At 41.3% G+C, this 144,179-nt stretch overlaps 1 protein-coding gene across 2 annotated transcripts; it reads right to left on the reverse strand.

The window, feature by feature from the left end:
- Positions 1-3,461: 3,461 nt before the first annotated feature.
- CPVL (carboxypeptidase vitellogenic like) lies at positions 3,462-110,470 on the reverse strand. Of its 2 annotated transcripts, none has more exons than XM_021689718.1 (12): positions 110,287-110,470; positions 101,459-101,577; positions 87,789-87,903; positions 86,754-86,812; positions 84,866-84,945; positions 79,449-79,515; positions 65,392-65,514; positions 64,737-64,868; positions 59,852-59,950; positions 57,877-58,050; positions 34,329-34,511; positions 3,462-3,599 (listed from the first exon to the last, which is right to left on the reverse strand). In XM_021689718.1, the coding sequence occupies exons 1-12, from the start codon at positions 110,462-110,464 to the stop codon at positions 3,495-3,497; spliced, it is 1,434 nt and encodes a 477-aa protein (XP_021545393.1). In that variant the 5' UTR covers positions 110,465-110,470; the 3' UTR covers positions 3,462-3,494. The 2 variants fall into 2 exon arrangements, with proteins under 2 accessions (XP_021545393.1, XP_044776034.1); XM_044920099.1 differs by having other exon boundaries at positions 65,392-65,556.
- Positions 110,471-144,179: the final 33,709 nt, after the last annotated feature.

Genomic DNA, 144,179 nt, shown 5'->3' on the forward strand with positions numbered 1-144,179 from the left:
AAAATCTTGGGTCACCCTTTTGTGATACAGCAATTCAAGTTCTGGTTATATGTTCACTTCACTTTGATGCTTGGCTTCAAAGTCCATCAGAGCTGAAGCAGACACTTTACAGATGGAGATACATAGATCCAAATGGAAGAAAGGCCTCATTCGATGAGCTTTATTAACTCCCCACACTCATTTTTCAATCCTATCTTTTGCGCAAAGACATTTGTTGAAATTTTCCTTGATTTAAGGTTTTTGTTCTTCATCATGTGCAACAAAGTAAATGGAAACATTTCTAAACACCTGTTTTCAAAATGTTCTTGCCATAGGTTGAGTTTCTTTTGAAGAAAAATGACTTTTTCACTAACTGTTAGAGTGCTACTTCAACCTTGAAAGGACAGATTGTGGGTTTACTCTTTGTGTATGTATGTATGTATTTTTGTGTGTATTTACTTTTAAAAACAGTATGTGCTAGATGCCATACTAAAAATATCCACTTGCCATGACGGAAAATGACAGCTCCTCTGCAAACACTTGTCCTTTTGTCAAAGAAAGAATGCACGACTCGTTCCCAGGTTCTACAGCTCCTTTAAATACACTGCCATGAGATGACCAGCGAGGTACCCGAGGCTGACCTGCCATTCCCCTTTGCAAGGCAAAGCGCTATAAAGATCCTACAATTTGAAGGCTTTGTTTTTATGAAATTAATCCCATCTGATGGTATCCTATAAGCATGGAAGTTGCAATTGGCAATAGGCAAGACCCAGAACCAGGAGAAGGTCCCTCCCCTCTCCTCTCTGCATCTCCCTCTCTGTGTGTACATTGCTCATGGTAATGGCAGCCATGTGAGACATCAGACTGTCTCATGTTCGGATCAAGAGGTGGCATCTTAACGGATTGTCTTGAGTGTCCCATGGAAGGTGTGTACCCCACATGAAGATTCTCTACACAAGGACTCTTCTCCAAGTGAATTCAAAAACTTGTTTTCCTTTAGTCTCTGAAATACTCTTCCCTCCCTTTTAAAGTAAAATACCAGCCAGATTTAGTCTCCACAGGACTATGCCCTCAGGGGAGTTGGCTAGGGTTGCTCTGGGAAGACTTGGCAGGTTGTCCCTGGGACTGTCCTATGCCTGGGGCAGCAAGATGATGAACATGACAGCATCTACAACTTCTGTTTATTGGGCTATTATTTTGTGTGGGTCCCTACTCTAAGTGTTTCATAAATACAGTCGGTTCTCTTTGTTCATTCTAGTTCTCTTCTATAACATGTCCCCAAATACTGAATTGGTGAATTCTGAACCATTGCTCCTAGGGGAAATATAGGATGTGGTTCCTACTAGCCTCTGGTCACAACATTTTTGTCAACCGGTTAGTACATAACTTTGTTTTATGTGTGTTTCTGTTTAAGGAGTTTATTTATTTTAAAGAGAGAGGGAGCATGAGTGGGGGAGGGGGAGGGGCAGAGGGAGAGGGAGAGAGGGAATCCCAAGCAGACTCCTTGCCGAGTGCAGAGCCCAACGCAGGGCTTGATCCACAACCCTGAGATCATGACCTGAGCGAAAACCAAGCCACCCAAGCGCCCCATGTGTGTTTCTGTTTAAAGAAACCTTATAAAATATATGTTGTTGCTTTATTAATATTGAATTCATGGCCAACAGCACTATAACTTGTGCTTGAATGAAGACTATCTAACAGATGTACTTTCTCCATAAGGCACACCACAGCCCTCTTGCACTGAGGAACTCCAGACAGTAGTTCAGCACTGTTTAGGAGCCCTTTTAAATAAAAAAAGTACCAATAAAAAGCACAAAAATGCAGAAAAATGTGGCACTAAATAGACTACAAAAAGAACACCTGTTTGACCGTGGCTGAGAATGTGCACATTGGGCAACTCACATTTTTTCATCACTCTGCCCATGTTCGCAAAGGACCACACAAGTGAGCAAGTATTGATTTTGGGGTTACAAATAAATTTTAGTGAATAGGTGATACAAATATGGAATCTAATGAAGATCGACTATAATATCTCATGGTACCCTTGTGAAATAGATACTAGTACAATGATACGTGAACTGAAAGGAACCTCAGGAGTCTCTGTCTTCTTTGAGACTTTGGGAAGCTAGGACAGTGAAGTGACTTACCCCAAAATGTCCAGGGCACACACATGGCACTAAACTCCTGCTCTCCCAGCCACAGGTGGTGCCCTTTCCACTGCATATTTTTGGGACCAAATGCAACAGTTTAAATGGCAGGTGGGGCTATATGCAAAACTCTTTGCACATTCCCCCTAGCTTATTCTCTGTGATAGTTAAAATCTGTTTTTGATCAGAATGTTTGATTTTATGTCTGGTAGTATAGGGGCACAGTGAGAGATATCTATTAAAAAAAAAAAAAAACCACAAAGGGAGATCACAAACCTGAATGAAATCAGGCACAAAATGAGAAATTAAAAGAACCCAAAATATTTGCAGCAAGAACAGGCTTTGACTTTTCAAATTTAGTTCTCCAGTGAGCCAATTCATAAATGGGTAAAATGAGGGAGAAATGATGTTGAAAAAGCCAAACATGCTGGGGGAATTTCAGAGGTGAGAGCACATGTTGCATAAACAGGAGAGATGTGCCAAAACGGGGGTATTTTAGTTGGAAAATTACTAATGTATGCATATTTATAAATATATGTATTTTGATGCCAGATTGTCTCAAATTTTCAACAATTATACAAAATCAGTTTCTTCCTTATTTGGCTTAAAGAAGTACAGGATTTAAAATGGCTCATAACTAATGCAGCCTGCAGGCTGTTTGATAAACGTGTACACTTGAAATGAGCCAACACACTGAAAAACCAAAAAGCAAAAAACAAAGAAAGAAAAGACAAAGATTCAGTGTGTTCTTTGAGTAAGAACCTCTGTGTATCACCAATTGGTACATTATTACTTTTATATATAAGATTTCTATTTCAAAGTATTCCAAGCTACCTTTCTTGCTAAGATTCTCCACATTCCAAAGTCTTGCCCACCACTATTATGACTGCACCCATTCCTCTGTAGTGATAATTAGATGCTCTTACCCAATGTACTTACCAAACACTTTCATATGCATACTATGAGACAGACTCTTCTGTTATTTACAGAACAGGATGCTCTTACAACTTTATCCACTTACTGCACTTACTCTTAGAAGGAATTAAAAACTCCCACTCAGGGCCTCAACCTTCCATATATCCTCTTGTATCTGAAACAGCGTCTCAGAATCCATTCTTCCCATCCGTTAAGTTAGAAGAGGTCACTCTTACTCATGAGTAGCATTTTCTTAAAGTTAATTTTGTAATGAACCCTCTCCCCCAAAACAGAACCTTCCTTGTTTCAAGGATAAATTTTTATTGATGGGAAACATTTTAAAGATATAAAAAGATAATTTTCTTATTTATAGGACAGTTTCCATTTTGGAAATTTTCTTCTCAAAGATTAAAACCCCTCGATGTTCCTTCTTTTAGGAAAGCAGCTTATCCGTCAATAAGGATCCCATCCTCTCTCAAAAATGAATCGATTAATCATGTCAAAAGATCTCAGAGGCTGGTCATAGGGTAAAATGTGTCCTCCACCTCGAACAATTACCTTAGAGAAGAAAAAGAAAAGTTTAGAGAAATGGATGTTCTACATGAATGGAAAGTTTTAGTTCAGATTGAAGTATTCTTAAAGCTTCCATGAAATACAGAACATATTCTACATCAATCCATGCCTTTGGATATGCTGATTGTCTAAGTTTTGATAGCTTTAATTATAGGTACTTTAAGGTAGGAAAGGTTTACACTTGTGTGGTTGTTTAATTTAACAAAAAGATGTGTTTATCTTTCACATTTATGGAAACTTGAAAATTGTCTTTTTCCTTTTGGGAGTGAGCTGTCTGCTAGTCCGTGCTGTGTTATTCGTCCCTGGTGAAGCCCCTAAGGTGTGAAGACCTATCCTGGGGCCCTCTCTGCCACCCCAACTGGGTGAAGGAATCCACCCACCTCCCCCTTCAGTCTGCTGAGCCACGTGGCCTTCATACTGAGCTCTACCTGCCATATTAGTCTTGGCCATTAATACAGGGGATATTTTGATTCTCCAAAAAATTAAAACGACAAACATGAGAAATCCTTGACACCTGAAATTTTTAAAAGGCCATTTTTTTGAGTAGCACAGAATTAGAACATTCTTTTTTCCTAACATTTTATTCTGAAAAAAATTCAAACATAGAGCAAATCTGAAAGAATTTCATAGACTTACCACTTAGATTCTCTCATTAACACCCACTTTACTCATTTTCTCACACTATCCAACTATTAATCCATCCTATCTTTTTGATACATTTCGAAGTCAAATATGGTTATCAGTCGACTTCCCCCAGATTTTATGTCAAATTAACACACAATGAAATGTAGTTCTGTTAAGTGCAGACTCGCTGAGGTTTGTATAGCAGCGGATACCTGGGTCACCTAACAAGATACATAGAGCATTCTGAAACACCTAGAGTTAAGGTGAGTTCAGACCCTTGTGCTTGGTGCCATACTGATAAAAAAGAAAAAAAATAAAAGCAAGGGCAGGGTCGGGGGGACTCATCTCTGTATTCGGAAAGCCTCTGGTTTCAGCAAACGTCCCAAGTAGAGGGCAAGGGGAGGCCTTCGTGATTCAACACCGAAAGGGAAAGAACCGACACAGTGTTGGCAGGCCCCCTGCAGGAGAGAGCGGTGTGGTCTGCCACGTCCTATGGCATATGTGGAAAATGGGCAGGAGTTAGTAGTGGATGAAGGGAGCGAACACAGGCAGGAAAGGGATCACATTCAGTAAGTTCTAGCTGCTAAATCACAATCAGCAAGTAAAGGCCCCTTTGACAAGGCCCTTCATAGCTTGTTTTACCTGCCTCAATCAGAAAGGAATTGAGACAGAAGAAAACTACACATATATTTACATAGTGCATTTAATATATTAATAATCTACCCCCAACACCCAGCGTCTTATGACCTTGCTATGCAGTAAGTGGGATCATGATGATTAGATGAATTTTGCTTTGCAGCTCACAGCTACACAAGTTGTGCACTGCACAACTAACTGCAGAGAGCACTACAACCTCGGTGACTGAGTGATATGGAGTTATTAGGAGGCTTGTCCAAGTCACCCAATTATAACCGAGAGAATGAGCTGGCACCTGGCTTTTGATGCACACACCAGTGTTTTTATTCAAATCCTAGTATTTGTATAGTAATTCTTTACATTTGAACCAAACTTTATAGCTTAGTCATAGAACATTTCACCTGGCTCTCAGCAGCCCTCTGAGGCAAGTAAGGGAAGTAGACCACCATTACAGATGTGAAATTGGACTTAACCCTCCCACGCAATTGGAAACACCTGCTGGATGGCACACCCATCAATGGCCATTTGTGCCTTGCTGCCATGACAGAGGAGCCCGTCTGCTATTTGCGTACAAGCTTGTGTCTGGAAACCCAATGTGTCTCACTTTGTCACGGACTGGAAGTCAACCTATGTGTGACATGAGCCCCTGCATGTGACTCTATAAGAACTTTTGTTGCCCCCACAGTCCCAGGCTAGAATTCTCTTCCTGTAGGTTCTCATCCAAATCTCCGGCTCTGGCAGGAATCTGATGAGTGATTCTATGCAACTTCAGCTCAGCTAAGGACACTTAAGGAAGTCATGTTCGTGACAAAACCCAGCTGCTGCCTCCACTGGAAATGAACCTGGCAGCAATGGTCCGGAACAGCAGTAAGCTGAATCCAAGAGCTAATGGTCATCCTGTCTCCTGGACCAGAGCTGCAGCTAAAGGGGGGTAACATAGTGCTTTATGGCCTAGGCCTGGACTCAGGAGGGCAGGAGCACGACTCGAGGCACAGCAAGCTGTATGACCCTGGGCAAATAACTTACCTGCTCTGAGCCTCAGTTTCCTTCACTGTACAATAGAGAAAAAAGTATTACCTCTTGGGATAGTTGGGAATTACGGGAGCAATCAATTAGTGGAATGATGTACACGGGACACTTAGCATAGCACCTGGATGGTACTCAATAAATATTAACCATTGTCATTATTCTTTCAACAGTTATCTCTACTCAAAACCCAGGATCAAAATGCTTGTATCAAACTACCCTAAAACACTGTGTTCCTACATTAGCATTAAGAAATCTTGGGGGGCACCTGGGTGGCTCAGTTGGTCTGCCTTGGCTCAGGTCATGATCCCAGCACCCTGGGATCAAGCCCCGGTCGGGGTCCCTGCTCAGTGGGAACCTGCTTCTCCTTCTCCCTCTGCCTGCTCCTCTGCCTCGTTGTGCTCACTCTCTGTTAAATAAATAAATGAAATCTTAAAAAAAAAAAAAGAAATCTTGGTTTCAGGGAGTTGTTTAAAACAGAGGTTCTCAGACTAGAATGTGCATCAAAACACCTGAGCTCCTTAGAACAGACTGCTGGGCTGCACCCCTAGACTTTCCAGCACTGAAGGTCCAGGGCAGGACCTGATAATTTGCATTTCTAACAATTCTAAGGTGATGCTGATGCTGTTGGTCCAAAGACTACTCTTTGAAAACCGCTGTTTATAAGAACCTTTTCCATTCTGTGACAAACCAGGCAATTCTCTATTTGTATCAAGGGAGAATACAAACAGAAATTTGTTTAACACCTACTCATGGCCTCACCTTAGTGTATTTCTCCTGATCATCTACTTTCCTGGTATTTACACACACACACACACACACATACACATTCTATGACCGTGATAAGTGGTGAACAAGAGGTGATAAGGTTGGGTATTACAATTCTTCTCAGTAACCTGCCTGACCCCCAGTCCAGTTCTGAGCTGCCATATGTAATGACCAAATGTCATCATGAACGGTGTCATTAAGATTGGAAAGAAAAGCTCATTTGGGAACAAAGTCTTTTTCACACACCACAAAATTCTAAAGTATGTTCCCTAGCATACTGACAGCATTTTACCGATGTTAACCTCAAATAAATTTATGAGTGCCGGAAAAAAAACAAAAAACCAATCTGTTGTTTATCGCCAAGCTGCTCACCACTCACAAATCAAGGTCACAAACCACTTCATGGTTTTTAGAGGTGTGTAACAAAATGTGACAGGGTCGTGATTTCGTATTTAAATGTGACAAGAATCATCCAAGGCTCCCTGGATAGAAATGGTCTCATCATCAGAAACTGTATATGTTGGGTGTTTCCACATGAGAGCTCAAACCTCTAAACTCATGTATTCCAGATGTTCTGGGGGGTCAACAGATGTGTCATGAATTTTAAAAGGGTTATGCAAACACTTTAAAGCTTCATTCCACTTTATTTTTTTAGAAAAAGATACAATCCTCCCTGGAACTGGAAACATGGACCTGGCAGCAAAGGTCTCCCAGTTGTGCTGTTAGAAGTGATAAGATAGACAGGGAAATTCACACTGGGAGTGTGGGTACAGCTCTGTCTGGGGGAGACTTGGTGGGGGTCTTGCAGGAGCAGATGTCTGGACTTTCTCTGTCACTTAGCATAATCTCCTCCAGTTCTATCCATGTTGATGCAAATGTTGGGTATTGATCCTTTCTGATGGCTGAGTAATATTCCACTGTATATATGGACCACATCTTCTTTATCCATTCGTTTGTTGAAGGGCATCTTGGCTCCTTCCACAGTTTGGCTATTGTGGACATTGCTGCTATGAACACTGGGGTGCATGTGGCCCTTCTTTTCACTACATTTGTATCTTTGGGGTAAATACCCAGTAGTGCAGTTGCTGGGTCATAGGCTACCTCTATTTTTAACTTTTTGAGGAACAGTAATCAGACAACAAAAAGAAATAAAAGATATTCAAATTGACAAAGAAGAAGTCAAACTCTCTCTCTTTGCAGATGACATGATACTTTATGTGGAAACCCAAAAGACTCCACCCCCAAATTACTAGAACTCATACAGCAATTCAGTAATGTGGCAGGATACAAAATCAGTGCACAGAAATCAGTTGCTTTCCTGTACACTAACAATGTAACTGTAGAAAGATAAATTAGGGAATTGATTCCATTTACAATAGCACCAAAAACCGTAAGATACCTCGGAATAAACCTAACCAAAGAGGTTAAGGATCTATACTCCAGAAACTACAGAACACTTATGAAAGAAATTGAAGAAGACACAAAAAGATGGAAAAACATTCCATGCTCATGGATCGGAAGAATAAACATTGTTAAAATGTCTATGCTACCAGAGCAATCTATACTTTCAATGCCATCCCGATCAAAATACCAACGGCATTTTTCAAAGTGCTGCAACAAACAATCCTAAAATTTGTATGGAACCAGAAAAGACCCTGAATCACCAAGGAAATGTTGAAAAAGAAAAACAAAGCTGAGGGCATCACGTTGCCTGATTTCAAGCTATATTACAAAGCTGTGATCGCCAAGACAGCATGGTACTGGCACAAAAACAGACACATAGATCAATGGAACAGAATAGAGAGCCCAGATATGGACCTTCAACAATATGGTCAACTAATCTTCAACAAAGCAGGAAAAAACATGCAATGGAAAAAAGACAGCCTCTTCAATAAATGGTGCTGGGAAAATTGGACACCTATATACAGAAGAATGAAACTCAACCATTCTCTTACACCATACACAAAGATAAACTCAAAATGGATGAAAGACCTCAATGTGAGACAGGAATCCATCAAAATCCTAGAGGAGAACATAGGCAGTAACCTCTTTGACATCGGCCACAGCAACTTCTTTCAAGACACATCTCCAAAGGCAAGAGAAACAAAAGCAAAAATGAACTTTTGGGACTCCATTTCAGGCTTCTGACACAGGCAGTTTTGCAAGAGGTGGTGCTATTAACTGAGAAAGAAGAAAAGAGGCAGGTTTGGGAGGTGGGCAATATGGGATAGGTTTATAGTTCTTGTTATTCACTACAGGATGATGCAGACACAGGGAAAGAATCTTGCTTATTATGGTTTCTGATTTACACTAAAGTTATTTTATTATTTTTTATCTTATTTCATATTTACAAAATCTTTTTGCTTTCAGACACTAACCACGAGTAGAAATGGAATTAATATGCACTCAAATAAAGAATATACGAAAAAAACAAAAGGCAGTTGGGAATGAGAATAAAAAAATAAGCCAAAGCTTGTTAGCAGCCACCTCCTAAAAAAGAATGGGGCAACCCACTTAAAAAAATTCAACAACACCTCCATCTCCCCCGCCAAAAACCAAACTAGAGAACAAGGTTGAGAGCTTCTCCCAAAACACTCAGGGAAAACTTGAGAGTTACCAGTGTACACTTCTAGTGTAGCAAAGCATTATTGAACAGGAGGGGGAAAGGTGCTCTAGCTGACCAAAATGTAGCCATCATAGTGGGACACATCCCTAGAGTTACCAATACATAGCTTTGGTGCTGACAGTTCCCTAAGGGCTTTCTAGATACACCATCTTAATCAGTTGCAATAATATCATAATTTAGGATTTCCACCTTTGACTTTGAAGCAAGAGCATGTGTCAAACCAACCCCACCCCACAAGAACACTAAAAGCTGAATTTAAAAAAGAATGCTGTTTGAAAGTATCAGAAAGCAACCAGGACTTGAGAGGCCAACAGTATGGAGAAAAGAGAATCACAGAGAAGTGAACCAAACATTTTGTGCTGCTTTTCTCTTTGAGAAATTCACCAAAGCTTCTCTTGGCAAGAAGCCAAGCAAAAATCGACAGATTAAAGGATGAACAGCTAAGCGGAGCTTAGGGTGCTTGGGAGACCAAAAAATAAAAACAAAAGAAAACCCAAAAGAAACCAAAGATAAAATTTGGAATCGCAGGCTTGTCAAGGAGGCATGGCTCTGGTAAATACCACAGGCTTTCTCTTAGACCCACAAGAGACAAGGTCTTAGAAGTAGTGAAAACCAGAAGCAGGTTGGCCCTCCCCAAACCTGAAATCCAGAACCAAATCACCATGTCAGCCCCTGACTGAAGCCAGTTGATCTGCCCCTATGTTAACTGCCTTTCAGAAAAAAATCAAAGCCTTTTTGGAGGAAGATAACATCATTTTTCATACATTTTTGTCCAGCATTCAATAAGATGTAGTAGGCATGCCAAAAGATAAGATCAAATGACTACAAACCAAGGGAAAAAGCAGAGGGCAGAAAGAGACCACAGGGATCCAGATATTGGAGTTATCAGGTATAGATTTTAAAATAACTATGAACTAATTATTCAAGAAGTTATGGAAAACACAGAAAAGAGAAAAAAAGCCATGGGATGACAAGCTACTTAACTATGTTTAACTGGAGTCCTAGAATAAGAAGAGAAGGCAGGCACAGTGCAAAAGACATAGTAAAATACAGAGATTGTGAGTAAGAAACTCCCCCAAATCAATAGAAGTCATCAAGCTACAGCTTTGAGACACTCTATGGACCTAAATTGGAAAAACCCAGAGAAAACTAACCACATCTGGGCACATAATGGTATACTGCTAACACCAAAGACAGAAAGAAGATCTTAAAAGTTGTCAGAAAAAGAAACTGCACTTTCAATAATTTCAAAGCAGCAAGAAAGCTGACTAGTTAACAGAAACAATGGAAGCTAGAAGACAGTGGAATTGTATCTTTTGCATTTTTTTTTTTTTAAGATTTTACTTATTCATTTATTAGTGAGAGAGAGAGCGTGCGCAGAGGGAGGGGTAGAGGGAGAGAATCTCAAGCAGACTCCATGCTGAATGTGGAGCCCAACGTGGGGCTTGATCTCATAGCCCAGAGATCATGACCTGAGCTGAAACCAAGAGTTGGATGCTCAAATGACTAAGTCACCCAGGTGCCTCTGCATCCTTCGAATTCTAAAAGAAAGTAGCTGTCGTCTAGGATTCCCACATAAATGACTCCATAAAGATATTTTCAAGGGAACAAAAAACTGGAAAAAGGTATTGCCGGTAGATCTGTAAAGAAATGTTTGAAGACTGTTCTTTAGACAAAAGGATAATCATACCTATGGATACATGAAAATATAGAGGAGAATGAAGAGCAACCGAGAATTTACATGTGTAGATAAAAACAAATGAATGTCAGTAATAATAATAATGTCTTGTGGAGTATAAACCACGTAGAAGTTTTAAAAAAAGACCACAGTTGCACAAAAGGTGGCATAAATTGAGTTAAGTTATTGTCAGGTACTTGCACATCTGGGAAATGCTAAATGCACTAATTCAAAGTCAACTTTCTTAAGTCAGTATGTGTGTTGTAATTTCTAAAAGGATAGATAATACGCGGATGTTTATAGCAGCATTATTTACAACAGCCAAACTATGGAAGCAGTTCGTGTCCATCAACAGATGAATGAATAAAGGAGATGTGGTATATATATACACAATGGAATATTACTCAGTCATCAAAAAAGAATGGAATCTTGCCATTTGCAACAGCCTGGATGGATCTAGAGAGTATAATAATGTTAAGTGAAATAGGCCAGTCAGAGAAAAACAAATACCATATGATTTCACTCATTATGTGGAATTTAGGAAACAAAACAAATGAATAAAGGGGAAAAAAAGAGAAAGAGAGAGACAAACCAAGAAGCAGACTCTTAACTATAGAGAACAAACTGGTGATTACCTGAGGGGAGGTGGGGGGGGGGATGGGTGACATAGGTGATGAGGATTAAAGAGCACACTTATCATGATGAGCACTGAGTAGTGTACAGAATTGTTGAATCACTATATTGTACACCTGAAACTAATATAACACTGTATGTTAACTATACTAGAATTAAAATTAATAAAGAATAAAATTAAACAATAGATAATAAAACAATGTATCATCAACAAGCTCATAGTGGCTTTTAGAAAAGACATTATGTCTCCAAAAGAAACGATGGAATAGAAGGATGAGAATAAATGGCACAGACATTTCTGTGCAACGTAAAAAACAGACTTCTGACAATCAGGGAACTTTTAAGTTAGAAGAAATCTGGTGTTCAATATACCCTGTCTTTTTAGAGAGGTACAAAATGAATGCCTGAGAGGTGAAGACCCTTCAATCAAATCTCAGCCTCATCTCACCAAATCAGCTAGAGGTTTCAATGTGCTATGAATGTCTCTGATTAAAAAAAAGAAAAAAGTCATGGAAATTTTCTCTAAATTAACTCCAAGAATCTCTATGTTAATTTCAGCAAGGTTGGTATGAATGACTGTCTCTTCCCTTGATCATTATCACCAGTGGAAACCTAAAAGCACAGTAGTAGGAAGTGATTCGGCATGGTGGTCAAAAGCATGAACTCAGGATTCAGCAGGTCTGATTTTGAGTCCAGCTCTGTGACTTTGGCACAGGGACTTAACTGCTTCTATTTTCTCATCAAGGTAAGAATTAGGGTGACCAGTTGTCCCAGTTTGCCTTGGGCTGAGGGATTCCTGGGAACATAGGATTTTCAGTGCTAATGCTAAAAAAGTGCCAGGCGATCTAGAATGGTTTGTCACTCTAAGAATATTTAACTTTCTGTATGGATTCAAAGAGATAAGGCATATTAACCATTACATGGCACTCAATTCACAAATACCTAATAAGCTTGCACCACGTGCTGTTATAGACATATACTAAGCACTCAAGCAATAGTCATCATTCTATTCTCTCATTTTTTATTGTCAAAGGAATATTTTTTCCCTTTAAGAGTGGAGAAAGATCAGAAGCTACAATACCAATAAATATGAGATAGTACTACACTTTTTCAGAGGGAAGAATATATATTGTTAGGGAGGGAGACTATTTCTCTTCCAGGCTTTTTTTATTTCCATGCTATGAATTCTTCCTTCTCATGGGAAAGGTCCCAATTAAAGTAAGAAAGCAGATTGAATATGAGTTCAAACTTCTGTCAATCTGCTTGACTTAACTGTCTAATTTTATCCCTTAAACCTGCCAACACCATGATCCATCCCACTCTTTCCCTCCATCCCCTTTACCACTCGCAATGCCAAACACCCTTGTCTCTCCACACAGAAATGTCAGGCAAGCAAGACCTTACTTGTCTTAGCAGAATGGCAAAAAGCTGTTCTGTCTTTTTCACCCGTTTAAGAACCCACTTTGCAACCCAGGATTTGAAGCAGTTGAAAAGTAATCAAAACTTTACTTCCTCCCAGCTTTATATTTGAAATCCACAAGAGGATAAAAAGCAAAATCCAGTTCATTAATTACTCTTACTCAGTATCTGGCTTTATGATCTATGTCTGTAGTTTTCACTGGGAGGAGAGGGCAGGGGTTACAGCAGCAAATGCTCTCTGCTGGGAGTGTTGCGAGGACCTAGAGCCCGACCCATTGTCCTCTGGGGAACAGAGAAACAAGAGCCAGACAACCTGCTCAAGTTTTACCTCCTGCAAACAGCAGTGGGGGATGGCTCCAGCCAGGACAGCCGATTGTGTACATTGCTGCCCAACTTCACACTCGGTGGTGTCATGTTGGTAGCTTGAAATCAGCCACGGCAGGAATATTTACACCATGGAACTTGGCAAACACTACAGATCAGCCCATTTACCTTCCCACCCCTGGTTCTCTGACATTTTGGCTCTCCTGGGGAAAGATGAAACATTAGAGCATTCTTTCTCTCTCCCAAAATAAATCAAAGAAACATCTATTCAGATCAGTAAATTGTAAGGTCCAAAACTTCTCTGAAATCTTGGCTCAGGAAATCAGATGGGCCAGGTTTCAAATATCTGCAGAAAGATGAGAAGGTCCTGCTGCCTGCTTCCATTCCTGCATACCCCCACAGAATTCTAGTATAATTGGCAGTAATAGTTTCAAGACCACACCACTGCATTCATGGATGTTTCTGTTTGTATCAGAGCCCCTGTGACATTCCAAAGCTGGTCTGTGTGGGACACCTATTAATCAGAGAGGGTATCTAGATTGAACTGTGTTCCAGACCCACAGCGTAAGGGGACCCCAGACTTGAAAATGTCCCCAGGTTCCTGGAATTGAGGACACAGGACATGCCAACGGGCACAACATTTTTATGATGCCATTGGTTGAAATAAAACAAGGCACACAGTTTTCACTACCAAGCCAAAGACTGTCCGAGGCAAAAATAGTACCCGTGGTCTAGTTGACAATGGGGCAGTATCTTAAGACAACTTTATTTTGTTTCTTCACACTGCCCCTTTCTCTGCTTCACTCTACCCTCCACCTTGTTTATTTTGGTGCTCTGTTTAACATTTCCACAAGCAATTTTGTGAATCTAGTTACACTGCAAATTAAAACGACAAAATGCTACTGTTTAAAAAGCAACCCCCAATTCCCTCTTTGTTCCTCAAATATCATTAATTTTTAAAACCTATTCTCCATGTGTGGATAATACTTTAAATGTTAGTCTTCTTAGTATTTATTCACTTCCCATAATGAAATGGTTCTCTGTTAAATTTCAATAGATTATTAAAAACCACTCAACAGCTAAGAGAAAATTATGCATCATTGCCTAGCTGTTATACCTCAGTAAATAGATTTGCTATCCAATTTATATTTTAAATAATACAATAAATTAGCTCCCTGAGTATTAACTAAGTGCATATTTGGGTAGCTTAATTTAGAAGCATTCTTTTTATGCTAATCAGCCGTCTCTAATGAAATAGAACCATATGAACTAAGAGGACTCTTGGCAAATAATCAGAGTAAAATTGGGAGTTGCCATTGTTTATTATTTCCTTTGTTTTCAGGAAGCAAGCTGTGTGGTTTTTTTTTAAAGAAAAAAAAAAAAAACCCAAATGCCAAAAATTCGATTTTTTTAAAGAAGGGGACATTCTGGTCAGCCCCTGAGATAATGAAACTTCTACAACTCCTCCCATAAATTTATTTCCCAGAATATTTCTCCTTTCTTCTCCTGTGTAACACAGAAAGGAAATCATCTTCAGCTGACATGAACAATGCATCCTTTCGTTTGAAGGGAATTCTTTGAACAATTCATTATTTTAGCAGGCCTAGTCTGTTTCCTAGAAGACACTTTGGTATGTATGATTGGTGAGCAACCACAGCACTCCTTGAGAACTGCAGTCTGTTTTGTTAAATAAATAAATAAAATTTATTTATTTATTTATGTATTTATTTATTTATTTCAGAGAGGCGGGGGAGGAGCAGAAGGAAAGGGACAAGCAGACTCCCTGCTGAGCAGGAAGCCTGAGGTGGGGCTTGATCCCTAAGATCATGACCTGAGCTGAAACCAAGAGTCGGCCACTTAACCCACTGAGCCACCCAGGTGCTGGTTTTAAAACACACACACACACACACACACACACACACACACACACACACACGATGGGTGTGGGTATGAGGTAGGGGCCAATTTGATTTTCACTCACCAGATATTCACTGGGTGCTGGGAACTGTGCTAAGGGGTTTGCTACAGAGATAAATGATATGTTATTCCTGTCTTCAAGGAGCTCAGTGTCAAGCAGGGGAAGAAAGCAATTAAAGAGTTAAACGAAAGAGAAACCCCAGTGTGGTACATGCACTAAGAGATGCACATAGAGATGCAGAGAAGGAGGTATTCTGGGAGAAGAAGGGCTTCCTAGAGGTTTGTTTGTTTGTTTGTTTATTTATTTATAAGTAAACTCTACACCCAACATGGGGCTTGAACTCAGGACCTCTAGATCAACAATGGCATACTCTACTGACTCAGCCAGCCAGGTACCCCCTTAGAGGTCATTTTAATCCCTGAAAGGTAAATAGGGGTTTTCTGGACAGCTAGAGCACAAAGGACCTTATAAGGAAAGGAGGAATCCCATGGGCCATTATTGGCTGACAAAACAGCAAGGCCGGTTTGGGGAATTATAAGGTGTTTTGTTTTGATTTTTAGGATTCTAATGGAGAAGGAGCTAGGGTGAGAATTCAGATTGGGTAGGAAAGCAGAAGCCAGACCTAACCTCTTTACTACTCTATGGAGAGAGTTCAGACTTTATTCTGCAGGTGGCAGGGAGTCAGTGAGAGTGTTTGAACAAGGGAACACATGATCAGACTTGTGTTCTGGCAAAAGCACGGAGAGAAGAGTAGATTGGAGAGTAAGGGGACTTGTTAAGACCAGCTATTGTCAAAGGAAAAAGTTTAAACCACAACAACTTAAAACACAGAGTGTTCTTGAATAGCATCCTCTAATATCTGTGCCTTTTCTTAAAACATCATGAAAGCAAAAACAGTTCCATTTTAGAATGTATAAAGTAGGGGAGCCTCTTTTTAAAAATGTCCTCAAAATGCTGTATGTTTTTTCTTATTGCTTTATATAAAATTAGTGCTTTTCTCTTTAAGTAGTTCTTTGTGGTTTCTGTGTCAAGCACTAGGAAATGAATAAAATCAGGCCACTGAGAAGGATTTATAAAGCAGATGTGAGAAACGCTAGCTAAGGAACTGGGTGAGTAATATTTACCAATTACTATTCTTCTTAATTTTTTGGTAAGACACACAGCAAAGCAACTGGCTAAATAACTTCACTTCCTTGCTGTTTTGGTGGGAAAGTGATGGAAGTTGAGCGTACTTGTGTTGTGTTGGGGAAAGATTCAGATTCTCCTCCTGATGGTCTAGGGCTTGCCTACAATCCAAGGCATAAATTGAAATCTATTTTAGTAGTTACTTCTTTATACTGAGCCGCTGTTGGTGAGTTGAAGTGAAAAGGTGCTGAAGGACTGAATTTCTTATTTTTTTAAGTTGGGTATATTTTTTTAAAGATTTTAAAAATTGATTTATTTTGAGAGAGAAAGAGAGACAGAGAGAGCACGAGCAGGGGGAAGGGACAGAGGGAGAGGGAGAAGCAGACTCCCCACTGAGCAGGGATCCCAACGTGGGGCTTGATCCCAGGAGCCTGGGATCATGACCTGAGCCAAAGGCAGACACTTAACCAACTGAGCCACCCAGGTGCCCCGAAGCTGGATATCTTGGTAGCCAACCTCAGCACAGGACATCCGGAAAGACAAATGCATCTACTTAACCAAAGCAGTGCTAAGACTTGGACATGACATGTCCACTCCAACTTTTTCACTGTGTGTGGAGGCTACAGTCTTTCCATTTGATGCTAGCCAGAGAAGATAGGAAGGATGGCAAGAGAGAAAGAAGACAAATCGTGAATGGCAGACATGGGAAAGGACATTAAGCCCCCCTTCAATTTCACAAGCCCACGGGAAAGATGACTAGGGACAAGTCCTAGAGTTGGTGAGGGAGTGAAATAATCAGTTCTCTTCTACATTACTGGCAAGATTCTAATCACTTTGGAAAACAGTTTGGCATTATCTGATGAAGTTGAAGATGCTCAAACCCTGTGAATGCATCAGTCCCACTTCTAGGCATTATTCTTGGACAAACTCTTGCACACAGGCACAAGGAGGGCAAGAATGTTCACAAAAGCAATTATTTGTGGTAGCAAAACACTGCCAACAACCCACATGTCCAGCAGCAGTGGAATGGATGAGTGATATAATCATGCAGTGAGATACTATGTGGCAGTGAAAAAGGAAACAAAGCACAATTGAACCTATCAGCATGGCTGAAATCTCAACACTGCTGAATAGCAAAAGCATGTAATTACAAAATACATACAGAATAATTCCTTTTATATAAAATTAAACATGAAAAGTAAAATATTATTTATGGGGATGTATATCTGTAAAACTATTAATTTAAAAAAAAAAAAAAAAGGACTTTAAAGGATGATAGAAACAAAATCCAGTTCAGTGGTTCACCTCCAGGGGCAATGAGAGAAAGGGGTGGGATCTGGGAGGGCAAGTTCTTAGTAATACTGCATTTCTTAAACTGGCTGATAAGTACAAAGGTGCTCATTTATCATTATTTGTTTTATCTCACACAAGTATTATACATACCTTTTGACTATTATTCATTTTTTAATTTAAAAAAAGAAAAGAAAAGCCACCCACTGATGCTGCCAAACTCACAAAAATGAATCTTTGAAAAAATTTAACATGTTCTCTGTCATGCTCTTTTCCTCTGTCTAAGGTAGAGCTGATGAGATGGGCCATGTGTCTAAAACAGTAAGTTGGGAGGATATAGAGAAGCAATTAAACGGAAACAAAAGCAAAAATGGGAAGTCCCCCTCTGGCAAGGAGCTCTAAGAAGACAGGGCTAGTGCCAGAATCTAAACCTTGGGACTCTGGTTGCTGCATAAGAAAATAAATATTAGGAACAAAAATAAACACCCACATCTCCATGCTGGACACCAGAAGAGCAGAAAGTTCACCAACTAACTGGGCTTTTTGTTTTGCTAGATAGTTTTTTACCCTCTAAATCTAAAATCCTATATTCCTCTTCTTCCCTGTTTCCATATGTTAGAGGCTCAGTACAAATGGAAAACAAAACAAAAACAAAAAGTTTGGACGCTTCATTTATTGTCAACAGGGATGTTTCAGATTACTGTTCAACTACAATGGACTGGATGCTTTAGAAGCATCTCATTACTCAATGTAGCCACTTTTATTTACTATTATTAGACTGTTGCGTAGGAAAATGTGGAACATGGTCCCCCGCCCCTCTGTTTCTTCTACCTCTCACCAAGACAGTTTCTTTGTTATGATGTTATAACTGGATACAACTGCTATACTTCCAGGTCTTTCTGATAAATACTATTCAGTTGAGCCCTTAAAACATAGTATCTATTAAGGACCCTATTAGACAGGAGGAGAGCTTCTTGCCCTATGCAAACAGATGAAAAGCTAGGACAGGCAGCAGGAATAAATATTTATTCCATGCTTACTAGGAGCCAGGTAGAGTGTCAAGTGATATATGTCTACCCATAATCTCGATGAATCCTAGTAGCTAATCCCTTCATGAGAGAGATAGGTATTAATGTTATCCCTACTTCACTGATGAAGAACCTCTTGGAGAGGTTAAGTAACTTCCCCAAGGTCACACAGCTAGTAAGTGGTAGAGGAGGGTCTGGCACAATATCCAGTCTTTTAACCTCCACACTATGTGGCTTGGGTATGGCGATAGTAGGAGTAAGAATTGCCAAGGTAATAGACTAGAGATAAAATTCAAGTCTACTTGAGAGCTAAACTCATAACTTTTCAATCTGGGGTCCCCAAAGGTGGTCTGTGGTTTGGGTTGGGGAGGATCTAGAAATTAGTTTCAACAATTCAAATAGTCTAATGCATGGGTTCTTGGTCTTTTTTGTGCCATGGACCCCTATGGCGTCAACTGTGGCCTGTGGATACGTCTCAGAAAAATGTTTTAATTACATTTTATATATATTTACATATATATTATAGATTATAAATGAAACCATTATATTGAAATTAACAAAGTAGTAAAAAATAAATTGGTGATATAACAATATATGTACTTCTCTATGAACACATTCAATAAGAGCAACCAGTGGGTATGATAACTACTAGAATTTTATTTTTTTAAAGATTTTATTTATTTGACAGAGAGAGAGAGAGAGACAGTGAGAGAGGGAACACAAGCAGGGGGAGTGGAGGAGGGAGAAGCAGGCCTCCTGCGGAGCAGGGAGCCCGATGCGGGACTCGATCCCAGGACCCCGGGATCATGACCTGAGCCGAAGGCAGATGCTTAACGACTGAGCCACCCAGGCGCCCCACTACTAGAATTTTAAAGTAGCAGTGATGGTGATGTTGTTTCAAGGTATTTGCAACAGCATTTGTATTTTATATGAAAGTATTTCTGCTTTCTCTTGGTGATAGAGTCAAAGGTACTGCTAAGGCCACTGTGGTTTGTTGTCTACATTCGTAATGGGAAGAAATGCTAAATTTCATAATTCATAATGGAAGGAAAAGCTATTTAAGTTTGAGGTTAGTGAAAATAAAATGCATTTTTTCCCGTTCTAAGTTCACTGACCCCTTGAATACTAGCCACAGACCCTTGCCCTAGGTTAAGAGCCCTTATTAAAGAACCTAACAATCACCTAATGAAAATACTAAGGTTACTCCTGATAAAGCTTCAGTCGAAATCATTGCATATTTATTTTTGCCTTGACATTACATTAGTTGTATCAATCCACCCTACTATTTTATCAATTAATTGATATCCAGAAACAAATTCAAGATGCCTTGTGGACACCATCTTCGCTGAGAATGGATCTGGAAGATGTTTACAGCAAACCCTCCTTGATCTAGTTGTATCATTTCTGAAAAGTAGCATAAGACACACTACTATCTAAAGACTTTGCGCAGGAGGACCACATTATTTCAGGACAGCACAGAAGTCGGCTGGGAAAAGGAAGCTAATCTTTTGAAAAAATAACAAGAGTTTTTCTATGAGTCTAAATTACCAGTGGTCTATCAGTGTTTCGAGAGAACAAAGACCACTTGTAAATCTACAATGCACAGCAGGAACTGAGGTCTAAACTTTAGCTTAAGGTTTTGGCTGAGGATTTCAGAGAATTCAGAGCCCTACTAGTAGATACTATTGACTAGAGGGCAGTTTTCTAAAAGTGATGTTTCAAATCAATGGCTGGTTTGTTAAGAGTGAAACTACGTTCTCAAGTGTCTGGTTAAAATAGGTCAGGATTTAGAGCAGTCTTTAGGGATCAGAATGGAAGTTTATCCAAACATAAGCCACATGGGGCTCCTACAAGACAAAGCTATTTTGGCATCAATAGAGGGACAAAAGACATCACAATTTAGGGCTCCCCCAAACAGGATGCATATTAGAATTCCCTAACAAGCTTATATACTAATGCTCAGGTCCTACCCCAGATAAATAGTCAGAATATTTGGAGATAGGGCCTGGGAATCTATATCTGTAGGGGTTGACACACTGTTTTAGGAAAATGTAGCAGATTAACAATGGTCCCAAATTCTTTGTCATTCTTCTTATTAAGAGGAAACTGACCTTCTTCTGTGATTGGCTTTGACCAAGAGAATGCAATGGAAATAATATTCTGGGACTTTTGAACCCGGGACTTAAAAGGACTGACATCTTTTGCTTCTCAATTTGGGATACTATCTGCCACGCTGTGAAGCCCAGGCCAAGACACTTCATGGTTAGCGGCCATATGGAGCGAGCACTGGAGAAGGAAGGCCACCTTGGATGTCCCAGCTTTTGCCATATTTCCCGCTGAATGTAGCTGCACGGATGGCCTTAGTGTAGCTCCTGTGAGTCAGAAGAACCACCGAGCTGAGCCCATTCCACCCACATAATGATGAGAAATAATAAATTGTGTCAAGCCACTGAGTTTTGGAGTGATCTATTATTCTGTTACTAAATAACTGAAAAGGGGAAATATTTACTGACAATTCTTTATTCTTTTTCCTGAAAACTCTGGCTGTTCCTATCTTGGAATCTTGATACGAATTGGAAAGCAAGGCTGGATCCATCTTTCTAACGCAGACAGAAGACATAATTATACTGAGAGCTTAGGGGAAAGCTTACATTATGCCAGCAAAGAAAGAGCAATATCTCATGTGGTGTTAGGCAAACCACCAGCCCCTGATGTCATCCCCCCACCACACCAACCCTGAGAGCTCACAACTACATTATCTGGGTGGCCTTTATGGTAGAAAGAGATGTACCTTCAGATTCCCCTTCAAGGATGGACGTGCCGTCCAGCCTCCAGCTGTCAGCAGCTCCAGGGGCTGCCTCAGCTGCAGAGAGCAATCTTTCCCAAGATGATGCCCCTCCTGGGGCAGCCTGCGTTTGATGACTGAGTGAGGTGGGCGTTTAAAGCCCTGGCCATTTTGGCCCAATGTGGGACGCTGATGGAAAAAGACTTTCTCCAGAGCTCTCTGCCAGGTTGGCCAAGCTTTCTCAGGCTTGCATCACAGTTTGATTCCCTCTTCTGTCAATTCTGCTTCCTCCTCCCTCCTTTAACGGGTGTTGATCCCTAATAAACATCTTGCCCCCAAACTTGGCTTGAATGCATGCTTCTGGAGAACTCAGTCTGTGACTAGCATGGAGTTCTCTGATGATATAGCAAGTTATCATGATGATGATGATGATTTGACCACTATGTTCTGGTTTTCTGCTCACAGTCTGATTCCCAAGCATCTTCCCCAGATCTAGGTGATGGAGACAAAGAACCTATGAATCAGGACATCACTCTTTATAGAAAGCAACAGAGCTGGGAGAGAGGTGAAGACTCTGTGTAACAATCTCTGTAACAAAGCCAAAACATTTTTCCAGGGAATTAGTTGCATTTGGTAATCATCTCAAATCTGCTTAAGTTACTTTCCTGCATTAAATATTGTTTTAACTTCATCTCATCCCTTCTCAACTAGCTGAATGCAAAAATCCCATTTGTTGCTCTTTGCTTACTCTGATTTTGCCAATGCAACCAAGGACTTGATGAAGACCTTTCTGGAACTGTTAGTTCCTTCAGAAATAGTTCAGAATGCTCCCTAAGCTGTTTAAAATTCTAAAAAAAAAAATGTCAGCACGAAATCCAAGAGAGGCAGGTGGCCAGCTCTTGGTCATTCCCTCTGTGGATTATCCGTGGAAACGTTCAAATCTCAGCCTGACCTTCCTTTGTACTCCAAGGACTGTAGTTATTCCTTTCTCCATTTTATAGTTGTGTGCAGTCAGAGAAACAAAACAAAGGGAATGTTAGTTTCAGGAAAGCACAGTTAGGAAGCTGGGGTTGTTACTGCTTTCTGTCTGCACACCACGCTTTCCCTGTCCTCCTCCCTCTTGTAAGCACTCTGCTTTCCTCTAGGAAACAGACTTCTCTGTGTGGACTGGATGTGCTGCCAAATATACTGGCCACCCCCACCGCTCCACCCCCACCTCTGTCACCACCACCACATGCGCCCCACAGGCAGACATGCAGCTCAGTCTGGCCAACTAGAGCGCTCCATCCCTTTCCACCCCACTGTCCTCACATGTACTGAGAGGCACAGTGGCGCAGGGGAAAGATCCAGATTTGGGTTGTCAGAGCTCAGATACGACTACTATTTGAAACCTGAAGCAAGTAGCTCCGGTGAAACTTCTCTTTCCCCATTTATAAATTAGTAAGTATAGGGGCGCCTGGGTGGCTCAGTCGGTTAAGCGGCTGCCTTCGGCTCAGGTCGTGATCCCGGAGTGCCGGGATCGAGCCCCGCGTCGGGCTCCCTGCTCAGCGGGGAGCCTGCTTCTCCCTCTCCCTCTGCCTGCCTCTCTGCCTACTTGTTCTCTCTCTCTGTCAAATAAATAAATAAAATCTTAAAAAATAAATAAATAAATTAGTAAGTATAATCACATAATTGACAGGGGAGCTATTAGTATTCCATAACATTGTGGATAAAAAGTGCGTGGCAGGCCTGAGGGCTGACACATGCTGAAGAACTGGTACAGCCATCGTTAGCATAGGCCGTCCCGACACCCTCCTCGCTCAGGGTCTAAAGAACCAGGAGCAGCCCACAGCCAGCCAGTGAGTGGCAAAACTGAAATTCACACCAGGTGTGTCTAGCTCCGGAGTCTACACTCCTTTCCTGACACCAGACTGCCTTCCACTGGTCAGGACTCTGCAAAACAGTCAAGTTTTGAGGGTGGTGGGCTCCTTGCCTTTGGTTTCTCCGTACATAACCCCTAGCGGAAGGTCTGATTCCTGTTGGAAACTCAGGGAGAAGCCTTTGAGGAGAGTGTGGCAGACCACCAGCCTGATGTCAGGGGCAAGCTGTAATCATGGCTCAGGGCTTGTGCTTTAGGAGGCTGGAGGTGCTTCCTGCGGCTGCTCAAGGAGAGTACTGTATGACACCTGCATGCCAGGCTCTCCCTGTGGATACTCAGCTTTCAAGTTCGTGTGGCTTCACAGTAAACACCATTTCTCAAACAGCAATTGGTCCTCACAGCTTGGGCATTCCAAAGCTTATTCTCCCAACCTCTGTTCCAGGAGCTCAGAGTCAAGCATCATGAAGGTGGACTCAGACAGTAGGTAGAGAACCTTCTTCCAATAAAGCTCCTACCAGGACTCCCTACTTCCCAGGATTCCCTTCCCTGACCTCTGTCCATCGTGAATTCATCTTATTGCTGCCATTTTAAACTTCCAAAGACCAGCTTTGAAAATGTGCATAAACACCCTCCATGGTGACAAACACTGTATGCTGCATTTATACAAGATACTCAGAGCAGTCAAGTTCATAGAGATAGAAAGTAGAATGAGTAGAACAGTGGTTACTAAGGACTGGGGTGGGGGAACACGGCTAGTGTTCAATGGCCATAGGTTCAGTTTAGGAGATGAAAAGAGCTATGGAGATGGATGGCAGTGATGGTGCCCCGGTATTATGAATGTATTTAATGCCACTGAATGACACACTTCAGAATGGTTAAGATTGGGGTGCCTGGCTGGCTCAGTTGGTAGAACATTCTACTCTTGATCTCAGGGTTGTGAGTTCAAGCCCCACGTTGGACATGGAGCCTACTTTATTATTTTTTTTAAAGACTTATTTATTTATGTATTTGACAGAGAGAGAGAGAGGCAGCGAGAGAGGGAACACAAGCAGGGGGAGTGGGAGAAGCAGGCTTCCGGTGGAGCAGGGAGCCCGATGTGGGACTCGATCCCAGGACCCTGGGATCACGACCTGAGCCGAAGGCAGACGCTTAACGACTGAGCCACCCAGGCGCCCCTGGAGCCTACTTTAAAAAATTAATTAATTAAATTTAGAAAATGGTTAAGATGATAACTTTTATGTTATATGTATTTCACAGAAAAACATTGGGGAAAAAAACCGTTCAATGGTCTGCCTCCCACTGCTTAAACAATGGAGCACTCACCCTTTGCCTACCATCGAGGGCCCATGACCCTTCCCAGTCTCTCTCCTGGCTTTTATTCTCTGGGCTCCAGACTGGAAACCAGCAGGCTGTGCGCTCTGCTGGTGCTCTGCTCTTCAGGCTCCCGCTGTGAGGCTCTGCTCACCACATTTCCTCTGTCCATTTTAGCTAATTTCAGCATCTGTTCTTTTATTAATATCAGAAGTTCCCAGATAAAGCCATAACTTCTTAACTTTGGATGAACCTGGCCTCACCACCTACTAAGCTCTAGTACCTTTTAAAAACCCCGATACTCTGTCTGTCTATAGGGAGTGGGTGTACCCCTGTGACTTCACAGCTAACATTAGATGTGAAATACATGATCTCTCAGGCCTGCCTGAATGGTGGCAGAGATGTATGCAGACTCCAGTTATCACTGTACTAGCATGTGCATCATTCCAGAGGTGTGTACCCTTGTGAAACAGAAAACCACTGGGCCAGAAGCCAGGAATCTGGAACCTACTCGCAGCTCAGTCCTGAAATGGGTAAGAGACTTTAGGACAGTCACTTAACCTCTGGGCTTCACTTTTCCCACCTGGAAAATGAGATCTAAAATTTGTTCCAGCTGTAAAATACTATCTAGCTGAGATAATCCATCCTGTAATTATTAAATAACCTGAATTGATATTGATAATGAACACATAAAATAAAAATAACAATGACTCAAACTGCAATCAGGAAAAATTGGAAATTCTGCAAAAATTCTGTGTTAGCAGAAACTACGCCCAATAAGATTTGATAAGAATGAAAAACAGACTAATGACTCAAACTTTTCTTTCAATCTGTACGTGGAAAATAATTACTCTCAATAAAATACTTTCAGTGAAATAAAGATGGAAAAGTTTGAAATGGCTTCAATGCTTTCTTCAGAAAATTTAGCTTCACGAAGTCTATTTTAGAAAGATGTCCTTAAAGAAATTCATCAGTGTGATTCCGATTAAAATTTTATATTTCTAACTGTGGAGTCAAGACCTCCTTGGAGTCAAAATAACAGTTCAGTGGTGTAAAAAGAAAATATCCTGTATTTCCAAAGCAGTGGCAGCATCAAAACAGATCGTGAACAGTAACTGCAACTTCAGGAGAAGGGCAGAGAAAGACCCCAAAAGGAACAGCAGGGTGACCCTGACAGTGTTGGCCCTGCTTATCACCAGCCAGAGAGGTGGAGCATGAGACCTTTGATCTGCACCATAATGTATTAAGCCAATACACCCACCCACACACATACCCCCCAACACACAGGTCACTCTTCTATTCTATATTGCTTGCTAACTGAGCCCTTCTGGGCATTAATGAAAAAGAGATATTTCAGATCTTTCTTAGATATCTTACAGATAACTCAGTCCCAACCCTGCATTTTACAGATGAGCAAACTGAGTAAAGGCCACTGCCCCAGATGACGTAATAAGGCAGTGTCTAATTCTTAGAATGGTATAGATACCAAAGGCACGTGGCCTTCTAGGCCAGAACCAGCCAGAGGCAACAACACGCAGCCCTCCTTCTCCGCCCGATCTCCACAGGCTGGCTGGAGCTGGCTTTGGTTTTCCCAAGGCATCGCCTGACAGGGAACATATAGACAGAATGGCTCCCTCTCTACCCTGTTGCTCCCCAGGGAGGAGCAGGGAGGGGGCAGGCCTGTTGTCCTTCTTTTAAATGGACACTTGAGGTAACCATCCAGAGACGGGTCTACTTTGGTTTTGATTTTTAAATTAAGAGCTGTGGAGTTTGGCAGAGAGTGAGCTTTCTTTTTTGGCAGACACATTCACATGCTTCTGTTCTGTGTGTCTAATGCTGAAAAGCAAGTCCATGGCTAAGGCCCGCTTTTTTCATTATCAGACGCTTGACATTTGCACAGGATCCTCAATCCGAGGCTCACAGAGAATGCCTTTGTTAGCACCGGGGCTCTTTTCCCTCCTTAATTCCCACCCCCCCATCTCCACACGCCACCCTCAACCCTACGCTGAGGCATAAGCGGGCAGGAGCTCTGCCAACATTTTAAAATCACCTACATAAAATGCAGATCCCTTGCCGTGTGGTAAAACACTCCCTATCACAAACACATGTGGGCCTTGCTTCTTTTGTTACCGTTTTTTGGCAGTGGGCCATTTCATCTCTCAATGTGTTTTGCATTCACAAGAAGAGTCGGCGGGCTTAGTGTGGTATTTGTCGCAAGTTTCGGAGTGGCGGCCCATCCCTTTCCCCACCTCCGTAGCAAGTGCTGTCCTACCACCACAAGCTGGCTTTCCGAGCTAGAGGTGCTATGCACCGAGCCCAGCAGGACACAGGTGCGGGGCCAGGCACTGGAGCGGTTCACAAGGCTGGTCTGGAGGACATAAAGTAACAGGTGGCAGAAACAGCCATCAAGGATCTGCGCCTGATGGGACTGTCAGCATAAAGCCGTGCATCAGACGGGGGACAAGTGACCTGTCCATCGCTCCCTGGCAGCTCAACATTCATGTTAATAGCCTTCTATTAACCTTATATTAGCCTTAATAGCCTAAATATTACTATTTAAACATCCCTTAAGGGTGGATTTTCAATCATTTTCCCTGATTTTGACTATTTATAATTTTCCTTTTATTATATAATTTTTATATGTGAATCAGGGGAATAATAACAAACATTTACTATGATAAGGTACTGCTTTCTGCTAATTAACTTGTTGAATTCCCTCAATAATCCTATAAGGATATCACAGACTGCTGTTCTTTAATTTTTTTTTAAAGATTTCATTATTTGAGGGGGGCTGGACAGAGATAGCGAAAGAGAGCACAAGAAGGGAGGAGAGGGAGAAGCAGGCTCTCCACTGAGCAGGGAGCCCGACACGGGGCTCGATCCCAGGCCGCTGGGATCATGACCTGAGCCGAAGACAGAGGCTTGACTGACTGAGCCACCCAGGCACCCCTAGACTGTTGTTCTTAAACAACGGACATTTATTTCTTACAGTTCTGGAGCTGAGACAAAGTGCTGGCCAATTTGGTTTCTGGTAGGAGCTCTATTCTGGCTTGTTGATGCCTGTTTTTTTGCTGTGTTTTCCCATAGCAGAGAGAGGGAGAGCAGGTCAGCTCTCTGGTGTCTCTTCTAAGGACACTAACCCCTGCCCTTATGACCTCATTTAATTTCAACTACTTCCTTATAGGTCCTATCTCCAAATATAGTCACATCGTAGGTGAGGTCTTCAACATATGAATTAGGAGAGACACAGTTTAGTCCATAGCAGGTAGGTATTGTTATGATCCCTATGTTTTAGAGCACTGTGCTCTAATATATTGCTGGAGGTAACTTTAGAACCTCATGAATATTACTAAGTATCTCCTTTATATTGCACCTAAGGAAAGCTTAGCAAGTATCTTTCAAACACATGAAAAAATTACCTAAAGGAGTTTTTTCCTGCATGTTTCCCTTCTATTTAGCTAACATTCCCTATCTTACTGGCAATTAAGTATCAGAAATAATATGACAGACATTGGCAAACGCATTATAGGAACAAAATGCATAAATTTTGAATCCCCATCCTATCACTGGATGATACAGGATTGTTCACCTTTTCAGAGTCTGTTTCCTCGTATGTAAAATGGCAGTGATACTGTTATGATTTGCACAGATGTTCTGATGATATCCATGAGGTACTGATCACAACGTCCAGCACATTTGCTCAAGAAGCAAAGCTATTTTTTCATTACTGAACGTAAATATTGGTAGGTGAGCCCGCCCTTATAACTCCTGTCTTTTATTGGCATACCTTCTGTTCGTTCCTCTCTTTTGTTATTTTGCACACAAAAAAATTATAGTGTCTTTTAACAGATCTATTTAAAAAGTTGATATAGATCAGAACTATTGAAACACGTATTTGTTAGAAATTAATAACTAGCTATAGTGAGCACCGTGAATTGTGTAAGACTGTTGAATCACAGACCTGTACCTCTGAAACAAATAATACATTATATGTTAAAAAAAAAAAAAAAAAGAAGATAGCAGGAAGGGAAAAATGAATGGGGGGACATCAGAGGGGGAGATGAACCATGAGAGACTATGGACTCTGAGAAACAAACTGAGGGTTCTAGAGTGGAGGGGGATGGGGGGATGGGTTAGCCTGGTGATGGGTATTAAATAGGGCACGTACTGAATGGAGGACTGGGTGTTATACGCAAACAATGAATCATGGAACATTACATCAAAAACTAATGATGTAATGTATGGTGATTAACATAACATAATAAAAAAAGTGGGTAAGTAAAAAAAAGATTAAAAAAAAGAAATTAATAACTAGCAATAGCAACAACAACAAAAGAAAACAACCTGAAATGGTCAACAGGAGGAGAATTGTTAAAAAAATTAATTACGTCCAATCAATGGAATATTACTTAAAGATAAATGAAGAATCTATATTGTAACTTTGAAAATATCATGTGAAAAGAACAGAGCAACAAGTACCACTTCCTGTCTTGGCAAAGAAACTTGTTGCTCTCAATCCTCCTGCTAAAAAACAAACAAACAACAAAACTAGAAAAGCTGGACAAAATACAGAACACACCCATTTGAAAGTCATGGTGACCTATCAAGGCAGCCAGGACGTGAGGAGTGTATTAGTTTCCTATTGTTGCTGTAACAAATTACCACTTATTCAATGCCTTTATAACAACATATGTTTCTTATCTTATAATTCTGGAGGTTAGAAGTCTGAAATGGTCTTACTGGACTAAAATCAAGGTGTTGGCTGAGTTTCTTCTGGAGGTTCTAGAGGATAATCTGTTGCCTTGCCTTTTTTAGTTTCTAGAGGCTGCCTGCACTCCTTGGCTCATGGTCGCTTTTGCTATTTTCAAGGTCAGCAGTGTAGCATCCTCAAATCTCTGATTCTGACTCATCAGTCTCCCATATCCACTTATTATTATTATTATTTTTTAAGTAAGCTCTACCCCCAACGTGGGGCTCAAACTCATGACACCAAGATCGAGAGTTGCACGCTCTACTGACTAAGCCAGCCAGGCGCCCCCTCCCTCATTCACTTATAAAGACCTTTGTAATGATACTGAATAATCCAGAATAATTTCCCCATCTCTGTGTCAGAGGATTGGCAACCTTATTTCCATATGTAGCCTTAATTCCTTCTTCCATATGACATAACATACTCACAGATTCCAGAGATTAGGAGAGGGGCCTCTTTGGGGAACCATTATTCTGCTTACCACAAGGAGCTATGTTTACAAAGTAAAGGAGGGGGCAACAAGCTGAGTCTGACTTTCTGTGGTCCTTTCCCCATCAAAGCAATAGTTGATTCAGGGGCCAGCTGGCTACAAAACCTTTATTAAAATGATAGTTAAGAGCCCAGAAACCTGAACAGAGCTGTGGGGGGACAAAAATTGGTGTTCATGGCCTGCCTAAGAGTACTGATCCTGGTTAACACTACAGATGTCAGTGTAGGACCATGGAAATAGACAGGCTAAAATACAGATTTAAATACAATCATTTCCAGACGTGACAGAAGTGCTTGACCCCTATTCTAACTGCTTGACAGAAGCAAAGTAAAATCTCTTTGAACGAAAGCATCATCAGCAAATAACTCAAACTATCTCTGTAAGTTTACCTTCATAATGTCTGACATTCCATTGAAAACTTGTAGGCATATCAAAGGATCAAGTTACCATAAAAAAACACAACAGAATCAGGCTGATGGGTGATGCAAATCTAAGAGTTATCAGTGATGTCAAATAAATCAGGCATCAAAATAAATGTGATGAATGTGTTTGAGAAAACAGGCGACAAGATGAGGAATAGATAATAATCTGAGAGTTGAGATTTATAAAAAAAGAATGAAACTGAAATTCCAGAACTATAAAAAAATAATTACTGCAATTAAAAAATAAATGGGCTAAACAACATATACGGAATAGTAGTAGGGAAGAATAGAAAATTAGAAGAGAAAATAGAAAATATCAAAACTGAAGAATGGAAAGAAGAAAGAACGGAAATAAAACTATACAGGATGAAATGAAAAAGTCTAACATTTGCATAATTAGGTCCTAGACCGAGAGGAAAGAGAGAACAGAGCATAAGCAGTATTTGAAAGGATAATGACTGAGAATCTTCCAAAAATGACAAAAGACATCAAGTCTTAGTTTCAAAAAGCTTAAGGAACCCAAGCATAATATGCATATGTACTTAAAATCACAGCTACGTACACATAGTCAAATCTTTTGAAAACCCAAAACTGAGAAAATCTTAAAAGTAGTCAGGTGGAGGGGGGCGCCTGGGTGGCTCAATCATTCAGCGTCTGCCTTGGGCTCAGGTCATGATCCCAGGGTCCTGGGGTTGGGCTCCCTGCTCCGCGGGAAGCCTCCTTCTCCCTCTCCCACTCCCCCTGCTTGTGTTCCCTCTCTCACTGTGTCTCTCTCTGTCAAATAAATAAATAAAATCTTAAAAAAAAAAAAAGTAGTCAGGTGGGGGAAGAAATCACCTCCAAAGCAACAGCAGTAAAACGGACAGCTGGCCTCTGATCAGAAGTGATGCAAGTCAGGGGACAACAGAATAGTATCTTTTATGTGCTGAAAGACAGTAACTGCCTAGCTAAACTTCAGTTCCATGAAAAATGTACTTCTCAACTAAAGGCAACACAAAGACATTTTCAGACAAACAAAAACAAACTGTTGCCAACACAACTTTACTAAAATAAATAATGGATTTTTTTTAAGCAAAAAAATAATAATAATTCCAGTCGGAAGCATGGAAATGGGAAAGCGGCTGAAGGGGTACGAATGGGTCAATTTGTGGGTAAGTCACAGTGACATGGGTAAGTCATGGCTGTGTAACATGATGCAGGTAACGTTTTGTGGTGTTCGAACTGTGTGCAGAATTTTTTGTTTTGTTTTTAATGATAACACAAAACCAGGAGAGTTGGTAAGGAAGATCTAAGGTTCTTGCATTTATTTGGAAAGTGGTAAAATTCTAATTTATATTAGGATTAAGTAAGTCCAGAATTTATATTTTACCCTTAAGTATAATCATTAAACAAGATTAAATGATGTATAGTATAACAAGCTTCTAGAGGGGAAAAAACCCAAAAATGATATAAAACATTTGAGTAATATAAAAGGATGCAATAAAGAAAAGAGAAATACAAATAAGTAAGATGAGTAGGAAACAAACAGTAAAGCAGTAGATTTAAACATAATATATCAGTAATTACACTAAATGTAAATGGACTATTCCATTTAAAAAAATATTGTCAGGCTCTATTAAAGAAATATAAAACCCAATTATATGCTACTTAAAAGAGATACATCTTAAATATAAGGATACAGAAAGATTGAAAACAAAGAGCTGAAAAAGATGTCTCATGTAAACATTAATCAAAAGGAAGTTGGCATTGTTATACTACTATCAACAAAACAGACTTTAGGGCAAGAAGCATTACTAGACTTAAAAAGGGACACTTTATAAGAATAATGTTGATTTAATTTACCAGGAAAGTATAACAATTCTATGGCTGTATGCACTTAATGACAAAATAAATAAAGTAAAAATGTATGTAAAAGGAGAATAGGAAAATCATATTAATTATATATATAATATTCATATTATATTATATTGTAGCACATATTACATATAGTATCATATACATATTAGAATACTGTACAGTGATGAAAATGAAGTAACAACTGCTACATTCAAGAGAGTAAATAAATCTCATGAACATAAAGTCAAGCAAAAATGTCCCGAAGAGTACATACAAAATGTGTCCATTTATAAAAATTCAAAACTAGCAAAGGTAACCTTGGATATTAGAACTCAGGAAGTGGTTACCTTGGGAAGAAGGGGGAATAGTGACTACGGTGGGGACATTAGTTCTATTCTATTTCTTTATTTAGGTGATGGTTACATGGGTATCTTTGCTCTGTGAAAATTCACTTACTTGTACATTTGTGATTTGTGAATTTTTCTATATTATGTTATAACTCAACAAATAAGTTTATTTTTAGAAAGGAACGAAGCAGAATCAATCTTAATAACTGTTAAAATTATGTAAAATTTATGTAACATTGTGCACATAGGAATTAATTAAAATTAATTAATCCGACAATTTCAGATGTCGAAATGTTGACTTTTTCTTTTCTCTTAAAAAAAAAAACATATTTAAATTGCTATATATATAACTTGTGTTATTTAAAAACAGAAAATAAGTACCAAAAATGAAGTCTAGAATATCTTCTGCAAATGGAGAGCCTCCACTTGTCCAGGGATTCCAATCTTTTGGAATCAATCTCAGAGTTAACCAATTATTGTGATTTCTCAAGTCAATACCCAACCCAAGACTGCCCATGCTCCAGTTTACAGAAGACCCAGGGCGGACACTGCGCTCACCGTCTCCTCTCCAGATCTCTCTGCAGGTCAACAGACACCCCTCTCTCTGTCCTTCCCCAGCCTCATTTTCAGACCTCACATGCGTCCTGCCAGAACTGTTTCTGCTCTGACTCATTTACTTTGCTGTGGCACTGGTTTTTAATTCTTTTGTATAATTTATCTCAATTTAGAAACTATAATGTTTAAAGTTTTCCAACATAGAGTTTCCTTTTCCTTGAGCCCAGAACTATGTCTCTCAACTGTTTCCTTTGTTCAAGGTTATTAATGTTGCACAATATTTAAATTTCGTATATGTTATTAAATGGTTAGAATGATGGGTGGGGGTGGGGGGGGGCGGAAGGGTACCTTCATACATTAGACTACCCATAATTTCTGCTTGATCTATCATTTCTTCTAACATAAGTGAGTAATGCAGATCACAACTCAGTGACCCTTATGAAATTTGTTGTGAACTCTCATTTACTTTTCCAAAGCAAAGTACTTTCAAGGTAGTATGCCTCTGAGATTAATTTTTATTTGGAGCATGGATTTGCCTAATGAAAAGCTTGAGCACTGGAAAGCTGTAATTCCAAATACTCAAAACTACAGAACTAAGGCCCCAATGTTGCCTCCAATAAAAAAATTGCAGGAAAAAAAAAATTCAGGTCCAGAAGACTTAAATTTCTCCTCTTGACTAACTAAGCAAAAGCATTCTCAATTTCTCCAAGAACTTTCTGGAGGTAAACAGTGCAATCATCACGTAATCACCAACAAAGCCCTGCCGACCCTTGAGGAGCTGAGACCTGCAGATTGGAGGCACAGTGGACAGGCTTGGCCAGGAGCAACGTCGGACACCTGAAGTGGAGGTCACACTAGAGGCATCAGATGGACAGATTTTGTCCTGGGGCTTCATGTGTGAGCCCCAAATGTGAGCACAGATTTGCCGGGAGAGATTACACTGAATCTAACTCATGTCATTTGTTCAAGCTCCCCTTTGTCCCCAAATAGACTAACCTTCTCATTAATGATTTGCCTTTTTGGGCTGAGTATTACCTTTTTGAGTGTCACCTTGTCTCCTGAACAATATCTAAACTTTCGACTTGTTTCACATGAAGCACTATGTACTTTAATGAACTCAGACACTCTGCTCTGTGGAAAGTAAGGCCGCAGAAGACACACTTTGACCCGGCGTAGGCCAGTCATGACTTACTGGTGTTCAGCCTTTCGTTTCGATCCCACCATCCCCTTCCCCACAACCTACAGGTCCCGAAGTGTCTCCATACCTGATAGAAGTCATCCACCTGCCGCACATAACCAGCCACTTCGTTATCGGATTTAAAGACCTTCCAAACTTTTCTTTCTGCCTGCTTGTATTTCTGGGACCCCTTCCACTTCATGGCCATCAGAGAGCGCTCGGTCAGGGAAGCTGCCACAATGATGTCCAGTTGGCCATTGTAGATCAGAACCTGAAACAAAACTGAGCTGTGGGCAAATGCGGGATTCAGCAGGTAAAGTCGGGTAATCTATCTAGGTATAGATAGTGTGTGCACGAGAGAAAAGGTAATGGGAAGTTTTCTGATACTGTGCTCAAGGGAGGCCAGCCCAGCAGGTAAGTGGGGTCATTTTCTTCTAGTTGGCCACACACACCAACAACCTGAAATCAACACAAGCCTTGGCTCAGCCATTGCAATTCTTCCAGAAGTTCGAACCTTCATAGGAATCTGCATAAAGGCTTCTCTCAGTTACAAAAGCATTTGTGTTGTATTATCCAGTGATAACTCTTCGATGTACAGCTATGTTCAAGAAGAGGACTGTGGTTACATTTTACTGGAATGAGGAACACTACACCATTGGATTTGTGTGAAGACTGCATTTCATTAACTCAGCTTTCAGGCTGGTGAGCTGAGCATTCTCTCAGGAGCTGCTAATCCATACTGCTCTCCCCTCCAATGCTGATTTTTACAGTGGCATCTATAATTTTATGAGGCAGATGGATAGAAGCAGGTGCCTCAGATTTGTTTCTTGTTGGAGGCAACTCTGTTTGCCATGCCACTTACAAGGACTCCTTTTTTTAGATGTGATAGCCACTTGTCAACAATGAGGAATGTCTCTTCTTCCTAGAGTACAGTTTTTATTTTTTTTGCTAAGATGGTGGATATTAGAGGAGAAACAACTCCGAAGCAACTCCTGTCTTTTCTCCAACAACAATAAAACAATATTCAACTGGCTTGGGAAATTATTCAGATAATACCCAGTGCTGATGAAGTGTAAAACGGTGCTACTCTTCAGGAAAGCAATGATCCGTTTTTAACAAAAAGATTTGAAAATGCTGAGACTCTCTGTCCCAATAACCCCAGTTTGTGGAATGAATTCTATGAAAATAAGCCCCCCAAATATATATATATATATATAAATATATATATATATATAATCATATTCATTGGGTGTTATAATGAAAAACTGAAACACAGTCTAAAAGTTCCATAATTAGTGAAGGGGTTAAATAAACTGTGGTACAGAAATTCTATGGGATAGTGCAAAACCATTTAAAATGTTCCACTGAACCACGTAGCAATGTGGAAAATACTTTTCACATACTGTTAAGTATGAAAGCTGAAAGTCAAATATATATCACAATCATGAATGTAGAAAGTAGGCATACATGTTTACATATATGGAATACAACTTTAAAAAACATGAAAACAGTTGGTTAACTTAGGTGGTACAAATCTGAATAATATTCTCCTTTGTTTTCCACTCTTTTTAGGTTATTTTTATGCAACTAACACGATATTAATTCTCATAAGGCATCGTCACTCAACCCCCAACAAAGAGGTTTTCCTCAACTCCATGCTACCTTTGATCTACTTGAAAGTTCTGGTTTCGCTCAAGTGAAGACCTTTGGTTGAATCCTCAAATTGGATATAAAAGTTTCACTACATATGTTTCCATCTCTGCTTTCCTGGTGTAGGCTTCTTAAAAGGCTTGCACATAATTAAACAGCCCAGGACTTTTACACACTCCAAATCCTCAAGCAGCAGTGGGCCAGGATTCAGCCTAAGATGAAAGAGCCCTGGGCCTCTGAGGCCGGAGCCTGGGATCTTTTATGTTACCCCATCACCATCACCACCTCCGCTCTCCTAAGCAGAAACCCAAAGGGAAAACTCCTGATCGATTTAAAGCCTCTTTAAAAAACTCAATTCAACTCTAGCAATAAAAATTTGCATTGTTTATACAAAGAAATTGCCTCAAAGACCTTGGGTACTTATGGCCCATGCAAAACTCCTACAGCTGTTTTGCCAACAGTATGGAAACAATTACCCATGATCTGTACCAGTGAACAAGGTTTAAATCGTCCACCAATTGAGGAAGGCCTGATTAACAAAGATAATCATCTATAAAGTAATTCCTCTTATAGAATTCCATGAAAAGATGCTGATTAACTAGCAAATACGCAAGTACATCTGGTTGTTTTCCACTCTGTGGCCACTAAATGAAGCTCACATCTTTCTGAGTGTCTCTTGGAGCTACCTTACTATCATCAGTATATTTTGAAATTGATTTGAATTTTTTATCTTTCAGGGATGCAAATCCACAGGGTACGGCAAAAACAGGCTTATTTGTACAGTAGTAGAGTACATGTTCGTTGGACTGAATTGAAATGAAGTCCATCCCTGAGCTGTGCCCCTTGTTATTCAAGACTCATCACAAACAAGAGCACTAACTCTCTGGAACGAGGCAGTGAAGGGCTGAACTGCATAATTTTGTGCATGTGATGTGTAGAAGGCCTACTTCTGGCTGCAAATGGAAATCTTCTTAAAGCAAGGAACACATTTTTAACTTCTAAAGGGCACGTAAGTCAGATGCAAAAAAAAAAAAGAAAGAAAGAAAAGAAATCAGATTAATGATCAAGCGAGGTGATTTCAAAGCTGGCATTTAAGGCTGCCAGCATTAAATATAAGAATTCCAGAGCTTTTATTTTTATCTAAATGTCACATTTACTCTCATCAGCCCTGACAGGAATATCTCAGTTGCCTTTAGGGCTGGGTGAGTGGGAAGAGAGATCCCAGGATCCAGTGACAGTGAGCTGAGGAGTCAGGAGGGTGGAGCTTAGGGGTGGGTGGTCCCGAATCCACGTCCTGGTAGTCAGAGAGGTTCCAGGACAGAGCCTAAGCCCTGATGAGCTGGCCAGTTACGAAGGATCTGCATATATTTCCTCCACTTCTTCCTGGTGGGGTGACCAGCTGCCCCAGTCAGCCTGGCCTGAGGAGTTTCCCAGGAGGCAGGGCTTTCAGGCTAACCCTGGGACAGTCTGGGGCAAACCTCTCCCTGAGGCTTGCTGGTATTTTAGGCAACAAGATCTAAAGACAGAGAGGAGGAGACAGAAATGAATGCAGCTTTCAGCTACCCTTGTCTTCTCAGTAAGGATTTAACAAAACAAGGCAGAAGGGAAAGACTGGTTGGATGGAGGCGGTTTGCAGTGACAACACCAGGCAGCCCCCCGAAACCCCCAGTTTCCTCACTTTCCTTCCTGGACAGCTGTGAAGCCTCAATTAAACAGCAAAGGCACTCCCTTTAGAGATTTTTTTTTTCTTTTACTATTGGAGGTCTGACCGGTTAGCTTGGTGAAATTGATGGTTTTGTGAAGACATGGAAAAATAACATTAAAAAATCAATGAAGACCATGATTCCACTGTTTGTACTCTATAACATTTTCAAAAAGATGCTTCAAACTTGGGAAAAGAATACATCAAAATACTAACAGTTAAGGTAGCTAAAATATGGATGATTTGTTTTGACTTGACTGTTTTCTAGGGTTTTTTTGGGGGGAGGTAAATGTAATTAGGATATTTTTATAATGAGAAAATAGTAAAATAATAACACTAAGAGGCTGGGAACCTTGGTTGGCAAAAGGTGGGTCTTTACTGAGGAATAATTTGTATTAACTCAAATATTACCAGCTGTCGATTTTCATGACAACTAGGTAAAAAGAGCCTAACTAGTTTGTTTATAGATGATCTTAAAAGCCCATTCCAGAATTCAAGCATTTATTAGAAATGGTAGGAGGTGACTGCATTACAAGCATTGTTTGTTTGTTTGGTCAAAAGGCAGAGGTGAGAAAAGCATTTTTGTTATTTACCTTCCCAAGTGCTTTCTTGTACGTATGGCTTTATTCTCGGACTGCTTCACGAGGTCAGGACGAGAGGAATTACAACGTCTGCCTCTACTTAACTGTTAAGGAAATTGGGACTCAGCGAGGTGCCAGAATGTTTCCGAGATCCCAGACTTCCAAACTCCTACCTAGAACTCCTTAAGAAAAAGAGCTAAATTCCTTCAAACCAACAGACATTTCCTGACGCCCCACAGCTAAATGTTTAGTGCTACCAAAAGCCTCTGGGAACGGAGGGTTGGTTGAGTAGGAGACACAGTTCACATCTCTGGTTCAGAAACAACCTCGGTCTGTTCGTCCAACTCTGGTGACATCTCTCAGTCATTTCTCACTGTGGCTCTCTGGACAAGGATGTGTACAAGACCGTTATTCAGCTGGTGACAGATGCCTCACTTCTGTGGTAGGGAGTGCCCCTGATGAAGCAGCTGTAGTACATACAGCATTGGCTCCCCGAGGACCGGGCTCTCCTAGCGCTTGTTCTGCCTGCAGCCTTGCGCAGGGCCTGGCCTCCCGTGAATGGTATTGACACTTACTGGGTAGAATCAGTTGCACTTTCTAAAAGTGTGCTTCTATAATGCTATATGTTGATCGTCGATTGCTTTGGCCTGCCTAGGTCCACTCTCCCTTCCCCTGATAACAGGACTCCCACACCCTCAATGGATCCAGCCTTAGTGGAGGCTGTCAATTGCAATATCCTGCCTCCTCCGTGCACGGGATGAGCATCTGTCCTAAGCTAGGGCACTCAAATGCTCTTTTCATAAAATCTGAACTGTGGGCAGAGGGACATAGGGTTCCCTGATGAGTCTGCCCATTAGCTTTCCTACCTGGATCCCCAGAATTTTCCTTGGTCCCAATCTTTCCTCACTCCGGGTCTTCAATTTTTCCGTGAATTCTGTGACCTATCACGTCTTCTGATCAATTCCTTTTATGCTTTGAGTAAGCCCAGTTGTTTCTGTTGCCGAAAGCATGAAATCCAAACTCCTATACCAGTGAATGGACCCGTTGTCACCCAGGACCCAGCATGCAGTAACTGGGAACCCCTGGACATGTGGCTTAGCCTCCACGGGCTGCATTCCCTTTTCTGGACATGAAGATGGGAAGACCTACATCTCATTGTAGTGAGAGTAAATGAGATACTGTGCACAGAGTTGCTAGCATGGTGCCTGACGCAAATTAGGGGTCTGGTGTGTGTTAGGTTCTCCTCCTTCTCAAGTAGGTTGATGACTGGAAAATGACTTGGAAGACTCAATAAAGCCCTTCTTCTAAAATAAGCCTTCAGAATATGCAGATGGTACTTTCGTGTCAAATACTCAGTTGCCAATCTCACTCTTCCAGAAAAGGCCTATAGTAGGGGGAAATCCAGCCAGGATAAACCTGAACTCCATCTATTCAAACACCTGAAATAACATGCCTTTCACTACTAATTTTACACACGTTGGGCACGGTATCTCAGCAATCTTTTCTTGGTAGTCAGAGCCATAAGTTTATAAATTACTCCTGTAATGGAACTTTTAGTTTTGAAGCCTGGGATTCAAGATTGCAAGGAATTTCCCCATACTTAACTGACAGAAAAGTAGGGTAAAGAGTATCGCTTTTAAAAGGACATTTTCTGAATCACAGCAGAATGCTCTCATTCTTCCTCTGCTGGAAGAACTGTACTAAGCATTGTACATCCATGATTTCACAACACCCCCAAAAGGCTGGTGTTATTTATCCCATTTTAGGGGCAAGGAGACAAAGGTAGAGGGAAATGAGGCAACTGGTGGTAGAGAGTCAAGCTCCGATCTGCTTGAGTCCAAAGTGTGTGCTTCTAACCCCTCTTCTGCACGGCCTCACTGTCTAAATCACTGCCCCCCAAAGGAACACGTCGAACAGGTACTTTATTCCATACTTGCAATTCCACAGGCAAGAAGCATGGAATGAAGGATGGATGTTTATAGCGGACAGCACAGTCTGTGGCCACGTTTGAATCCTAACTCTGCCACTTACTAGCAAGATAATCTTAAGTTACTCAATCTGTCTAGAGCTCCATTTCCTCATCTGTAAAATGGGTGGAAGAGAAGCGTCTATGACAGAGGGTCCCGGGGGGGATGACATAACATAATCACGTAAAGCTCTCTGCATTCTGGGCACATAGTAAATGCTCAGTGAATGCTACTAGCTATTATTATTATCAACACATCTGAAGAGCTCAACATAGCTATTCAAATAGCTCCACAATTTCCAAGCAAGATGTTACCTGTGAATTACAATTGTGATTTAGGTCATAGTAAGAGTTATAATTCCAGTACAACTGCACTAGCTCATTGGTTTGACAAAACAAACAGCAGAGGCTCATAAGAATAGTCTGATGCGTGCAGATGGAAGGCCTGAGCTCCAGCCCCCCAGCCCCAGCTCAGCGTCCCGAGGCCGGGGCTTACTGAGTGACCTTGGGTATGTCATTGACTCGCTCTGAGCCTTACTTAATCTCCTCCGTGAAGTGGACTATTTATATTCTGGGATTGTAGGGAGGGCCGGATGGGAGGTGAGATGCAAAAGTATCCTGTAACCTGAAGAGCAGGATTTTATCAATATCGTGGTTACTTTTGATCAAGAAAAATCTGAAAAGTCCATTTCTGTAGTGGAATGCAGAGGTTTTAAATTGGCTGCTCAAGGCCTGAGTTCAGCTTGCAGAATGATGCTCACGTGGTCTACATGGTGTTGCTGCTGCTTTTCCAATTAGATGCTGGCACTGAACTACTGGGAGATCTGACCAAGCCTTGCCTGGATTTCCACTCACCCACAGTGAGCTAACCCCAGGCAGTGGCTGTCCCCCTCAGGCCAGCCCCACCCCTTCCTCGGTGTCCCCCCTGACAGAGATGCAAGGGCACCTGTCATCGACTCAGTGCTTATGCTATTGTTTGTCTTAGAAGAGGAAAATATTTCTCTGTATCTGTCTTTGTCATCGGTAAAAAAGAAAGATCAACAGTTCTCAATCCAACTCTATTCATTTATTTCCTTTCCTTCCTGGATCCACAGGCAGCTGAATTTCACTTCCATTCAAAAATGGAAGGGAAGTGGCCTTTTGTCTGAGTTGGAGGAAAGAGTACATGCTCACTTATATATGGAGTGTGTTTTGTTTGTTGGCTTGTTTAATCTGCTCCTGGGAAATCTCTACTTATTCAATAGTAAATATTCATGGAGAGCCTAAGGACTAGACACCCAGGGAACAGATATGAAAAGGTGTGACCCCTATCCTCCTAACACTCCAGACTTTTTTTTAACTTTCCAAAATTCTAATAATTAGAAGAGGAGAGGAACATTTACTCTTTCATCTCTAAGTTCTAAAAGAGGGGTCAACGAAAAAGTCAGTTCCACTTAAATCTTTCTAAAATCTAGTCATTTTAACATTTTAAACCAGAAACTTTTCAGGTTCTAGATATATATACGTCAGTTTTTCTTCATGGATTTAACTCTCTCAGCAAGAAAACCTCTCCCTAGTAAAGACCTGATGAATAGAATCAGCTGATAATTAACCTTATTTTACACAATGCACACCTCTGAAGGGTAAATATTTTCCAGGCAGATATAAAGCAACCAACCATTACCCAAGACAGCCACAGACCAGTTTACCTGCAGACTCACCTGAAAATACCCCGCCCCTCCCCAAAGTCAGATTCTGACTTCAAGTAATTTAGGGGGTCGCACATGATACTCAAAGGGGAAAAAAGACATCTGTGCTTTTCATGGTGGCTGTACAACTGAATACTTGAAAGAAAGGATTTAGGGCAGAAAGGTGTATGAGTCTGATTTCAATATATTTTCACTGTCACCAGTAGAAAAGCATAAGACTGAAAATAAATCATGTGAGGGCCACTTACTGATCTAAACCTTAGCTTTTTTTTTTTTTTTTAAAAGCCCAAACTGAAACACACGTGTTACCAACAGAACACAAAGCTTTTCTCTCTGCTTCCCCCACTACTCCTCTACTTATTAGGAAAATTACTGAAATGCCGCCAAAGGGGGCTCTGGTCTCTCAGTACGACAGGAAAGCAAACTGTGCTTTTGCGAGGAGTCTGGATTTTTGCTGTTGCATTTTTTAGATGAGAGATTTATGCTTATATTTGGCCCATTTACAATCCATCATAATACTCTGCAGACAAAGTTATGCTCTTTTCCCAATGATCTAGTGACCTTAATCTCTAACATTTTGTGGTTTCCTGTTTGGGGAAATGATTGAACAGCAGCCTACACTATTCCAGGCTGCACAGTGGTCCCAGTTGGCCGCTATCTGTCTTAGTTTTGAATGTTCTCCTGTGCACTAATCAAAAGAAAATTTTTTTCTTTTAAAAAAGAAGCTTTCCCTACAGATGCTAAATCAATGAAACTCCCACAAAGCAGCCCTCCACACTTCCTCTTCTGGCTGCCTTACTTATCATTCTTCTATTACAAACCCCAATGTAGCCGGGAGTTCCTTCTGCCTGAGGCAATTAGCATGACCCACCGGTGCCTTTCTCCTGAACAGAAGAGAATTAACTTCACTAATATCCACTTCAACCTAGGGCAATTCCCGAGGGTTTCCCAAAAGCTCGACTGCAAAAGAGAAACTGAATTTCAGCTGTGGAGGATAATGTTCCAGAAGGTTGGCGACTGCAGGCAGAGCTATTATCCTTTCACGGACAATGCCTCAGTCCCAGTTGCCCATTGCTTGCACTTTTGGCCCTACTTCTTCCTGGTGATTCTGCAGGGAGACAGGGCTGTAATGCAGGCAGCCGGAGTCGTCAGGGCCTGCCTAGAGAAGGCTGGTGGGAAAATAACACAACCACTGAATGAAACAGTAGTCACTTCTGCAACCAAGCTGTTTTTCAAAAGGGACATATTCTGCTTTCAAGTTTAAGGAGAGGGGAAGACAAAGAAAGAGGGAAAATGAACTTAGAACTAACACCCCCATGTGCCTGCCATTCCCCCACCAGCTGGTTATGCCAAGATGAGTAAAGAAAAACGAAAGTGGAGAAACAAGTTGGAGTGAGCATCCAGCAATTATACAAATAATGTCTTTTGGCCAAAGAAAATTATTCCTGCTTACTTGCAACTTAACTCTAAATAATTCAGTTGCTTTTAGAGGGGAACAAGAAGCAAAGCCAACTTGAAAAGGATCCAGTAAGCCATCACTGCAACCCAAGGCTCTTTGAAAGAAAATTTAACTACTAGAAATTTAACTAGAATAGCACACTTAAAATTACTTCTAATAATGACCCAGAATAATATATTTCCTGCAGTTGGAATAGAAAAGTCATAGGGGCCCACTCGAGGGGAGTTTTTGCTTGGCTTCTTGTTTCAGGGCCTGCCCTCAGAGCCCTTTTCTGATTCCCTAACCTCTTAAGAGCCTCCTCTGACCCTCCTCACAATAACTGGATTTAAGGAACTGAAATTGCCCCAGGAGCAGGCCTGCCATTTCCCAGACGAGTCTCTCCAGAGAGGAACTGTCCTCCCTGGTTCTCAGAATGCCAGCTTTAAGGTCACACCAAGGGTCATCTCCAAAGACTGTCTCATGCTTGCCAATGTTGTTACTCTACTGAAAGGGAGGCCAAGGAGCCAATTCTTTCCTTTCCCACATTATTAAATGAACTTCATTAGTGAGTATACATTTGCACTCAACCCATCCAACAAGAAACAGCCCCATGGAAGAAATAAAAAATACTGTAATTTATAATCATTAAGTCTACAGGTATTGACCTGCACTAATCAATATAGTAGCCACCAGCCACATGGGCCTAGTGAGCACTTGGAACATGGCTAGTCCAAACTGAGATGTGCTATCAGTCTAAGATTCACACTGGATTTTGATGACTTCCTACAAAGAAAAGAATGTAAAATATCTCAATAATTTCTTAATACTGATGGCATGTAGATATAATATTTTGGGTATACTGGGTTAACGAAAATGTTATTAAAATTAATTTCACCTGTTTCTTTATATATTTTTAATGTTCCTTCTGGAAAATTTTAAACCACATATGTGGCTTGTATTATATTTCTCTTGGACATCAGCCACGTATACCTTGGGTTTGGTAGATCCTGCAAAGAAAATCTGTCCCTTTGTCAACAGTTGCCAAATGATAGACACAACTTCCAAGGACAGCCACTCCGAAAGGAGCAATCTGCAGTTCACTGAGCCGGACTCAGGAAACTGGAAAACAGTCCATGTGCAGGAGTGGGAGTTGTCCCTACAGTCTCAGTTATTCTGGCAATAGAGAGGAGCTGCAGAAAACCCTTTGCCATCAAGTATCCTTCCAGCTGCCCGCTCCTCGACATCCCTGTCACTCAAGTTCAAAAATAAAGAGCTTTGCTATAGATCTGAGTGGGTCCACCAAGGATTCTGAGAGGGGAAAAAAAGGGAAGTGGAGGCCCTGACACTGTGCAGTGTTACTGGGGCTTGCCCTCCCTTCTGCGCGGGAAGGGCAAGGAAATGACCTCCCTGCTGAAGCTATCTCAAGGATCAACAGAGAGCGGGTGGTCTGCCATAGGAGAAATGCCCAACAACCTCAACAGGCATCAATTTAGAAGTGCTCAGAAGGGGCGCCTGGGTGGCTCAGTGGCTCAGGTCATGATCCCGGGGTCCTGGGATCGAGTTCCGTATCGGGCTCCCTGCTCAGCGGGAAGCCTGCTTCTCCCTCTCCCACTCCCCCTGCTTGTGTTCCCTCTCTCACTGTGTCTCTCTCTGTCAAATAAATAAATAAAATCTTAAAAAAAAAAAAAAGAAAGTGCTCAGAAGGTCCCAAAGGAACACAAACAGTGGAAAGGGAGGCCCTCCACTACTCTGTGAGTAGAGCACTCAGCAAGGTACAGTCCACTCTGGATTCTGGCTGGCCTTTGACACAGGTCAACCCGTCAGCTTTCTCTTCTCCCTTGACAAACTTCCCTTCCAGCCTGAGAAAGTTCTAGTTCTCTGCAAATGAGGATTACTTTGCCTTTTATATTAGAAGACTAAGAGTAATTAGGGACTCATCCAAGGAACCAGAAAAGCCACTTCTAAAAGTCTAATTCATCTGTTTTCTTCAGTCCCCAGGTGAGCAGCAAAGTTAGTGAAAAGTTTCCAACCAGGATGATGTCCTCATGAGAGAAGACATGTACCTGGTCATACAGCTCCCTTGTCCTTACCAAATTAAAAAAATAAATAAATAAAGTCTCACTGATGCTCTGTGCTCTTTATGTTTTCACCTACACAGAGAAACCTGGTATCAGTTACATGCAAGATTCTCTTCCCCATACTCTCAATAGTGATATTCCATCAAAGCCACTCCAGGAGCTTGCAATTAGTTTGGGGTTTTTTTTGGTTTGTTTTTTTTCTCCCAAAAACATAACTCCCTCTTGTTTGGTAAGTAAAGCACTTTTTGCCTATTTTTTCCAGAGAATAAGCTCAAAAGGATTGTGCAAATCACTGTAATAAATATGAGGACTCTGAAGAGGATGAAGAAACAGACATGAATATTCAGAGTGAACGGAGCCCAGGGAGACAAAGGAGAGTCAAGACACAAGAGGTCAGGGGTGCCTGCCCTGCTCTTCTTTCAAAAAGCCTGGTTGAAGTTTCCAGTTTTCATCCAGTCACATGTCACTCAGCACAGAAACCCTGTAGACTGGTACCCAGTGACAAGACGTGGGAGTTGCTCATAATAATCAAGTTGACGGCACAGATTGACCCATGGCAGGGGTGTGACTGGGCAACTTCCACAGAGCAGGGCAGGCCAATCCAGTGACGCCACGGCTCTGGAAGAGCCCCAGGGGCTGTAACTGTGGTTTCCTCAGGCAGCGGCAAGCGTGCAAACATTGCCTCCCCTTTTGGACTGATAGACCAGGTCAACTGCCACTGAATTAAGTCATACTCAGATGGAAGAAGAGGAAACTCTAGTGGAAAAAGCACTAAACCTGGAGTCAGATTCTGTGGCCAATGGGCTCAAATGATGATGGCGAAGGTTAGAAAAACCAAAACACTGGCTTTGGGCATTCTGGCTCCATCCTAGCTAAATATGTGACTCTATATTTGATCTCTATACACAGAGATCAAATAGGCGCCCAGTGCCAATCCATCTATTAAAATTTGTAGACCTTTTTTTTTAAATTAAAAAAATTTAAGACTTTACTATTTTCCTCCCACTCCCCAGAGGATGGTGGTGGGCACACCCTGGTTTCCCACAGTCCAGTGTTTCATAACATTTGTGTCAGTGTTTGGCACCTTCTGCTATCATACTATGGCGTGAGGATGAAAGATGGAGAAACTACTGCAGTGCGGTGATGGTTATTGCACAAGAGACACTCCTTACTGGATCTGGAAAGGACTACTCTCTCCACTCTTTCCCTATTTATCTTTTCAACGTAAACTCAACTGATATAATTGCCTGTATTCATAGCAGTTGGCGTTCATAGCAACTGGATTTAAATATGCATTTCCCAGCATATTGATTTTGAGATCCATGGAGTCTACCTGGCAAATGGTATGGCCATTTATTATCTTTCTCCACATACCACCCTCACCCTGCCGTATTTGGGTGACTCTGGATTAAATTCTACATTTCCTGTTGCCATAAATCACAAACGTACCTTCTAATGTTTTGAGCACCACACGACAACAAAATAAAGCCCTTGCAAAACGATGACGGTACTCCCCAGGCAAAGCAACTGAAAACAAACCAATTCACACAGAATATATTTTCAAACAGCTTAAAGAAATAAGTAAGAGAAAATAAAAATACGTGTTGGTTCTCATTCGAACCTTTCATCCCAACGCAAATTTAAAGGACAAACAAGAAAAGGTGTCAGAAGCATGGCAGGTTTGGGTGAAATCAAAGTCTGTTTCATAATTTATGGGTATTCTCTTTCCCCTTTCTTCATCGAAATGCTTAAAAATTAAAGAAGCCCAGTTGAAGTCAGTTCATAAAAAAAATGAATGCCACTCTTGTTTGTGCTTGGATTATAACTGAAACAGGTAAAATGAATTCATAAGGAAGTCTGCAATAGAAATTCATTTTCAGATCTATGCTACTTTTATTTACCTATAAAGTGGCAGTTGCTTTTCTATAGGCTATGATTGCATAAAACAAATGTCCCAGGATTAGCTTCCCTCTCTTTAGTTAGGCTTCACTGGGAGCTACTTTCTCCTCCCACAAGTTTTTCATAGAATGGCCCTGACATCCCTTCATTGTCTTCAAAGGGCTTGTAAGGGAGGGAGTATCCAGTGATCACGTCAGCTTAGAGTCAACAAAGCCAGACTCTTCCCATCGTGCTTTGATGGAAGCTTAGAGTCCACCTAAAAAGTTGAAGAATCAGACCTATTTAAGCATTCCGAGTTTTCTTGTATGCTAGAAATTGTCATTTGTCAAATCTCGTTTCCTGGCCATGATTGCCATTTTACCATCAGAAGATGTCATTAAGGAAAATGCCACAAGCAATTAGAATGACCACTAAAATGAGTTAGATTTACTAGAAATATTTACCTTTCAAACTTCTAAGTCACATTCATTAATCAGGAACTGCCCATTTCTAAAGGAAGATCTTCTGATAGCCTGGGATAAGTAAAGAGAACTCTTAACGACCTGGGTGTTAAGATTTTGCTCTGGTGGTAAAGCTGAGAAACATTAAGATCCTGAATTTTGAAGATGCAATTAGCTGAAATTTAATGAGCTGCAGAATGAGAAATGACAGGGAAAGGTATCTTTATATTTACAATTTCCTGACAAGATGAACTTTTAAACACCACAAACTAAGCCCTACCCTAGGACAATCAACCTTTAAAAGTATAAGCACGTGGAGGTAGGATCTGGCATTTGGAGATGGTACCTCCTGAATTTGCAGTGGCCTTCCAAACAACTTAGCAACAGAAGCAACTTCAAATCCAAGGACAAGGCTTTGCTTTTGATCCAAATGGCCTTTAAGTATATATAGAACTGTAGCTCCTGTTGGTTGAAATAATGGTTTCACACAGGAAATACACACACACACACACACACACTCACATTCTCTCTCTCTCTCTCATGTACACTTATATAGCTCATATATTTTTGGGAAGGCAAAAACTATAACGATAGAGAAAGGGAGGTTAAAAACATATTCAAAAAAATTTTTTAACAAGAATCATCACAAGAACAGTGTAACTTCTTTATCAGAAAGGACTAAAGGACCAGGGCATGGAGCATTACAAAGAACAGGCTATTCAAAGCCAATAGCTCTTATGGAGCAAGGGGTGCATTTCCTAGATTTTAGAGAGACCCTTTCCACTCCCTACATTTTATTATTTTAAAAGTCAAGATACATCTTATAATCAATGTATGAGAGTGTATTTGTTTTTGTTTTTAAAAAATGCTGCTTAAAGAGAAAGGAACATAATACACGTAATCAATGGTAATCAGACTGGTGAATTACCTGCAGTTACTAAAATCAAATCTGAGTTTATTGTAAAGACAGCTGTGGTATAAATGAACAAACCTCCTGTCTTTTTTCTGTCATTCTGTCCTTTTTCTACCTCCTTTCCTTCCACATTTATTCACACTACTATGTGGTAGGCGCTATACCAGGCAACTAAATCAGAACCTTTGGTGGAGTGGGCGATGATTAGGTTTGGGTTTTTTTGTTTTGTTTTTTTTTTTGAGGCTCCCAAGGTGCTTCTAAAGCCAAAGGAGCAATGTATACTATAGCCAGAGTGGAAGTGCAGTTTCAGAATGGTAGGAGAAGGGCAAATTAAAGGAAGTAAAATGTATTAGGCAACATCTATTCTCTATCAAGCCTTTTGACATTATTTTATTTTTCCCATGACAATTACTTCTTTTTTTAAATAAGATTTTATTTATTTATTTATTTGATACAGAGAGAGAGAGAGAGTGCACATCAGCGGGGGGAGAGGCAGAGGGAGAGGGAGAAGCAGGCTCCCCACTCAGCAGGGAGCCAGATATGGGGCTTGATCCCAGGACCCTGGGATCACGACCTGAGCCGAAGGCAGATGCTTAACCAACTGAGCCACCCTCGCACCCCCACCCCCACCGTGACAATTCTTTCATCATTAAAGTTTGAGTGCCTACTACGTGTCAGACACTGTGCTAGGTGCCCTGCATAGAGTGGTGAATAAGAAGGTAACATGGCTGCCATTATTATGCTTATTATCTATGAGACAAATAGGATTTTACAGATTAGGGAGTGAGAGGGAAAATTTAAATCCTAGGCAGCTTGACATCTGACACTGAACACACCTTAACACGAAATATCAGGGAGCTGGAATAGAATATGATTTGTAAGGTAAATTTATTGCCCACTAATGGGCATATAAGGTGAGGTAGAAAAAGATTATTTTAATTACCTACTATTTTGGATTATGTAATCAATGTCTCCCCGTGAGGAAAATTGATGGAATTCTCTGTGAGAGTAGATAAGTGTCTTTGTCTCCCTTATAATCCCTTGCAAATCTCTGTCATATGCTGAGGGAGTTTAAAGGCATGGCCATACTAAGCAGTCCACATGCTCAAAACATGGTCAGTTAAATCTCTGCAAAGCACAGTGTGCCTCCTTCAAAATTATGGATACTATATATACATGTATACTATATATATATTATATATACTATATATATGTCAAAGAATATATTATACTGTATCTGTAGGTTAGGAAGCATAATATAAGCAGACATTCACAAATGCACCAGCCACCCTAAGAACCAGTGTGTTACCAGTATCAGTAAATCTACCCAGAGTACTTCCCTGTCCCATCCCTCTGTCTACCCCACAGAGAGAACCACTATCCTGAGGTTTAGGTTTAGAATTTCCCTACTTTTGAAAAAAAGTTTTACTTCTTATGCATGTATCTCAAAATAATATATTATTTATTTTTGCTTGTTTTCACATTTTATTCTCTATGTGTTCTTCTGCTCACAGCAGCGTTATTCGTAATAGTCAGAAAGTGGGAATAACTGATGAATGGATGAATAAAATGGGGCATATCAATACAATGAAATATTATTTGAAAATAAAAAGGAATGAGTACTGATATGTAGCTACATGGATGAACCTGAAAACACTGTGCTCAGTGAAAGAAGCCAGTTACAAGAGGCCACATATTGTAGGCTTCCATTTATATACAATGTCCCAAATAGGTAAATCCATAGAAACAGTAGAGTAGTTACCTGTCAGGGGCTGGAGAAGGGGAGAATGTGGGAGTTACTGCTAAAGGATAAGGGATTTTTTGGGAGGACAAAATGTTCTGAAATTAAATAGTGGTAATGGTTGCAGACACTTGTGAATATCCTAAAAACCACAGACTTGAACATTATAAATGGGTAAATTCTTCGGTATGTGAACTGTATCCTCAATAAAGCTGTTAAGGAAATAGTATGAAGAATTCCTACCCTTTATGTAGACTTCAAATTATTAACATCTAACATAACCAGAAATCATTAAAACCAGAAAAATAACATTGATATGAACCATTTTCTATTCTATAGATTTTATTCAAAATTTTCCATTTGTCACCTAATAATCTTTTTCTGGTTCTAGGTCACATATTGTATATATTCAAGTTTCAAGTCTCCTTAGTCCCTCAGATTTGTATTTTGTTTTTTCTTTTCTTCTTTTTTCTCTTCTTTTTTCCTCCTCCTCTCCCCTCCTCCTCCTTTCTTTCTCTCCCTTTCTTTGTTTCCCCTTCCTTCCTTCTTTCCTTCCTTCCCTCCCTCCCTCCCTCCTACCTTCCTTCCTCCTTCTTCTTCTTCCTTGGTCTTTCATGACCTTTTGACAAGTACTAGCAATTATTTTGTGAAATGTTCCCCAATTTGAGTTTGTCTGATGTTTCCTCATATCAAATTCCTGTTAGATGTTTTTCTAAAGATTATCACATTAATGTTACTGCGTCTTCTTAGTATAATACATCAGAGGCATATAATGTTGATTTGTCCCATTAATGGTAATGTTAACTTAGATCACATATGCCAGGTTAACTTAGGTTCCTATATGCCAGGTTTCTCTATTGTAAAGTTACTAATTTTCTTTTCATCATAAATATCATAAATATTGAAGGGGAATACTTTGGGACTATGTTGATACCGTTTCTCATCATAGTTGCACTCACTAAATTTAGCATCCATTGGTGATTCTTGCCTGAAACAACTATTACCGTACTATTTGTCAAATCATGATTCCATTATTCTTTATACATTTAGTAACTGGAATTTCCCCCATTCATTTTTTTAATTTATTTGTTGATATCATAATGCACTCTGATTTTAAAGCAATGTGTATTCTGTTTTATGAAACAGAATAATGCTTATTGTAGGCTTTTGGTAGATTTTTATCAAGTCAAGAAAGTCTCATACTGTGTGTTAGGCTGAATAATACCCCCTCCCCAAAGATATCCAGTCCTAATCCCTGGAACCTGTGAATGTCACCTTGTATAGCAAATAAAAAATGACGGAAGGAAGGAACAAATGAACAAAGGTACAAAGGGAGGAGGAAGACAGACTTTGCAAATGTGATTAAGTTAAGCATCTTGAGATAGGGAGATTATCCTGGATTATCTAGGAGGTCTCTAAATGTAATCTCATGTAACCTTATAAGAGGGAGGCAGAAGAATATTTGACCATAAACCAAAAGAAGTCCATGTGACCACAGAGGCAGAGATTGGAATGATGTAGCCACAAGCCAAGGAATGCCAACAGCCCAGTGAAAGTGACATTAGATTTCTATCCTCCAGAATTGTAAAAAAATAAATTTCTGTATTTCATGCCATCAAGTCTGTGGTAATGGTATTATAGCAGCTGTAAGAAACTAATACAGACACTATTCCTAGTTTGCTAAAAATTTTATCATAAATACGTTATAATTTTATTAAAAATCCACTTTTTTTGCATCTATTTAGATGAAAAAATTTTTTTTTATCTTTTAACATTCACTATATATGTAGTTTTCATCCTTTTTTGAACATAACTTTTTTGATACACAAGTTATATGGATTTACATTTTTATTTATATTTTTTGGGTATTTGTACGTATATTGTTATTACTGATTTCTAAATTCATGGTATATGGTCAGAGAGTATCGACTGTATGACGCAAATTCTTTAAAATACTTGAGACATGCTAATTATTATGTTTAGGGGTTTATATATATTCACTAAATCAAGCTGGCTAATTATATTGTCCAAATCTTCTTTGTCTTACTATGTCTCCTTTTGGTTAATTTCTCCTAATCTGTGAATTTTATTGGCAGCAATGTCTAATCTGTTCTTTATCCCAAGCACTAGGTTTTAAATACAACAACTGTATTTTTCATTTTTAACAGTTCTTACTGCTTCTCCTTCAGGTTGGCCTAGCCATATTCGATGGTTCTTTGTTTACTGCTTATTTTTAAACTCCTTTTCTATGTGTTTAAATATTTCATACCTAGTTATTTATATTCTATCCCTTATATCTCCGATACCTGCTGTGCCTTGGATATCCACATCTTTTGTAGTTGTTTCTGCTTATCCTCAGCAATGGGAGCCTATTTACCTGCAGAGTGGGTGATTGTTGATAATGAGCTTACTTTTGTGTTGAACTTAGCTAATAAAAATCTGGAAACCCCAAATACCTCCAGGTGTTGTGTATTTGCTTCTGTTGGTTGTCAGAGTTCACTACCAACACGGGACCATTTAGCCCCTCCATGTGTCCCAGGCTTGGAACCAGGCTCTCAGCTCAGCAACTTTACCTTACTTGGGCCCATGGTCCAGTCACTAATTGCAGAGCTGAGGACATTGATCTCTAGGGCCACCCTGTGTTACTGCTCCTGTTCCACAGGATTCAGTTCCCTATCTTTGTTTTCCTTTGTTTCTGCCTTCTTTTTTTCACTTTGAGATCTTCTTTTGCTAAAAGCATGGCAACTATATTTGTTGCAATTTCATCTGAATTTAGCTGTGTTTCAATGAAGGGGTTTCAGTGTCTACTCTATCATTGTGCTGGAAGTAGAAATTGAGTCTACCTTTTATCAACTATACTGGTATCTATCTCTTTCACTAGGCAGACAATCAAGTCTTTTTTGTTTTTTAATTCATGAACTTTACTTTTTAGAGCAGCTTAGGCACACAGCAAAGTTGAGCAGAAACTGAGACCGTTCCATTCTCTCTCCTATCCCCACATATGCACAAATTCCCCCACCATCACCTTCCCCCACCATAGTGGTACGTTTGTTACAATACAGGAACCTACACTAATACATTGTTATCACTCAATGTCCCTAGTTTACATCAGGGTTCACTCGTGGTGGGTATATAGTCAATGGATTTTGACAAATGCACAATGACATGGATCTACCATTATAATATCATACAGAATAGTTTCACCGCCCTAAAGATCTTCTATGCCCTACCTATTCACCTCACCCTCCTCCCTAACCCCTGGCAACAAGTGAACCTTTGACTGTCTCCGTAGCTTTCCCTTTTCCAGAATCTCATATGGTGGGAAACCTACAGTGTGTAGCTTTTTCATATGGACTTCATTTAAGTTTCCTCCATGTCTTTTCATTGCTTGACAGCTCATTCTTTTTAGTGCTGAATAATATTGTCTATTGTCTATACTACCCAGTTTATCCACTCACCTACTAAAGGACATCTTCTTGCTTCCAAGTTTTGGCAATTATGAATAAAGATGCTGTAAACACCTGCATGAAGTATCTTGTGTAGACACGGTTTTTCAATCCATTTGGGTAAATACCAAGGAGTATGATTACTGGATTATATGGTAAAAGTTGTTTAGTTTTATAAAAAAAAAACAAACAAAACCACAAGCAAACAACAGACTCCCAAACTGTCTTCCAAAGTGGCTATAGTATTGTGCATTCCCACCAGCAATGAATGAGAGTTCCTGTTGCTCTGCATCCTCCCTAGCACTTGGTGTTGTCAGTGTTCTGGATTTTGGCCATTCTCATAGGTGCGTAGTGGCATCTCATTGTTTACATTTGCAACTCTCTAATGACACGTCACGTTGAACATCTCTGCATAGGCTTACATGCCATCTGTGTATCTTCTTGAGTGAGGTTAAGGTCTTAAGACTTGGGTGTGTTAAGGTCTTTGACCATTTTTTAATGGGTTGTTCATTTTCCTATTGTAAAAACTTACAGTTCAGGTTTTTCTACCTTGGCATTGGTTACTATGGAGGTTTCTACTCAGATAAATTGTGGTTCTCTGTATTCGCCTCTTTCCAACTTGTGGAGAAGTAGTTTGCCCTCTGACCTCACTTCTCTCACAGATCTAAGAAGAGTTGTTGACTTTTCAGTTTGGTTAACTTTTTACTTATTCTTCAGATCGAGTGGTAAATTCTAAGCTCCTTACATGCTGAACTGGAAACCAAAAGTCTGTTAAGTCTTTCTTATTTTTGTGTTTTTCAGGTTTTCTTATATAACTTTTTTATGTATCATGTGCTTAAGGACCATTGCTAAAATTTGTTGAACATCATTGATAATAGCCTATATTTTCAAGCACTTTCTAACCACTAGTCATTATTCTAAGTGTTTTTACATATGTAATCCATTTAAATCTCACAAGAACTCACCTATAAGTACTATTATTATTCCCATTTTACAGATAAGAAAGCTGAAGAACAGAGAGGTTATAAGTATCTTCCCCCAAAGGAACAAAGCCAGTGAACGGTGAACCAGAATTCAAACTCAAAATATTTAAGAACCCATGCTCATAACCATCATGCTTTATGACCCAGCTAACTCTAAAAATCCTGGTAGTATTGTAATCTGACTTAATCATGAGAATTCCAATAGTCCAATGGATTATTTCTTCTCCTACTTATTTTGGAAACTGCTAATATATTTCATTTTACAGCCCAAACATCTGAAGTTAATGGAAGAGAATGACTTTGAGTACGCATTCCCTGTAAGTCATTACAAGAAAAGGATTATGTTTCTACACAGCTCACACAGAAACTGATGTGCCACAGGCATTCTCTTAGTTCCCAGAAACTGATGAAGATCTTCCTCAGCCCATCAGAGATACTCCACATTGCCTAAAATGAATCTAGTACTGGAAAAAGATGTCCATGTTCCTATGAATAGAAACATGTATGCTATTTTCTATGACAAATTAGCACTGAGACTTGCATAAATATAATTTTGAGGGTACTAATGTTTTAAGACAACCTAGGTTGTTCTGATTCTACTGCATATACTTTGAGGTTCACCATCATTAACAGACAACAAGCCAAAGATAATCATTGCCCTGTAGGCAACACCAGCTGTAGCAATGAATATGTAGTCTGTTTCAGCAGCAGTCACTTTTGGTCTGCGCTCAGACTGACTGCATACTTTGTTCTCTTTCTTTATGGAAACATGGTTTATCTGTACCACCAATCTATCCTCTTTTTTCTGACAACTGATTAAGAGTTTAAAGTTTAAAGAATATTCTGATTTCACTGGAATTCATTTTGGTAGGTTTAAGATACATAGGGAACAGGGACAGAGATGTTTACGTATCGAAATACTGGATCATTTTTAATCAATATAGTCTTCATCAATCAAGGGGATACTCTATGGCAATTAGTCAGCATCAGGAGAGTTTTTATCATCAGGTGAGCTGTGTGTTCCTCCCTATCCTCCCTTGGCTGAGAAAAGAATCATATTCTAGTGAAATTTAGACAGTGGGAAAATGTATCTCCCAAGGGCACAAAAAATGTACGTAGAACTTCCTTATCTGCTCTCCACTCAAAAAAAAAAACCACTTTGTATTCTTTAATGTTATATTATAGCCCACTGTTTATGTCTTGAAAACACAAGTGCTCGGCTCTTTCTGGCCTAATGAATTTGTAGATAATATCTAATGAATCATGGACAAATTTATTAGCTATATCTTTGATGTAGCACTAATTTATAGAATGGATTTTTCATTCATTCATTCATTTGTAATTGACATCTGCTCCAGGCTGGTGTTGGAATGGACAGCCTGCAATGACATTCCAGGATGCTAAATGTGGCCACAGCGGTAGAGACAACATGGTCTGAGAGCTCAGAGACGAGGACAACCAACTAAGTGCTTTAAAAAGGTGTGCAGAGGGGCACCTGGGTGGCTCAGCTGGTTAGGCGTCTACCTTTGACTCAGGTCATGATCTCAGGGTCCTGGAATCGAGTCCCGTGTTGGGCTCCCTGCTCAGCAGGGAGTCTGCTTCTCCCTATACCCTTCCCCCATGCTCATGAACTCTCTCTCTCTCTGAAATAAATAAAATCTCTAAAAAAAAAAAAAAAAAAAAGGTGTGCAGAGAAGGCTCCAAGTAGGCAAGCACTCAGGACCCCGACAGAACCAAACACAAAGACGGTTGAAATTCTGACCTCATCTAGCTAGACTCTTTCTTTCTTAGAAAGTATTTCATCAAATTCTGCAAATTTATAATGGGTTTGTAGACTGCATGCCACTGACCGTAGATGTTTTTTCAATAAGGGTTGTATGTCGAGGGACTCAAACTGTGTACTAGAGACAGCACCAAAACATGGGCCTTCAAGGTCTGGCATAGTTCAGAACACAATCTAGTAAGGGTACCTTGGGCGACAGACTCCCCGCATAGTACTGAGGGCTGTACACAGAACAATCCCCAAGGGAAAGTATTCCTAACATAGACCTTGTAGACATGTGTATTCCTCATGGCAGAAAATGGTAGTAAAGAGGTTGGTTCGAATTAAAGTAATATATTAGGAGAATTTTTTGACCAATGGAACTAAAGAATCCTGAGGGGAGGCTGTTTTTTTTTCTAATTCATACAAAGGTGTGTTGACTATTGGCTGCCCTGGTTTTTGTTCAACTCTAACATTACTCTTGCGTCTGCCAGGAACTAGAGAAGAGGTGGCTCATCTCAGGTGGTGGTCCCCTCTGTCATGAACACACTTAGCCTGTGGAGGTGCCCCACAGACCAGGCCTAGGACAGAGGATAACAGCTCAGGAAGATCAGCGGAGGAGGTGAGAATAGTAGTAGCAGGAAATAAATTCATAGGATGACTTTTCCCCACATCACTTGCTCTTGGTATCCTTCCCTCATGGTGAGAATTCTAGGGTCCATGCCCTGTCTGCCTGCATTTTCAGGGCTTCATGCTTTCACTTTCTTTGGGTACCTCCAGCCGCAAATCAGGCAGAACATCTCAGATAAACAAAGCGCTTGAATTTATACTCCTCAAAACATGGACCTTTTCTGATTCATTGTTTCAAGCTGACAGCCTAGCACTGTTTTAGGCTTAAAGCAGAAACTGAAAAAATTGTGATAGAGCAATGGAAATGAATACAATTAGGAGGTAAAATGTACTTTTTGGAATAATCAGTTGATTTCATTTATCCCTGACTTCATTGGGATTAATATTATAAAGCAAACAATAGGCAAAATTGGCTTCCACAAGGCCAGTCATGTTGGCTCTGCTGTACTTCCTTTCTCAAGAAATAATGAGACGTGGCATATGCCAAAGAGAATTTCATTTTAAGAAACTACCAAGGGATAGTTATTTAATTAGGAGGCAAAAATAAAACTTAATTCAAAGAAATCAAACAGTCTGAGGGTTGTTATTTGTATTTGTAAAATATCTTAAAAGTAAAGACAAAACGGCAGAAGTTGAATTACAAACAAGAGAAAGTCACTTCCACTCTGGGTAATCTAAAAAGTTCCTGAAATAGACAGTAACTGAAGTAACTCTCTTACCTTGTAATTGTTCATGAGTTCAGCTAACCAGAGCTTAACGGACTTTACTGTATCTTCTCGCATGTACTTTTCAACTTCGGATCCATCACTAAAGGTCCGGTTTCCCACATGGATGGCTTGCCTCACTTCTGGGAGGGACAAAAATTTCTCATAGTAATTTTGGTCCTCAGGTTCCTGGCAGAAAGGAACATCAGAAAAATATTAGGGAACATGACTGGGTGGCAGGAACAGCATGCTGGGAAAGCTGCAAATTTCTCCTGACATAAACCATAATGAACAAGATGAGACATGACTATTAACTGGTCTCCACACTGAAATTTTTAATTTGGGGGTTCTGAGGGAGTTTAAATTTTACTAACAACAAAACTGGATGATCTGATATTTTCAGAGCCAGTGCCCCATTTGCATTTAAATGCTCAATTTTCCTTTCTTGGTAAGTCATCTTCTGCAATCTCTGACTCCCCTCAAGGACCCCATTTGAGGCAAAGACAGGGAAAACAGAAGAAGAGGTGAGATTATCAAAAGCAACTTGCTCCTTGTCTGAGGCTCTATGGGACGAAAGTCAAATGGACCACTGGAGCCAGGGTGGTGGTCTGGTGGGTTAAAAGCTGAGGCTTTCTTTTTCATGTTCTGCTGTTTATTGAAACCACACGAATAAAATAATCAGCTAACCATAACTGAAGGGGGGAAATATGCCAAGTGTAAAAACAGATGACTTTATGAAGGACATGAGACAAAAGAAAAGTCGTCCATGAGCCTTATTAAGAAAAAAATACTGCAGGGGCGCCCGGGTGGCTCAGTCGTTAAACGTCTGCCTTCAGCTCGGGTCATGATCCCAGGGTCCTGGGATCGAGTCCCAAGTCAGGTTCCCTGCTCAGCGGGGAGCCTGCTTCTCCCTCTCCCACTCCCCCTGCTTCTGTTCCCTCTCTCGCTGTGTCTCTCTCTGTCAAATAAATAAATAAAATCTTTTAAAAAAAAAATACTGCATAAAAGTCAGTGATATTGTAAAGTCTATGATATTCATCATACTAAAAGAAAAAAAGGTATAAATGCTTTTTTAAAAATTACAAAAGGATAAAAAAGAGTTTGAGATCAACAATTTCGTGCACCCTCAATTTTTGCTAATCTTTTGAATACATTACACTTTGTAAAGGAAAAAGAAATGTGATTACAATTCTGTTTCTCTCTTGCCTACCATATGGTTTTCTCTTGGTAGAATCTAAATCCAAAACCACAGGGTTGGCAGATTCTAATGAAATTAGCTTTATATTTTATTTACAAAATAGTTCATAAATAAGGCAATTTTAAAAACAAGATGTATTGTCATATACACTAGATAAAGATGATACAAATCCAAATACCCACCTTGGCTCCTTTTGTTTGATTTAATTCTGCACAGAAGACATCAACTTTGGCCTACTTTTATGGAAGAAAACTACTTGAATATTTTGAGAAATATTCCAAAGGGCTTGAAGTGAGGGCCATACTAAGTGCACAAACCATCTTAAGTTAAAAGTAAGACAAAGCAAATACTTTCCTAAAGGCTTTGGCAGTTTTGATTATCCAAGCTGTTTTAAGTATAGAACAAATAATGTGGACATTTTCAAGAAACTCACTACAGCCTTGGCATTCTGGAACCTAATACCCAGAACTGCAATCCTGGCCTCTGTCCTTGACAAAAGAACGTCTGTGTAACAAGCTCTACTGGGGGGGGGGGGGGGGGGCGGTAAATTGTGTTAATCAGAGATTATTTTGAGTTATCTGGAATATCAGACACTCTTGATGGTCAGATTATAACATATACAACATCAGTGAGGGGGAAATCCTATAGATTAGTAGACCAAATAATGCAATACAGTGAGGACATATTTATCTAGTATAAAGTCACCTACAGTATTTCTCAAATGGGAAGAAGTTTGGTTTTGCCAAAAGTTTTAAGCAAACACTATCATCTTTTTAAAAATGTTGTCATTACCTTGCACTGCAATATGCTGTAGTAACTAGGACATCCTGTGATATTCTGGAAGTAAGAAGGGTTGTTTGTTAAGTCACCGTCTAGTAGTTTATCCAGTACCTAGGTCAGGAGAGAGAGAGAGGAGGAAAACTTCAGGGTTGGTAAAAACACACAGGCACTTGTCATTGCATTGATTCAATAGTTTTCTCATTCCTGCATCGTTTCATTCAGTGACCATTTATTGCACCTCTTCTCTGTGCTAGACACTGTCCCAGGCATTGGGGACACAGCAGCATGAACAAGAGAGCGAAAGTCCTCCCTCCCAGAGCTTATATCCTCGAGGGGGACAAGAAGCAAGCACTCATAGGAAAAACATGCAGTGTGGTTAAGTGTTAAGGAGGAAACTAAAGAGGAGAAGGAGAGTAGGAAGTGTCACGGCATGTGTGTGTGTGTGTGTGAGTGCAAGGTGCACTGCAGGGAGGGGGAAACACAGATCTCCCTGAGAAGGTGGCATTTGAGTGAACACATACAGGAAGGCAGGAAGCGAGCCATGCAGACATCTAGGGAAAGAACATTCCAGGCAGAGGAAACAGTGAGCCCAAAGGCCTTATAGGGAAGGACTGACATAACATGGATCGGTGACCATTCACCCATAGTACGAGGAGAGAGGGCAGAGGCTACGGACATACCTGCCGGTGCTTGGAACTGGTAGAAGTTCCCTTGGGACTTCTGACTTTAAAAACTGGTCATCAGCAGAGGTGAGGGCAGTCAGCATGGTTGTGTGCCCTTCTCTAGTCATGTGTAGACAGGTGCTTTTAGCCAGGATGGTGGTTTGGCCAAAGGGGCTGGGCTGACCTGGGTTTCAGTTGGGTAATTAAAGAAACTGAGACTTGAGGTTAAGGATCATGACTCGGTAGTGGGATCAGTGGACTGGAAGACAATGGGACTGCAGGACTGTTCTCTGAATTGGTATATTCAGAGAAGTAAGATGGCACGATGGGGATCTGAGGTTGTGGAGTGATTGTCAGATTTTTTTTTTTTTTTTGTAGTGAGACTGAGCAGCTAAGGTCAAGAGAATAAGATTATCGAAAGAGGAGACTAAGGAACTGAAGGGCCAGGTATTGAAAGGATCCTTCACGCAGACACTGCAAGCACTAGAAATGATGACAAGCGTGATGCCCTTGAGACAGAATGACAGTGAGGCACTCTCAGGGATGGGAAGGAGAAAGCTGGAGGGTGGTAGGTAACTGTAAGGAGTGGTAGGTGGGACCATGTGAGAATGTGAGAGGCAGAGCTCAGTGCTTCTGGAGGGACAGAACATGATCTGAGGGCAGCAATGAGGAGCAAGGAGGACACCCACTCTACCCATGAACCAAGTGGTACAAAGTAGCTGAGACAGAACTCAGCCCCTGCTTGAGAGGGGAAGTGACAGAAGCAGGGGAGAAGCAGCTTTGGGGTAGAGCAAGAAGATGAAGGGAATACTTACAAAAGAGATTGAGAACATTGGGACGTTTTGGGATGAGGATATTGAGTTTGTAAGGGGCTCTTGTAAAAAGGATGAATTCGACACATTTTCAAAACCAATGATCAGGTATGATTTTAGGTTTTCTTACATGGTAAGAATTCAGGACAGTAGTATCCTAGTTTTACAGGTGAGGAAACTGAGGCGCACAGAGGTTAAGTCACTTACCAAGGATGCCTCACTAATAATGTCAGAGGAGAGACTCAAGCCCAGGCCATGCCTCTCCAGCCTACATGCTCCACCCCCCACACGCTAGCTCTCCAAGGGGCAGACTGCCATCTCTCTTAGTCTTCAACTCTCTCTGGCCACGCTTTTGGGTTTAATATAAAATTCCATTATTTTATTAGATTAGTTTTCTTTACCAAACATGAAGCAACTTAATTTATCCAAGTGACTATTGCCACAGGGCTAGAGACCAAGTATGAAAAGGATCGTCATTGTGGAAGGGGGTGGGGGGAGCAGTAAGTATGCTCTAGAAATGCTACGGTCACTCAGCACCACTGGCTGCACACTGTGCACTGCATTGGGGATGCCTGGCTGAGGGGTAGAGAACCAGCCAGAGTTCTGGTTGCCAAGCTGGATAACCACACTTGGGCTGTGTTTGGAGAAATAGCCATCTTTATTCTCGCACAATGGTGGCATCCACTTGCCAAACCCTGAATCCACAGGACTCTGTCAACTCAGAGGAGGTGTCTTTTTCTAACTTGTCCACCCAGAGGCAACACCATAGGCTAGTGGCAGTCCTGAATATAGGTGGCATTTTTTTTATCTTTACAAATTATCTTCAACAGGGGTGCCTGGGTGGCTCAGTCGTTAAGCGTCTGCCTTCGGCTCAGGTCATGATCCCAGGGTCCTGGGATCGAGCCCCGCATCGGGCTCCCTGCTCTGCGGGAAGCCTGCTTCTCCCTCTCCCACTCCTCCTGCTTGTGTTCCCTCTCTCGCTGTGTCTCTCTCTGTCAAATAAATAAATAAAATCTTTAAAAAAAAAAAAGAAATTATTTTCAACACCAATAGGAATATAAATTCTACCCTTAAGAATGGATCTAATTTCAGAAAGAGTCAAAAATCATTTGTTGTCAAACAAGTGAGGTGGGTGGTCAAGACCTGTGAGATCCAGGTTTTGGTCAAAATTTGTTTCACAGAAAGAACTTTGTGATCCAGAACGTTGTCATGGTAAGGGGGACAATACAGGGCCAGAGATGGGCCACTGTGCATCTTGCAGAATGTCTGAATGCTCCAGGATTTTTATAGACTGCATGAAAGTTACCACTGGAGAATACCAGGGTGGGAATCATGAGGCGAGGTGGGGGGAGGGGGGGGGATGATTCCAGTCCTAGGCCTGCCACAGTCTATTATGTGGTTTTTGGCCACTGAATGCAGTCCCTCCTGGCCTCAGCCTCCTCATCAGTGAAGTGTGGATGTGTGCATGTGTGTAGGGGCAGAAGACAGTCTATAAAATTCCCTTCAGCTCCAAGTTACTGCTTTTTTATTAACTAAATCATATTAAGGGATCAGAGCATCCAACAGGCTTTATTATTTAGGCTTGTGATTTTGACAATGTACTCTCTTGGGTCTCAGGATTTCTCCAAGCCTTCTATTACATACGCTGACACACATTTTACCTCTACTGGCTACTTTCCTAAGTATCAGCTTATCTATTTCCCTTAAAATAAAACAAAGATTATTAAGTGAATTCATCACTCAAGATATTGGATCAATGGTCACAGAGACATTGCATACCTTCCTAGGTTTGTTGTTGTTTTGGTCTTGTTTTGTTTTGGGTTTTTGTGCCTTTTGCTTTGTTTTCTGACGAATCTAGTCTGGGAGAGCTCTAACCTCATGGACCATCTTCTCATTACCTCTGAATACACAAAATGACCTGAACTTTTCAACAGTTTCGTTAATCCTGCAGGTACTCAGGCTGCTGCAGCACATGCAGCAAGGACATCTTTCTGCTTTCCTTACCCCTTACGGTCCATCAGATGCTTTTCCTCTTGACATCACTTAATCCCTGTATGCTTCTTCAAAAACACATCAAATTTCTCACTTGCCAATTGGTCTCACGTGACGTAACATTTGATATTAATTTTAAATTCTAGAGGTTCAATCCTTTTACCCTTTCTGCCTACTAAACAGATAGCCAAAAACCAGACCTGAAAATAGTGTCATTGCACATGGAAGAGGGATCTTACATGTCCCCGTAAGATCCCTCTTCCTTTGCATTTATAATTGCACAGACATTCTGAATCCGCACTCTGCAGCCACACCAGCTGTCCTGGCACAGGCAAACCGGAGGCTGTTGGCATCTTGAGGGATGGTTTCAGCTGCACATCTTGCTGCTGTCAGAACTGACGGTAAGGGCATTGACTGCTTTGGGGATTTCAGGCAGCGCGAGGCACCCTGCTTATTAAATGGAGCTTAACCTTGTTACCCCTTTCTCCCTGAGTTTGTATGTCTCCTGCTTTGATCTGAACCAGCTGACCTGCAGTGCCTAGAAGACTATTAATATCAGGACTCAGCCTTAACAACAATAATGCTGTTAGGTAAACTAATACAGGATGTGTTCCCAAGAACAAAGACTGAAGTCCTCCAAACGCAATCTTTGCCTCATTTACTAATATGTGAAACATGATGGCTCTATGGTAAAGATGGCAAACAAACAAACAAACAAAACAACCTAAAAAAGATAAGTGATACACGAACTTTGTCTGCACTGGAAAAACCAAACCAAACCAAACCAGAAACTCAAACTCCTGTATGTGAATATTTAGTATAATCTCAGATTTTAAATAACTCCCCCCATCTCAACAAAAAGGGCAAGGAATAGAACTGTATTATTTGATTCTCAAATTCAATTTTAGGGGAGCATTGTGACAATATTTACAAATACCAACAGCTCTTTGTGAAAGTTTCAAATCACCAGGCTTTATCATCTTTGTTCCTGACACACAGAAACACGTGACATTCGTCACACACTGAGGCCACGTCTCCAGCTGGAAGGCCGTGTGTGGATATCACCCTTCTGAAGGGTTTTGAGCATATGCTGAAGCATATGTATCTACTTTCTGGGTCGCCTTTCTTCTGATTTCCTTGTGATAGGGCATGCCTTTAGGGCCTACACAGCATTTAAAGAAATCAAAACAGTTAATGAAAGACATAGCTAGATAAACACTCCAAGGTGACTGCAGGTTTAAAATACAGCCAAAGTAAATTCAAAAAGACCTGGACGGTTCTTTCCTTCACTCTGAGCCTGCACTCATCTGCCCCATCAGCGTACCAGCTATACCTTCTCTAACAACAACAAAATGTCTGAGTACCGCGATGCTTCTAGGACCCTGCTCAGATGGTTCTCATTGCTCCAGGCAATGCAGGTCCAGAACTCACTTCAAAGGCTTGAAGCCACCTCTTCTCCCTGATGTATTTCACACAGTCATCACACTGCTTCTGGAAGTACTTTCTCTGCTTCTCATCCAACAAGCCAATTTGGTACAGGAATGTGGCATAGCCCCCTATGATCTGAGGAGAAAAGAGAAACACAAACGAGACAGGGAAAGAAAGAGAGAAGTCAGGGAAGCCCGCTTGCTTGGTGAAATAACCCTCTGTCATTTGTCAATCTCGTGCGGGAATTAGCCACGCAAGACAGTTATACACGCGCGTGTACCTGACAGAACACACAAACACATACACAACACACACAAACCCCAAACATACACACACCACACACACGCACAAAATACACAGAAACATCACACACACACTCGTGCGCATGCCCCACGTTCCCACTCACAACCAACCTAGGCTGACATAATAAGTTGACACCTTAAAACATTTGGTAAAAATGAGAAGGTTTTAACATAATAAAATAAAATTAAAAAAATAAAAAATAAGAAAATGAGAAGGCTTTAAATCATTAGAAAGTCAACCAGACAACATTATTTCCCTCCATCAAGTTAGGTCTCTAAGGTCCAAGCCTCCATTGGATTAAAGGGGATTTAATCTCCTTAAAGGGCAGAATGGAAAGGAAAAAGGAGACACTTACTGATTCAGGATCAAAATATGCATCTCCAAGAGCAATTCCTTTAAGGTTGATCTTCGTTGTCATCATGGGACCGAAGGTGTGGATATAGTGTGCAAGGGCTGGTATGTACTTCCCTGCGTACGACTGAGAAGGGTAGATGTGAAAATGAACCATCGCAAATTGGTGCTATAACCATCATGTGTTTAAGCTAATTAAAATAACAATAAAACAGCAGTATTTCCACATGAGACCTACCACATATTTTACCTTACGCTGTAAATTCCACAATAGCACAGAGCTCTGTCTCTCACTTCTCTCACATGCAAGTCACCGGTGAGGTGCACAAAAAAATGACAAGGGGACATGGACTAGGTGAACAGTCTAATTTTCTTCCAAAAGAAAATAACGTGGGCCAGCCGACACAATTCTCAATTCTGCCACCCATAGGGCTTGTCTTTCCAGAAAGCTCCATTAAAAACTTTATTAAAAAAGAAAAAAAAAATCTCAAGGCCAAAATTAAGATTTCAAAATCTGTATGATGCTGCAGTTTGAAATCTACATGTATTAAAGCAAGAGGAGATAGAAAGTATATTTACTGGCTACTGAAATTGTCACTTGACAATTATGTCTGTTTCCAACCTTTCCAAGTACATGGTTTTTTTTCAATTTAAAAATATTATGTGGACACAAACATTATAACTCTATTTTTAGACTATGCTGAAAAAAGCTACTATTCAGGAATATTTTAAAAATAGCTTTGTATTGGGGCGCCTGGGTGGTGCAGTCCGTTGAGCCTCTGACTCAGTTTCAGCTCAGGTCATGATCTCAGGGTCATGGGATTGAGCTCCACATTGGGTTCTGCGCTCCGTGCGGAGTCTGCTTGGGACTTTCTCTCCCTCTGCCTCTCCCCCCCGCCCCTGCTCCCCACACTCTCTCTCTCAAATAAATAAATAAATAAAATCTTTAAAAAAATAATTTTGTATTTTTTACATTAAAAATATGCCTTTTGACATCTCCACTTATATGTCTAATATTAAACTTCATATGTTCAAAATGAAGCTTGAATCCCCAAGCCTTCCTTACAGCCTATTAGTGATAACTCTGTTCTCATTGCTTAGGCCAAAAATCATGGTGTCATTTCTTTTTCTTTTCTTTTCAAGCAGGCTCCACGCCCAGTGCAGAGCCCATCTCAGAGCTTGAACTCACAACCCTGAGATGGAGACCTGAGCTGAGATCAAGAGTCAGACGCTTAACCCACTGAGCCACCCAGGCACCGCAGTGCCATTCCTTATCTCTCTTTCTCTCACACCCCACAAAAGTCCATCAGTGAACCTTGTCAACTCTACCTATTCTGTCAAAATAGGTCCAGAATCCAGGGTCTTTGCACATACCCCCTTCATCACCTTGCTCCAAGTTCCATCATCTCTTGCCTGGATTATTGCTGTAGCCTAACTGGCCCCCCTGCTTTTGTCCTTCCCCTCATCCAGTCTATTTTCAAGACAGTGGTCTACTAAAATATGAATCTGATCTTGCCACTCCTCTGCTCAAACCCTCTGACGACTCCCCAAGTCCCTCAGAGAAAAAGCAGAGTGCTTTTTCAGAGACATAAGTATTGCATGATCTGGTCACTTCATTAACACTGTGCCCTACTACCTTCTCGCTCATTCCTCTCCAGCCCCTCTTGGACCAGTCATGATTGTGATCCGTACTGTTCCTTCCACAAGGGCCTTTGTATTAGCTGCTCCCTCGACCTGGAATGCTCTTCCCCCAGATGTCCATATGGTTAACTCCCTTACTTGCTTCAGTGAGACCTTCTAGGGATGCTTTCCTTGGCCACCCCATCTAAAATTTTAAAACCCTCCCCCCCTTTTTTTTACATTTTATATTTCCTCTCTCTCTTTTTTCATCGAATCCTTATCACTTCCCTATAAACTTTTACTTATTTATCTTGTGTAGTTATTCTCCCACCCACACTAGAATAGAAGATCCATGAACAGGGTTATCTGTCTGTTTTGTAGTTCAGTATAGGCCCTATGCCTGATGCTGTTTATTTGTTAGTGCTCAAAACACAGTTGTTGAATGAGTGAGTCTTGAATTAACCTACAAGGATTTGAAAAACACTAATGCATATATGTTCAAAATAGACTAAAGGCATGGAATAGGTACATATGAGTCCGCAGACCCTTTGTAATATTTCCAAGGCTCTGCAGGGGTCTATAGTTCAAAGGCTGGGAAACCCCAAGAGCTCTCATTTATTCCATACCCTAATCATATGCTGCAGATGTCATTACTCCCATATCAATATGAAGGCATTGAGGCTCAGAGAAGTTAAGTGGTAGAGTTAGAATCTAACCTGCTCTGACTTACTCCCAAAACTATATTCTTTCCAAGGTATGATAAAATAATGTAATTTGCATAATTTATACAAGATCTCCTCACTGATGCAGCCCTCTTGTGCAACAGTAATTATTTAGGCTAAGTATTGTGCAAAACAGTGTATCCATTCATAACCATGAGCGCATTTTAGCTTCCTTGAGGTGATATAAAGATGTGTTTACATGCCTGAAATGTGGTTTGTTGCATAACAGTGCTATACTCTCCTGTTAGGAGCAATAAGTGAACATTTATCAGATATAATTTCAGTAAGATGAACCAAAAAACTCAAATTTCCTTGAGTAATCATTTTACTGCTAAAGATGTATCATACAGTCTTCATTCAGTGATAGTTTATTAGGCAACTCTTCTGTCAAAGGCATCGTGGCAGACATTTGAGAAGACACAAAAATGAATAAAGCATAGAACTTGTGCTTGTTAAGTTAATCATTTCTTCTGAAAAAATATTACAAAAACTTGACCATTATGTGATGGGGTGAAGTTTGCCATTTCGTGGATTATTATTCTCACATTGTGTACCTTGCCCAGCACACAGTAGGAACATAAAAACATACTTGATAAATAAATGACTAATCTGACATTACTGCTAAACATTTTTTCTCTATTGGATGTTATCATTCAAGTTGTCTTGTTATAAGACCTGGCAAGAAAGCATCTCTTTAACTCTTTCTGAGATGGAAGGGCGTATATTTTAAGTTGCTCTGATGATGGTGATGACAAATTCAGGCCAAAACAGCCACATTTTTAGGGCACCCTCCGCTTTGCGGCCACCATGCGTATCTGGGATAGATCCAGGCAGGAAACTAAGAAGGAACACCTACTCAATTTCTGAGCATCGACTACAAACAGGCTACCTCCCCCACTTTAAATTGAACTAATTTAAAGTTAATGTTATCTTCCCATATTTTAAAATGATGAAAACAAGGGTCTGTGCATTCCAATCATGTGCCTGGCTGGAATTCCATCAAGGCTCAGCTGCCTCCACATCTCCCATTTCTCATATCAAACCATGCTTCAGTCAATGGTCCTGGAGACTATGAGTCTGTGGTCTCCCAAGCTGGGGCTCAGCCTTGGGTTCATCTACTACATGCTTGCTAAGCTGACCATTTAAAGAAAACAAGACGGTGAGATAGGTAGTTCTATAACCGTGTCCAAAACAGTTTCCTCAATGTTCAGTCCACATCTGCTAGCCTAACGGTGATGTTTATCTCATTTTTGCTTTCTAATGACTATCACACACTTCCTCACCCTGTGTCAGCGTGACAAATCCTTCACTGCTGTTTCCATTAATCATTCCATTGGTTGAGTGGCTCAGGCTGTCACACAGTAGACAATTATAGGATTATTTTATGGAAAACAGACACTGAAACAGTATAATGAAATTTCAATTATTTTCGCTCTCCTTGTTGAGACATTTTTTTTCTGCATGATCAGACTAGTTTATTCTTCCTGAATCATTTATTTCTCAATTTAATGATTCTCTGACCACCACGAGCACTTTAAAAGACAACCAGACAATAAATCTAATGTTCTATTTGCCCAGTTTTCTCTTTTCTGGATATATTTTAAGTAGAATAGAAACCTCTATTTTAGGGGGGAGAATTGAGGTGTGGCTGTCCGATGGATCAGAAATGAACTATATGGCCCCTTAGGACTTACAACTGTAATCCTATAATTTTATGAACTTTTGCTTCTTTTGTTCTGAGTTCTGTCCGTAACGACGACGAGAGCAACAACCACCACAACTCTTGGCCCTGTGGTCTCTCTGATCTCTTGCTGGGGCTCATCAATGTGGGCAGCAGCTGGGCAACGAAGCTCCTGACATCTGTGAATTAACACCAACCTTCTACCATCGGATCAGACCCTGGCCTCATAAAAGCTCGGAATAGCATCAAAGCGATTATAAAAGGAAAGAGGAAAAGCGTGGCCAGAAACAATCTGAACACATTATTATTTTAGAATTCAGCAGTGACCCTCAAATGAGGAACTCAGCCAGACAAACTGTTTATCTAACACGATAATTCAAACTAGGTTCGTGATTGACACGTCAGAATTTTCGTCTGCCCTTGTTACTGCTTTCTAGTATTTAAAAAAGCTTCCAGCCACAATTTCCAGCACCGTTGTTGCATGGCTCATTTTCCCCACAGTGACCCTATTTTGAGCTCGCCTCTGACGAGAAGGCCCAGAGATATTAGGGTGTATTTGTATATGCTTGCATTTGCTGGGGCTTACAGAAGCAGTAAACCTCCAGTTTTCCTCTTACATCACACAGATCTCAGAATTCGGTTCTCAGTCTTTTATTTCCCCCACGAAAGGAAAAGGTCTCCACATCACAGCTGAACAGTGGTTTCAAATCTCCGTCTGCAATCTTTCTGAGTTCTTAAATGATGTTTGGAACAGCCTAATGGAAATCACGTTAGGAGCATATTGTACTTGTAAAAATGGTCTAGAGAGAATGTAATGCTTGTTAATTATCCAGATGTGTAAAAGCACAATGAAATTGGACTTAAAGAAACTTGTAATTGTGTATTCCATCTGAAGCTCTCCCTTCTTACATGTTTCCGCAACAACTTACTGTACCCCTGCCACCCAGTTACTTTTAAAGGAGGAAAAAAGCTTTTATATCTAAAATCAAGTTTCAATCAGCTCCCCTAGAAGAAAAAAAGATCGTGTCAGAGGATAAGACTCTAATGGAAACAATGTCTTCTTGCAGAAATTTCACATATGTTAGCTGTTACTATTGTTTAAACTACTCTACATTTCTCCACTACATTTCTTACTAAAGTTTAGTTAAAAAAAAAATAGATGCAGCTATATTCATTCTCTGCCTTGCTTCTAGTTATACACTGTATGGTAAAACATGCAGAACCTCTCTGGATGATACTGAGCAATGGCCTCTGAAATGAGACACACCTGAACCTGGACACAGAGTGTCACTATCCACAGGCCCTAGTTCCCAAGCTCTGCCCAGAATGGAAAGAGGTAGAGTGATCAACCTCAGGAATGGCATGTTGAGGACGCTCAGGGGTTATTCTGTGCCCTTTGCTCTGCTGTGCCCCTCCCCCAACCCCCAGCCACTCCAGTTGGAATGAATGTCTCATTGAAAAATTCACTTCAGAGCTGGAAGGGGCTCCTTCAGGTCCCCAGAAGGAAACAAGGTGGGCTGCCCTTCTGGAGAGAGCCCTGTCCTCTAAGCACTTCCCAACCACACAATGTTGGTGGAGCCACCCCCATTTATGGGGGCGATCAGAGAGAATAAGGGGATATGCTTTGAAGAGAGTTTTAGACCCACATTGAAAAACCACAAAAACTGGTGAAAAGCCTAAGTGTAATGGAATAATAGATGACACAGTAGCCAAGAGAATAGGACTCAGTGAGAGCAACCTTGACTTTATCTAGCCTCGGGGTGGACTCTTCCTTCGCTCAGCACCATTATTTTCTCTGAGCGATGGAGGTGTGTCCTTAAAATGGCCGGCTCAGAGAATTAATGAACAGGGAAAGCTGGAACTTCAGCATTGTGGTAATCTCTACAACTTCCTAGACATTTCTAGACTGTGTGTCATCTAATTTCTAGTCCATACTGCTGCAATTAAAAAAAAAAAAAAAGGGCTTCTAACAAGAGGATGACTTTATCTAAACATCTATTTTTCTTGAAAAGGAGCTTAAAAGAAATGCATAATCTCTAGGAAAAGACATAAGAAAAACATTTTGATCTGTATCTATTAGTCACATATTTAGGCAAGGTACACGCTGGCTTCCAAATGATATATTCTTATTTTGTATTGAAAAGACGCTTTAAAAAAAAAATCCAGTACAGCCAGTATGGAAAACAGTATGGAGGAGCCTCAAAAATTTAAAAATAGAACTACCATATGATCCAGCAGTTCTACTTCTGAAAATATATCCAAAGGAAATGAAAACACTAACTTGAAAAGATAGCTGCCCCCGCCCCACCCATTTTCATAGCATTGTTATTTACAACAGCCAAGACATGGAAACAATCTAAGTGTCCATCGATGGATGCATGAGTAAAGAAGTTGTGGTATATACATACAATGGAATATTATCCAGCCATAAAAACCAAGGAAATCCTACCATTTGTGACAACATGGATAAACCTTGAAGACATTACGCTAAGTGAAATAAGTCAGAGAAAGACAAATAGTGTATAATCTTACTTATATGTGGAATCTAAAAAACACACACAAAAAGCAAACAAAAAGAGATCAGACTTGTGGTTACCAGAAGCAGAGGCTGGGGGGAGAGGCAATTGTGGGAAGGTGGTCAAAAGGTACAAACTTCCAGTTCTAAGTCACAAATTCATTTTCAAGTCTAAAAGGAAATATTGGCAGGTCAGATGAACATAACTGAAAATAGACATTTGTCATGTCAAGAGTTAAAGCGGCTTGAATGTCATCTAATAACTGCATTCCATGGACTTCAAGCCTTTATGTCACTTGAAACTTCCATTTACTCTATAAAACTTTATGATCAAAGCTTAGTCTTTATGATTAAAACTTAGTCTTCGCCAGAAAGACAGCAACATCCAAAAGGACAGGGAACTTCTGTTTGTATAAGGTTGATAACTCTCAGAGATTCTGCATGAAATATGGAAGGGATGTCAACTCCCTTCCACAACAGTGCACCTGCTTTCTGGGAAGAGGCAGGTTTTGGAGACAGAGATTTCAAGGAGAGAGCACCCAGGCTCCAAATAGTACCTACATAAGCAGGGTTCCAATCCTTAGCCAGTTTCTTGTTTGTAGGCTTTGGGCTCTGGAATCTGGCTGCTTCAGTCTCAGTCCTGGCCGAGTGACCTTGGTAAGGCTGACCTAAGCTCTCCAAGCCTCAAGTCGTCTCGGCTACATAATGGAGATGATACTAACAGTGCAAGCTTCAAATAGCCATGACATGCATGAAACAATGCTTAGCACCATGCCTGCCATATAGTCCACTTCCAATATTCTCAAATAAGAGCTATAAATAGAAAAAGTGAACTATAGACTCTTTTTTTTTTTTTTTAAAGATTTTATTTATTTGTCAGAGAGAGAGAGAGCACAAGCAGGGGGAGTGGGAGAGGGAGAAGCAGGCTGCCTGCTAAGCAAGGAGCCCGATGTGGGACTCGATCCCAGGACCCTGGGATCATGACCCGAGCTGAAGGCAGACGCTTAACCGACTGAGCCACTCAGGCGTCCCTGAACTATAGACTCTTGAAGGCCCCCTTCTGGCTACCAAATTCAAGCCAGGGCTGAAAGGATAATGGTGTAGGCCTGCAGAGGTGTTCTCTAACTCCTGCTTGTACATCAGTGCTGGAAATGCCCCTATTACAACTATCTTTCTATGGCTTGGGCTCTGTCCTCTACTCAAATACAAGCATGTTGGGAGTAAGTTTAATGTAGCAGATCCTTTCTAATGGACAGTGTGCTGATAAGTCAGAAAGGGGGAGAGAAAGAGAACAATCATGATGGAGATGGAACAAGCCTGAAGAAACAGGACCTGAGCACCAGACAGCCAAGGAAAGAAAGGAAGGCTGACGGTCGGGGAGGAAATAAGGGAGTAGAAAGGATGGTCCCCAGGGCCTGGGACATAGTGCAGAGAGAGAAGGGAAATGAAAAGACGCTGGAGAGAAATATCACCAATATTTTTACCTAGCAACAACCTCGCACAAAGCTGCTCTAGAACATTCAATAAGCACTGTGCTTAGTATTGTATAAAACAAATTACACAAACATGGCTTTCACCTATCGGGAGCCTGCAACCCGAACCCACTGGACCATGATGATTTCAATAAAGGTTGTCAGACTCCGTGATCCCAGCAGGATTTCACTCATGCAGATGAAGATGATAGATGAAGTATCCTATTAAGCTCACTAATTTTTAAACAGCTTCAAAGTTTTGCCTTTATTGGGCCCTCAAATTAACCAATGTTGCAAAATTGCTGCTGAGGAGAGTAGGCTCCTTCTTGCTGATCAAGAAGAGATGCCCAGTGTTAACCACACGTTCTGCCATTTTGGACGAGCTCCCCATTCGTGGCCACAGCCACCGATAGGCGTGGAATCTTTCTTGGGAGTGGACACAAAGCCACGTGCTCAGAGAACAATGGGCAGTTCCCCTTCCTCCCACTACCTCCCTGCCTCCCAGTGAGGGCTGTTTCACTTTAACTTCTAGCTGGGCCCATGTACACTTGAGAGGATTCTAAAGTGTGTCTGTCCCTCAAGAACAAGAGCAATCTCACTAATAGTTATTGGCTCGGAAAGGATAACACTTATAAAGAAAGTTAATTATGTGAATTAAATGCAGCTTGTTTCTCTTTTTGAAGTACATTTTTTTCATGCCTTGAGGAGGGTGATTTACAGACACATTTGTCTCTCTTTAGAGAAAATTAATTCCAGTTGGTGCTCTGGGCAGAAATGGAGAGAAGGGAAAGAGATAGGCGGTTCTTCCCTCGGCCTTGCACTGCCTGCGAATCCCACAGTATGCCTGGTTGTAGGCTCGCCGTGGTCCACGCGGCAGTGGCCAGGAGCCTGGGCAGTCCCCACACATTTTGCTACTATCCAGAACTTTAAATATCAACTTCTAAGCTCCGTCATCATTTTTTAGACAAAGCAAACTATTTCTTCTAAAGATGATTCCAGGGACGCCTGGGTGGCTCAGTTGGTTAAGCGTTTGCCTTCTGCTCAGGTCAGGTCCCAGAGTCCTGGGATTAAGCCCCGGGGTGGGCTCCCTGTTCAGAGAGAGCCTGCCCCTCCCCCCTGCTCATGCTCTCTATCTCACATTCTTTCTCTCTCAAACAAATAAATAAAATCTTTAAAAATAAATAAAAAAATAAAGACAATTTCAAAATAATAGGAGAGAAAATGCCACATCCCAAAAACAAGTGAGCAGAACTTTTTAAATATCTCAGCCCCTGTCTACATGCATTAGGCCATATGCTTTGGAGCCGTAATATATTAATCCAGCTTTTCACCATGAATGGTAATAATAGTCATCATGTGTTGGGTACTCACCACAGCCATCACTCCGTTAAATATTTGAGGAGGATTATCTAATTAAATGCTCAAAACAATCCTATGTAGTAGGTATTGTTATTACTTCCAGACTCCCTTGCACCAAAGTCAGGGTGCTCCAGACTCTTCCAGCATCATGCTAACCCTCATTCATAGTACACAAATGGGAAGGATATTTAGGTCCAGTACATTTTCATTGAAAAGCAGAAAACCATTTCCAAGTTTACCATTTATTTTTCAAGGACGACTCTACTATTTAATGGCATTATTTGTTTGGCCTCCTTAAGAGTGTGCGGAAATTAAGAGTTCTGAAGAGAAAGGATTTCCCTTTCTGGAAAAATCTATCATAGCCTTTTTTTTTTTTTTTTTGTGGAGAGAAGGAGGGTGGGTATTACGTTAAAATTGCAATTGTATACAGATGCTTTACAAACATATCTAGGTAACTATGCTTGAACATCTAGGAAAGTAAAATATCCCTGGAAGTGATCTAATCTAAAATCTAAGCCCTCTGACTGTAAGATGAAAAGCAGAGTCCAAGAGAGGTTAAGGAACTTGCCTGGAATCATCCAGAGAGGCAAAGCCAGCAATGACTCTCAGGTCTCCTGATTATTAACCCAGAACTCCTTCCACGTTTCCTTTCTGCCTCCTGGCCTTAAAACAAAAGATTGGAAGGAACAAACTGGACTGGAAAAATATAGCATTCATTCTAATAAAACGAACCATCAAGGCATTATTATTTAGTGCTCTTCCTTCTAGAAAGAGATGTGGCCCCAGATTTAATGTACCCCTTGTAGTTCGTATGAAGATGATGCTGCCTGGCAACTGCATCTCTAAACCAGGTCCTGCCCTCCCTCGTTCACATCTTCCTCCATCACTTGGAAGGCATAGGTTTCCTTAAAAGTATTCATCCTGGCAGCAAAGAATGTAAAAAGAAAATTGTCCTTTCCCACACACATTCGGAAATTACAGGCATGAAACTGCCAGGCAGACATGAAATAGACAAATTCTTCATCCAGAATTTGGCAGCTTTGCTGAAAGTCCAACATCATGGTTAACAACATCGCCATGTTATTTGCAAGGCAGGAATTACACAATAAGCAGATCACTCTTCTGTTGGAGGTGGAGACTGGGCATTTTCCCGGGTTGTTTCCAAAATGACAGGAGTGTCACTTCCTGCCCCTTTGCCCAACCTGCCTCAGGGAATGATTGGTAGAGATCCTACAAAATCCTGACCAAATAATTGGCTTAAAAAAGACGTTAAGTATGATATGCCAGTCAGAATATCCTTCCAAACAGAAAGAGAAGAAAGCAGGTGGAAGAGAAGGAAATTCCTAGTTCCATTAACTTGCCATTTCCTTGAAAAAACTTAGACTATTTTTCACCGTGACTCCCTTACAGTAAACATTTGTGGTTTGAGCTTGCCCAGCATCCTTCCAGCCCTTCCTCTGGTATAATCACCAGGATCTTCCCTCATCTTCACTCATCTCCCTCTCTCAGGTCTTGTGATTCAGAAGGTGAGGGTCCCCCTATGATCCTACCCCTCCCAGAGCACTAGGGTGGGCCTCTGGCACCATTATTGCCAACCTGTTTGTCCATCCCATTGACCCCAGTTATTAGTTCTAGAACAGGCATGGGATCCAAATGGATCACATGAGATTCGGGAATATGGGTGGAATATATTGGGAAAGAAAAGTTGAGCTGATAGGCTATACTTAGAGCTCTGGAGTGGGGTGGAGGGGCAAGGGCACTGGTGAAAAAACCGTAGCTTAGAATGAAACCAGTGACGTGCAAAGGCAAGCAAATAGATCAAGAAAGAATAAGAGACAAATTCCTGGTGACAGCGTTTGAGCACCCAGACCCAGCCATGAATCAGCTGATCTCCTATTTTACTCAAGCCATTTTGAATAGGGTTATAAGCAAAACAGCCTTGACTAACACATGTCTCCTCATAATTCAAAATCCAGCTTAACTGTAACCCCTCTTCTGTTTGGCCTTTCCTGAGGATCCCACATTGAGAGGTAGCTATGTGCACTCTCCTTGTGCTATTTGTCATTATACCTACTTCTCTAATTGTACTTTTCATTTGGTATTGTATTTATTGCCAGGCTTACAGATTTAGGGTAGAGTTAATGTCTTATTAATCACTGAATTTCTAATACTTGTCCAATGCCTCAGACATAGTAGTCACTCAAACATGTGTGTTGAATTGAATTTGATTCTAACTACTCTTTCAGTGAACACTGCACCCTTCAACGAGTTCCCATTACACTTAGAATAAAGTCCAAACTCTACCATGGACCTACATGATCTGCCTGCCTCTCCCATCTCAGATCCTTCTACAGTGGCTCCGTGCTTTTCCATGAGTCTGTCCCCAACTCAGTCTTTGCATTTGCTATTCCTCCTTCCAAGAAAGTTCTTCTCCAAGGTAACTGTAGCTAGAGCTTTACTACCTCACTCATTCTGCTCCATGTGCTCTACCCGACTGTCTCCAGAGAGCCTCGGACAATCTTATCCACAGTAGCACCTCCACCACTCTGCAACCCTCTCACCCGCTTTATCTTTTTTCATGACCCTTATCAATGCCTGATGTAGAGTACATTTTAATTTCTTCACTTATCACTGTCTTCACCTCTACAACATATGAAGGCAGGAAATTGTTTTGTTTGGTTCACGATTGTATACCTAGCACCTAGCGGTTCTTCTGCTATACATTCTTAAAATAACCTTACATTTAAATGTATGAAAAAAAAGCAGATCCTAAAACTGAAGCCAATCTATGCACGTGAACCCAACTGTGTGTTAAATTATAACATAATCACCCTAGGAAAAAAATAGAGTTAAGTCTTATAACTTTTAAACATGGTACTTTTAAACCTATGGTGAAATGCAGTCTAAGGATAAAAGTAATTATAGCAAAAAATATTGAAAGTAACTTGGAGGTTTCCTTGTTGGTAGTGGTTCTGATGTAGTAATCGAAAATCGTTGTGCACATAGTGTAGGATTCAGCCAAGAGGGAAATATACTGATGCTGTTGGGAAACACGGTCCACAATGTGGGTGAAGGGGTATACAGAATGGGGAAAGGAAAAAAGAAACTTGTGATGTTGCATTAGAATTATGGGCATCAGTACAAAGTCATCCTGTTCCCCAGTTCTGCCTCCAGAGAAAGTCAAAAAGAAATGGCACCCCAGTACCAATGAGCACACTTAGTGCTCAGATCTTGGTTTTTAAAACCATCCCCCATTAAAAGGAGCCAGGGTTCCTTGAAGAAATGACTGATTCCAGGGCTAGGGCAGGGAAAGTAGATGACAATCCTAGAGCATAGATTTGTGCCAAAAAGCAAGGAAATGCTCAAAGACTAATTGGGCCCTGTCAAAAAAGACACAAGAGCCAGTCTGAAGGGGCTCCCTCTGACCAAGTATGGGAAATATGAACATCAAAAATAATAATAATGGCAAAAAATTTTAACACATCAAGCAGAAATAACAAACCAAGAGTCCACAGTGATATTTTAAAAAGTAAATAATAGAGAAGAAGAGGAGGGAAAGATCTCTATAGAAGAATACCAGATGATATCTATAGGATGATAGATCCCCCAAAATCACCATTGTATAAGCCCCAGTGGAATAACTGATTCAGAGAGGAATCATCAATGAATGCTAAAACTAGTGGGTGACAGATCTGGGGGGAACAGATTTTCACATGGTCTCACATTATTTATTAATTTCTTTTTTTTTCTTTTTAAAGATTTTATTTATTTATTTGACAGAGAGAGACACAGCGAGAGAGGGAACACAAGCAGGGGGAGTGGGAGAGGGAGAAGCAGGCTCCCCGCAGAGCAGGGAGCCCGATGCGGGACTCGATCCCAGGACCCTGGGATCATGACCTGAGCTGAAGGCAGTCACTTAACCAACTGAGCCACCCAGGCGCCCTATTTATTAATTTCAAAAGGAAAAGGGTACCTTTCCAATGGTGAGATCTGGCAGATACCACTTGGACCAAGTGATCAAGTTTAGTATTGCCAATAATGAGACAAACAGGTATCATGTGCTTCATGATGTGATACCATAGAAGTACACAACATCATCTATGTAATGTTCCTGCCAAAATGTTTTCACTGAATGTAAGCAATGAGGAACGAATCAGACAAATTCAGAAAATGGGATATTCTACAGGGCACCTGGCCTAGACTCTTTAAAATCATCATCATGAATGACAACTACAACAAAAAAGGCAGGGGATGGGGTTTCCTGGGTGGCTCAGTTGGTTAAGTGTCTGCCTTCAGCTCAGGTCATGATCCAAGGGTCCTGGGATCGAGCCACATGTCAGGCTCCCTGCTCAGTGGGGAGTTTGCTCTCCCTCTCCCTCCACCCCACCCCCTGCTCGGGCTCTCTCTCTCTCAAATAAATAAATAAAAATTTTAAAAAAAACGGCAGGGGGCTGAGACCTAACAATCCACTGTGATATACAAAACTTTAGGGAGCCCTGGATTTATAATAAAAAGTGTTATGGAAAACATTTTGGGAGTAAATAGAAAATTTTGAATATGGGCTGAATTAATATTAATATATGTTTGTGTGTGTGTGTGTGTTTACACACTGAATGCATGAATCACAATGTCATGACATATTTCAGTCCTGATGATATTGGAAGCACACAAGAAAACATGACTTCAACTTACCTCCCCAGTGGCATAAAAGTCATTTTCTTTATATTCAGGAAACAACAGGAAAAACTGAACTAATGCACTGCAAAAAGAACAATAATAAAAAATATCACATGGCATCAGAAGAGTTTAATGCTATGCTACCAAATCTAACCCTTTGACAATAGGTTTCACATTTTTTTTTTTTTAAGATTTTATTTATTTATTTGACAGAGAGAGATACAGCGAGAGAGGGAACACAAGCAGGGGGAGTGGAAGAGGCAGACGCAGGTTTCCTGCCGAGCAGGGAGCCCGATGTGGGGCTCGATCCCAGGACCCCGGGATCATGACCTGAGCCGAAGGCAGACGCTTAACGACTGAGCCACCCAGGTGCCCCTAGGTTTCACATTTGAAGTAAGATGCTATTAGGCTGTGAGCTCTGGTAGGCATTATATTCAAAGTGTCATGTACGTGACATTCCACACTGTAGATGGTTAGGAAATAATTGTGGGCTTACTTTACCCATAAAGGTGAGTCAGCACCCTGGGCAGGTTTCCAAATCTCTGCATTACCAACCTGGACCATCTAGCTGGTGAGGGGACCCTTGAGCAAAGTGATATGGGCTTTCATCTATTATTATAGCAATTCTTGGAGGAGGTTCCACAAACCTTATGACCCCATTAACCCGGGTTTGTGGTGAAGTAATGAGAACCTTATTGGCTTACCATCCTCTTCCTATGGGGGAACCCTGAACATTTCTAATGGGGTTCCCCAAATTTCAGCATTGTAATAACCCAAGAACAACAACAACAAAAACAACCCTGTAAAATGGCCATAGTCTACAAGAAAACCACCAAATGGCCAGATTTGGAAGTAACTGTCCTGTGGCATCTAGGCTCCAAAAAAATCACACTTACTATAGAACGCCAATAGCCACTTCAATGAGCTATACTGAAATAGATTTAAACGGACTCAAATTATTTCGTAACAAGCAAGAAAAGGGTAGATTACTGAATGATTGATTCTCTACTTGACCAAAATCTTTCAAAAAAGAAACAAAACTTGTGAAACTCAGAAGCTCTAAGAGTGTGTTGACCCAGATTGCATTGTCTGAGAAGCTAGGCAGCGCTTTTGTTCCAGCTTCCTGCTGAGGGACTAAAAGCCATGAACTATCCAGCGAAGATGAAAGGCAAGGAGACCCTGCAAAACCAGGAGGAGGAGAAAGTTCAAGGGTTACAGGGAGGCAAAACTGGGTCATTACAATCCCCAAGATCCTGGCTGTACTTAATTTTCAAAGGCTCCATAAAAATCCACCATTAAAGACCACTGTAGAGCTGTGGTGTATTTCTGTATTTATTATTTATAGTAACTAAAGTCTTTGTAGCAACTGAATCTGGGAAGCTGCACTATATAGCTTCCATGTTTGTGCTGGCAATAAGCTGGCTTTAGCGTGGAGATAAAAATAGAAGTTTATTTTCCACCCTTCCCTCGCCACCCTTCAGGCTAAAAACTACTTCTCTGTCTCTCTTCCTGCTAGTTGGAATGGCAATAGACAATTTAATATAGTAAATCTCACTTAAGCCTTATGCTTTAGCTTAAAGCTTACTTCCTTGGAGAATCTGTTAAAGTTGTCAGGGTTGCCAGCCTTAGCAAATAAAAATACAAGACATCCAATTAAACTTGAATTTCAGATAAACAACAAATAATGTTTTCATGTAACTATGACCCAAATATTGCATGGGACATACTTAGAGTAAAAACATTATTCATTATTTATCTGAAATTAACATTTAACTGGGCGTTCTGTATTTCATCGGGCAATCTTAGTTCAGGGAGCTAACCTCTCAGGTTGCTTCTAGCTCGAAAATGCCAGGATTTTCTAGCTCACGTTTCCAAAGCAAGGCTCCCGCCTTGAGGAAGTTATAGTTTTAATTTCACAAGAAGATCAGAACAAACATTCAGCTAATCATAGCAAGCCCTTGGTAGACCTTTCTTAAATGGGAGTGAAGAATGAAAAAAGTAAATTTAGTAAGTTGGATTTACATATGCCATTTGCTTATTTAACTGTGTTTTACTCCACTGTGTGTAATTCGTATTCCACGGTGAGGGTTTGCTTAAAAATATAATCTAGAATCAAGCCTACATAAAAGTTTCAAATTTTGGAAGCAGAATTGCTAAAATCTATAATACATAATGTACGTGTGTGTGCATGAGTGTGTGTGTGTGCGTGCACGCCACACATTTATTCAGGCACAAGAGATAGATGTCCCAGGAAGCAAGCCTCTGCCAGATGATTCTTTTCTTTTTTTTTTTAAAGATTTTATTTATTTATTTACTTGAGAGAGAGAGAGAGAGAGAACCAGCATGAAAGCAGAGAGGGTCAGAGGGAGAAGCAGGCTCCCCGCCGAGCCGGGAGCCCGATGCGGGACGCGATCCCAGGACTCCGGGATCATGACCTGAGCCGAAGGCAGTCGCTTAACCGACTGAGCCACCCAGGCGCCCTGCCAGATGATTCTTTTTGGCAACCTTGCTAGCATTGTGCCAAGGGCCTTGTCTAGCAAGTTGAATTTAGTCAAAGGCCACCTGGTGGCAGAAAGTTACATTAAAGGACAACAGGAAGAAACCGCGCTTGCAAGGGACAATGACTAGGAAGAAAGTCCTCCTCAGATAAAGTTTGTAAAAAGGGAAGTTGGTGGGTTCGGGGCACAGAAGGTAGATGGAAATGATAATGCACTAGAGAGTCTGGTGGAGTCAGAGTCATAATAAATATGAGACGCTCAAAAGAATCGAGGTTAAGATAATCTAAACAAAAGTTCCATACCAACAAAAGCTAAACAAGGGGCAGCTTGAGTCACTAACAGTTCAACTGAAACAAGCGCAGTGACAAGAAGCTTGTCGTTTTATTCTGTGGCGGCCTATAGGCAGCCATCCTTCCATTCATCCCACACCTAGGACGGCTGGGCCCCGATGGGCTCTGCCCAGGCCAATCACGCAGTATTCTCATTTAATATATGAAATCTGTGTCACAGTCATTGTTATGGGCTCTGTTTAGCAATTGATATTACTTCCTATACAAACCAACAGATGGAACGGAACGACACTATCATTTCCATCTGCTGCTAAGAAGCTAACTTCAGGCACGCCACTTGATGGTAAGCACCAGAATGAGGACCCTGGGGCTGGCTGACTATTCTGTCACCTGCACCAGGAAAAGTGTCTGGCACAGAGCAGGCAATTGATAAACAGTGACAGAAGGAGAATGGCACCAGACAGTATACTCCAAATCAGTTAATAAATTCATTATTCTTTAGTACAATTAGTTTTTTTAACCTAAACCAGAGGGGCATTGTGGCTTAATAGCACGTTCCAAATACCAAAAATTCGAATATTTAAACATGTTGTTAGTGTAAAAAAAAAAAAAGCTTTACTTCCAAACACAAAGAAAAGCAGCCTGAGTGTGAATGTCAAATGCCTCTTTAGTAGGAGTCTACTCCTTACAGCCATGGACTATTAATAGTCAAAAGGAATGGGATTTTCAGAAAAAAAAAAAAAAAAAAAAAGAAAGATGTTTTTCAAAGGGAGAAAAAGAAGGTCCACTCTTTAAACCTGTAGTAACCCGTTTATAGGTTTCAAAGAGACCTTCTTATTCCAAACACCCATCTGGAGAGCTGGAAAGAAGAATGTAGTCACAGAGGGAAACAAATAGTGTAAACTATAAAGGAAACAGCTGAAATCAGTTTTCTGCACTACCCTTGATTAGCTATTTTCTAGTTCTAAGAGCCTGAAGCAAAAAGAACTGAAACAGCTATAAACAATGGATGCTTTGAAATAGGTTCTCTTTACATGTCATGCAAAAGGAGATGTACCACATGTCAGCAGTAAATAACCACACGGAGGGTCAACGGGAAGTTGGGACCATCTTTGGGAGAGGGGAAGGAGAGACAGAAAAGGAATGGCAGGGTTGCATGCTCTGGCTTAGTGGGGATTGATGCATTTCTTGGAACCTCCGCCCTCTGGGTGTTTGCTAGTTAAACAACTGAGCTTGTTTAGATTTAAACCAAAAGGGGGTCGGAGGGGGTGGGGAGGAATGCGGGGGAAGTAGGTTTCCTATCTGTAAAATGAGAGCACACAGTCACTGCTCATGGTGCTTGAGAAAACTTGTTAAGGATAGCCACCACAACTCTGTCTATAAGGTAACAGGAAGTGCCTGAGCTAGGGGCAGAGGAGGGGGAACCCCTGTAGAAATCTGGCTAATCTGCTCCCAGGACCCACTGTACCTGGTAACAAAAGTGTTGGGTTCTAGCCCTCCCCCCGGAAACTGAATGGAAGTGTTAAAATAAGGGGACATAGGACAAATGAAAGTGTAGAAAACAGCCACCATATTGTTTTCTGGGTCAGGAAGGGAGAGAGAAATATCTGGAAGAAAGGCCAGGTTCCTCTTTCCTCTGTCCCCCCGCCATCTGCCTTGGGGAAAACGGAAAACTTTTGTCAGAGATCAAAAAACTCTGACTTCTATCAAATTTACTTTCACTTTAGGGATTGGTTGGGTTTGCTCGCCAAGCCGAATGAGTGTTTGGTGCAACTGGGGAATAGGGGCGCTGGTTAACTCTTTCTAGCCACGAGGATTTTTTTAGTAAATGATTATAATGCATAAAGTAGGTGCCCTAGTGATCGGAAAGAATTCAGGACTTGATCTCTAAGTAATAATTTACAGACTGGAAAAATGTGACCAAATAAGAAGAGTCACTTACTTCAAAAAAAAAAGTACTAAAAATGGCTGTAACAAATGTAAGAAAAAGAAGAAATTATATGTACACTGTTTGACCAGGCTTACAACTTTACATTTTCCTTCCATTTTTTTCTTCTTTTTAGCACAAGAATAATTTTGTAAGATGAAGGAAAAAAGTAAGAGACTAGCTAGCAAGCTGAGCTTTCAGCTTGGGAGTCATGAAGGAGAAGCAAGCGAGGGGAAAACTGCATTTGAAGGCCTGAGAGAGAAAGAAAAGAAACAAGCAAGCATCTAGGAAGATGCTGTTTCCAGGCAAATGCAAAGTTAAAATGCGATGTTGAAAAGCAAGCAGAAATCCTCTGAGGCATCTGGCTGAAAGGTTTGAAAATAATCTTTGGTTGAATAATTCTGCTCTGTTTCTATTGTTTCTTAAAGGCTATTTTTTCAAAATTATAATCATGCCTTAGGATTCCAGCTTTTCTTGTCATTTTCTTTGCTGGCCATTTTCACAATTATCAGTGATAAGGTAACGAAGTGGAAAATAGACCGTGTGTGCATGCGCATGCGTGTGGATGTGAACTCCTCATGTGGAAGTATTCTTAAAATGTCTTTAAGAATTAGACCACGAGGACCAATCAGTAATACTTACACTATTGGATGAATTTCCCTACTGAAATAGAAAAATGTTTGGTCTGAAGGCCAAGAGGGAGGCAGGACCTTTTACCTGTATAAATTCTGTGCCACATCATCCTCATTGACTGCATATCCCTGGGGGTCGTCAGTAAAACTGAAGCCTGTGCCCACCTGAAGGTGAAATAAATAAGCAGGTGTTTAAACAGAGAAGCACAAGCCTCGGAGCCCTCCAGAAGATACCACGCTGGAAGGAAATCAACCTTATTCCAAAGGCCAAGCCTCTGATCTTGGATTTTTGCCTCCACCCCATGTGCATTTAGTCAACCTCATAGGAGGATGCTGCATTTCACCCTTTTCCTCTCCTCTCCTCCAAGCCCAAATAAACAGCACCGGGCACCTGGGTGGCTCAGTCAGTTGAGCGTCCAACTTTTTGTTTCCGCTCAGGTTGTGATATCTGTTGTGAGATCAAGCCCCGTTGTCAGGCTCCGCGCTCAGTGCAGAGTCTGCTTGAGATGCTCTCTCTCCCTCTTCCCCTCCACCCCCGCCTCTTGCTCTCTCTAAAAAAGAAAAAAAAAAAAATTAGCATAAAGATCAGTGGCTGAGCTGTCCTGATTCCACTGTGGTTGATTTGATTTGATGTTGATTTAAGGGGGAGGAATTCGCCTTTCCTGGCCCCCAACATAGTATCAAAAGACCCAAAGTTGTCTCCTTTCTGAAACCTGGAGAGTGCATTGCTCTGTCCTGACAAGAAGGAACTCTCTAGGCTGGAGATAAAAGATGGTGTATGTGTGTGTTTTGATTTTTCATTTGCGAGAAATATGGCCACTAAGCCCCTTTATATTCAGTAAGTAGGTTTTAAAATAAAGATTAGTTTTAAACTAATATTTCCTTATACCTAGAAGTTCCTAGACAACTAAGCTGTAAAAATAAGAAGCTATCACTGATTTTGCGTCAATAATTTGTATAAGGGGTGCACCTCAACCACAACTAAGTATTTTGATTTTGTTTTTGTTTTCCCCAAACACACAAGGGAACAGGACATTTCATTCAACTTAGGCAATATAAATATGCAGTCATAGACTAGGAAAGAGGATGGTTGACAAAACTTGGTATGAAGGGGGGGGAAATGGGTATGTTGTTCTCCTTTTACTCCCTATTTACCTGTTTTCTCTTTGAACCATCTGGGAAGTGAAAGAAATCAGAGAAATTAGCTAGGAGGTAAAGACACTCCTGCAGCAGAAGCTGACCCTAAAGTTAGTCTCCTACTTTGCTGTTTACTGGACTCAATTTCACAAGAACTTCCCAAGGAGAATTCTACTTTTTATTCCAAGATGAGGCTCACTGTGATAAATGAGGGAGACCAGTTTTGACTTTTTAAACCTAGAACTCTGTTAGAAAAATTAGGAATTCTAATACTATATAATAATCCATGATATGGGGAAGCCATATAATCAGTGGAGAGAAACTAATCCCTTATCCTGGATGGTATAATGCACTGAACAGGACATTTCATAAGATTTAAAATGAGAGAAGGAGAGAAGGTAGCAAGCAAAATTCCAAAACTCAGATTTAAGGATACATGTTAGAAAAACTAAATCCCAAATGCTTTTTAATAGATTAAATTCTATTCTATTTTATTTTATTTATTTATTTTTTTAAAGATTTTATTTATTTATTTGAGAGAATGAGATAGAGAGAGAGAGCATGAGAGGGGGGAGGGTCAGAGAGAGAGGCAGACTCCCTGATGAGCAGGGAGCCCGACGTGGGACTCGATCCCGGGACTCCAGGATCATGACCTGAGCCGAAGGCAGTCGCTTAACCAACTGAGCCACCCAGGCACCCTAAATTCTATTTTAAAAAGCAAAAAAAAAACCCCTAAATTTCTATTTCCTGCCCCCCATCTCTTAAATATATTTTATAAAAAGAAAAAAGACAAGAGAGGCCCACATTGACATTTCATAAGATCATCAGATACTCACTGGATTATCAATGTAAAGCATGGAAAGTGTGGTGGTCCAAGCAAAGTCTCTGAGACGCACTAGCAAAACAAAGAGGTTTGAGACTGGGTCTTTAACAAAACATCCCACCTAGGGCCCAACTTTGTTGAGGAGCCCAACAAGCCCACCTGTCCCCATCCTATCAATGAACTCCCGGTGTCCCTCTGACATTGCCTCATACTCTCGCAGTGGGGAACAGACACCAATACCTTTTTCTTCTCCTCTCCTCTCCTTTACTTTCCCTGGACCCCGAGGGTTTCTACATCCTTTTCTAGGATGAAGTTTGGAAACAAGACCCCATGCAACTGGAAAAACTCATCAACTACCTATAGGGTAAACCCATCTGTCTGATCCAATCAACCCTTCTTAATGTCTGATCCTTATGAATCTTCTTCCTCCTAGCCAATGCCAAGGAGAACAACTCCAGCAGAAATGGCAGACATGCTTTTTTACCTAAGTCACGAATGGTTCACCCTCCAAATTCTGGCCCAGGGAAAGTAAACGATCTCCCCAACCCCCCGAAAATGAGATGGAGGTAAACCGGGGTGACAGCCAGATGTGACTCCTCTGCTCCTTCCTCTGCCCCCGCCCCCACCCACAGCATCTTGCCTCCAGGATATCTGATCATTTATGTTGACTGAACCATACAGTGTTCAGTTTGTGTGAATAATTAGGGATATAATTCCATCCGTTAGTCTCATGCAAAAGAGCTCGCCCAAAGAGTAATAGATACCAACTGTTTTCATAAGCCCAGATTGCTTGAGTCAGCAGCAGACTGCAAGAAAATAGCTTAGAACCTTTCACCCAAATTTCAAGGGAGAAAAAAGCCCAGCCAGGACACTCACCCTGGTGCCTCCTCCTTCTTGGACAGACATCACCAGAGAGCGACGTTTTTATCATCTAAAACTATTATGTTATTCCTTGTGGTTCCACGTACACTTTAAATTTTTTCTGGAGCAGATATAAGGTTCAGGTGAAAACCTCTCCATAGGAAAATAGAGTCCAAGCAATACTTACGGGTCATGTTACTTGTGACAAAATAAGGTCCGTGTTCCACAAAGAGTCCAAACATGGATGAACCTCCGGGCCCTCCCTGCAGCCAGAGGGCCACTGGAGCAGCCGTGGGGTCTACCTAAGGGGGACAAAGAAGCCAGGGACCACACAGAGTACTAAGCAAAAGAATACACTTGAGCAAACTTATCCAGATCCCGCGTCGTTCACTGCCTTGACTACATCTCCCAAAGCCTTCCCAGACCCCAGTGACTGCTCTCCATTACAAATGAAGTGCTGGTAATCTCTTGCCTTGAATTAGTATCTGCCCCATAATGCCAGTATCTATCTTGCTCGGTTCAGTCTTATTGAGCCAATAGCCAGGAAGCCCACTGAATATAGAAGGTCTGCCTCTATATGCCCCTAGAAACCCAGTATATTGCCTAGGGCATGGTTATATTGTTTTAGCAGTTTCAACTTGCATTTGACCAACATACTCCCACGGAGGCACAACCAAGAGTCCCTCCTCCTCAGTGACAGTTGGCCTGCTTCACTGGGAGCCCAAATGGCCTTTCCGATTTGATTCACCAAGAGGGTGTTCACAAGGACAGCAACCACTTCCTTCAACATGCGGGAACTGAGAAGAAGCGCGGAGGCCCGGAGTGGTTCAGCCAATACAAACAACAGCAACAAAAACCCCAAGCAAGGTCCAACTTGATTAAGGAGGCAGAGAAGAGGAAGTAAGAAAAGGTCACTGGCAGGACTGGGGTGACGAAAATGAGCTTCTGGCAGCAAGGTCAATACCATCAACCTCCATGAGAGAGGGGTCTTTACTTCCTTCTTCTTTCTTTACATATCTATTGAGCACCTCCCGGGGGTCAGGCACTGTGCTGGAAGTAGCTACATAGCAGGGCAGTGAGTTAAAAAAAAAAAAAAAAAAAAAAAAACCACTTCCAGCTTACATTTTCATGGGAAATACAGACCATAAGTAAGTAAAGAAAAAACCCGATGATTAAAGTGTGTGGAAAGGAAATAAAGGTGATGTTAAGAGAGTGGGTGAGGGGGCGCCTGGGTGGCTCAGTCGGTTAAGAGTCTGCCTTTGGCTCAGGTCATGATCTCAGGATCCTGGGATCAAGCCCTGCGTCAGGCTCCTTGCTCAGCAGGGAGTATGCTTCTCCCTCTCCCTCTGCCTGCCGCTCGCCCTCTGCTCATGCTCTCTCTCTCTGACAAATAAATAAAATCTGAAACAAACAAACAAAAAAAGAGTGGGTGAGGGCAGAAAAGAATAATGCTTCCTTTAAACACAAGTGATCATGGAAGGACTCAGTGAGATCCTGAGCTGAATGAGACCTGAGTTCTAGAACCATCCAGCCATGAGAGGAGCCAGGGAACACCACAGACAGAGGGAAATGGGAGGGGAAAATCCCCCCAACACAAAAGAGCTGGATGTGAGTGTGGTGAACGACAGTCCACCTGGCCCTAAGGGAACCCTCCGGAGCTATCTGGAAGGAGCTCAAAGTGGCTTCAGGGAGGCTCACAGTTGGATGTGACAGTGAGCGCTCTCTGGGTGTCGTGGCTCATTTGATGTTCAGTCAACCGGGCTCTGCAAGAAAAGATCTCATTGCTTCAGCTCAGAATGAAATCCTGCAACCCCTCGCTTAGCCCAGTCACACAGACACCAACCAGTGTTTCATTCGACGGTCTGAGTGGCCTGCTGTGTCCCCATGGGTGATGTGGGAAGGCTGTGGGCAGAGGCAGACTGACTCAAGGGGAGGCGATCTGGGACACCACCACCAAGAACTTGGAAGAAGAGCTGAGCACAGGGTTCTAGCCGGGAGGACAGAGGGGCAGAAGTCACCAGAAGTCTGACATAGTCCTTTAGCAGCTTCAGAAAGGGGACAACGGGGCCTTGCAGAAAGAGGGGTGGTGGTAAGAACAGCTGTAAGCTAGACAAGAGCCTCTCTGTGAGGGGGCCAGCGTCAAGGAACTAAATGAGATAAAATTTGTAAAGCCCTTGGAACAATGCCTAACGTCTGATAAAGGCACAAGAAGTGTAACCAATTATTACAATTAAAGAAACAGGTAGAAAAGGTAGGAGGCCAGAGTCAGACTGGGAACTCAGATCAGCAGGGCTCTAACTCAGCCTGGTATAATGGATAAGTGTGTGAGTTCTTGCCCCAGACTGGATTCAAATCTGGGCTTTACTATCCACTAGCTGTATGGCTTTAAGCAAGTTGCCTGAGTTCTCTGAACCTCAGTTTCCTCATCTGTAAAATCAATAATAGTATCAATAATAGTATTATGAAAAAAATAATAATAGTACCTATGCCGTGTGGTTGATGGGAGGACTCAAATTAATCTTCAAAGTTTAGTGAGTAGCATAGAGTACGTGTTCTGCACACATTAGCTATTGCTACTGTAATAAAGAAACATTCAGAATTTATAGTTTTAATGTAAATGATCTATAAATGAGAGAGTAGGAAAAGTGGGTCCTTGCTCCTTTGGCTGATATCTTCCCTGGTCAGTTTTTCACTAGTTAGCCCCTTGCCACAAGGGTCACAAAAGTCCATAAAAAATTCAAGAGACTTGTCTTATAAGTTGAAGCAGGAAATACTAAAATCAAAGGCAGCCTTCTAAGGCTGCTGTGGGGATGTAGGGTGAGCCCTGGATCGGTAGCCACACAGATTCTGGTCCTACTTGGCCACAAAACAGCTGTGTGATCCTGGCCCTCCAATCCTTCCAGCCCAGTTTCCTTACCCATCAAATGGCAACAAGGCCCACCTCACAGACATGAGAAAAAGTATCATGAAATGATATTGCAGACTCTGCTGGGCCGATTAATAGAACCAGCTCCGCCCGAACCTGCCTGGCCCCAACTGTGGGTGCCCTGTTTGAATCAGTGATTTTTAGCTCCCCTCAGACCCTCCAGCTCGCTCTTCAATACCACTCACCAGGACCACTTCCCACTTGTGAGCGTATTAGAGGTGGAGAAGCAATGGATCTCAAGGGGAGCAGTTCCAGCCTCCCCGGCGATGTGAGGGGTACTGTGCGTCCACTCATTCCAGTGGACGCCCAGCCCCCACTTCCTTCCTAATGTGCACAGGAGCTTCTAGAAGCCACGGTGTGCTACATGTGAGCCAATGATTCTCAACCTTGGCCACCCATTAAAATAGCTTTTTAAACAATTGCTGCCTAGGCCCAAATCCCAGCGATTCCAACTCAACTGGTCTGGGGTGAGGTAGGCATGGATGTTTTCAAAAGTCCCCAGGTGGTTCTGATGTGGAGGCAGGGCTGAGAAATTTGTGAGGGTGAAGGAAGTTTGTCCTCTTGGGTGCCTGGGCCCTCTGGTCTCTGCCCTATCCTCCTCTAGCTTTTCATGTCCCTTCCTGTGACCTGGCACAATGATGGGACCTCTGGGCTCTCAGAAAAATAGCCTGACCCTGAGAGGCCACACTACAAAGTGAAGTCAAACAGATCGGTGCCAAACATCTTTATTATGCAACTTTGAAGTATAGGACACTGCATTCTTGGAATGCTTCAATAATAAGAGATCAGCATACACACCTCCAACCTCAGTTGACCTTGCTCCTCAAATGTACTTTCCTGAAGGAGGCGAATGAGCTCAACAACCCTTAAGGAAGCCCATTTTTTCAAGAAAACGCCATGCACACATCTTTCTACTTTGATACACCAACTAACCTATGAACTAACACTCTCCTTATCGGGAATAAAATGCAAAAGTCAGATGCTGGAAAACAAAGGTTTACATATTCAGTGTTACAATCCCAAGAGTTAGTTACACCACAGCACGCAGACTTTTGTAATATGATATGACATCCTGATGTCATACATATAATAATAATTACATCAATAATAATGGCATAAAGCTATTATGTGATAATTTGCAGGGTGATCTATTTAGCTCTCAATTGTGAGAATGCAGCCCTCTCTCACTCTCCACCCCAACTTAGGAAAGAATAAAAGTAAATGAAGACATTCTGAACAAAACCACATTGCAAAACTTAAGCTCAAATAAAGTAAGAAACAATTGCTCTAATTCATTTACAGATTTACAAAGCCCAGGGCTTTTAAAGTATTTATTATTTTGAAGTTATAATTCAAGAGTGTATGGAACAAGAGAAAAAGGGCATTTATTTTTGTCAAAAGTTTTAGAAATTTTCCTTAACATTTATTGTTATAAAGAAAACACTTACTCTTAACTAATAGATTTTTAAAGAAAGTATTAAAAAAAAAATCTCCCTTACCCCACCATCATGGTCCCTAGAAATGATCATGGAGATGGTTTAATCTTCCAAATTTTTCTCTAACCCCCCAACACATACATATATAAATATTTTGTAGATGTCATATAAGCCATGTGTGTAAATACCTTTTTGTTTTCTGAAAATAGGACGAGGCTACATGTAAAATTCTATATTTGCTATGGTCACTTAATATATCACAAAAATCTTTCCATAACAGTACATATGATGATTTAACTAAACAGTATGGCATTCTGAATTTACCACAATGTATTAATGCACTTAACATACAACACTGACAGGCACTGTTCTAAGCCTGGGGATGCAGACCAGCTTTCACTCATGGACAGGTAGGATACTTAATGGTTAAGAGCATGGATTTTGGCACCAGACTGCCAAAGTTTGAATTCCAACTACCTTATTTTACAGCTGTGTGCCCTTGAGCAAGTTGCTTAACTTCTCTGTGTCTCAGTGTCCTCTGCTTAAGAATAATAATGCCTATCTTATATAGCTGTGGTACAGATTCAAAGGGTTAATATATGCACAGCACTTAGAATAGTGCCTGGCACATCTATTTAAATGTTAGCTCTGATTATTTCTCTGGTGAGGTGGGAAGATAGGTAATAAATAAGTAATTAAATAAGTGGGTGATGTAAGAGAGCAATGGAAAGCCATTAGATTGAATACTTAAGGCGTCTGGTGAGGGGCTAACATTTGAGCTAGGACCTGAAAGATGAGTAATCCCCTACTGATAAGCATTTATACATTTAATTAAAAAGAAAACAAAAATCTCTGTTAATGACCTATAGGTCCGAGTAGTGTAATAGGAACTGGGGACGAAGAAGGGACGAAGAAATCTTAAATATAAGAGAAAGGACATGAGGAGTCATAAATATTTAAGTGAGAAGTCTCTCTACCAACAGGAGGGTGTGTGCATACAGGTACCACAAACCTGCCCCTTCTGTTGGTGAGCAAGAAACCAGGGCTTTGCCTCAGAAGCCCTTGAAATTCTTCTGGTGACCCCTGGTGGCCAATTCATGAACTTGGCCACTCCTTCCTCAGGGTTTGTTCCAGAATAAAAAGCCCAAAAGGAAGCAGGTTATTTACTTAGTTTTTCAGAATGCCTACAGACGGAAGGTTCACAATGTCTCACGTTAGAGCGTTCCAATATTTATTCATAACGATGGTGAACAAATCTATCCTCTGTCTTAATAGATTGTCAATATTCCAAGTAAGCGAAACTCACTCATTTGGTTTGACATTCTGTACAAAAAAGGATTCTTAGAAACACCCAGTTTCTTCTTTTCTCCTTGCTTCTACGTGATCACAGAGGAAGCTATGTGAACAGTAATGAAACCAAACCTTCCTGCCCTACCGTTCCCCACGTGGACATGCCCTCCATGGACGGTGTCCCCTCATGCCGAGTCCTCCTTTTCACCTTGCTCCTCATCAAATCATAGCCACCTTTCTTGTTCTGTCCTCCCAAGCCCTCTGTATTTCCTGGTAGAGATAACCTTCTACCCAGGCTTTACACGTATCACTGAAGCAGTGAGTTCATATATTGGCGGATGGGAGTGGCACTAAAGACTTGCCAATTTTGGTACTCCGCAGTAACTTGATTGCATTTTATACAAAGGACATATTGGAATGACCCTAGGGAATCTTAGGTATCTCAGCAAGTATTAGGGCAACATTGTCTGCCAATGCCCAGGGCCGGGTACATATTCTAGCCACCCCCTCCCTCCCACTCACCCCATCAGGAACACCATACTTTGTAAGAGAAAACAGCAACTAAACCACTAACAGACCCAAATCAATGGTACCGCTTAAGATGAGAAGTGCAATTAGTAAATTAATTAAAGCTCCCTTCACACTTCTATATGCAGAGGCTGATCATTTGCTTGGCTTAAGTAATGTGTTCTGTCCTAATTGAAGTCATTAGTACCCCAAGTAAATGTCTTGAAATTCCCCCAAGTAGGTTTGAATGGACTCCCATTTTGCCACACAGATCCCAGTTCAACTGATACTTCAGCTGCTACACTGTGGTTTAATCAAGGCAGGGTTTTGTTATTTAAAGCAATTGGTTTTGTGACTAGAATTGTTAACCAGCTAACTAGTAACATTTTAGTTCTACACACACACTCCCAATACATATAAACAACTTGCTTAAGACATCACGTGTTTTTCGGAGGAGTTTTACTTATGGTGGTTGGTGTTGACTTCTTGCTAAACTTCCTTTACTGTGATTGTTGCCACTACACCATCACACGGAAAACTACAAACATTTTTTTCTGTTTTGAGGTCTCCTTACATCACTACCAAGCTTGCACTGACTCTCCTTGACTTCGAGTCATCTCAATTAAACTGAGCCAACTTACACTCCACCAGAATCTTCTCTACCTTTCTCCTTCCTAACCTTTATACTTGGCTCTCATTCCTTCATGAGGTAGTTATGGCTTCTCTGTTGGTGCCTCCCGCCAGAAAGGTGGAATTTAGAATGAAGCAGGGTCGGGGGTGGGTATTAGAGAAAGGCCTGACTTCCCCATTCTTGATGCAAACAAAGAAATGGCTGAAGAAGTTAGTCACTTTCCTCTCCATGTGAAATGAGGCACATAAAGGTTTCTGCAGTTCGAATATTTCTATGGATGGAATGATCTGTAATTTATCATTTTTAGCTACTTTCTTCTTGTTTCATTTCAGCTAACTTCTATTCTTCCAGATCTCTGATGCCATAAGTACAATAATAGCAAAGAGAAGATAAACAGTGAAAGTCTGGGGACAAATGTCTATGACCTCCAAATCTTTGCTGTATGACTAATGGATCTACAGCCTTCTGTGGTAGACATATTTTAAGAGATCTGTTCAGTCCACAACCCCTTCTCTAAGGACTCTGCATTTACCAACAGAAAAGACCCATTAGCCATGTTTATATCACAAGAAACTGCACTCTCAGCTTTAGCTGATTGGACCAAGAAAGAACACCTGACCCAAAGTGGGCCAGTCATATCTGCCCCTAGCAGAAGCGCTATTTGATCTCTGTTGATTGCAAAGTTCGAGGACAGGTAAAGGTAGAAACTGTAAGGTAGCCATCTTCTGCCAGATACCTGGAGAAACAAAGCATGCTGATCTCTGCCAAGAGAGAAGAATGAAGCAGAGATGAGTGATCCTGTGGTCTTGGACAGAATAAGGCTGAGACTGAAGACTGGCTGCCCTGGATCCTGATGCCTTTCCAGTGACCCCCCTTTCCGCCCTTGGTGTCTCTGGGCAGGAAAGAAGGATTTATTTATTTATTTATTTTAAAGATTTTATTTATTTGACAGAGAGACACATCAAGAGAGGGAACACAAGCAGGGGGAGTGGGAGAGGGAGAAGCAGGCTCTCCGCTGAACAGGGAGCCCGATGCAGGGCTCGATCCCAGGACCCTGGGATCATGACCTGAGCCAAAGGCAGACACTTAACGACTGAGCCATCCAGGTGCCCCAGGAAAGAAGGATTTAGAATGGGTTATCTAGGGGTGCCTGGGTGGCTCAGTTGGTTAAGCGTCTGACTCTTGATTTCAGCTCAGGTCATGATCTCAGGGTCATGAGATCAAGCCCCACGTTGGGCTCCACGCTGGGTGTGGAGCATGCTTGAGATTCTCTCTCCCTCTCCTCTGCCCCCACCCCCCACCACACACACGCTCTCTCTCTCTAAAAAACAAAAATAAAAATAAATAAAAACTAAAACTAAAAATAAATAAAGAATGGGTTGGCTATATTAGTTAGGGTCCAATCAAAAGACAGAAACCACATAGTTAATTTTAATTTTTAAATTTTCCCATTTTTAAATTACTGTTATTTTTTTATATGAAAATTTTGACCTTTAATTCTGTTACAAGTTCCAGTGAGTGCTCTGGTCCTCATCCACCATGGGTATCACATCCTCTCACTACTGGGCCAAAGTGGGGATGTAATGCTAGAGTGGTCTGCCCCCCCATGAACCACATCCTCAATGTTGGCCAGATACCAGCATATCGGATAGGCTTCCTGTGTCCACCACGGAACAGGGAAATTTTAAAGAGATATTCATTATAACAAGGGATAGCCATAAATATGTAAGGGAAAACCTAAAGAATACCCTGTGCTGAGGGAAAGTGCCCACAGGTGGACAAACATACTGTGGGGATGGGGCTCTTCCCAAGGCTTATACTCCAAGGTATAAGGCTTACGTCCCAAGGCTGTGGTCTAGACCTCACTGGAGAAGGGCTGATTGTACCCACTGGGTGGCTGAGAAGTTCACTGGGTTGCCTGGCTCACTACTGGCCAACAATCCATGGACAAGTCGGAAAGGCCTCCAGGGAAAAGTGGTCTGTGGCTGGCGGGAGAGTCTACTTATTTGAGGGTGGCACACAGCCTGGAGTGCACGGTGTCCACACTGGGAGGGCTGTGGGAAACTAGCCTTGGGTGCAGGGGTCAAGGCAGGTGGGAGGGCTGCAGAGAGGTGGCTTAGGAAACCGGCTCACTGGAAAGTATGGGATGTCCTGGGATGGATGGTGCCCATGTTGAGGGAGCTGCAACCAGGTGGTCACTGGGACAGAGCCAGGACTGTAAGCTTGCTGAGGGTCTTCGTGGTCTGGGAGCCCAGCAAGAACAGGGCACTACTGGATGTCCCCCACACACGCACTGCTGACAGACTGGACAAGGGAACAGGAAGAGAAGCCGATGTCCTCCTGCAATGTCCCTCCAGCACCCTCTACTGACAAAGCTTAATATCATGCTTGCTACACAGGAAAAAACGTCTACAGCTCTCGTACCTTGGAGCAAGTAAAAGGATAGAATTGGAGCTAGTTCTAGTGGTCATAAGATATCACAGTCACAGCCCAAAAGTACGTGAGAAGAGGCTATAGTAGTTATCTAATGCTGTATAACATGTATCCAAAACTTAGTGGCTTAAGACAACAGTAATCAATTATTCTCCCGTGCTTTCTGTGGGTCAGGAATTCGGGGATGTCTGGCTGGACAGTTCTGGCTCAGGGTGTCTCAGGAAATTCCAGTTAAGATATCAGCCGGGACTATAGTCCTCTGACTTGGGCTGGATGAACATCATCCAACGTTGGTGCTGACTGGTGGGTGAGGACTCACTTTTTCTCCACATAGGTTTACCCACACGGTTGCTTTAGTGTCCTCCCAATGGCATCTGGCTTCCCTCAGGGGTGAGTGATCCAAGAGACCAAGGCAGAAGTGGCACTGCCCTTGACAGTGGCCTTGGAAGTCACCCACCATCACTTCTTCTCTAGTGCATTGCTCACAAAGGCCAGCCTTGATTCATACGGCAGGGGACCTAAAAGGAGCACGGCTATTAAGAAACAAAGGTCACTCCTGGAGTCTGGCTACCCAGCCTTGCTGACTCCTCAATATGATATTGATCTTCCTCAGTCACCAGATACTCAGATTCCAGGAATCCCAGCCACTCCCCTTGGCCCAAGGAGCAAGATGGGGCCCTTAGTAGAGGGGCACAGGCCTAAGTCTAAATGTCTCTGGTTTGGATTCCATAATATTTGAGGCAAACAATCCAACAAATCATCTCTATTCCCATATCCCTAAGACAAAGTCAAATACGGGATATCTTTTTCCAGTGGGAAGAATTCTAATTGCAAGAAATAATAATCTGTGTGCCTTTTTATCTTCTTAAATATGGAAAACCCCAGTTTCACTTTGTAATTTCTTTCCCCAGTAGCAATTAATCCATACTCTTCGCTGGCTTTCAGCAACTTCCGATTTGGAATTGCCTCCTGTTTTCTGTCTTCTTTAATCTCCCACATTGCGACTGGTTTAGTTCTGCACAGTATTTGTATTAATAACAGGAAAACTAATAATGATAAATATGATGATAATGAAATAATAGCAATAGAAACTCTACTTACTACGTGTCAGGCGCCCGTCTAAGGCTTTCCCGCTTTCTCTCATTTGTCTCAAAACTGCTCTCAAGTAGGTATCCTGATCCTCACCTTTGGCACACACAAGCCAAGGTTTTATGCAAGCTAGACTAACTCAAGAGCTATCATGTTAATGACTGTAGTCTAGCACCTTCTATGGCCAGTTTTCTCAGGATCAACATACAATGATCAGGAGCAAAGATTTCTCCATCATTTAGTTTTAAATTCAAGTTCTGCCAATTTCTAGTTGGGCAATTTGGGGCTAATTATTTAATCTCTGTAATCCTCTTCATCTATTAAACAAGGATAATAATTCCTTCTTCATGTGGTTATTGTAAGGATTGAATAAGAAAATGCTCAGTGCTTAGCACATAGTCAATGTTCAATTAACAATACTCATTAAAATTGTGACATTTTTATTGGCTTCATTATACTTTTTCTCCCATGAAATAAAATGCCTATTATTTCTCTTGCACATTGCATCCCCACTGCACACCAATTTCCAGCTCTAGAATCCATTATGCACTGCTCTGTATACAGTAACAGAGGAGTCTCACAGAAATAACAGGAAGACAAAACTAATTTGAGAAACAGCATCCCCCAAAATACTCAGAGGGTATTACAAGTGTGCCTCCTTCCTGGATCTCTCTTATTTTCTCTATCTTCAATTTTTGTAAAGGGCCATTTCTCTCCTGATGATAATATCAGCTGCTTCCCTGTGACAGGCAATAAACTAATCTTTCTGCCAAATGAAAGGAACTCTTCCCTATCTGGGTAATCACCGCTTTTCCTTCTCACATGCTCTCTTCTTCACCCAAACTGGCCTGTTTCATAATTTACAGCCCAATTGGCTTGGCAGGAATTGTCGCTCTGGGGTCTCAGATGCCAGCTCTGTGTGTGGCTTCCCCAGGTAAGAAAGGCTCAGAACCATCTATCCTGGCTGCCACATGGTGACACTTGTCAGGGGTACCATCTTCTCATCCTGCCTGTTTCTCCCCTGAAGCTGAGCCTGTCACTTCCAATAGAACATGCTGTGCTAGAGCTTCTTCTTTCCTGTTGTGGCGGCCTCGAGTTTGTCTTCTGGGATCATCTTAGAATGTGTTTCGGGCTATAGTCCTGGGCCCCAAAGAGCATAATCTGGCCAGGGGATGCAGACATAGGTCTTCATTTAATTAAGGGGGGGACCCCAACAGCCCAGTCACTGTTTAATGCCACGAAGGTTCAGATGTCAGTATGGCAACCAGGAGAGGGTACAGAATCTAAGCCCATTTCCCTGACTGGCTTTCCAGTCTTGCTACACCACCTATGTTCTAGAGGAAACTGTACCCCTGCTCAGAGGCAACTGAAGAAAAGAAAGGACTGAGTCTTTGTTTTGTTTTCATTTGACCACTTCCCTCACCATTAATTCCTGTTTTCACAAATCTGGGTTATTACTATTGGAGATTCAACATGCAGAAGTCAATGGGGAACTTCCTGGTATCAGAAATGGTCACCGAAGCAGAAGAGAAAGTAGGAAGTGGGGTTTCTCGGGGCTAAGGGAGACAGAGAGCTCAGGGGAGATGGAGCCCCAGCAGGCCTTAGAGGAACACCGAGCAGGATGAGGAAAACTGACCCCACAGACTACACTCCCCGCTTCAGGCCTACATTCCAGCCCTCGCCCAGGTGGGAGCATGAGACAATACACCACCCCCATTTGCACCAGTTTAGCTGCCAGAGGTGTTTCTTTCTGGAAAAGGGGTGTGGATCACTTTGGGTCCAGAAGCACTAAAAACAGGATGGTGGCCTGTAGGCTGGAACCATGGCTTCTCAGGTGTGGCTCACTTGGTAATTCTATCACTTGCTGGCCTCTCCCAATTTACAAGTCAGTTTCTGGGGAAATTTGGAGATAATTCTTAAATACAATAAACTGTGAGAATCACTGAGAGAGAATATACTAAGAATCGCAAATTTAGACACAAGTATCCATTTGGCACAGAATAAAGCCCCCCACAAGGTGTCCACATCCAAATCCTCAGATTCTGTGAATAGATTAAGTCACATGATAACTGGGAATTGAGGAAGCTGATGGGATTTGGGTTATTAGTCAACCAACCTTACATTACGGAGATTACCCTGGGTTATCCAGTGGGCCCAATGTAGTCACAAGGGTCCTTAAATGTAAAAGAGGGTAGCAGAAGACAAGAGTCAGAGAAGGATGTGACCGTGCAGTCGGCCAGAGTGACGCAATGTGAGAAGGATTCAGTCCGCCTACTGATGCAGACTGCGAAGACAGGGGAAGGAGCCATGAGGCAACGAATGTGAGCAGCCTCTAGAAAATGCAAAAGGCAAGGAAACAGATCCTCCCTGAGAGCCTCCAGAAGGACCGCAGATCAGAGTAGGTGACAGCCTGAAGACTACTATGAGCCCAACCAAAAAGCATCTGGAATTCCTCACCAGTTTTTACATGCTTCCTCCCATCCACAACTACGCAGTCAACTACGGCAGAGGCCATGGTTGAGAAAGCAAAAACGAGAAGTCAAGAAAATACGACCCAGTCATGCCAACAAAAGCAACTTAATTTGAAAACTACCCTAGAGTAAACAATTTTATATATGCAACACTGCTATATGCAAATCACATGCAAATATAAATACTACCCTCCCTAGGGATAGCTTTTTCTTTGTTTTCTCTGGTTTCTAAACCAAATCCAATTTGGAAAATAAAAACAGAAAATTATCCTGTGGTGGGATAAAATTTATTTATGCATCTCAGCATTTCTACCAATATCCACACCCCCCACCCCACCCCAAACAGTACCCATTAGCCTAAAGTGATTTGTTCACGCTGAAGAATTGTGTGACATCACCATGCACTAAGTAAGACTGGTAAAGTACAAGAACATACCCAGTTGTGTGTGTATATAGGCCTGAGAAGGTGAGTGATCTGTCTTCTAGGATGCCGTACTAGGTCAGCAGTCCTCTACCTGTCCCCGCAAAGGCTCCCAGAATATGTTCAATTCTCTCCCTTCTGTGTCCCCAAAGTACTACTCAGTGGGTACTGGATGCATGAAGGGGTGAGTACAAAAATAAGAACTCGTACTGCAAAGTCCATGGATTGAGCAGCCATGGAAATCCACCATCAATTAACCTTAGACATGCATTACCTGTGCATTTTGGGAATCTCCCCATTCCTTATCATCCATTGGCTCCTTGACGCCTATCCTCACCCAAGGTATTTTTAGAACAAAACAACAACAGAATGATTTAAGAAGACTGTGGCAGGAAGAAGGTGGAAATGTGAATGTTCTGCACAAGGCTGCAAGGAATTTAAAAGTTGGACCTTCCCTGCAAACATTTGTTTCCTGCACATAAACAGGAACACCACACAGAGTCACTGGCACTTATTTTTAGAAAAAAAATCTAAAAGATGCAAAAAAAAATTTTTTTTAAAGTACGTTGTTTGTAGGCTAACATGTCTGCCCTGGGGCAGCATCCTCAGCCCCTGAGGATTAGTGTCCTGTGAGGGTGCTCTCGTAGGCCTACCTGAGCCGGGAAGAACCAGAAGAAAAGGTTGCTGTTGTAGGTCTCATTCACGGTGAGGTAGCCAGCGTAACTCTTCACATTTGATCCTGGGAAAAGAGGGACCATACTCTTTCTTTTTCCTAGTGGAAGAAAAAATTTACCCAAGGATTAGAGAAATAATAGTGTTAGTCATCTTCATCTCGGCCCGTCTTCTCCCCCCCAGGGGCCAGGACTGGGATGGAGTGATCAGAAAGGCTACCAGGGGACTGACACAAAGGTACTTACTATAGCAAATTCCAGCCTGCCCTGGTCCATTCCACATATTCGACATTCACAACTTAGCCAAGGACAAGTGACATTTTTAACCTTTTTTTTTTTCGTCCCCAAATACAGTTTATGAGCTATAATAAGATTTCTTTTTTTTTTTTTTTAATCACCTATCCTCAGCTCCACTCTAAAAAGTAAACCATGGTATTCACATTTGGGCCACTGGGAAGGCCAGGGCAGAAGTCACCCAACATGAGGCAGCTGCAAGAGAAACAACATAGCTAAGTAGCTCTCAGCCTCCGGAAGGCCTATATTCTCCACACTCTCGTTATCATGAAAGCAAAAGGCCTGCCACTTCCATTAAGGGAAATGGGCTGACGCATGTGGGCAGTGGGGAAGGCTGGGGAGGGCAGGGTGGGGCAGCCAGTGAGACTAGGGGTGACCTCATGGCTACTCAGAGGAAGCCAAATAGGACAACAGGATAGCTGTAGAGGGCAGAGGTTGTGGCTTTTTTATGGCACCAAAGGGAGAGGGACAGGGAGGGGGAAAGAGGGACTGCTCAGATAGCTTGAGGACACCCTGAAGTAAAAAATACCAAGAGGAGCAAACACTTTATTTTTTTAAGATTTTATTTATTTGTCTGAGAGAGAGAGTGTGAGTGAGGGGAAGAGCAGAGGGAGAGGGACAAGCAGACTCTGTGATGAGAGCCCCACAGATGCAGGGCTCAATCTCAGGACCCTGAGATCAGGACCTGAGCAGAAACCAAGAGTCTGACACTCAACTGACTGAGCCACTCAGGTGCCCCTAGAGGAGCTAAGGCAACAGTACTAAGGGCTTTACGTTATGTAGTAGGTGTAATTATTGTCTCCACTTTACAGATGAACTGAAGCTCAGAGAGGGTTAAGTAACTTGCCCAAGGTCACACAGCTAGTAAAGGAAAGCTGGGATGCAAACCCAGCGGTCAGGCTGCAGAGTCTGCTCCTTCTTCCACCCTGCTATGCTGCTTCTCGACCAGAGAGTTAGTCAGAAAGTATGGGTGGCAGGGAGTGGAAGGAGGAGCAGTGATTAGGAACAGAAAGGAGAAGAACCATCAAATAGATGGCAGGGTGTAGGGGGAACTGAAAGAGGAGTCTGGGTGAGGAAAGTTTCCTTAGTGGTGACAAAGCAAGTGTCCTCAGTAAAATCTAATGATTCAAGAAAAGCTATTTATATCTGACACATATTAAGTTGGAAACTGGTTAGTAGAGAGGCATAGGTCAGGAAGCTGCGTCCTTCACCCATGCCACCAACTAAAGATGTCTTTAGTGGGGTGCTGGAGCTCATAGGCTCTGGAGTGCTGACTGTTAGCATCCCTTCCCAACTTGGCATTCAGCAACATAACTGCTAGCATGCAATGAACCATGGTAAGAATGCTTATATTCAGGGGTGGGTGCTGCAAATCAGGGCCCTGCCCCCCCAGAGTTGCTTGTGAAACTTAACAGCACACCATGGCATTGGGGCTGCAAGTTCCTCTTTTAAAAAACAAAGCTGCCTCCTCGAAGGGAAACTCTCACCTAGACAGTACTGTTTCCTTTCCTTCATTCTTTGCGGATCCTCGTGTTGCTACTGACCGGCCCTGTGGTCCTTTGGGCATCACTTCTCCTGTCTGTGCTTCAGTTTCTCATCTTGGAAGGTGGATGACCTCATGGGTCAATGAGAATAAGAGTCCATACATGCACAACTGTTAGAAAAGAAGCTGGCTCGTAGGGAGCACAGCTATTGTTACCTGTGAAATGCACCTGCTCATTAGGAACAAGGAGAACCTGGGAGCAGAGGAGATGGTGGGACAAAGGCAGGGTTTCAACGGCAGTTTCCAGAGGGTCCTGCTAAGCTAGCAGAACAGGAAGAACATGGGTTTCTGAATCAGGCAGACCTTGGTTTGCAATTCTGACCAGGCTCCCTGACAAGTTGCTTTATCTCTGAGTCTCTCTTTCCTCTTGTGCAAAATGTGGACATTGATTTCCCCCCCACGCCTCCACCCTGGGCTTTCTGCGAGGATCAAATGAAGAAAGCTGCACGTAAAATGAGGGCGCCGGGGTGCCTGGGTGGCTCAGTTGGTTAAGCGACTGCCTTCGGCTCAGGTCATGGTCCTGGAGTCCCGGGATCGAGTCCCGCATCGGGCTCCCTGCTCGGCAGGGAGTCTGCTTCTCCCTCTGACCCTCCTCCCTCTCATGCTCTCTGTCTCTCATTCTCTTTCTCAAATAAATAAATAAAATCTTTAAAAAAAAAAAAAAAAGAGGGCACCGGCAAGGGAAGAGAAGATTATCACCAGCCCATGGGCAACCCCACCTGCAGTCTGGAAGACTTTGCTTTTTTCTGGCTTAGTCCAGTTCCCCTAGGGAAGATTGCATAACTCAATCCAGCTTCTCTAGCTCTTCCCATGCTCTTCCCAAAGAGACCTAGCCTTCTTGCCAGAAAAAGGCAAAGAAAAAAGAAAGGGAGAGGAGCATTTTAAGAAAAGGAAAAGAGAAGTGTTTGGGGAACGTGGTATGTGTCAGCCCTCCTCCCAGCCTACTCCCTTCCCCCCTGCAGCCTTGCTTTCCTCCACCCTTCTTTGCTTCCGCTCTCAAGTAGACCAAAGAAGGATTATCCTCTGGGGCTGGGCAGTCTTTCAAAAGTTTTTTTTCTTCTTTCTCTTTCTTTCTTTTTTCTTTCTTTCGCCATTTAAAAATTGAGATATAATGGATATGTAACATTATATTAGTTTCAGATATACAACCTAACCATTCGGTATTTGTATATATTGTGAAATGGTCACCACAATGTCTAGTGAACACCCATCACCATACCTAGTTCCAATTTTTTTTCTTATAATGAGAACTTTTAAGATCTATTCTCTTAGCAACTTTCAAATATGCAATACAGTATTGTTAACTATAGTCACTCTGCTGTACGTTATCATATCCCCAGGACTTAATTTCTTTTCTAACTGGAATTTTGTACCTATAACACTTTTGACATATTTTCCTCCAAACTATTAATCTTCTCCAAATCAGAGAACCCCCCAAAAGAGGAGAGAGAACTGAAGATGGAGGGGTTGGGAATAAGTGAGATGTGAATCACAGAGAGGTAAGTGAGCAGGAGAGGATTTGAGAAAGAAGACAGATAAAAATGAGAAAGGTCAAAGTAGAATGAGAAAAAGGAAATATATAATAGAAAGGAGCTGAAGGGAATGGAAGACGGGAGAGAGATGATTGAATCAATCTATCTCTCTGAGGCCAGCCCAGCACAAGGTCCACTGGCCTGCTCTGAAATGACTCAGATGCTCCCCCAGCCCTCCTTTACTGAGGGTTCCAAAGATATTTGTCTGCTACCTTTTACTTACTCAGGTACATTTCCTGCTTTCCTTCTAGATCAGGGGCTACTGGAAAGCTGGGAAATTGTCTTATTTATCTTTGTACCCAGGGGGATGCTGATTTAAGAACTTAAAGACATTCAACACACACCTTTTAATGAATGTTAGCGAATGGATGAATGAATTAATAAACTAAAACCCATCACATTGACAATGCACTAGGATTAGCATATTTCTACAAAAACCTCCTAAGGAAAGCAGGCCTTATTGAGATCTTAAGAATTTAGAATTTTTCCCTGGCTCACAAAAGTGTTTCACCCCATTTCAATTTTTAAATTTCCTTTAATGAAATCATGGTAAAATAATTAAAAGTTCTTTCAACTAAAATGATATTTCATATTTTCAGATATTTGGTTCATCCTTCCAGAACCCACTAATGGAATGTGGAAAATAAACTCCCAAGATGTAGGAGTTTCTTACTTCCTGGAACCATGACTCACAATACAAATGTTCAAAACAGTTAAAAAAAGGAAAAGGTTTTCTTTGAAGTGATTTCACTTCCTCCATATTATTTACTGCGGTCACCAGTGTTTGTGATATTAACACTTTGAAAAAGATTGGAGTGTGACCAAAGAAGGACTCGAACCAGCTAATCAGGATGCACATCACATTCACAAAGACTCCAGTACAAGACAAGACACTGCCAGACCATAAGTAATAATAAAGACCTAATATCAAAATATTCTTTAAAGTTTGTGAAAAGGCAGTGTCTGTAAATATTTTTAAATTTGCCTCCTTTATTCATTTTGTTTTAAGAGTTTATTCTAGCTGCAGAGAAAGTAAACATACAATTACAATTACACAAAACTAAACCAGCTAATTGGGAGATTAAAAAATAAAAAATTCCCTTGTCTTTTCGTGAATTACTATTTATCTCAAGAATGTTCCACTGCGATACTAAGACTCATGTTCCTAAGGTTTTGACAGACTCAATAAACAAAAGGAACTTAGGAGAATGAACTGACCATCTGTCCAGAGTTTCCTGAACTTTCAGTAAAGCGGATGAATAAAATTATCCTTAATTATGTTATGAGGGCTGCATTTGAATACCCAGATGTACCAGATTTTGGATCAGCCACCTAAAATTCCATTCAAAAATTCTGACTGTGTAATAGAACTTTAGAAAGTGACTTTACATCAGATTTACTATTTTGGATGTTGTCGCTCATCAGATGGTGATCCATCAGACTTGGCACAGAAGGACCAAGGATGAAAACTACCTCCCCCAGAAGCTTTCTCGGCTACTGCTGATGACCACAATGGTGAAATGCTTGTAGGCAACAAATACAGGAATGGGAGGGATGTGGACCGTTTCTCGGATAGGCTTCTCTATATTCTTTTCACTTGGTTCTTCCAGATGTATGATACAGACATACCACCATAGTCATTTTCACCAAATGCCTCTGTTGAAACTGCTTTCATCAGTATACACATGTCCTTCTTTATCTGCCCAAATCTCACCTAGCGCCTTCCAGTCTGGATCTAGTCACACAGAGCCGTGGCTCATACCTCAGGTTCTAGAGTCAGCAGAGATAGGTTTTAATTCCACCTCTGTCACTTATTACCTGTAAATGGCCCTGACCAAGATACTTAATTTTTCTGGGCCTCAGTTTTCTCATTTGTAAAATGGGAACAATATGTATGCCTTCTTCACTAGGGTTGCTCTGAGGATTAAATAAGCTAAGGTGTGGGTAATACCCATGTCTGGCACATATTTGGGCTTAAAACTTAAATTGTACAAATATTTATTGAGTACCTATTACATATAGAAATTATGCTAGGGGGGCGCCTGGATGGCCCCAGTCGGTTAAGCATCTGCCTTCATTCAGGTCGTGATCCCAGGGTCCTGGGATCGAGCCCCAAGTTGGGCTCAAGCTCCAAATTGGGCTCCCTGCTCAGTGGGGAGCCTGTTTCTCCCTCTCCCTCTGCCTGCCACTCCCCCTGCTTGTGCTCTTTCTCTTTCTGTCAAATGGATGGATAAAATCTTTTAAAAAAAAAGAAACTATGCTTGGTCCTGGGCATATAATTATTAAGTATTAACCATTTGCTATTTTGACTACTACACTATTATTGTTTTCTGGACCAACCAATAGGATAGCTTTCTTCTCAAAATTTCCAGCATGCCTACCTCAAATGTAATATTTTAATGTTTTAGTACTCACTGCCTTATTCCTTAATTGTTTCATGTGTGTGCATCTGGTCACATCAGAAGGGCACAAGAGTCTTGGGGCGCCTGGGTGGCTCAGTCGGTTAAGTGTCTGCCTTGGGTTCAGGTCATGATCCTGGGGTCCTGGGATCAAGTCCCACATCTGGGTCCCTGCTTAGCTCTCTCTCCCTCTGCCCCTCCCCACCCCTCGTGTGCTTTCTCTCTCTCTCAAATAAATAAATAAAATCTTAAAAAAAAAGAAGAGCACAAGAGTCTTAAACAAAGGGAAATAAATTATAGCAGACATATCACAGAGAAGAAGTCAGAAAATTTGAGTCCTATGGGGTGCCTGGGTGGCTCAGTCGTTGGACGTCTGCCTTCGGCTCGGGTCGTGGTCCCGGGGTCCTGGGATCGAGCCCCGCATTGGGCTTCTTGCTTGGTGGGAGGCCTGCTTCTCCCTCTCCCACTCCCCCTGCTTGTGTTCCCTGTCTCACTGTGTCTCTGTCAAATAAATAAATACTTAAAAAAAAAAAAAGAAAATTTGAGTCCTAAATGCATCTCTGGTACTCTTATCTGCATTTCCTTGGGCAAGTCATGTAAGATACTGGAGTCTCAAATTCCTCATCTATGGATTGGTAGGGTTGGTTGTGAGTATTGAACTCCTTTTCATCTCTAAACTAAATGATTTGCTTTGATTTATTGTTAATGAACAAAATCTACGTCATCAGTACCCACTTATTAAAGAAGCCAAAATGAATGCATGTGATTCATTTTGGTGGATTTGGATGATATTCTGCCTCTTCATATTTGTCTAGTGATATGAGCCTGTACCATTTTCCACATTAAGTAAAAATGAATCTTTTTTAGAAAAGGACTGACTACATTCTCTAACTACATCATCAAATGTACACTAATGTACACTGACTACATTATCAAAGTTTTTCACCTTTTCTTAGAAAAGAGATAGTGAGACATGAAGTCAATATGTATGTCAGAAAAAGACACGTGACCAGGTCTCAAATGCACCCTTAAGATATAAGAATGTGTTGGTTTTAAAGAAAACAAAACAAAACAAAACAAAATGATGATATCCTATTAGCTATGGGAATATTTCAAATGAAGAGAAGTTGCTTTATTTTAAAACTTCTTTATGGAGTCCATACACTTATTTTGATCTTTAAAATGATTATTTCCCTAAAATATCCAGTATCACTTCCACACATTCTCATGCTATCAACCAACTTACCAGCCTCACAGCCATTAACTCGGTTTTCCCACCTGTGATTAGAGATAAACTGCAGTCCTTCAAAGCAAGCACCCCCATCTATGTGCCAGCCACCATGTCTATCATCTACTTAAAGAAAGCACTCCTGGGGCACCTGGGTGATTCAGTCGGTTAAGTGTCTGACTCTTGATTTCGGCTCAGGTCATGCATGATCTCAGGGTCATGGGATTGAGCCCCATGTTGGGCTCTGCACTCAGCACAGTCTGCTTGTCGCTCTCCCTCTGCACCTCCACCTGCTCGCTCTCTCTCTCCCTCTCAGATAAATAAATAAATAAATAAACAAATAAATAAATAAATAAAATCTTAAAAAAAGGAAAAGCAAGTACTCCTGAAATAGTTGTCCCACCCCAATCAACTCCCCCCTCTGCTGGATCATTTCTATCAGCAAACACACGGTCTCTTACCCTCTTAAAGACCCTTCCTGATGCCACAGCACCACCCCATTTCTCTAATTCCTTTTACAAATAGCACCTCAGAGTAGCTGCCTATATACTATTTTATAGTTCAGGAGCCTACTGATGTCCCGAAGGATTAAGTAACTTATCTACACAGTGATTTACATAAACATAAAGAAGCATTAAGAGCAGAGACATAGGGGCGCCTGGGTGGCTCAGCTGGTTAAGCAACTGCCTTTGGCTCAGGTCATGATCCTGGAGTCCCGGGATCGAGTCCTGCATTGGGCTCCCTGCTCGGCGGGGGGTCTGCTTCTCCCTCTGACCCTCCCCCTCTCATGCTCTCTCTCTCTCTCTCTCATTCTCTCTGTCAAATAAATAAATCTTTAGGGCACCTGGGTGGCTCAGTCGGTTAAGCAACTGCCTTCGGCTCAGGTCATGATCCTGGAGTCCTGGGATCGAGTCCCGCATCGGGCTCCCTGCTCAGCAGGGAGTCTGCTTCGCCCTCTGACCCTCCCCCCTCTCATGCTCTCTCTATCTCATTCTCTCTCTCAAATAAATAATAAAATAAAATCTTTAAAAAAAAAAAAGAGCAGAGACATATAAATTTTAGTCTCTGATGATACTAAATAATACCTTTTTCCTATTAATAATAGAAAATCTCACAATGTCTAAATAAAAAGCCACTTGCAGACACTAATATTTAGGGAGCAATTTACAGGTTACCAAGAGTCTTCATGTGCATTTTCTCATCTGATTCTTCACATCCCTGCAACTTGACTAAGTGATTATATCCCCATCTTGTTAATAAAGAAACTGAGGCCTAGGTTTGGGTAGGTTTGGGTAACTTGCCAGGCAAAAGGGCCCAACACTGTGCCTGTGGTCATAGACTAAGGAGTGAGGCTGTCTGGGTGTGAATCCTGCATCTACCAGCTGGTGTCCATGTGACTCTGACAAGTAACTGAATCTTTTTCTGCTTTAGTGTTCTTGTGTGTCAAGTAGGTACATCTCCCTGGGTTGTGGAGATGCTTACATAAGTTTACATAGAATCCTTGGAACCAGTAACTGACATGTATGAAGTTCTAAGGTTAGTATTCTCTTTATTAAGTGCCCAGTTGTGGACAGGCACTATGCTAGTTTTATAAATAGAAGTGCGGGGGCTCCACCTCTAGATAATCTGTCCCTGGCAAGCTCTCATTTTAGCTCAAAACTCTGATAACACAGGACATCAAACCATTAATATTTGAAATAAAACAACTGAGTAAAAATACCAGAATGTATTTTGAATCCTGTAAGATAACTGCTTTAAAAAAAAAACAACCTGTTGAAAATATACCAGTGGTTTTCTGATTTTATGAAACTTACCTTCTTCAAATTTCCCAGCTTCAATGTAGGGAGTAAGAAATAATGGCTCTCCTACGTCTCCCTTATGTGGTACAGAAACCCGAGCTTTTTTGTATAAGGAGTGAAAGAGCCCATCACCACCAGGGCTGAACATGAATACAGCCACCAAAACAGTCGCCTTCCACATGGTACCAACCATTCTCTCCAGTCCTAGAATGAAAACAACGAATGAATCTGAAGAATAAATATTTACCCAGCCTTTTTACATACAAGACATTCATTTATTTCATTCAAAAAATAGGTATACTGTAAAAAAAAAAAGTATATTGTATGTCAAAGCCCTTTGCTAATAAGCACCTTGGATACCACCTGAATAAAACAGACCCAATCCCTGCTGACTCCGAAGTGATGAGTCTAAGGGAGAAGGAGGCGCTATTGAAGGATTTATAATCTAACTAGAAAAACAATTTATATTTCTAAAACTGTGGTCTGAAAAGTAAATTCAATGCAGGATTAGATAAAACCTCAAGACAACAGGACTCTGTAACTGATCACCAGATGAGTGGTAGAGACATTTATCTACCAGGAAGGGAGAGGAATGAGAACACATCTCAGCCTGAGAGAACCCAGGAAGGCCTTACCAAGGTCACGGATGTGAGTAAAAGGTAGGTGGAGCCCAGATGGGCAGGAGAAAGGGGGAAAGGCATCACTGATGGGTAGAACAGCTTGAGCAAAGTGAGACTTGTCCATGGCACTTCACAGAGAAATTTAAAATAAACAAAATGGATTTCCACTTACCTCTTCTGTCTCTTACAAATCATAAATTTTGCATCCGAGAACAAAAAAGAAAGAAGGAAGAAAAGGAAGGTCCTACAACTATCTATAGGTCCCTGCCCCTATAGCTAGCTGATAAATAAACTCAAGAGCTACGCCGCAAACTTTATGAACACAGCTTTTTAAGGGCCTTCGAATCTGATGTTTGCTTAGAGTATTCATCTCAGCTGATAATAATAATGGCTTAAAATTATGATGATTTCCCTAAACTTGTATATAAACATATAATTTGTATTTACAATGGGCTTTCCCATGTGTTTTCAGCTGATTTGAATATCTTAATAACCCGACCAGGACATCAAAGATGATTATCACCAATTTTAGATAAGGAAAATTTGACTCAAAGGAATGTCTCATCCAAGGACATGCGGAACCCAGTCAAGGCCAAGACCAGGTTAAGGTGAGCCAGGGGTACAGGCAGGGCTGGCTGGCAACTTTTTCTAAAATTTTGATGTTTTGTTCATCATGGATTTTTTTTTGGCATTAATTTTGATTTTTTCCCCAAACATTGCATTAAAATACTATGTATCATGATTATTGAGTTTTTCGGCACTCTCTTAAATTTTACCCTGGGCAAGGGCCTCACTTGACTCACCTTAATCCTTAATGCTAAGTATTATGATCCGACATCAGTGTTTTTATTACTCTGCACTACTACTATTTAAGCATGATCTAAATTCTTAGCTCTAAAGTCTAAGTAAAGTACGTGACATGAATAAATACTTTACTCAGGTTTCTGGATGTAAAAAGAAATATACAATTATGCAAATATAATGCCTGCTTTGGACTGTTTAAAACAGTGCTTTAAAATACCATGCCATTAAAACATCTTAAAAACACAAAATGTGTAAAAATCTATTACCATGTGCTTATCATAACCCAAGCTGGCATAACATGAAAATACTGGTTGTAACAAATTTTAGACACATTTCCCCAATAAGATAAACATTTATAATTTGATCAAATATACAATGCTTGTCAAGTCTTTCATGGTTAACTTAATAGAATTCCCCATACTTCATGTAAACAAGCCCAACCAAATACAATCCGTAGCTAAAAAATGGCTTTGCCTATTAGTGACTATAATAAGGAACAAAATGAATTTAAAACCTGAAATTAGTCCCAAGAAGCCCAAGAGTAGTGACCACTATGGAGCTGATAAAGCATTCTTTTTTAATTATATGAACTTGTTACACTCATGTTTTAATAACGTAACTACTTTCAAGGAATCCTTAAAATCAAGAATCTTACTCTCTAACTGGTTCAGGAAAAAAAAAATCTGTGGAATTAAAAAAATCCTGGAAGAAGCTCTTCCAGTAAGAGGTTTTGTTTTTTCCTAGTGGCAGAAAGAAACTAATCAGGCCATCTAATTTCTCCATCTTCCTGCTGCAAACCTCCAGCTGCCTTTAATGGAAGTTATTAATATTTAAATAACCAGGGTAGTAACAACACTTCCCTTGTAAGCAGATGCTGACTTAAAGATGTTAAAGAAGGAAAGAGGTAAAACTCGTCTTGTTTTAACTGACATAAATCTAATACATAAAAGTAAGAGTTGGGTCAATTTAGTAGATCTCATTAACATTTAATCAAATAACTATTAGAGTCATGGTTTCTCATGCCGGTGAATTAAAGCAACAACATACTTCATTTCATAATTCTCATTTAACCATCAGAATTCCTGAACTGTGCTTGGCTGTCATCTCTCCTCATGAAAATGAAAGCTATTACCATGAATGGAGAAGTTTTTTTTTTTTTTCTTAAATTCTTCTCAAATGTTTTTGCTTATCCTAAATTAGCCTGAATCTTGCAATGTATTGAACATTTATTGAGTATTTTCTAAACAAAAAATCCTGTACTAGAAGCTATTGCCCATAGAAAGTGAAAAAAAATTAACCAATTTATCATGTCTACTTGAAATAATATGAAAACATTGATACTATTTCCAATTCAAATATATCATATTGAAGGATTCAGGCAAACTGTTCCTCCTAATGTTTAGAAACATAAAATCTAAGTAAATACAAAGCAATATTAGCAGAATTAAACAAGCTAAAGGTCAAAACTATATGATTTACTAAAATTGCCTTACTAAACCTTAAATATTACAGTTGGAAACCATACGTCCAAAGTACAATGTCTTTCTATAAACACAGCTATTTATTACAGTGTTCCTTAGAATAATAAAAACTGTCAACAATGTAAACAATTTAAGATAAGTAAATTGTTGTACACCAAAAAGATGGAATTAGACACAGCAATTAAAATAACAAGAATATTTTGGAAAATATACTAAAATATTAGGTAAAGAAGAGCAGGCTATTATATTGGATACATGGTAGTTTCTCCTTAATTAACACTTTTTTAAAATTTCTAAGGTTTCTACAATAATTACTCTTATAATTAGAAAAAAATAGTTTTTAGTTTTGCTTTTGTTAAGATAAAGTGAAGCAACTGATAGACATGGCAAAAAAAATGCTTGTTCCTTATTCCTTGTTACTACCTGGTTATGACCTCTTGCGTTTCCTAGGAATAAGGGTTCTGTTTGTTCTTTTAGAATACATTCTTCTTTCTCTAACATTCTATGAGGATTTGTCTTGGTTTCCTAGAGCCATAGAACCTCAAGACTCAAAAGTACACTTTCTCTTTGGCAAATTAAAAGCCGCTGCGTAAATGTGAGATGCTGTTATAATAATAATTACTATTCCTATATTGGATTTAATTCTACCTGGAATCGAGTCCATAACAAATGTGTACATAATTGGTATCGGCAAATACTTGTTGAACTGATGTCTAAATAATGAGTCATATTTTAGACAGATATGAGATATTAGATTTTCATGTGGCCTCTCATCTTGGAGACTAAAACTGGAGCCAGAGAAGTATGTAAGTGACATAAGTTTACACCACTGGTGAGTAGTAGGCCCAAGACTCAAAGCCAGGATTTATTTATGGCTCTACATGGAATCTGCTTTCCACACTTTTATTCTTGATTACAATTATATTCAGATATTCTGTTATTGTCTCAATAGATAATTAACAGCCCGTAACAGTCCTAATCCCCTTTCACAGATCATTAGAGCATGCAATAAAAAATGACAAATGAATAAGCAGAAATATTAATAAGTCAATCTTCCTAGAGAAATTTGGTTTTTAGAAACAGTTCTGCCAACTCATTCATTCATTGACACTTCAGTGAGACAGTGACTTCTCTGGGTCCCAGTTGATGTGTTAAAACCAGTGGTTATCTTTCCAGGAGCTTTGAGAGCTTGTTTTTCAACAAAGCCATTGTTAAAAATTAACCATTTAATAAGTTTTCTTTAAAAACATAAGTAATAAATACTCAAAACTCATCACTTTATAACTATTTACTACATTTTACCATGACTCCAGGGTTATGGTTTTTGTATGTGGTGGACAGATTCCATAATGGTCAGCTACTGTGCATTTCTTTCCAACTCTGCATTCAGGGAACATCTTGTTGGTACCTTTAAATCAGCCCGGGTGGGAGTATTTACACCACAGAAATCAGCGAAGACTCCCACCCCCAGAGAGCTGGTTTTTAAACATTTACCCACACACGGTGGTCTCATGTTCCTAATTTGAAAAATGAGCTGGAAACTTCTTTCCATCAACTCACACTCCAATTCCAACTGAAATGATCAGCAGAAGAGACAAAAGGGCAAAATCCTGCCAAGTTGTCTAGTGCTTGAAAGCAACCATTAACACGGTCAGATTTGCAAGCCTTCTACAAAAGAAACCTGAAAAGGCCACTGGAAACGGTGCAGTCTACCAATGAAAAAAGAATCAAAAACAAAAACTCCAGAATGAGGACAAAGAAACAAAGAGCAGACGTGTCAAGCCGCCCTGTGTTCTCTCCTTCCCACTTGCCTATTTGATATGATAGATTATTATTCCAATCAAAGGATAGGAATTGTTCACGTAAGAAATGCTGTACCTGCAGTAAAATAGCTATTTGGATCCCCCTCCATATTTAACTGGCCTTAGTAGCTCCCAACATAAAAAAAACATTCCCCCAAACAAACAAACAAACAGGCCAATGAGTAACAGACATTTCCATGGAATCTGCAATGAAAGAAAGGTACAAGAAAGTGGTTCCTCTACTTTAAAAAGATGTAAGCACATCTCGAGATTATTCAAGCATATCCAAAGCACCCGAATCCTATCATAAAGAGCTATTGCGCAACCCTCCATAAATACCAACTCTAGCTCTTTTGCTAAAAGATTTCTAGGCAAACAAGTGGTTTATTTGGATAAATAAACCTTTAAGTAAACAAGCCTTTATTTTGAGGGATCCACTACTCGTTTTCCTCAAGACATCATTTTAATTTCTCCAATTGGTGTCTGATGCACTCATGTCCCAGGAAAGACATAGTACGAGACACACAAGGTGAGAGGTGATGGGCACCATTCTGCTGAGGGGGCACTGAGAACATGCCCATCTCCTTTTCCCAGGCCACCCCTATGGCATCAGACAGGGGCGTCTAATCTTGCTAATGACTTAGTCATTCCCACCTCTGCCATCGTATTTTTGGACCCATAGGAAAGGGAGATAAACTTGAGTTATGTGGCAGGTAGAGGATGAAAAGAATCAGGAAGAGGAGGAGTAATATCTGACACAGTAGGAGGAAGCTTTACCTCAAAGTCTCACTCCAACCAGAAGGAAAATCTGAATGGGGGTGGGAAGTAAAAAGTAGACATGTCCCAAAATGTTAATAACAGTTTTGAAACAGAAAGACATCCTTATGAGGCCTCATCATAATAATACCAGTAATAGCTATCAATCATTGAACATACTCTATATACAAGGAAAGGTGCTAACTGCTTTATATTTTTATTTCTGACCTTCCTGGGGCAGATACTATTATGATCCCACTTTAGGGATGAGAAACTGATCCTCTGAGAATTTAAGTTATGGGCCCAAGCTCACACCACTAATAAGTGGTACAGCAACGAGTTAAGGCCAATCCTAATCAGTCTACAAAGGCTATTCTATAGTCGCAATACCAGCATCTCCCAAAATGTGGGCCAGAGTCCCTCCTCCGTATTCAGGTAAATTTGGAAATATGATATATTATATCCCTGCAGAATTAAGTTATTATGTTGCTAAGAAGTTCTGCTGTAAATCAGTCTGTTAAAACTTTAGCCCAGTATTTCCTAAACCAACAATTTTTTTAAAAAATTTTATTTATTTGAGAAAGAGAGGGTAAGCGAAAGAGAGAGAGAGAGAGAGAATGAGCCAGGGGCACGGGAGTGGGGGGGAGAGGAGCAGCAGGGAGCAAGGAGCCCTATGTTGGGCTTGATCCCAGGGCCCTAGGATCATGACCTGAGCCGAAGGCAGACGCTTAACTGACTGAGCCACCCAGATGCCGCCCCCCGCCCCGGACTAATAATTTTTGATCAGGAAAGGCTTCTTATTTTTGTGTAATATCCAAAAATTTTATGTAATGCACTCTGTGGCCTTTATTTATTCAATAAAACAGGGTGGAGGAATGTGTATATCCTGGGCCCTTCCTGCTGGGCTAACACTTCATTTACAGTCTGGAAACATCTCTGGATAGAGCCCACCTTGAGGAAACAATGCAAAGGCCCTGAGGTGCAAATAAGTTTTGTTTGTTGTTGGTCGACAGGAACACAGTGAATGAGGAAGGAAGTGGCAGGCACATGATGAGTTCAGAGGGTGGTCAGGGCCAAAATATGTGGAGTTTTAGCTGTATTCATTTTCATTAGCATTAGGAAATAATACGGTCTAATCAGAATTGTGAAATGGCAAATGATCACTCCGGCTGCCATCTAGCAAGTGGACTATGGGAGTTAAGGATGGAACCAGGATGCCAATTAGGAGGCTGATGTAATATTCCAGGAGAAATGGCAGAGGCTGGAGCCAGGGAGTAGTGGTGGAGTGGTGAGAAGTGTGAGCTACATTTTGTAGGCAAGCCCACTGGTATTTATTAATAGACTAGCTATAATGGCTGAGGGAAGGAAAAGAAGCAAGAATGACTCCTAAGTTTCTTTTGCCCAGAGCAACTTCATGGATTATTATGCATTGAATTGTGTGCCCCCAAAAGAAATGTTGAAGTGCTAACCCCCAGTACCTCAGAATGTGACCTTATTTGGAAATTGCATCCTTGCAGATGTCACCAGTTAAATTAGAATGAGGTCATAGCGGACGAGGATGAGACTTTAATGCAATGTAACTGGTGTTTAGCAAAGAAACACAGAGAGGGGAGTGCCATGCAAAGCCAGAGAAGAGGGCCATTTGACAGTGGGGGCAGAGACTGGAGTGGTGCATCTAACTGCCATGAATCGCCAAGGCTTACAGCAAACACCAGAAACAAGAAGAGTCAAGGAAGGATCCTCTGCTTCCTCTCCGCATCTGCAGGTTTCAGAGGGAACATGGTCCTGCCAACACACTGATTTTGTTCCTCTATTTGAGATAACAAATTCTGATGTTTTAAGCAACCCCCCACCCCATTTGTGGTCCTTTTTATAGTAGCCCCAGGAAACTAATACATGGATAGTGGGACCAATATCCAACTAGAGGTTGGGAAAACTCTGGAGGGAGTCAGGATGGAGGATGGAGTGGGTAAGATTTGAACCATCAACAATCAAATGGGAAAGAGAAGTTAAATAGATTTCTTACTGAGATATGTCTGGCATTATTCTTTTTTTTTTTTTTTTTAAGATTTTATTTATCCATTTGTCAGAGACAGAGACAGAACACGAGCAGGGGGAGAGGCAGGCAGAGGGAGAAGCAGGCTCCCCGCCGAGCAAGGAACCTGATGTGGGACTCGATCCCAGGACCCCGGGATCACGACCTGAGCCGAAGGCAGCCGCTTAATCGACTGAGCCACCCAGGCATCCCTGTCTGGCACTATTCTAAGCCAGGATTTCCCACAGGATCTTTTGTGAAATATTAGCTCAGTAAGATATTAATAGACTTTAAAAGGACAAAAGTTTGGGAAAATTTGGGTTAAAGGAACTTAAACAGGCTTCCTGGTTCCAGAACATCTCATTGCCTATCATTTGTTACTGGGCAATATGTGTTTATTTGACTGTGACACTGTTCTTAGAAAGGCCCTGAATCCAGAGGTTTACCTAAGACATATCCAGATGAGGACACTAAGTCCCAGGCTGAACAATTTCTCAAGTCCTGGGTTAATTTTCTCAAGCCGCCACTTAGCTATTATTAAACAGTAAAGCTGGAATTTGAAGCCAGATCTGTATGATTCCAAAGTCCACGTATTTTGTATATATCACGGTATAAACGACGTAGCATGAGAAAATCTGCCGCCACGTAACTTTTGACAAAAGCAGAATTCTGGGTTAACTGGATTATCCTGGCACTTGCAAAACTTACAGGTGCTAAAATTGCAAGTGATTTAAGGACATGTTTATCTGCGAAACAATGAAAATCACATGCCCAGATGAAAATCCATTCATAATGGATTTCTAGTGTACGTCCTTCAGTTTTGAAAACGATCTTTTAGGGGTGGTTGAAGCCCTCGGTCCTTTAGGACTCATGGCAAAAGCACTAATGTTCCAGTGAGAAATTCTTTATTTTTCTGATGTAAATTGGTCCTATTCTTTTTAGAATCAGCCTCCTTTTGGCTATCTACTTTGACTAAGTTTCTCAAATAAAAAATTAAGATACACAGTGTGGCAAATACAAGGGTAAGACTGGGCACAATGGATGAGAATATTTTATATGAGGATGGTTCTGGGAAATTCTATTACTCTCTGAGGTGACGAGAAACTCCTCCCTGACTCCCAAACAGAGATTATTATTATAGAGAATACCCGCCATGTAATACTCCCTTAGATGAGGCTAGTACTTTGCTCGTCTCTTATCCACACATTGTTTCATTCAGTCTTCAGAGTAGTTAGGGGCTCTTCACCAGGGGCCCATGTTGATGGAGCGGAGCCTGGGCAGACTCCAAGTTCACTGGACCACCCACTCACTTCAATAAACAAATAGAGTTGACCCTTTAACAATACGAAGGTTAGGAATGTGACCCCCTGCACAGCTGAAAATCCAGATATAATTTTTGACTCCCCCCACATTTAATGACTAATAACCTACTGTTGACTAGAAACCTTACCAATAACATCAACAGTCAAGTAACACATATTTTGTATGTTACATGAATTATACACTGTATTCTTACAATAAAGGAAGCTGGAGAAAAGAAAATATTATTAAGAAAATCGTAAGGAAAAGAAAATACATTTACAGTACTGTACTGTATTTATCAAAAAAAAAATCTGCATACAAGTGGATCCACGCTGCTCAAATTACATTATCTTCAGCTCCTACTATGGGCTAGACTCCAGTGTAGGCACAGAGAACCAAAGAGACAAAGTGTCTGCCTTCACGAAGCTTACCCTACAGTGGGAAAGAGCCCGATGAGAACTACCAAGAAAATGAAAGCAGGGTAAAGGGGTCGAGAGTGGTGGGTCAAGGAGTGGTGTTATTTTACATCAGGATGGTCAGGGAGGGTCCCTCTGAGGAAGGGACATGTGAGCAGCTCTGAAGGATATGAGAGACTTCCATGTGAATCCAGGGAGAAGAGAGTTCCAGGCTGGAGAACAGGGATCGCAAAGGCCCTGTCCCAGGAGGCAATGAGGACGGAACCAGCATGGCTGGAGTCCAGCGAGTGAGGGGGGATGTGGTACCAAGTGGGGCCAGGTATCAGATCATTCTGGATGTTGAAAGCCATCATATGTTTTGGGGGCTCCCTTCTCCCCAGCCCTGATGTTTCCATTCACTGTGAGGCCGGCCTCTGGCCACCCTGTTGCTCACTCCCAGGAGGCTGGGGCAAGAGGTGAAAAGGTTTATCTGATGGATAAATGTGGGTAAACTGGGCATGCTGGGCTCTGTACAGGGAGCAATGCTCTCCTCTCTCCACCCAGTCTGGGCCTGTAAATGGCTGGGCAAATCTGCTCAATGCTGGGTTTCAGTCATAGGAAATTCATTTGCCCAGAGCTAAGAGTTTCAGCCCAACCCAGTTTGTTTCAGGAATACAGACACCATTTCACTCTCCACCTGCCTTGCTCTTTGTCTTCTCAATTTCTCCAGAACTCAGGTGAGGGAAAGGAGTTTGCTATTCAGGGGGGCTTCCTCAGAGACCCCAGTAGAATAGAACTTGGGGTTTATTCTGAGTGTAACAGGCTGGAATTTTTTTTCCCACTGCACCCCAGTGTCTATTATCCTTCAAACATTTCATCATATATGTAATTAGGAAAGGCATCCTTAACAGTATCAGCTTCACACACATACTCAGAATCTGAAGTCCCATATAGTCTGACTTGCCCACACCAGCCCTGGAAAGTTATAAGAGTTGATCACAAGAAATGATCTTTAAAAATCAAACTGTCCCAGGGGCACCTGCATGGCTCAGTCAGTTAAGCGTCTGTCTCCAGCTCAGGTCATGATCCCAGGGTCCTGGATGGAGCCCCGTGTCAGGCTCCCCGCTCAGTGGAGAGTCTGCTTTTCCTTCTACCCCTCCCCACCACTCATGTTCTCTCTCAAATAAATAAAGAAAATCTTAAAAAAAAAATCAAACCATCCCAAATACCTTTACACAGGTAATCAAAGGGCAACAAAGTCACGGACTACTTAGCAAGAACAAATAAATACAGAACTGAACCCCTTCGTTAAGTATTTTAAAATCAAGTGTGCACAGTATCCAAGTGGAAACCATAGAAAAAACCCACAGACTTGTTGATCTGGTTCTTCTGCCACGGAATGGAAACACTGTCTACAATTACCTCTGTAGTTTCTGAAAGCAAAGCAAAGCAAAACAAAACAAAGAAAACAAAATAATTTTCACTCTCTTCCTTGCTGCATTCTCACGTCTGTCCATACCATCTTGCCCCAATCATTAATGATCTCCAGGTTCCCAAATTCAAAGGTCTTTGTCTTAATTGCCCTCTCTGACCGGATGACATTACCGCTTTGGTAAATTTACCAATGTCTTGCTTTCCGTAATCTGTGCTTTCATGGATCTTCTAGAATGTTTTCTTTCATGGTTCCCTCTTCCTCTGCCTTCCCCTTAAATATTGGGTTTTCCAGGAGTCTATCCTTGGTCCACAGCTTATCTCTCTCCACACATTCTCTCCAAGGTGGTCCCATCACTCGAAGTAGACCTTCTACTGACACCACTCACATAACTGCTCTTCCCTGAAGCTGCAGGCTCATCTACCCAGCTGCCTGCTGAACATCTTCACCTGATGCCCCATGGGTATATTAAACTCAGCTGGTCAACACGCAACCTAATCCTTCTGCTAAAACACAGTGAATTGAACACATTTGTTTATTTCTGTTCCCTCATGAAACCGCTCTAATGTGAAAGCAAAGACATCTTTCAAAGGTGTAAATCCCATGGCCAAAGAAGACAGCAAATACGGCAGATCAAAAAATTTTGTTGTTACTGTTAGATGGAAAGTAAACAAGTAGTTTGCAGAGAATGAAAGCAGAATATCAATGAGAAACAAGTCATTCACGTCATTAAACCACAGAAAGCAAATGGTAAGTACCAGACACTGCAGAAGGCAAGGGACAGCATGGCACCGAAACCAGAGGGACAGATAAAAGTCTGTAACAGAGGGTAGAGCCTCAGACCGCTCCAGACCTTAGCAGAGGAAGAGACTCCTTCCGCAGAAAATTTATTCTTTGAAAAATTAAGCCATAGAAACTCTAGACTTGAGAATACAAAATACAGGAAAAGTTGGGGAAGAGGCATCCAATTTAAAACTAAGAGAAAGTCTACATACTGATTGCCTCTGGCCCCTCCAACACTTGGCTCTAAGAAAGCTGACAGCCAGAACTATCTGCCTGTATCTCTCACCCTATGCAGGAGAATGAAGGATTCTTCTCTGGAATACCTGAATCCACCAAGAGAAGAGTCCTATACATACTTACTTGTCCTCCAACGAAGTATCTTGGACCCCACCAATCAACAACAGGGAGTCAGTGAACCGCGGGCAAATCCCTTCAAGACAATGGAGTTTCCAACCAGCAACTTGGTTTCTCTCGGTATAAAACTAGAGTCAAAGAAGCACTGGACATTGGAAGAAAGCCTTTAATTTGGAAGAAAAAGCAAAAGAAATTACTTGAAGGGGAAAAAATCAGAAGAAACAAAAACAAGGAGTATAATAACTTTTCAAAAACAAAAAGTATATATATCTTTAAGGAGATAAGAGAAGATATTGCGTTCATTTAACAACAGAATACTGCCTTAAAGGGGAACGAAGGACAAGGACATGTTCCTGAAAACTAAAAATAAGGTGGTAGCAATTTTAAGATTTTGATAAAAGAGTGCAACAGTGGGATGCCTGGGGGGCTCAGTCGTTAAGCGTCTGCCTTAGGCTCAGGTCATGATCCCAGGGTCTGGGATCGAGTCCCACATCGGGCTCCTTGCTCAGTGAGGAGCCTGCTCCTCCCTCTCCCTCTGCTGCTCCCCCTGCTTGTGCTCTCTCTCTCTCTCTGACAAATAAATAAATAAAAATCTTAAAAAAAAAAAAAAAAGAGTGCAACAGTAAAGACACATAAATCTCCTAGAAAATATAACTAAAAGAGAAAAGGGCTTAAAAAATAGGAAGGAAAAAGATTAAGATAATTAAGAGATTGGTTCTGGAAGACCAACATCCAACTAATGGGAGTTCTAGAGAAAGAAGGAAGATACAATTCAAGGGAGGAAATTGTCAAAGCAATAATACAAAAACATTTAGCAAAGGTACAGACCTAACTCTCAGATTTAAAGGGACCGCCAAGTTCCTGGATCAAGGAATGAAATGACACAGAACAGATTCCAGAAATAAAGAGACTGTCATTAACTTTCCAGAGAGAGAAAGAGAGAGAAATAGAGATCACGAAAGAGAATCAAGAACCAAGAAGACATTAAACTTTTCAATAGCAGCAACTGCAGCTAAGAGATGCTGGGAAAACATGCCTCCAAAATACTAAGAGGAAAATAACCTTCAAGTTAGAATTACGTGCTCAGCCAAACTATCAAACAAGTGTGAGGATAAAATCTTCAGGTAGATACAAGGCTTCAAACAAATTGATTTGTATACTACACGACTCAGGAAGCTACTGGTAGATGTGTTCCACCAAAACAGGGAAGAAAACCAAGAAAGGGAAAGACGGAAATTTCACTAATAGGGGAACTAATGCAGAAGAGAAAACCCAAGACAGCTCTGCCTAAAGAGTCACCAGTACGGGTCGGAGCAGTAAGTCAGAGCAATCCACAGGCAAGATCCTCAAGAAAATAAAAATATGAATACCACACGAGTTTTTGTAAAAAATCATATCCATAAGGATAGTAGAGTTCTGTCTGCAGCTTTGGACAGAAGTCCCGATAGTGTCACAGAAAACTAAGCAATCCAAAAAGAGGTAGTTATTCACTCGATGAAGAATATAAAACCGTACAAGAAAGGTAACACAATTAGAGTATACTACTTGGCTCAGCAGGGAGTAATACTTGCATAAAAAGTAAACATCAGATATGGATTTAGCAACAACCAGATATTCTACAGCCATTTGAACAGGATTGGGGACAGGCAAGTTGGGACATTAGGTAAGAGTGCTAAATTCCCACCTTGGTTAATAGGAAGTCCATAGAAAATATCTCAAATTGAGAAAAAAATGCAACTCTTAAACCAGTAAGTCAAGAAACAGACTAGGCAGATTACTTAGAAATTTGGAGTTAAATACTAGAAGAAACAGATAAAAGAGTCAGAGGAAACCTTACAGATAAGTGGGGAGTGATGGGGAAGGACTAAAATTTTTTATGATGAGAAGTGTAATAGGACTTGGATTTTTCACCTACACACATGAATTATGTTGACAAAATTCAAAAGTAATTAAGAAAAAACCCAAACACCCAACTTAGTATCTCTTCCCTAAACATGTCCCTACTTCTCTATTTTCTGTCTTCATTAGAAATATTCTCAAAGTGCTAATGCCTTATATTTTAACCATATCTCTGTTAAGCTGAGAGTCTGAACAAAGGGTGGGAATTTTAAAAAAAGAAAACCACAGGCCCAAAATGACATCACTTAGGCCAAGTCCCCAAACCAGGACTTAATGCATAATCTAATTGTAGTTTCAACCTTCCCCAGAAATATAGTCTTAACTAGTCAGTAAGGAATTTTCTGATGGGTACCAGTGAGTCTACCACAGTGGCCCTCTCCACCCACCATGAGAAGATGAGGTCATCTGCATGATAAGACCCCTTGCTTTTCCCCCTAAGATGAACAATCATCTTCTTTTGCTAATAACTTTCTTGCCCCACCCTCCTATAAAAACCTTCCTTTTTTTTCTTTTTTATAGCGCCTCAGAGCTTCCCCTCTACTTGCTAGATGGAACGCTGACCAATTCAGAAATCACTTGATAAGGCCAGTTAAATCTTTAAAAAATAAAAAAAATTAAAAAAAGGAAAGGAGAGGAGAGGAAAGGAAAGGAAAGGAGAAATACTCTCAAAGCACTGAAGCTAAAACCCTGGATTCTTTCTTGATTTCTCTCTCCTTGCTGCCTTCCCACAGCCAATCAATCACCAACTGAATCTCTTAGTTGTCTTTCAAATTTGCCCTCTCCTCCTTAGCACTACTCCCATGTCCTAATCCAGGTCCTTATCATGACTTGCCTGGACCATTGCAAATCTCCAAGCTGATTCATGACCCTGACCTTAACTCCTAGTTAGATGAATTTCCCCCCACTCTTCATTTGCTGTTGCCTTTCCTATTTTTCTTGGGCCAGGGGTTTTACACCTTTTCAAACTCTGTTACATGGCAATAGATAACCAATACACAGGCAAGATATCAGCATAAAGCAGGAAGTGGATAAATAGCAGGATGGAAGGGAGAAGTCAATAGAGGGCAGATTGCAGGGAGCCTGAAAGCTGTTCAGAAACTTTATCCTCTAGTGACTAGAAACTACTGAGGGCTCTCTGTATTTTGTAAACACTGTTATGGTCATAGTGTGAGGATGGATTTAAATGAAAAGAGAAAAGGCACAGACACCAGTTAATAGGCTTTCCAGTAATGCAGAATTAAGACGAGGGAGCCTAAACCAGGTAAAGGCAGTAGTAAAGGTGTGGACAAGGCAGACTTAAAAATAATGAGAAGGTAAAATTAGCAGGACCTTGTGAGTGATGAGATATTATATGTTGAAACAGAACAGAATCTAGGATGATTCCCAGATCTGACTTAGATGGCTGGGCAGATGGTGGTATCATTAACTAAGATCTCCCACTGATGTAGGAAAAGATGTTAGGGTTTGAAGCCGATGGTCAAGAAAGAATTCTTGAGACATCTTTGGTGCAAAATGGTGGTTTTATTAAAGCATGGGGACAGGACCCGTGGGCAGAAAGAGCAGCACTGGGGTCATGAGAAATGGCCCATTATATACTTTCAAGCTGGAAGGGGGTTAGGGATAGTGTAAGTCTCTAAGGAATTTTGGAAGCAAGGTTTCCAGGACCTTGAGGGACTAGCTATTGTTGGGATAAGGTCATTTATGACTGTCTAATAAAACCTGAGTCATGAGACCCTTCAGATGTGTATGGGTGGGTCATATGCTTGGGGGATGATTGTCAACATGTATCTTGGGGGGGTGCGGCTAGAGATAAAGGACGTTTCCAAAGGAATTTTTATAAGTTAAAGTAGGCTTATAGGATCCTGGGGGCTGGACTAAGTTTGCCTTTTGCCCTTAGTAAAGTATTAACATCGAGGCAGTTGAGTCCCTAGAGGAATGTCACTCTGCCTGTTTCAAGGACTTGTCAATAGGCTACAGATAGTAAGGAAATTGAATAATTTTTCTTCTGCCTTTGTTTCCCACATCACCACTACTCAATTTTGCCATGAATTTAACCAGCATTAGTGCTTAACAGGTGTGTGTGTGTGTGTGTGTGTGTGTGTGTCCATGCACTGAGTATGTGAAGGGAGGAGTGGAGAATCTAAGAAATTGAAAATCAACCCTTCTGGTAATCACATAGCAATGTTCCCAACAGAACAGGGACAACGTTTCTACATGCCCAAGGCCACACCGCAGCTGCAAAATGACTGACAATCCTTTCTTCTGGGCAGTTACTGCTTTCTTAGCAATGTCTCCCCAGTCCCACTCTGTTCCTCCCACCTCTCGAACCAAGACTGCTGCAAGTCAGTTGCTAAACTGCCTTGAACACCCCCCATCCCCACTTCCCTGATCCCTCCTTTGCCTCACTCAGCACAAGGCCAAACCTTTCAGAAGCTTTGTCCTATGTCCCCAGTCCCTTGGGTATATGTCCTCCTGTGCTGCAGTTAAGCGAATAAAACTAATTTTGCATCACTACAAGTAAAGAGAAGTTAGAGAGACCAGAGCTGAGGGCTCTATGTATTATTATATATATTATTCTGTGACAAGAAAGCAAGACCCTGCCACAATTTCTGAATGTACAACATTGATTATGAAAATTTTCAGATTTTCAGAAAGGGTGAAACAATTTTATAGTATATACCGCTACTGAAATTCTATTATCATTCAACTGGTATTGATTTAATGCCTACTATCTGCCTGGAGCTATGCCTACCTGTAAAGACATAAAAAGCAGAGTGAAGTTAGGGAACAAGGGAGGGTTTGATTTGGCAGGAGCACAGAGTTTGTGAGGGGGTCATGTGACTTTGGTCTGTGCAATTATGTTGGAGTCACATGGAGGACACTGCATTTCATGGCACGAAGTTTATACTTCTTCCTGGTTGCAATCAGGAGCCATTGACGGCATGTAAGGAGGGGAGTGTCTTGTGCTTTAGAAAGCTCATTTCCAGCATCAGTATTAGGCTGGAGTGGAGAGGACCTGACATCTGAGAGCTAAGTTAGGAGACTCTGCAAATGTCCTGGGACCAATAAAGGTTAAACTGTGAACAGAACAGATTGCAGAGAGAGAAAAAGGAGAATCGATCTCTTGGGGGCTGGGTTACCTACTCCCCCAAAGAACCATATAGTTACACAAAGATATGTCCAGTGATCTTTCTGAAAGTAATGGAATATGGAGTCCCAAAAGAGAAAGGAGGAAGGGCTAGCCTGGGATGCCTACATAAATATTTTGACCTGTAAATAACCCTAACAATTTAAAATGAACCACTAATTAGAATCAGAATATGGAGAAAAGGCTAAGAGATAAGTCCCAAGGATATTGGAAAGATAAGATGCGAAGAATTTGCTCTTTCAGGCCAATAGATCAAAGGACCTAGAGTTATCCCCTCCCCTCCCCAGCTTACTTCCCAGGTTCTGGTTTAAAGCAATAAAAGAAAAAAACATGTGGTTTCATGTACAAGGCTATTCCTACAATATCTCTGAGGGAGAGAAATCTCAATACTCTGGTTTCAGTTCAGTTATGCTTAGTAGTTGTGTTTTATGATTAAAGTACCTGATCACTGTCCTGTGAACTGAGTCCATTATTGCTTAAATCTTTGAACTTGCAAATATATAGCATAAAAGTTTAAACTCTGTTCCTATTTTTGGCCAAGGAACAGTTCTAGCATTCTGCCCAGCTTATCCTCTCCCAAATCTATGTAGATATGAATGAGTCATTCTTCCAAAGGTACCTTTCAAATTATGAGAAACTTACCTACTTTAGTTCTTTTAAATGTTCTTAGTTCAGCCCACGAAAACCCCACATTATTAAACCCCTGGGAATGCTAAACTGAAATAATCGCATTTGCTCTTTAAAATGAACTGTACTTCTTATTAAGAATGGGTCATTACCTATTTACCTTGGGAATTTCAGTGCTAATAAATGGATATCTGATGTTATCTGAGGCAGTAATTAAGCTCTTCTCTCACTATCTTACTTCGGTGCATACCAGTATTGTATTCAACACTCAGTCTTCCCTCTGACACATCATATGCCTTCTAAAACAAAAACAAAGTCATCAACAAAATACTGTCATGCTGTTTGCTTCTTGTTTTTATTTTCTCAAGGGGTATGAACTGGTAAGTCCTTCGGACTTGCTTAACACTCCTCTAAGTTACTTAAACTACCTGTCAGTCAAAACCCACTTACTTCTCAGGCTATAAAATCAGTCTCAGAGAACCCCACTATAAATAAACTGGTTTATAAACTAGACTCATATATCTTGCGAGACCAATTATGCCCTTCCAAAAAAAACCCAACTCCTAAAAAAAAAGAATGAAACAGCTTCTTGCTAAGAACACTTGCATTACATTATAAAGGGTTTCCCCTGGACTTAGAGGGGCCTGGAGTACAAATCTAGAAAGCCCAATCGGCCAAAGGGTGTTGACAACTGTACAGACTTTCACACACCAACAAAGCCAGTGTGATCTACGTCCAAAAGTGTAAAAATTTCTATTTTGAACAACTTTCTTAAAAGCTGTTTTTCAAATTAGCAAAATACATTCTGGTTGGATTTTTTTCTTCTTTACATCTCCGTTTTTACTCATCTCACACCAAAGATTGTAAAAAGTTAATTGTACATTTAAGGGGAGGAGGAAAGGTAAGTGTCTTTAAAATGGGGAGACTGGGGCTTGGTAAACCGAAAAAATGTGCTCGAAGTCACCAACTAGTAAAATGCATTGCTGGGATTTGAATCCATAAAGATACCAAAGCCTATTCTTTTCCCATGAGACCAAGGTGACCTAAAAGGTATTGGATGCTTCCATTTGTCTCTAGGGGTCCCACTGGCTCCTAGTAACTTCCCTGCAAGGGCTGAATCCACTTGGCAGGGAGGGGCTTCCAGCTGTGCTGTGCCCCCCACCCCCGCCCCCCGTTTTCTCCTAGTCCTATATTCCGGGCCTTTTTTCTGTGCTTTCTTTCCCTCTATCAGGCCAAATCTCCTTTTGTGGGGCGCTCAAATCGAAGGCATTTCTCGCTTCCACTCTTCCACAGCACCCACAAAATCAAAATATCCCAAAGAGACGTGTTGAGGGAGGCAGGGAATGTGTCCCCACCTTGCACCAAGAGTAACGGGGGACCCCACAAACCCGGTGCGACTGCCTCGGATTGTGCCAGGAGCCTTCGGGAATGTTCCCTGGGCCGGGCTCACCCAGAGCCTAGCGCCAAGCATCCCCAGTTCCCCAACGTGGAAACTCCGAGCCGGCCGACACGGTGCTACCTCCCTCCTTGTGCGCACGGCTCCTGAGACACCCGCCCGGCGCTCCCCGCGTCCCGGGACCAGGGCGAGGGAGGACCCGGCGCGCAGCGTCGCACTCACCCGAGCCCGTCGGTCCGCGCAGCGGTGGCCCAGGAGGCGAGAAGCGCGGCAGCCCTGCCCCTCGCCCTGCCCGTCACGTTTACCCTGCAGGACGCCGGCTGCTGAGCGCGCCTCTCGGCGGCCCACGTGACCTAGACCTTTGGCGCCAAAGGTAGGTCCTCACCTCCCCTCCCCGTGACCTGGCCGCACCCGGGAAAGCCCTCCATCCTGGGAGAAGCCGGCACCCCCCGGAGTGGAATCCTGAAAAGTAACGGAGAAAGGTAGGCTGCGGTGCAGCTCTGCTTTGTTTGTTCCTTTGTGTGTTTTGATTTTCCCTCCCACTTTTTTAAAGCTGCTATCAGAATTTAAACATTGTATTTAAAAATCATTCCCCACACGGGTGCTTGCAATCCTGGTGCTTGCAAGCCCTGTCTTTGCCTCTGGAACCCGAGGGGTATTTTACTGCCACTGTTTAGGAAGCCCACTTGCATTCGCCCAAAGTCCACATTCCCGTCGCACTAATCCTGAGAGCTCACCAAGGGCCCATACTGTGTCAGGTGCTTTCTCTGCAGGAGTGCCTAGGAATCTTACCGCAATCTGATAGGTTCTGTACTAAGATTATCCCCATTCTGCAGGCCGGAAAACTGAGACTTAGAGAGGTTAAGTGTCCCGTTCAGGGTCACATCTCTTGTAAGTGACCTCAGTAGGTATTTTTAACCTCCCTCAGGTCCTGGGCACTGAGCCAGACACTGAGGGGAAGACAGGTCTAAAAAGGTAGGGAGATTACAAGAGCAAGGTAAGACAAAATACAGGAATGTCATCATTCCCACATCGGAATGTCCCCAAATGCCCTGTGGTTCAGAGATGGTTATTTAGAAGCACCCCAGGCAGGCCACCTGGCGTGGCATTCTGGCTCTGCTACTTAGCTACTAGCTCTGAGCCATTACTTTTCACAAAGACGATCAAACCAACCACCCTGCTCCTTTGTAAGGTGACTTGGCCGCTCTTCCCATCAAGAGGTAGAGTCTGTTTTCCGGCGTCCTGTTGGATCAGGGCTGGCTTTGTGACAGGTTTTGGCCATTAGTATGTGGGCAAAGGCTGGTTGCTTCCCAGAAATCAAAAGGCCTCGCAGCTTCTGCTTTGAGGCAGCTGCCTCGTGACCACCGTGCCAGAAGCCAGTGTGTGTGGCTCCTGAAGAGTGAGAGGTCACATGCAGGAGGACTGAAGCGTTCCAGAGACAGCAGTACCCTCTGAGAGACCAGTAAGAGAAGCCAGAGGGTTCCAGCTCAACCTCTCCACTAGCCGAGTGCATGAGTGAGCCCCAGCAAAAACCAGCAGCAGGATGGCCCAGCAGGTCCACTGAGCAGGAAAAAAACCTAATTTATTGTTATTTTATTAAGCCATTTATGTTTTGGGTGGTTTGTTATGCAACTAAGGCTAACTATAGCACTAATTTTGTAAGGTGGAACAAATTATTTAATGTCACCGAGTCTCCGTTTTCTGGAGAAGCAATCTGGGGATCCTGGACACTCAAGAACAAGGTTTGGGGAGGTATGGATTTGCAGCAGGAGGTACACAATGGACTTAGTCCCATGGATGCCTCACTCTGTGTGGAGGAGTACAGCAGTGGAGGGCCAAAGGGGGCCTTCTAAACTGTGGGCCTTAGCACAAGGACAGCTACTGGCCAAGGAATACCTTTACCCAGCATGGAGCCACTTAAATGAAAACCAAACTGAAGTTTACAGTAAATAGAAAATGAATCATACTTGAGCATAGGTCTTCAAAAACAGGGTGTCGCCAAAGTTTTACTGCAGTTTTAATAACTCCAGAAGTATTAATGCTGCAACTTACAAAACATCACTTGAAAGCTTAATTACATTTATTTTACACTTACTCAGTTTTGTGAATTTTGAGTAACACATTTTTCAGTTTTAATTTTTGTTTCATTTCCCCTGAGTGAAAAATGGCATATATTGATTAAAAGAAAAAAAAATTACATCTATTAAAATAATTAAAACTTAGAGTCAAAAGAAGTAAACTTTCAAATGATAGTTTTGTAAGTTTGTGGCATTTATACTTCTGAAGTTATTAAAGCTTAACATTACGCTAACATATTTTGAGTCACCCCATATTTGAGTTTGTGGTGTATCAGGTTTTGTACTAGGTACTGAAGCTTAGATTTTTTAAAAAGGAAGAAAGAAGAAAGAAGTGGTCTTCTATGGAAACTTGAGTCTAGTTGGAGAGAGGAGCCACTTAAGTTGATCCCATAATACAATATGATAAAGGCTGTCACTGGGACCTATAAAAAGTACTGTCCTTACAGAGAACAGGGACCAAGTGACTCTGGCTAAGGAGCCAGGTGACATGAGGTGACATGAAGCTGGGCATTATAAATGAATAAACATTTCAGGGAAAGGGTATAACACAGGTAAAGAATATAACCACGTGTGAATTGATGCTGTGTTCTGGGAATGATTGACTATTTGGGGCTACTGGATGCACTCAGGATGGGTTAGCAGTTGGCTAAAACAGATATACAGAAATCAGAGTGGGAGAAGCTTGAATGTCGAGCTGCAAAGACTGATGTCATTCCCAGTTAGTAGATTGGGAAAACAACTTTTTTAATGAAATAGGATAGAATAGAATAGAACAGGTATTTTAGTTTCCTAGGACTACTATTAGTATTTTGCTACTACTAGTAGCAAAATACTAATAACTGGGTGGTTAGAAACAATAGCAATTTATTGTTTCATGGTTCTGGAGGCTGGAAGTCTGAATTAAGGTGTCTGTAGGGCCATGCTTCCTCTGAAACCTGTAAGGGAAGGATTCTTCCCTCTTCCAGCTTCTAGTAGCCCAGGTCCTTTGTGAGTTACGGCAACATAATTCCCATCTCTACCTGTGTCCTCAAGGATGTCCCCATGTTTCTTCACATTATCTTCCTTCGACATGTGTCTGTCTCTGTGTCCCAATTTCCCCCTTTTATGAGAATACAAGTCATATTGGATTAGGACCCACCCTAATGACCTCATTTTAACTTCATTACCTCAGTGAAGACCCTCTTTCCAAATAAGGCCACATTCTGAGGTACCAGGAGTACCAGGAGTGGGGGGTGAGGACTTCAATGTATCTTTTTTGGGGGACACAGATCAATCCATGAAAATATAGGAGATGAAATGTTAAAGTAAGTCATGCTTTGTGACACTTTCTATTTCAGCATACGTGTGTGTGTGTGTGTGTGTGTGTGTGGTAGGTCATTGTATCAGTTTCCTATTGGTAGCATAACAAATTACCACAGAATTAAAGGCTAAAAGGAACACATTTATTCTCTTATGGTTCTAAAGTCAGGAGTCTAAAATCAAGGTGTCGGCAGGACTGCATTTCTTCTCCAGGCTTTTGGGAAGAATCTGATTCCCTGTCTTTTTCATCTTCTAAAAGCTGCCCACATTCTTGTCTCCTGGCTGCTTCCTTACATCACTCCAACCTCTTGCTTCTGTCTTCGTATCTGTTACTACTCATGCTGATCCTCTAGCTCTCTCTTAGGATTGTTGTAACCACATTTGTCCCACCAGATAATCCAGGATAATCTTGTCATCTTAAAGTCCTTAATTTAGTCACATCTGCGAAGTTCCTTTTGCCGTGCAAGGTAACGTATTCATAGGTTCTGGAGGTTAGGATGTGGACATCTTTGGGGGGCAGGCATTAGTCAGCCTACAACAGTCATAATGCAAACCGTATTTATTACTATGAGATATGGTCAAAATAGCTTGAAAGCCACTACACTGGAAGCCTGAATTTTTTGATTAAGATGTATTGCTTATTTTCTTAGTATGAACATAATACATGATCATTAGAGAAATATGAGGCTATACAAAAAGGTCAGATAAAATTTTTGATGTGATTCCTCAGAGATAACCACATGATGTATTTTTGTTTACTCTTTTATCTGTACAAATATATGTTATACACAAAAGATGGAATCATATTATATGGAGTTATTTATCCTGCTTTTAGAAGTTAGCATTATATCCTGATTATTTTCACATGTTGTCAATTCAAAAACATAATATTTGTGGCTATAATGTTCAATCCTATGAATCCACCATAATTTATTCAACCATTTCCAACATCCGGTCATTTGAGTTGCTTCCAATTTTTCCTTATAATTAATTCACTAAGAAATATTCTCATATAAATTATTATGTGCATCTAATTATTTCCTTAGCAGAAAAATCTGGAAAGCAGAATTACTGAGTCAGAGGGTCTTCGGAAGGTTATCCAAGTTCAAAGAAGAGAACTGTATTGGAAAAGTAAAGTACATGGGGCAGGGGTGTGGATGGAGGTGACAGCCACGGGAGGAGCCGAGTTGGAAGAGTATAGTACGAAGTACAAATAATCTCTGCAAAAGATGATGAACTCTTGGGCCAAACTGTGTGTGGTAGTCCCTGTATGAGTTTCCTAGAACTGCCATAATAAGTCGTCACAAACTGGGTGGCTTAAGACAGCACACATGTATTCTCTCACAGGTCTGGAGAAGTCTGAAATCAAGCTGTTGGCAGGGCTGCTCTCCTTCCAGGGGTTCTGCGGGAGAATTTTTGCCTCTTCCAGTTCCTGGGAATCCTCGATGTTCCTTGCCTTAGAGCTGCATTTCTCCATTGTCTGTCTCCATCTTTACGTGGCTTTTTTTCTCAGTGTTTTTGTATGTTCTCTCCTTTACTTTTTTTTTTTCTAAGATTTACTTATTTATTTGAGGGGGGAGAGGGGCAGAAGAAGAGGGAGAAAGAGTCTTAGGGTTCGATCTCATGACCCTGAGATCATGACCTGAGCCAAAACAAAGAGTCCAATGCTTAACTGACTGAGCCCCCCAGGGGCCCCTGTCCTCTCCTTTTCTTATAAAGATACCAGTCATTGGATTTAGAGCCCATCCTAATCCAGTATGACCTCATCTTAACTAGTTACATCTGCAAAGACCCTCTTTCCAAATAAGGTCACAGTCTGAGGTTCTGGGTGGGCATGAATTTTGAAGGGGACATCATTCAACCCACTAGAATCCCTGTGGAAAGAAGGATACTGTGAGAGTATCCTTCTGTGAGAGATATTTAGATGCACTGTGAGACTGTGAGAGATATTTAGATGCACTGAGAGGATATGGGGACAGCTAAACATGGGATGGGCAAAAATGATGAGTCTATATATTTTCATTAAATAATACCCTGTTTTTCTTAATATCCATGCTTCAGTGGACTTTGGCATCTGAAGGGGCACATCTGGTGAACCTATGCACAAATTCTGTTCGGAAGCCACCCTGCAACAGAGGAGATCATCTGTGCTTCCAGCCAGACTGTGCAGGTACAATTGTCAACAGCATGGGAGAGATATTTTAATATATATCTTTCCTTAGAGACAAATATATCCCTTCTCTTCACTGCTCACTAGCTTATCTTCGCATAGTTGGCTAAATGTTTCTAATACTTTGAATAATTTCACATTTCTCCTCAAATGACCATAATTGTAATCAGCTTAAGAGTTGAAGAATCGAAATATAAAACTTGCAGAGGAGAATCAAACTGCTGAAAACAACATTTTTAGCCTCTTTTTTGTATTGAGTACTCAATAGTGGGCAAAAGAAAGGCCTTGCAAAGAAATTGGTTAAACTTTCTTCTCTGATTGGCTTTTCTGAAAACAAAATTTTAAAGTTGTCAGGTTGGTCAGATGAATGGATAAAGAAGATGTGGTATATATATACCATGGAATATTACTCAGCCATCAAAAAATGAAATCTTGGGCGCCTGGGTGGCTCAGTCGTTAAGCGTCTGCCTTCGGCTAAGGTCATGATCCTGGGGTCCTGGGATCGAGTCCCACATCGGGCTCCCTGCTCGGCAGGAAGCCTGCCTCTCCCTCTCCCACTCCCCCTGCTTGTGTTCCTGCTCTAGCTATCTCTCTCTCTGTCAAATAAATAAATAAAATCTTTAAAAAAAAAAAAATGAAATCTTGCCATTTGCAACTACATGGATGGAACTAGAGGGTATTATGCTAAGCAAAATAAGTCAATCAGAGAAAGACAATTATCATATGATTTCACTCATATGTTGAATTTAAGAAACAAAACAGAGGATCATAGGCGAAGGGAAGGAAAGATAAAATAAGACGAAATCAGAGAGGGAGACAAACCACAGGAGACTCTTAATCATAGGAAACAAACTGAGGGTTGCTGGAGGGGAGGTGGTGGGGGGGATGGGGTAATTGGGTGATGGACATTAAGGAGGGCACTTGACGTAATGAGCACTGGGTGTTATATGCAACTGATGAATCACTAAATTCTACTCCTGAAACTAATAATACACTATATGTTAACTAAATTGAATTTAAATAAAAATTAAAAAAAAAAAAAGTCAGTTGCCTTATGACCACTTTGCCTAAGGATGATGTAATGACCACTGGGTGTAGTATAAGACTGATGAATCACTGATCTCTACCTCTGAAACTAATACATTATATGTTAATTAACTGAATTTAAATATATATATTAAAAAACAAACAAACAAGCAAAAAGTTGTCAGGTTGTGGTGCCTGGCTGACTCAGTCAGTAGAGCATGTTGACTCTTGATCTCGGGGTTGTGAAATCAAGCCCCATGTTGGGTGTAGAGATTACTTAAAAATAAAATCTTAAAAAAATAATAAAATAAAATGTCTTCACTTTGAACTTAAAATAATTAAAAAAAAAAAAAGAAAAAAATTGTCAGGTTGATCAGTCCAGGTGATTTCAGGGTTCTCCCAAGCACTGTGTTCTCTGCACCCACATATTCTGGGGAGACTCTCGGTTTGTTAAGCCCTAAATGGTTTAGAACATGAGTCGGACCCGGGTTCAAATCTAGAACCTGCCATCTGGTGACCTCAAGCAAGTGACTTCGTCTCGGTTTTCTCATCCATACATGGCAAAAATAGTATTAGCTCCCTTACAGTATTATTAAGAGGGTGAAATGAGATAGGGTACATAAGTACTTGTCAAACAGAATGGGCTCAATAAATGGTACCTGTAACAATAATAATGATGATCACGCAGGCTATGACTATCATTTTTTTCAACTGTCTCACCCAAGATACTGAATTGTATTCTCTCCCCCACTGTTTTTCAGTGTATCTGGACAACATAGAAAAGCGTGCCCCTCCCTGACCTATGGCCAGAGCTTTGCAGTGTGCCTTATATTCCAATTAAGAAGACACAGAGAGGAGCCTGTTTACACGTCTCCAGCAGGTAAATACAATTCCAATTGTCTAGCATCAGAGCTTTGATTTCACATTTGTAGCTGTTGCCACCAAGATAAATGTGGACCTGTAATGAAAACAAGGGGAATTGATTAATCTTGTAGACAACCACACCTCTCTTGGAAGTGTCTGTGTCTCTCCCCTGCACTTGTCAAGGCTTCTGCCATTGTTCCTTTTAAGTGTTGTTACCTCTCTTCGAGGGGCACCTCACGGCTTTGAAAACATAGCTCAGGGGCACACCAGAAAGAGGAGTGTCACAGCCTGCACAGTGTATTAACTTGTTCAATAAACCATAAACCACATTGCTTAAGAAAAGAAGCTAGATATGTCACATTCACAAACTCGCAGAAAAGTCACTGTGCTATTAAAAAGAAGAGGAGAAGAGATGCAGCTGATATGACCCCACAGCTGTTCTGCACCTTGGCCATGGCCTTGAGAAGTAGACCCAGAGGGTGGTGATCCTGCTGTAGGACACAGATGCACACCCTGAAAACTTAGGGAAGTGCTTTAGTCTCCTTACGCTTAGTAAGGAAGGGCCACCTCCTAAGACTAGCCACAGGCTACAGACTCAGGGAATTTACATGGTAATTATGTATAATAAGTGCTTCTGCTCCCAGCATGATTATCCTCCCCTGGGTTGCTTGCCTCCTTGTGTCTGGTTTATGTAGGGAAACAATGTCCAAATTAATCTAAGTCTTTTGTAAGTGAATCAATCTATTCTCTGATGATCCAGAACCCTTTGGCAGCAGGTGTTAAGCCTTTCTAACAAAAGACATATTTTCCGTTTCCCTTTGGCTATGCTGAAAGCCAGGCACACAAGACTTTGGTGGATTAAGGATGAATTATGGGATTAATATAGACTTGGCTGCTAAGGACAGTAGAGCTAGCCCTGTGTAAAGCCGTGAGAAATAATCACACTGAACCTTTGCAGGGCTTCATGGTTTGCCTAGCACTTTTTTCCCCTATATATCATATCTTTAATTTGCACAGCAGTCCTGAAGAGTATGTATTGATATTATGATGAACCTGCCTGAGTGCTCAGTACAATATCTGATTAAGGGCACAGTAAGGCTTTAGGAGTAGACTGGTAGGGATTTGAATTCCGGCTCAACCACTCATTAGCTGTGTGACCTTAACCATGTTAATTAACCTCTCTAAGCCTTATCCTTCTCATATATGGAAAGAGGACAGTCCTACAGGGCTGATCTGAGGATTTAATGAAATTACATGTAGAGCTGTTAGCACAATGCCTGGCCCATAACAAGCAGGCCATTCATTGGTTGAAGGCAAAAAATTCGCAAATGATAAACAGAGATCAAAGGAACTAAGTAGAGGAAATGGCATGTGGCATCTCTTCTTTTTCTTTTATTCGGTTTTATTTTATTTTCCTCTAATGCAAAGAGTGGTTGGTCCAGGTGCTCTACTTACTAATAAAATATTGTGCCTATGATTCAAAGCAGAGTTGACCTAAAAAAGTGACTTTTCTGGTTATATCTATCTATAGCCTCTTGAGTCTGTCAAGAACTTCAAGAACTAAGTAATCTCACCAAATAAAGGAATACAGATAAAATAGGTGAAGGATAGTCCTTGGTAGGAATACTTAAGCAATTACCTAAAACCATATGTTGTCTTTTACCGTGGTGGCTCAGGCTAAACTGCTCAGAACCTCCTGCTTGGCTGACTTCTATGGATTTAAAGGACTCTCCCCTGACCTGGAGATGGCTACATCATAGTGGCACACGGCAGCTGGGGAGACAGGAGGCCCTGGAGGACCAGCTCCCATCTCTCTTCCTTTTCTAGTCTCTGTCCCTGGCTACCGCCTTTCTCTCAACCTTGGCTTCTTTATCTGAAAATGGAGACTGTGACAACTCTACTCCTCCATCCACCCTAACCACCCTCCTCGCCCCAGAAGCTGTCGACGCCTAGGCAAGATGAGGGGTGTCAATGCACAAGGCAGACTACGTGGTGCGTGTTGTGTGTGACACAGCAGTCACCAATGTGATGTAAATTGCCTCTGCTTCATTTTTTTCCCCTCCAGCCTACCCAGAGATCTCTCAGTAAAAAGAGTAGAAAAGGAATGATTCCTTCCCTTTCTTAGAAGAACTCAACACTGAATTCTTCAAGTCTGGGCTTCTTTGCACCAGGATGGTTGGAAGAATTATAACTACACCTTTCCTCTCTCTGAGCACCCAGTTGTTCATTTCTCTTGGGAAATTTTTGATAAAAAAATGAGCAAACAAAACAAAATACAGACCATCTTCATTGTTTGTGGATTCTGTATTTGCAAATTTGCTTCCGTGGTTTGGATAACAGGGCCCTCAGAATTCCTCGCCCGCATGTCTACAAGCCTGCTTCCAGAGCCTGCATAGATCCTTTCTGCACCTGGGGGTGGGGGTGGGGGTGGCCAAGAGGCATACTTACGGAGCGTGGATGTGCAGCTAGGCTGTGCTGGAGCAGGACAGGCTAAAAGGCTATTTAGCTCAATGTGACCGTGTTCCAGCATAGAACTTCAAGGAGTCTCAAAATTCTAAATTCAAATCTGGTTTTCCAGGTTGTTATAATGACATATTTTTCAAGGTAAGAGGGTAGAATGTATTTCATGTAATAGTTTATTACCTTGGTTTATAACTTTTAAATATTTAGACACATGGCAGGTGGGCCTCCATTTATACTCTTACCCCAGGCCTCCCAAGAGAAAAGCAGGCTTAGAAAGAGATAAACTTTTGTTGATTTAAGCTCCTAATGTTTAGGGCCTGTTTGTTACTGCATCAGAACCTAGCTTATTCTGACTTTTATACCTGGGGAGGAGGTGGTGGGTTTTTCAGTTTCAGAAGCTCTAAAGCCATATGTTCTGGTGTAGGAACGTTAACATGGACACGAGGAGGGACGCAATCCAACAAACCGTCTGGGGAGACTGAGAGCATTCCTGTGGTCGGTGGTACACACTGAGTGAGGTATGTCTATGTAATCTGCCTGGGGCAGTATGCCAACGGACAAGTGAGGAGCATCAGTCAGCTGCACTGAGTAAGTGAAGGAAAATAAGGGCAAGGGAAATTGTGAATCTTGAGGCTCAGGCCCCTTCCCATTTATATGTGAGGAATCAGCTCCTAGCATGAATGTCAGATCTAAATGAGAAAGGGGATCTTTTCTTTCCCTCCTCCCTACCCTCTGAACTGATCGATTTTGGACTTCTTGCCAAACTCAGCAAATATGAGCTCAAATTGGATTCTTTTTCAAAAGTATAAAAAGGCATGACATTTCTCATGCTCCAAGTATCACAAAATAGTACACATCTGACCAATATATAAAGTGCTATTGTTATTATCTAAACTTGGTTTATACCATTTCAGAGAAAACAAATACATTTTAATAGCCTAAGAGAAAAAGCAGTTATTGAAAAAGTAAATCTCTTACCAAAGCTAGAAGGAAAAACAAGGACAAGAGAAGAGAAAGGAATAAGAAAGATGTTGAGCCTTCACTATTGGCCAAAAGTCATGTTGAGTATATCACACATGTGATCTCGTTTAGACCTCCCCATAACCCTAAATAGTTGTCATTGCATTCTTACTTCTAGAACAGAAGTAACTGAAAAACAGAGATGTTCAAAATTTGTCCACGGTCAAAGAGCTACTAAGTTTCAGAATCTAGATTCAAACACGCCTATCTCATACCAAAACCTTCATTCTTTTCAGAAGCTTCAAATAAAAAATTGGATGGTTGACATTACCACTGTGCTTCTCTGTTTCCAAATCCTGTCCCTTTGGCAAGGTCAGCAATGGGCAGTACTCCCTCATCTGGGACCAGGAAGGTAGGCTGGCTGGAGGGGACCAGTTGACAAATCTCGTCTTCATGGTGGCTTTCTTATAAAGTGCAGGGCAACTGAAGAGGACAGTTCCTAAGTATCCTCTGTGTCCAGACAATATTAGGGCGTCCCGGCAAGGTCTGGGCACTGGGTGATGAGCCCTGAACTAAGGGGCCCAGGGGAGGCCACGTGCTCCTACAGAACACACCAAGCACTTACCCGTTGGCTATTTGTTAGAAGAGTTATTTTTACACTCAATCTTGTTTTTCTCCTCTTAAATCTAAAGAGGCCCAAGGGATAGAATAGCAAAGCATGATGAGATGGAGAAAAGTTTAAATAATGCGTGTAAGGTTATTCCTAGACCTCAGAGGGGGGCAATTTGAAAATCATGTATTTACCTTGAGTTTTTCTGACTTCGAGATCTTTTCTATCTTCCCTTCCCCCACTGGACTCATCTGTGTTTTCCTCAGTTTGTAAATCCTCACGCGGCACGTCACCTTGCAGATCTGTGGCAAAGTAATCACATCTCAGTGTTAGGTTCCATGTTCTAAAAATATCAAAACAAATCTCAATGATTAAATGCCATGAATTAAGCTTGTTACTTACTTCTCTAAAATTGATATGAAGGATACATTTTAATTAGAAAATTATAAATCTAAGCTGCTGTACCAAGCCACCTCCAAAATCTGTATGAAGTTTTAACTCCGAAAAAAAAAAAAAAAGCTAAATCCTATCTAAAGGCAGCGATCTTGTTAAATAACCAGCTGCATCTCATTTCATTTGGGTTGAAATTTTACCCTGAGCCATGTGAGGGTAAGATATCTCTTATAAAGGTCATCTCTGAGAAAACCTTTGAATTTTTTCTCTTTAGATGTCTATAAACTCTAATTTAATATGCATTTGTTGGTGTGATTTTTGACCAGGGAGCTTTTCATTAGTATGGAAGTGACTATTACTCTCCGACATAGCTTACACAGAGCATTACACTAAATTTTCAGATCTTTCTGTTCTGTGTAGCTAAAGATGAAGTCCAAGAAGTCATCATTCTTTATCAAAACTGACAATCGTTTTATGCATCTGGGGATTTGTCCAGAGAACCCTGTTATACGTTTTCAACATTAAAATCCTGTGGCAGCCCCTGGCCCCATAAGTTGATTTTTAACACAAGAAAGGATGTCCAGCAAACATCAGAACAAAAGCTACCCTTCAAGCTTAATTTTCTTGTTCACACATTTGGCCACCATATCCCCCTTGATGTCAGCAGGACATAATCTCACCTATGGAAAGGAAGACAGCACCCTAACTGTGCTGACAAATTGTAGGGAAGTGAAAGGCTTAATGATTGCTGAGTTTTATCTCTTTATTTCCAGAAGAAGAATAATGAAGAGCTTTCTTTGCTCCCACTTAACATCCTAATCGCCCATATCTTCAGTTTTTACACTGCGGCTACCCACACTTCCGCAGGGGGAAAAAAAAGAATGAGATGCGACCCCTTCCCCACCCTGCCACACCCATTGGAACCTGTCGCTATCGCATCCTTAATCAATCCCCCAAATTGCTGTGGGACTCTACAGTCCTCCCCCATTCAGTGCCCAGCCCCTGCTGGTGTAGGGAGCTACACAGCTTGTGGTAAACTGCTATCCATTATTCCTCTATATTTAGAACTTCTCTAGAGAAATGGCATTATCTCAGTCACAAAGCTGAAAGCTACTTAAAGTTAGTTTTTCACAGTTGTTTATCCACAGCGTGCTTGCTTCATGCACCGTTCATTCACCTTGCTTAAAAAACAATTCAGATCGATGCCCAGCTACAGAAACCCAAATTACTGAAATATCACCTCGTAGAAAATTGACTATGATTTGCATTTTGCTAATGTTGGCATAGGTCAGGATGTTATTTCTCTCTCTCTTCTCAATAATGTTTCATTGAAGGTAAATTCTACCCCCTTTCACCAGTGAAAAGCCGCTCAATGACCTGAATAAGATCCGGTGATAGAAAACATATTTTCAGTGATACTGAAGTCATTTTTCTGCCAGAACAAATTAGTCAGTAGCTATCGAGTATGTCACAGAGGTTTTCAAGAGGCACTTAGGAAGATGCTAAAAAAAAAATTCTTCTATGTAGATTATTAAAAATGTCACGGTGCTAATGTAAAAACGCCGTGGTAACCTTTCTGTTGCACTCTTCTCTGTGAAAATACCATTTCTTGCTTGTAATTCTGCTCCTAAAAGAGAAAATGTCATTTGAAAATGGTTGCAAAGAGAATGAGAAAGGAAATTTTATAATTTAAGCTGGAAAAGGCAAGATGGAGGGGTAATCAAATCACAGAGGCAAAGACACAACTGAGCTATTTCTCCGGACTTCCCATCCCCACCTAGAACTGAATAAAAAAAGGGGACTTGGGCTGGATTTATAGGGAGCTTTCCTGAGAAGGAAGTGTGTTAAAAACAGAATTAGGTCCTGAATGAATGGATGTGTAAATGAATGGGTGAATGGAAGGCTATGATCAAGGATTATCTTCCTTCAGTGCTCTTTGGTGTTTGAGGGGAAAGCAGTTTACAGCACACACTTAACATCTTGGGACCTCAGTGCCATTAGAAAATAGAGCAGACAACTGCTACTTTTCTGGCCTGTTGAGACAACTAAATAAGATAATGTGAAGAAAGCATCTAAAGTGATGTCTCGTCCATAATCATAGAAAACTAGGGTCATGTGTCAGGCTATGATGCATGTGTGTGGGGAGGGGGTAGCGAAATCCTGAAAATTCAGGCAGAAAGGCTGACTTTCTTTTACTGTGTAGCCTGGTCTTTATGTGACAGCATTCCTATCAAAGTTTGCCAGAGAGGAAGTAGGAACTCCCCAGCATCCCCTACATGGTCTGTCCATTTTCTCATTCACAGAGTTGATTGGGTGCTTGGATGGACAATTTAGGCATTTCTCCCAACTCTGCTATAATTTGATATTAGATATGACCATAGAGTTAACAGTTTAATATCGAAGTATTCTCTGGAATTTTGCTGGTTCCTTCTGGTTTCTACTCAATCTTAAAAGAGATTATTAGTAGTAGTACTTGTGATTTCACCATTTTAAATATTTACAGATGCTTAACTCTTAGTGCGATACTTTGACATTCTAACAGATTTAAACTCTAAGTATAAAACATTCCTTTGGGGACTTTTATTTTGCTCTGATAGTAAAAAAAACTTCCAAAGAATGTGACTTAAATCTGATTTCCAAATGAGATATCCTCCAGCAATCGAAAGATCCTGTGGGTTTATTATCCCACTGGAAAGTACGCCTTACCCTCGGCTATGTGCTATAAGTGAAAATTAAAACCTAGCCGTCTATATGAAAGCCCACTAAGTCATTTGGTGGCTCTTCAGTATTTGTGAGCTTTGTTCTCCTGCGGGGCTACAGGGCACATGGAGCCCTCCCAAAGCTGGTAGAGAAGGGCCCCCCGCAGCATCCTGTAAGTGGCTCTCTTTATCCAGGAATCACAGAGTTGTGATCTGCAGTAGACCTTAGGCATCATTCTCTTCAGTTTTCTCAATCCGCAGAATAGGAAACTGAGCACAAAAGAGCTTAAATGATCTTTCTAAGATCCACAGCTGGTTAAAGAGTCAGAGTTACCCCCCATATCCCTGCAACATTCTGAAACTGCAGAGCCCACCTGGTCTTGAAGGGGGAGGAATTATTCCAGACAGGTGTGCCTTGGATGATGGAATTAGAAAACTGTGCCGGTTGATGGTTGCTTCGGATGGAATAAAAACCTATTTTTGTTAAAGTAGACTATTTAAAATATGTTTTA

This window comes from Neomonachus schauinslandi, chromosome 12 (genome assembly GCF_002201575.2).
Source record: "Neomonachus schauinslandi chromosome 12, ASM220157v2, whole genome shotgun sequence".
NCBI lineage: Eukaryota > Metazoa > Chordata > Mammalia > Carnivora > Phocidae > Neomonachus > Neomonachus schauinslandi.

Coding starts and splice junctions, on each gene's coding strand:
- CPVL (XM_044920099.1), bottom strand. CDS start 110,464: ATGGTTGGTACCATGTGGAAGGCGACTGTTTTGGTGGCTGTATTCATG. Junction 87,904..101,458: donor TCTGGTTCTTCCCGGCTCAG/GTAGGCCTACGA, acceptor TGTCCCCCTTAG/GTAGACCCCACGGCTGCTCC. Junction 65,557..79,448: donor ACTTTTATGCCACTGGGGAG/GTAAGTTGAAGT, acceptor TGATGGTTATAG/CACCAATTTGCGATGGTTCA.